The sequence below is a fragment of the Dendronephthya gigantea genome, unplaced genomic scaffold (assembly GCF_004324835.1).
Source record: "Dendronephthya gigantea isolate DGI-Jeju-01 unplaced genomic scaffold, DenGig_1.0 000000F, whole genome shotgun sequence".
NCBI classification, from domain to species: Eukaryota; Metazoa; Cnidaria; class Anthozoa; order Malacalcyonacea; family Nephtheidae; genus Dendronephthya; species Dendronephthya gigantea.
The window spans coordinates 6,233,498-6,351,924 of NW_021163010.1; the positions used below are offsets into that span (position 1 = coordinate 6,233,498).

General features: G+C 36.4%; 14 protein-coding genes and 1 long non-coding RNA gene across 19 annotated transcripts; 7 read left to right on the plus strand and 8 right to left on the minus strand.

Annotated features, from left to right (window-relative positions):
- Nucleotides 1-22,109: 22,109 nt before the first annotated feature.
- On the minus strand, nt 22,110-28,208 carry LOC114521795 (Bardet-Biedl syndrome 12 protein homolog). Its single transcript, XM_028542337.1, has 6 exons — nt 28,084-28,208; nt 26,630-26,666; nt 26,126-26,204; nt 25,931-26,056; nt 23,637-25,374; nt 22,110-23,064 (listed from the first exon to the last, which is right to left on the minus strand). The coding sequence occupies exons 1-6, from the start codon at nt 28,154-28,156 to the stop codon at nt 22,766-22,768; spliced, it is 2,352 nt and encodes a 783-aa protein (XP_028398138.1). The 5' UTR covers nt 28,157-28,208; the 3' UTR covers nt 22,110-22,765.
- A 1,904-nt stretch (nt 28,209-30,112) lies between these two features.
- Nucleotides 30,113-32,366, plus strand: LOC114519840 (coenzyme Q-binding protein COQ10 homolog B, mitochondrial-like). Of its 2 annotated transcripts, XM_028540029.1 has the most exons (6): nt 30,113-30,233; nt 30,299-30,517; nt 30,937-31,129; nt 31,262-31,363; nt 31,442-31,619; nt 32,072-32,366. In XM_028540029.1, the coding sequence occupies exons 1-6, from the start codon at nt 30,151-30,153 to the stop codon at nt 32,086-32,088; spliced, it is 792 nt and encodes a 263-aa protein (XP_028395830.1). In that variant the 5' UTR covers nt 30,113-30,150; the 3' UTR covers nt 32,089-32,366. The 2 variants fall into 2 exon arrangements, with proteins under 2 accessions (XP_028395830.1, XP_028395824.1); XM_028540023.1 differs by lacking the exon at nt 31,262-31,363.
- Nucleotides 32,367-33,651: 1,285 nt separating this feature from the next.
- On the minus strand, nt 33,652-39,180 carry LOC114518608 (basic salivary proline-rich protein 2-like). Its single transcript, XM_028538624.1, has 6 exons — nt 39,011-39,180; nt 36,933-37,150; nt 36,251-36,373; nt 34,729-35,832; nt 34,470-34,571; nt 33,652-34,193 (listed from the first exon to the last, which is right to left on the minus strand). Exons 2-6 carry the CDS (start codon nt 37,105-37,107, stop codon nt 34,066-34,068), a joined length of 1,632 nt encoding a protein of 543 aa, XP_028394425.1. The 5' UTR covers nt 37,108-37,150; nt 39,011-39,180; the 3' UTR covers nt 33,652-34,065.
- Nucleotides 39,181-41,475: 2,295 nt separating this feature from the next.
- On the minus strand, nt 41,476-47,696 carry LOC114519242 (leucine-rich repeat-containing protein 46-like). The gene is made up of 10 exons (XM_028539345.1): nt 47,575-47,696; nt 46,400-46,490; nt 44,604-44,712; nt 43,830-43,876; nt 43,481-43,590; nt 42,946-43,015; nt 42,626-42,721; nt 42,471-42,532; nt 41,987-42,048; nt 41,476-41,734 (listed from the first exon to the last, which is right to left on the minus strand). The coding sequence occupies exons 1-10, from the start codon at nt 47,579-47,581 to the stop codon at nt 41,678-41,680; spliced, it is 711 nt and encodes a 236-aa protein (XP_028395146.1). The 5' UTR covers nt 47,582-47,696; the 3' UTR covers nt 41,476-41,677.
- A 3,776-nt stretch (nt 47,697-51,472) lies between these two features.
- On the plus strand, nt 51,473-55,762 carry LOC114520883 (procollagen C-endopeptidase enhancer 1-like). Its single transcript, XM_028541228.1, has 5 exons — nt 51,473-51,565; nt 53,807-53,851; nt 54,019-54,369; nt 55,231-55,317; nt 55,625-55,762. Exons 1-5 carry the CDS (start codon nt 51,547-51,549, stop codon nt 55,717-55,719), a joined length of 597 nt encoding a protein of 198 aa, XP_028397029.1. The 5' UTR covers nt 51,473-51,546; the 3' UTR covers nt 55,720-55,762.
- A 2,049-nt stretch (nt 55,763-57,811) lies between these two features.
- Nucleotides 57,812-64,383, plus strand: LOC114521255 (tolloid-like protein 1). Of its 3 annotated transcripts, none has more exons than XM_028541634.1 (5): nt 57,812-57,889; nt 61,778-61,822; nt 62,200-62,553; nt 62,807-62,881; nt 63,985-64,383. In XM_028541634.1, the coding sequence occupies exons 1-5, from the start codon at nt 57,868-57,870 to the stop codon at nt 64,074-64,076; spliced, it is 588 nt and encodes a 195-aa protein (XP_028397435.1). In that variant the 5' UTR covers nt 57,812-57,867; the 3' UTR covers nt 64,077-64,383. The 3 variants fall into 3 exon arrangements, with proteins under 3 accessions (XP_028397435.1, XP_028397427.1, XP_028397444.1); XM_028541626.1 differs by lacking the exon at nt 57,812-57,889 and adding an exon at nt 59,695-59,788; XM_028541643.1 differs by lacking the exons at nt 57,812-57,889; nt 61,778-61,822 and adding an exon at nt 59,695-59,788.
- Nucleotides 64,384-68,710: 4,327 nt separating this feature from the next.
- On the plus strand, nt 68,711-71,399 carry LOC114535311 (60S ribosomal protein L27-like). Its single transcript, XM_028556704.1, has 4 exons — nt 68,711-68,754; nt 70,034-70,287; nt 70,538-70,648; nt 71,306-71,399. Exons 2-4 carry the CDS (start codon nt 70,037-70,039, stop codon nt 71,352-71,354), a joined length of 411 nt encoding a protein of 136 aa, XP_028412505.1. The 5' UTR covers nt 68,711-68,754; nt 70,034-70,036; the 3' UTR covers nt 71,355-71,399.
- Nucleotides 71,400-72,185: 786 nt separating this feature from the next.
- Nucleotides 72,186-73,347, minus strand: LOC114535214 (14-3-3-like protein). Its single transcript, XM_028556624.1, has one exon. It carries the CDS (start codon nt 73,248-73,250, stop codon nt 72,498-72,500), a length of 753 nt encoding a protein of 250 aa, XP_028412425.1. The 5' UTR covers nt 73,251-73,347; the 3' UTR covers nt 72,186-72,497.
- Nucleotides 73,348-74,603: 1,256 nt separating this feature from the next.
- On the minus strand, nt 74,604-76,282 carry LOC114516981 (14-3-3 protein beta/alpha-B-like). The gene has a single exon (XM_028536613.1). It carries the CDS (start codon nt 76,199-76,201, stop codon nt 75,437-75,439), a length of 765 nt encoding a protein of 254 aa, XP_028392414.1. The 5' UTR covers nt 76,202-76,282; the 3' UTR covers nt 74,604-75,436.
- A 1,283-nt stretch (nt 76,283-77,565) lies between these two features.
- Nucleotides 77,566-87,476, plus strand: LOC114519226 (dynactin subunit 2-like). Its single transcript, XM_028539321.1, has 19 exons — nt 77,566-77,648; nt 77,719-77,790; nt 79,465-79,561; nt 80,578-80,642; nt 80,781-80,879; nt 81,812-81,871; nt 82,482-82,502; nt 82,984-83,022; nt 83,223-83,263; nt 83,519-83,585; nt 83,859-83,930; nt 84,238-84,303; nt 84,813-84,857; nt 85,540-85,617; nt 85,817-85,888; nt 86,146-86,208; nt 86,549-86,588; nt 86,927-87,018; nt 87,161-87,476. The coding sequence occupies exons 1-19, from the start codon at nt 77,610-77,612 to the stop codon at nt 87,266-87,268; spliced, it is 1,236 nt and encodes a 411-aa protein (XP_028395122.1). The 5' UTR covers nt 77,566-77,609; the 3' UTR covers nt 87,269-87,476.
- A 975-nt stretch (nt 87,477-88,451) lies between these two features.
- On the plus strand, nt 88,452-90,466 carry LOC114521774. Of its 2 annotated transcripts, XR_003686843.1 has the most exons (4): nt 88,452-88,617; nt 89,039-89,119; nt 89,263-89,356; nt 89,569-90,466. It is a non-coding gene; the product is annotated as an uncharacterized LOC114521774 (long non-coding RNA). The 2 variants fall into 2 exon arrangements; XR_003686842.1 differs by having other exon boundaries at nt 88,452-89,119.
- A 2,305-nt stretch (nt 90,467-92,771) lies between these two features.
- On the plus strand, nt 92,772-108,661 carry LOC114516889 (E3 ubiquitin-protein ligase TRIM71-like). Its single transcript, XM_028536496.1, has 12 exons — nt 92,772-93,171; nt 96,301-96,933; nt 99,947-100,159; nt 101,705-101,799; nt 102,664-103,064; nt 103,975-104,248; nt 104,704-104,791; nt 105,109-105,174; nt 105,575-105,910; nt 106,432-106,573; nt 106,643-106,764; nt 107,266-108,661. The coding sequence occupies exons 1-12, from the start codon at nt 92,986-92,988 to the stop codon at nt 107,566-107,568; spliced, it is 2,859 nt and encodes a 952-aa protein (XP_028392297.1). The 5' UTR covers nt 92,772-92,985; the 3' UTR covers nt 107,569-108,661.
- On the minus strand, nt 108,382-110,769 carry LOC114516898. The gene is made up of 7 exons (XM_028536509.1): nt 110,742-110,769; nt 110,602-110,645; nt 110,110-110,192; nt 109,947-110,021; nt 109,595-109,669; nt 109,119-109,204; nt 108,382-108,471 (listed from the first exon to the last, which is right to left on the minus strand). The coding sequence occupies exons 1-7, from the start codon at nt 110,759-110,761 to the stop codon at nt 108,393-108,395; spliced, it is 462 nt and encodes a 153-aa protein (XP_028392310.1). The 5' UTR covers nt 110,762-110,769; the 3' UTR covers nt 108,382-108,392.
- Nucleotides 110,770-110,787: 18 nt separating this feature from the next.
- LOC114521079 lies at nt 110,788-113,160 on the minus strand. Its single transcript, XM_028541488.1, has 3 exons — nt 112,643-113,160; nt 111,470-111,770; nt 110,788-110,982 (listed from the first exon to the last, which is right to left on the minus strand). The coding sequence occupies exons 1-3, from the start codon at nt 113,095-113,097 to the stop codon at nt 110,788-110,790; spliced, it is 951 nt and encodes a 316-aa protein (XP_028397289.1). The 5' UTR covers nt 113,098-113,160.
- A 2,808-nt stretch (nt 113,161-115,968) lies between these two features.
- Nucleotides 115,969-117,740, minus strand: LOC114526371 (nucleic acid dioxygenase ALKBH1-like). The gene is made up of 3 exons (XM_028547997.1): nt 117,328-117,740; nt 116,699-117,030; nt 115,969-116,404 (listed from the first exon to the last, which is right to left on the minus strand). The coding sequence occupies exons 1-3, from the start codon at nt 117,714-117,716 to the stop codon at nt 116,031-116,033; spliced, it is 1,095 nt and encodes a 364-aa protein (XP_028403798.1). The 5' UTR covers nt 117,717-117,740; the 3' UTR covers nt 115,969-116,030.
- Nucleotides 117,741-118,427: the final 687 nt, after the last annotated feature.

The window sequence follows — 118,427 nt, forward strand, 5'->3', positions numbered from 1 at the left end:
TATATTAGTATATATGTTTTTGTTAATTGTTTATATGTTAATAATAACTTTCCATGATATATAGACAAAATGTGCAGTTCTAAATATTTCTTATAAAAAATCCTGGACAAAGAGGCTTCATTTGTCAGTAATTATTATATACACAAGCGCCAGATATGAAGTATGCTGCAATTTCATTGGTTGGCTACTAGACAGATATTAACTCATATCTGTCTAGTATAGAGAAAGTAAACAAATGGCTGAAAGATTTGGGGAGTTGAGTGAAATAGAAATCCAAGCTTTAGTTGATAATAGCACACCAAAATGCACCGAAGAGGGGCGACAAAGTTTGTGTATATAATAACGCACGCCGTCGTATCGGCTATCAGCTCATATACGACTCGAGTTCGCAGAATAACTGTTAAATAGTTGCAGCCGGAGGTGCCTCGACAAAACTGAGTTATAATGCGCCTTTGTACCCGTTCTTCTATACGAAAAGTATAAAGGGCGACTTCCGAAAAGGGTATTTCCGCATAGAAATATTGGTTTATATATATATTAGCATAAATTTTCAAGTGCCGAAGTCATATGAAATGAAAGAAATGATCATTCAGTTTTGATAATTCAGGATCTGGTTTTCCACTTCGCGGGATTTTTTGATCGAAAGGATTTTTTTTTCTCATTTTATTTCAGTTTTAGAAGTCGATCGAAGCGGATTCACAAGACACAAGTGAAAAAATTCGTTTGAGCGACGAGTTCCGCAACTAGTAGAATACCACCCTATCATGTGATCTGTAATCTGTATGAACGGTGCCAACCCAAATTAGAGTTTTTAATGCGCGCATGCAGGGATTCAACGATCTGTGCCGGACCGTTGGAATAATGAGATAAATAATACAAATAATGAGATAAGATACCTTATTATATAATACCCCATTAAATTTAGGGCGTTTACGTGATATTGAATAGAAAGTCCCATTTCCCAAGAGTGCAATGGAAAGCGTTCCATTGCACTTTCCAGAGTGCAATTGTACTATACATTTTGTTCCATTGCACTCTTATACTTTCAGTAAATACCATCCATCAACATTCCATCTTTCACCTCGTAAAAATATTTTTACCATGCACTCATAAACATTCATTATTTGTATAATATCTACTTTTCTTCAAAGTAAAGGCCATTATAAACCGGCATTAAAATTTATATTTTCATCAGCCGATCATTATACTTTCACAGCTCTCGATTGAATTTTTAATTAATAAAATGTTTGGATTATTGATTACCGCGGTGTGCTTAGATTTCAATATTGTTTTAATATTTGCTTGCGTCTCGTAAGAGTTGAGCGTGTGTCTATAGTTATAAATTACTTGAATCTGGATTTTTCAATTTCTCAACGTGAATTGATGGAAAGGCCAAGGAGAAACATGCCACGTATGAATTTAGGAGCATGCATAATTAAATCGGGCAATCACTTTTGATTAATTAAACCAATTGGCTTTATAATTGATCGGCATAATTTGAATTGGCAACATGCAATTTATATTCTCCATGTCCATAAATTACTAATTGCGGATGTTCTACTTTCATTGGTGCAGCGAAGCGGATGGTTTTACAGGATGCATAATTTCGTCGGTGTACTTTGGAACAATATGAAATACTGAATGGCATTCTACTGTCAATACGATTTTTTTACCCGACTAGGCAATTAAACCTAATTAAATTAGGTTTCAGATATATAATTTGAAAATTGAAAACGATGATAGTGGGGACATATGGATAACAATTTAAGTATACGACGTTTAGTCTCTACGAAGCACGGCTAACCGCGCGTATTACAAAATAATATTATATCGAGTTATTTTGAAGGCAATGCGAATGGCCCAAATTCTTTTAAAGAAGACATCAACAAATAGGTTACGGTAGGTAACGCAGTGGAGAATTGTAGAGCATTCACCTTCTTGCGTGTGCAGTAGTTCTTGTAGCTAATAAAAGTAATAAAAGTGCATGGTTGTCGCCGGGAGGCAGTTTATAGCGTAACGAAAATTTTGTTGCGGACCAAAATGAATATATTGATGGAAAAACCCCTCCTCGGAGGAAGATGAGAAATGTACTTAATTCTTGGGTAAACGAACTTGTTTATCCTGAAGATACTGCCGGGCGGCAAACGTTGAAAATGTTTTGACAAGACACATAAAGCCCTATCAAAAGTGGTTAGTGCATGGTTAATTAGATGGATTACTCTTTTTATTGTTCATTTCATTTGTTCCCTTTGACTCATCTGAAAACCAATGGATCACATCTTTTGAATTGAATAAGCAATATTGTTGAAGTAAAAAAATTATAGTAAAGGCACAATTTCATTCCACCTAAATTCTTCACTAACTATGCATGGCGGTACAGCTAGAGATATAGAGCCTTTCACACCAAAAACATCCAAAACGTCAAAACGCTTCTTGGGGAAGACATATAATGAGACAAGATAATGGTGTGATTCATTAGTGATTTACAGGCAAAGCGAAAAAGAAATGGCGACTAATTTGTACTATCGATCATTGTGCGTTTTCCCGCCTTTCCCAATAATAATAATTAGAAATCACGAACAACTACAGTGATGTCACTCTACATAAAAGATGCGTCATCTAGTGTTTTTTTGCAGATCAAAGTGCAGTTTTCTAACCTGGCTTGACGGACCTGTTAATAAAATGAAATTGTTTGTAAAAAAATTTAAAACCATGCACTATGTCTATGACTTAACCAGATAAAACGCTGTGGTTTCCAAACTAATATTTTCCAATTGTGTGCCTTTCATGAAATTTACATGCCTGCATATGACGATTCGACTATAATTTATATAATTAGATGCTTTATATATAGTAAAATTCTCGAAACTGTTTTAAAGGTCTGTTTTAAACTGTTCACAAATGTCTGGTGAGAAACTCCAGACACCAATAGAGTTCATCAGTTTAACTGACGATGTTTGGCAAACATTCCTCCTTTGCCCTCACATCCTTCCCGGCGGCATCCCATGCATATAACTTGTATTCTATGTTAAATTTTGTTAAACTACCACCAATATAATATTCTATTTCATTTGATCAACTTAGTCTTATTACTCTGCTTGTCATCATCGTGGCAACGGTGTCTTGCATCAACGCATCAGTGATCAACGGTCAAACTCAATTCGTTATAGAAGCCGAGAAAAACAAAGCATTCGATGATAAATATCTTATTGCAACGTTCAAGATAGAAGATGGAAACATAGCCGATTGTCTTGAGCATTGTCTTGAGAATTGCCGCTGTCAGTCGTTCCAAATATGTGATAATCTGAAATGCCAACTCTGTTCAAGTCACAAGCAAGAGAATAATTCTTTGCTGTACGGCAATGACAGCTGCGTCTATGTTACGTACGAGATGCGGCAGATGGAGTCGAAAAATCAGCTAGCGGTAAGTTACGAAGATTATCATAAAAATGGTTGCATTTGCACGAAGTTTTGGCTTGAAACTCTCTGCTGTTAAAGTTGTTAAATAGCTTGAAAATTTGACCCATGCAAAATAATATTATGATGGATTGTTTGAGGAAAGTTGTTTTATGGATTAGAACAGCGCGCTTCTTTCCACTGAACCGGACAACGATATGAAATACATATACCTTCCCACACAGGCGTTTATGGTTAAACCACGGTTTCATTCATGATCTAAAGAGAAGTTAGCTCACATCCTATATAGTCCATCCTAAATCCACGCACTGACCCGTTTACCATCGTCTTGCTGACGGCGTACCCGCTTTAATTGGACAATTACGGAATTAGAAGGGGCAGAACGAAAACGATTACGAACTACGATTGTTCTGAATTCTACATTGTCATTCCGAAGTGCTTTGAAACCGACGAACAAAATTTGCATATTGGCAAACTTATCCTTGGCTACTACACACCGATAAATGTATTTTTCTGTGTAAAAGCAGATCAAGGAACGTAGCAACCAAACTCGTTCCCAGGGTAGTCGCTTTGCTCACACATAAGCGAAGTACGAAGTAGCCTGGGAACGAGATTGCTGACGAGAAGCTGACTACCTTATACTGACTTTTTATGCATATATGTTTGGAAAGAATCAAGTCACACGCATTTGAATGGTATTTGCAAATAGGGGCAAGAACTTTTATATATTTGTGTTAAAGTTAGTGTGTCAATGTGTGTCAAAGTTCGTGTGTCAAGCTTTTATTTATTCTGTGTCAAAGTAAACTGCTTTTTATCATCATTTAAACTGATCATTCTTTATGCAAGAAGTGACGTCAATTTCCGTTCACGATGATTGCAGGTGTAAATATATACGTTTGCGCAAATATATCAAACCAATCAAAAGAAGCCTCATCTGGCCATTGATCACGAGACAGACCCAGCCTCTTCAAATTCTGCACGCATTTACTTATGATAAAGCGCCTTTAGCAAATGAAGGTTTTGCCTTTCACTAGATCTTAATTTTATGTCTTTCTCGCGCGTCCCAAAGTGCCCTGAGACGGATATATACGCGCCTTCATTGTTTTCACGAAGGGAGTCGTATGCTAATGACCTTATTTTTAATCTATTTAGGAACTGGTCGCCCAATGTTCAGACGTCAGTTGTTACAATTGTTGTCAGCAATCTGATCTGTGTCCTAAGAATGAAATATGCAACCCGTTCAATTCCACCCAAAAGCCATGGAAACGTTTTATCTGCGCCTGCCCGGACGGTTACCATGGACACAATTGTAGCCAGCCAATCAGGTCATGCCACGTTTATGCCGAAGCATTTCGGGAATCAGGCATGTATAAAATACTGGATTCTAACAACTCGGTGTATGAAGTATATTGCCATTTTGGTCACGGTGGTATTTGGACCTTGGTGCAGTCTTACAGTTACGCGAACAGGGAAAATTTCAATAAACCATTGTTCCAAAATCATCCGGTAGGCGAAAACTCGCCATCATGGAAAAGTTATCGACTTCGCAAAAGTAGGATGAGTTCCATTGCAAATAGTTCAACATTTCTTCAATTCACGTGTGACTACAAGAATGGTCATGATATGAACACAACAGATCATCTACGAATTGAGCTCAAACGTATTGAAAAACGTGGTGATATCATTGAATTTAAAGGGTTTTCATCGAAGTTAACTTTTAGTGACAGATGTGGTAAAATTGGAGACTATTATTTGGCAAAGTGTCAAATTCAGCTTGATCAGAATCCGAATTGGCCATTGAATGTGTATTTCACTTCACATAATTTTAATAAACTGCCTAATTGTACTTTGTCCGACTCAGAATGGTATGGCAGTTACATCTATATTTCTCCTTGTTTAAGAAAAATTCATCGTTGTGTACAGAATGACAATTCTACGACACAACTATGGTTTGGCACGCGCACAGAAAACTAACTTAATTGAATCTAAAAAATGTGATAGCCAAGCCATATCCTGTGCGTGCGCAGCACCTTTTGCATTGTCTAAGTCAGACTTACTGCTTATAACAGACATAGCCTTTGCAATGTACTCATTTTTGTTTAGTATGCAGAAGTTGTATGCAATTATGTTAGATTAATTATGGAGGAGTTATTAATTTTCCATTGGAGTAATAATATGTTCAATTCAGCTGTACTTTGGCGGTTTGTATGCCTGTTGGTTTGCTTGGTCGTCTAACACACGAAAGTAGTTGAATTCTCACATTCATGTACTGGCGGAATTGCCAAGTTCCTTTCATATTCTGACATCATACAACGCAAAAAGGTGTACCTATATGACGTACGAGCAAGATGCGCGCATAAAGTGCGTATGTACTTTGTTGAAATGACATGTAAATAACGTAATTACGGTGTAGCTGTATCAAAATGCATTGATAAAATATAATCTGGCTCTGTAGACAGTGTCCAAAGTGTACATAATTAAGAATTATACCATGGTGAATATAGCTAGCAATTTTATACTACACCAGAGTGCAGTGAAACACTACACCAATGTGAAATACTACACAAAAGTAAAGTGAAAAACAAATTCCGAATGAACATGACATCTTGAGAGTGAAAATATGAATCAAGCAAGACGCAGGTTGAGACTGTCAATTTTCGACTTTATTTGAAAATCATTAGTCTTGAAACAATTATTCTGTCTGAAGTTACCAGTGTGAATACCACACCAGTGTAAAATACTAGTTGATTATATTTGGGTCCTTGTTTCTTGAGTTAGTAGCTACTTGCTCCGACGTTTGGCATTCTTTTAACGCAAGTTTTACAGGTTCGTTATCTGGCTCCTTATCTAGCACTTCCAGAAATAGTTTAGACGCCTTTCTTTCGTCCCCAGACTCTTTATATGCGTATGCAAGGAAGGATTGAGTGGTGGGATAATATGGGCTTGACGTGAAGTTATTGACATGTTCCTCCATTTGAAGCACACATTCTTGAGCTTTCTCTAATCTGCCGCTTTCCACAAAAACTAGCACCAACTTATAATAAATGCTAATCTTTGACGGCAAGGCAACTTTGCCTCTTGCTTGAATTTCTTGCGCTAAGTAAACGTCAGACAAAGGTACGTCAACTTCGGAGAAGAGTACTCCTTCGAAGTTCTCACCACTAAGTACTTGCTCAAAGTGAAGAATGGCTTCATCGAAACGTTTTGTGCGGTGGAGAAATGATGCAAACGTGCTTTCTACAAATGGCGTAAACTTCATATTCTTATTGAGCAGCGTCTGAAAACAGCCTTCAGCTCTGTTCATCCACCGTTGATAGGTCACCTTATTATCCTTGCCTTCCGTAAAGGCCTTCGTTTGATAAAGATCTGCTAAACTTCCTATTGCGACCTGGTCAATGTCGCAAGCTGGGTTTAGAGATAGACAATGCTCGTAACATGCTATTCTACTATCAATGTTTCTTTCTTCCAGCATCGCACCTAATATCTGGTAAACGTAATACGGCTCAGGAAACGAGAACTGAGAAAGCATGGCTTGTTGTTCATGGAAAGGTTTATCCAAAATGTTTTCTTTCTGTTGCAACATTAGGAGAAATTCTTGGTAACACGCAGGCCTTCCTCCCGACATAAACAGAGCATTTCCTAAAATATGTGCTATCGATGTTTCTTCGGCAGATGTTGAGCCCTTCGACATACTCGCTTTCACGCCTAGCCTCAGCGTCAGGTCATACTCCCCTAACTCGTAGTACAATCTTGCCAGATTCAGCGTCGTCAATGGGAAATCTGACTCACCAAATGTTATCTTTCTCGGCTCTTCAACAAGAGACACTAAATACTTCGCACAGACGCCGAGTAAATAAGAATGACACGAAGTCATGAAACGAAAACTATGAGGCAAATCTTTCCCATACTTATACAGTATATCATACGCTTCAACTGCTTTCCTTTTGTCCCCAAGTTCCACATACGCGCGAACTAGTGACGAGTACGCTAAGTTCCCCATAATTATTTGTAGCTCTCCGTAAGACTCAATGTACTTTTCAATATCTCGTCCAAAAAGAACCCGTTTAGAGTATAAACAAATCACACTTCTAGACCACAGAGTATCGCCTACATCAAGTACTCTCTTCAACGTAGTCGTGGCTTCTTCAAAGTGACCCTCATCGCACAGAAATTGAGCGTACATAATATTCTTAAGGATACTGCTGTTTTCAGTGCAATTGCCATTCTCCGACTGGTAGTATTTTTTAGCAAAGCAGTGTTCCTTGGAGAAGCCTTTTTGCAGATGTTGAAGTCTGTTGGCATCTGCAAGATACAGCAAGCTTTCGCCACGACTTTCGTTTTGAACATTGCTTTCCATGCACTCGGCAACTGCTAATCCAGTCTCATAAATAATTATGGCATCTTTAATTCGATTGCAATCGACGTAATGATTACCCAGAGTGGCAAAGAATTCCCATAGTTCTTTTAAATCCTCGTTTCGTTCCAAAAATTGACGTATGCACAATTCAATAGCTTTCCTAAACGAACTGAGTGTTTCGGCGCGTGAAGTGATTGCAATTACTGCAGTGATTGCTTCCAGCAACGGGACTATTTCCTCTACTGGTAATATTGATTTCGGAGAAGCTGGAGCTGAAAGGATTGCCATTGATTTCGATAAATTCATTAACGCATTCTCCGCCTCATTAAGGATCACCAACGCCCTTCCGATCCAAGAAAACAGACGACACTGGGTCTTTGAAAATTCGTCTACTCCATCTGGCCACGTGTCTTTAGAGAACATTTCCAAGTCAGCGGCAATGTTTTGCAGTAATTCCTTCAATTTAGTCGCTATTTTTTGTGCTTCACCGAAATTCTTTTGTTGGACTAGGGTGGAGGCCATGAGTATTTTAATTTCACATTTCAACGCAAAAATCTCTCCCTTTTCCAAGTCAAGTTCTTCTGTCAAATCATTTGAGTGACTGCAACGATTCACGTCATCGCTCTTTTCTAGGGCCTTCTGGCAAAATGACACTACCTTTTCGAGATCTCGTTCGGGAGTTGAACCTGTGCTTAAGAGAAGCGTGCACTTTGCAGATAGATAGAGCAACTCTACAAGTAATCTGGATGTCCTGAAATGAGGCTGAATGGAGGATAATATTGCCACGCCTTCCTGACATGCGTCCCATGCGTTTTGTATATCATTGCAAAAAAGGTGACTTCTCGTTAAGCCAATCAAACTTTCTGAATACTCGATATAATGTTCCAGCTCCGAGCCTGTGGCATTTGATTGATGGAAACGAACTGCTTTGTCAAAGCTAATTGCTGCCATTCTGTAACTTTGAACATACATTTGGTATTCTCCAGTCAGTTTGAAAATTTTTGCCGCTTTTTCAGCGTCGGCTGAGAATTTCGACGCCTGGTCTAGGGAACGAATCATCGCCAAAATATTTTTTTCTTTTCTTAACTCTTCCGCTTCGTTTATTAGGGATTGGACCGACTCCTCGGAAAACTTTTCATAATACGATGCAAGTAAAGGATGAAAGGAATTGTTTGTAAAATCATGATCACCTCGTGTATCGTTATGCAGAACAGAGTCTGCGCCTGGGAAATCTGATTTCAATTCTTCAGATAGTGATAATTTAGCATCAGGGTCCAAATCATCTGTTGTCACATGAGACTGATCTACGTTTGCGTTTTCTTCTTCGTTTTTTAGTACAATATTTATCTCGTCGTGTGAGTTCAGGAATTCTGTCTCATATTCAGCAAAAGAACGAAATTTTTCCTTAATTAATGTTATGTTTCTACGAAAGATAACTGGGTCCTGATTTTTGCTTATAACTATAAGGCTTAACAGCACCCTCATGGTATCACAGCCTGCTCTGGCCACAGCCACATCTTGGGGAACCCCCTTCTGTAGAACTGCTGTAAAAATATCACTAGCAATTTTGCGAAATTTCTCAGCTTTTATTAAATCGCCTGAGAGAAGACACAAGGGTGCCACTTTGGCAAAACAGCTTGCTTTTTCCACACCGTTCCTGAGCGCTTCCTCTTCGCTGGGCTGTTCTAAAAAAGTAAGACATCGCTGTACAGTGTTTTCCAGCTGCTGCCACCGCGGATATTCGAAAAAAAGTCTTCCTAAGATTAAAAGCTGAGTGTTGATGTGATGATGATATGGATCTGAAGAATGTAATTCTATTTCCATTTCAAGTGAACGGCTAAAGAAATGTGCGGCTTTTTCGTATTCCTTCTTACTTAGGTAAACGTTAGCCAAAAAAGACAGCACAGACGCGACTAGATCATTAGCGATATCCAGGCCGTATATATCTTCGCTCATCTTCAAAGCTTCAAGCAACAGTTTCTCTTTTTCCAACAAATCGATATATAGAATGATATATCCATGCAAGGATTACAAACAGAAAAACAGTGACGGAGTTATAGCAGCCGGTCGCTAAATGCTGTCGAAGGGCAGAGCCAGCCTTATCGTAATACATCCGTTGCGCCTTCTTCATTTGTTCGTTCTTTTCTGACATGTCTGAACTACCTTCAGCCTTAGACGACGAACGTTTAAGAACTTTCCCCACCGTCATACCTAGCTTGACGTGTAAAGTAAATTCCTCGTATGGTACCGCCTTTTCATTTCGCGCGGATACGGCGCAAACGTTGACTGCTTGCTGTAAGCACTTCCAAGCATTGCAATAATCTTCAAGTTCTTCCCAGCATTCAGCAATCTTATATAGACAACCGCATTTCCCGTTGTTATCAACCATCTCGGAGACATATTTTGAAGCATCGGTTAAGTAACTGACGGTTTCCGACGATTCCTTATTCTTGATCAAGAACTTTGAGATGTGATCGACGAGTGTTGGTGGAATATCGACCGTGTTGTCATTCGTTAATATCAGAATTTCAAAAGCTTTGTCGTAATAATATTCGGAATCCTTCATTAGACCTTGCTGCGCACATAAACGTCCGAGAGTCATCAAGTATTTCACTTTAGGCGCATCCTCCTGTTCCGTTGCCAATCCTTGGTTCAACAATTGCACTGCTTCGTCGATTTCACCTATTAGCATAAAAGTCCTGGGGCCGGTTGTTCGAATGGCGTTTAGCTTAAACGGTGGATAAGCCAAAGTTTAAAAATACTCTCATGGATCTTGTGAATGACTGAACTTGCATCTTATGCGTTTAATTTGTACTTCCATTGAAAATTAAACTTTTTACATCAAAATATTTCAGCTCGGTTGTTCAATAAATCGATAATTTGGTTTTCTATTTTGAACTTATCCACCGTTTAAGCTAAACGCCTTTCGAACAACCGGCCCCTGGAGACAGAACATGTCATTAATGTTCGTAGTTGCATGTCAAGAATATCTGAGAGACAGTTTTTAGCGTTTAACGCAGATCGCAATGCTTTTTCGCTCTTTTAGAAAGTATAGACCAATTCATTGCCATTGTGCAATACGCCTTGCAGTCCAACGAAAGATTCATGCTCGTTACCGTACACGTGCAATCTAATGATTTTTCAGAAAATGAGATTGCTTCCTTGTGATTTTTTGTGAACGTACAGACGGTTGCCAACTCTTGGTAGACATCTTTGTTCAAACTAAAAGAAAATTGGCTCTTACATGATTGTAAAAGCGTAAGGATTTGCTGGAAGTAAAATTTTCCCTCCTCGAACATTAATAGCTTGACACCGAAACCACTCCAAGCAAATACAAAGTCAAGACGACGTAAGCGTTAAAATTGCCTCCGCATAGAGTTCGTCCTATCGCCAATGCTCGTTGAAAACAACGATACGCCTCGCCATTTTTTCCGTGTGAAGTACGAAATCGACCAAGTTTGATCAACCAAAATAGCCCATTGACACTGATACCTTCAGCCTTCATTAACGTGGTGGTCTAACGCCTGTATTCTAAAAGCTTAGAGTGTGAGATCTCAGTCTTCTCATAACGTTTCCACGGCGGTATTGCAATCGAATAATAAGAGCTTAATTTTCAGCGTTTTATACCTTAAATATTTCCGTACTTCAACTATAGTCTATTCTAAAAGCTCATGCACTCTTATCCGCTCAAACGCATTGAGTGTCAATCTTCTCATAAAAGCGTTACAACGATTCCATGGACTCATGGAGGTATTTTAAGCTTGATTTTCGTGTGTTTTACCCATTGAGTAATGGAACATACTCAATGAGTGTGATTGAGATTTCAGCTGAACTTTAGATAAGGCTCGATATTTATATTTAGTATATTTCTCTTACGTAAAGAAGACTAAAAAAGGGCGGGAAAATAGACTGAATGCACAACACAAACATACAGAAAGAGTTTTCTGCATGCTTGTTACATATCTATAGATTTTTGTCGGATACAATAAAGTTATATCTATAAACAAACTATACGACGAAAAAAGATGATAATAACAGTATAAATACTACCTGCTGAAGTAATATTATTGTATATAGAGCTTTTGGTCCGTTAGACGTCCGTCCACAAGACGAAGGCAATGATATGATGTCCTTGTTACTGATAATATTGGTGTATGCTATGCGATATATTCCTGCAAACCATAAACAGTAATATGATACTGCACTATTGTGAATGCCACATTGCCACTGTTTTGCAATAGCGCGTATCAAAATATATCAAACACACACTAACACAGGTCCTTTTATCTACATAAATATTTAAAGTGCGTATAAACCCAAAATGGGTTATTGGTGATTCTGATAGAGCATAAAAAATTAGTTATTAAGTTCTACATTAGTTTTTTGCTTAGATTCTTAATTTCAGAGATACAAGCGCTCAAACATGCAAATTGTGAAAAAAAGTAGCGCACGCCAGGGGGCTGGATCCTAGGAACGTGTTGTATTAAAATACTATAGAAATTATATTGCCATTCGAGTAGACAAGGTAAAAAAACGGCTATTTATTCAAGGAAATACTGTAATGTCAAGCTCAAATTCATTTTCGAGTGTGCATAGCAATCCTTCTGCAAGCATGCCATACGAGATACCATGTTTTAATACCATCCTTGCTGATTTAAATTGAACTTCAATGTCTTTAGAAACGACACTGGCCGTGCACATTAAGACACCAAGGCCAACATCACTATAATTCATCATGAATGCATGCATGTGCGCGCGAAGTATCTTCGCATTGATGATAAAACCAGCCTTGGCCTATATATCTGTTAGCTTTCAACTTTTGCTACGATTCTTCAGACATCAAATGTATGCACAGAATCTTCTTTCAATAACTCTTTAATCTAAGGGATCTTGCTAAACAAGAGTCGTATAGGAATCCTGAAATCAACTTAGCCGCGCAAAGAACCGCACCATGAAACAGAAAGTCGGAACAAAATTCAATATTTTCTTCGACTTTGGCGACCCATCTCTTTCGTTAGGAAAATATGTATAGATATTTAATAATTTTGATGAATACTGGCTTAGTGGGGACTGTAAGAAACACAGTTTCTTCGTCGACGAGGCTACTTAACACTAGTATTTTTTCGCCATGCTAAGAATCGGTACTCTTTTCTACGTCACAAACCACAATATGGCGGAGCAAAAGTTCGCACAGGAAGTGGCAAAAATCGCGACTTTGGAGAGCTATAAAAATCTTTTGAGAAAGCCAATTTTGATTCTGTTTTCAGAAATGAAATCAGGAAAGTGAGCACTTTCAATTGAGCCAATAAAAAAGGGGTCCAAAATTTCGTTGCAGTAGCACTTTAACGTTGCCACATTACTTGGGCGCTGATTTTCAAAAACAAAACCTTCTCAAATTACCGAATGCTTGCATAGACGAAGCATATTGATGGAGATTTTGGAATAAAATACAGTATCAACCTATAATGCAATATGTTTTATAACCATTCGCCGTAAATAATGCACTCAGCATATTAAAGGCATGGTTTTGAACTCGACCAATATAAAAACGAAACCGGGACACAGTTTACAGAAATATTTCATTATATAAATTCCACACAAAATATCAGTCGCTAATAGTTATACCAAGTATAGCGTCATATTTGACGATGTCATCTTTTATATTTTGGCGGAACGTTCTTCTCGTTCACGTGACTGTTAGCTGCATCCCGAGGGGAGGGGGGAGGTGGGTTTATGTTCACAGACGCGGACGATAGTTGACGCAAAGGGTGAGGTTCTGAAACGTGATGCGCTTCTTGCATCGCCGAAACTGTTCCCCTTTCGCTCGCCCTTTCCTCTGTATCTCTTGCTATTCCAAAAACGGACTAAAAAGAATATTTGTTTAATAAAGTTAAAATGTAGCCTCAGTGCATCATGCGCTGGTTCTAGAAGGAAGCACCTTCACAGTAAGTGCAGGAGGTAAGGTAAGGATTTAACAAGCTCGCATCATTTTGTCGCTAAGGAATCTCCAGCATCACTTTATAGCCATTGCATGGGATTGTCTCTTCGTTCTCATTGATATTTAACTATCTCGTCTTGATCTTGAGAACTAGGCTATTAGCCAAATGATACGGAAGAGGTGGTGATTAAGAGAACATCTTGAAGTCTTGAAGAACACTTATTCCACGTTAAAAGTCACATATCTGGAGAATGTGGTCGTTCTTTTATAAGCACCAGGATGAGGAAGGTTTGTATTGCCATTGGCTGTATCACGTCTTTCAAAATCAGTGAAGTGCTCATCAACTACTTTTCAAGTGAAATTATAGTCTAAAGACGAAGCTTTGCATGCTTTAATTGGAAAACATGCCGTTCATTGCGACAAAGAACAGTGTTCCGGGAATTGAACCCAGTAACCGTGTGTACAATCAGCTTCCATTAGACCATGTTTTCTATTCTGAGGGCGTTTACGTCAGACATTAAAAAGTCTACTAGGTTGCGAAAACATTCTCAATTTTTTATCCAGTATAATGGAATATAAATAGTAAACAGAAATGTTTAGCTTTCATGCAATTTCATACTCGTGAAAAGTTCATATTTCGTATGGAAAACCAACCGTAAACGCGGTCCCGAACACACGGACACTGTTTTTTTACGAGGGAAACCAGAGTGCCTGGAGAAAAACCCTCACCGAAAGCCGGAATTAAACACAAAGTACACAAGTTTGAGATTTTATTAAAACAAAGTCATGTATTACAACAAAATGTGTGTACGAGTTTAAGATATTGAAATCAAGAGAGAGGAGACGGACAATTTGTCCTATTTTTATTAATACTTCACTAAGCATGTATTACAAAGCGTGTGTGTTTTCTTTACATAGTACATCAATATAAGAAGACACTAAACTATTTTATCTAAAACCGGTTACAAAGTAGGTGCGTTTAAGATCATGACATTTAAATTTATAGAACAGTGCAGGTTAAATGTTCGACATGTTTTTGTATAAATTGTGCATGTCTTTTTACAGTGTACTATTGCGTTTCTTAATGCTAAGACTGATCAGTAAAACATGCATTCATGTAAGTAAGTGTTTCTAAGTTATCATGTGTTTTTTTGTTCTTTATAGACTTAACCCACTAACTATGGTATAGAGTACCGAATAAAGCTTAAATGAGAACGAGGACTTAATATATTAATATACACAAAAATGCCTGAGTTCAGAGCACTTAAATTCAAGTTACGTTCGTCCAAAAACTAAAATTATTCTGCTGACAAATCAGAGGCAGTGTTCCTAATAGTTTCGTTTTAAGCTGTCAAACTGTGCATTTTCAAGGATCGAGTTAACTTGAAGATATTTCATGAGCCCTTATAGAAACAGCATGAAGGTATACACAATTGTACTTGAAAACTTCATTGCACATTTTAGAGCTGAGGCATATAGCCAGAGCATGCTGCCCTTGTAGAAACAAGGTTTAGAAAAAAATACCACAAGAAATTGACTTTATATTTTTGAGGCTGAGGCATATAGCCAAAACAACTAAGTGTCGAAACCAAGGGCAGCATCGAGTGTAAATTTTTTTTTTCAAGAAATTCAGTCAACATTTTTTGAACCATGCAAGGGATATTCCCAAAGCAAGCTGCCCTTATAGAAACAGCACCAGGAGTACAATTCAGGCTAATACTTATAGAGCCAAGGCATATAGCCAAAGCAAGCTGCTCTTATAGAAACAGCCACATGATTACATTTTTTTCTTTGAAAAACTGGTTTGAAAACTTTTAGAGCTAAGGCATAAAGCCAAAGCAAGCTGCTCTTATAGAAACAGCAATGAAAATAACACTGCAACGTTATTAGATATCCCAAGATACCTGCTAACACTTCGAACCACATAGCAAAGTCAAACAGTACAAACAAAAAGTGGCGCCTTACTTTTCATAAGCACTGCTCGACGAAGCTAAATGATTGGAAATCTCACAGAGACCTTGGAAAAATAATAAAGTTACAATGCCACTGCCAATGTTTGTCTCGTAATTGGTTTCTAACTATAGTAGAAATAAGGCATATATATATCGTTTCAAGATAACAGCATGCACCCCCCCCCCATCCATTCCTTATTTTCTTCAAGTAAATTCAAATTCATTAATTGAGAGCATGTGTGTGTGTTAACTTTGATTGCATAAATTCGTGTATTTCAGAATAGCAAGACAGTATAAGATATGCCGTAAAATCAATGTTTCTGGCTTGAATATTAACTGTAGCCTTAAGTGAATGCAATAGATAACAGATATAAACTAGAAGCCATTATAGGCCATGGTTTGCAATGTATTTACTCGGGTGCGTCTCTATTTTATGTGCAACTACAGTATTGAGGTATAGTGCATGATGTTTTGTATCTGTTCATATTTTGATATAAATCATTTTTTCATAAATACACAATATTATATGTTAATTACAGAATAAATATAGTAAGGCAAGATATAATCGTATATTTACAATGTTTGCTGAGAAATCAGAAACGTTATTACATACAAATAATTTTACAACCAGACCGAATAGTGACCCTATAGTTATCATTTTACAATGTTAATTCCGAAAGCCGCAATTGACCGGATTTCAAGAGCCGAAGAGGATTTCAATCAACAAGAAAGAAAGAAATAGAAGAAAGAACCTATGGGATTATGTCTGCCATTTGTGGCTGTGATTTGTGTTAGTGTGCATGGCCTTTTAGCCATTTCTTATGTCAGATATGGTATAACATTGTGATATGTTTTTAGTTTTAACAGCAAATTATCAACCTAAACCTTAGCGCAGCCCTAAGCACAAGCGAGCAGTCCTAAGCGCAAAACCGATTAAAATATTTAACCGAATTTAAGAAACGTTTGCTCACATGCATCATGCATTAGCTATGTTCCTGGTGGCCAGAACTAAGTTAACTGAACCTAAAACTTTATTTAACTTAAGTTCGTTAACTAAATTAGTTAACTTCGTTAAGTTAATCATGCACAGACGAACCCCTGCATGCACATTTTTTGACCACCAGGCTACTCTAACCTGTACGAAGCTCGGGCATCGCTGACGTTGCTTTTGGCGTCGATTTGGCGTAGTTATGGCGTCGAGGTTGCCTACATTAGGCGTAGATTTCGAGTTGGCCTACATTAGGCGTAGATTTGCCGTCGAGGTTGCCTACATTAGGCGTAGATTTGCCGTCGAGGTTGCCTACATTAGGCGTAGATTTGCCGTCGAGGTTGCCTACATTAGGCGTAGATTTGCCGTCGAGGTTGCCTACATTAGGCGTAGATTTGCCGTCGAGGTTGCCTACATTAGGCGTAGATTTGCCGTCGAGGTTGCCTACATTAGGCGTAGATTTGCCGTCGAGTTGCCTACATTAGGCGTAGATTTGCCGTCGAGGTTGCCTACATTAGGCGTAGATTTGCCGTCGAAGTTGCCTACATTAGGCGTAGATTTGCCGTCGAGGTTGCTTATACATTAGGCGTAGATTTGCCGTCGAGGTTGCCTACATTAGGCGTAGATTTGCCGTCGAAGTTGCCTACATTAGGCGTAGATTTGCCGTCGAGGTTGCCTACATTAGGCGTAGATTTGCCGTCAAAGTGGGCCTACATTTGGCGTAGATCTGCCGTCGAGATTGCCTACTTTAGGCGTAGATTGCCGTCGATTTGGTTTGTCGGTAATAGCTCAACACAGCCCATCAACCTGAAATAAGATTAAAGAAATAAGCAAACTACATTTTTTATTGAGAAGAAACACGCGTAAAATCGGGATTGTAAACAGACCCAAAACAACATCGATAAAACCCTTTGGGATTTCAAGTATTTCCTTGCCATTATTCATATTCAATTATCATGCGGCCGTTGTCCGGCGTTCTTGACCTGAATCATGCATAAACTCCCCATTGTTCGGTTTATCTAAAAATGTTCATGCAATTGCTTAATACTCACGTTTTATTATGAACAGGTTTTGTCGTTGTTTCAAATGACTTGACCCGCTAAATCGCTACCTGCAATAAAGCCAAAAGAATGCTTGTTATAGACAGCGATTTCAAGGATTTACCTTCGATGAAGGGAGCTTAAATACCGGGAGAAAACTTGCGGTGATTATTCAGTTGAGAGAACGCATGATGCCTGATCAAGCGTTTCACGTTTTCCCATCCTATTTTGAATAAAATAGACCCAAAATTACCTGTATATTTCAGCAACTTTGAAGAGCAGCTTTGGACTTGCCGTCTCTTTAAATGCGAGTCATCTCGGGGAATTTCAGCAATGGGTTTTCTTTCCCAGCTCATTTCTATATTCGGTTTGGTTTTAACTTTTAAACTCCACCTGGAAGAACAAAAGGCAATGTTAGTTTACTGGTTTGGTCTTTAGAACTCAATTCAAAGGTAATTGCTTGCGATTGGAGCGGCTCTCACAAGATTTAGCGTATATTACCTTTCTCATATCATCAACAAGTCCCAAGAAAAGGCGTAGACGTGCTTTCTCTTCAAAGGCGAATTATCTTGTGTCAAATGCGAGTCGTCTTGGGCAATTTCAGCTACAGTAAAGGACTTCTTGCCCACTTCACTTCATTCAGTTTGGTTTTAAGCTCTCAAACTCCACCTGGAAGAATAAAAGGCACCATTAGTTCACCGCTGAGGTCTTTAGAACTCAATTCAAACGTAATTTGCGTGAGGTTAGAGGGAAGGTTAGCGGCTCAACGGTAAGATTTACGTATATTACCTTTCTCATATCATCAATAAGTCCCCAGAAAAAGCCTAGACTTGCATTCTCTTCAAAGGCGAGTTATCTTGAGCCAGTTCAGCCGCCATTTATCGGTAGTCAATCTCTTGTTTACAAATTTTATCGTTTAACTTCGCTTTAATTCGTCAAAATTCTGCATGAAAAGAATATAAAGCAACTTAGTTATTCAAGTTTGTATTTGAAGCTGAACACAACAAGAACACTACGAGAGAGGCATTACAAGAAATGGACTAAAGACACGTGGAACCTCGGCCCAAAAGCTCACGATGAAACAAGCTGATAAAACACGCGGCAAAGGGAAAGGCATATTACCTGGTATAACACCAACGACAGTCTGTCAGAGATAGTAAACTTCTATTAAACTTCTCTTCTGCTGAAGAAGATAGCAATCTGATAGAAATTTCTGTTGAAATTTTCTTGGCATGGAGGAGACTCATCTTTATTCTTCGAAGACCAGCGCTGAAGTGATGTCTCAAAATGGAATCAAAAGCACATATTCATTTCACCCGCTCCTCGTGTCTGCGAAATAAACTCATCCTATTGGATGAATACTCCCGGCCTGACAGCTCAACAACGCTTCTGATTGGACGTTCATAGTAATTTAAATAATATGATTAATTCTCTTCTCCTGAGCCTGGACATCAGAAATGAAAGGAGAGAATTACCGTAAATGATCGATTAAGCGCCGCTACTCGAATAAGCGCCGCTCTCGAATAAGCGCCGCGCCTTAATAAAAAAAATTAATAATCGCCGTTGTTGAATAAGCGCCGCGGCGCCTATTTAGGAAGATATAAATCAACGCTAAAAAATGTAGAAATAAACGATTCTTTATTTAAACGCGTTAATCCTAACATTTAAACTATTGAGAACGACGGCCAGTATTGAAGCTTTAAAGTTTTATTGTCGAATATCTCTTCCAACCGAGCTCATATGACAGTTCTGATAGTTTAAAATTTTCCTTCTTCCTAATTAACTCCGTGTCTAACACTTGGGCATGTCGTCGATTCGCCGTACATGCTGTGAACTTAGCGGGAATCACCAGCCCAACTTTCTTTTTCCTGTAACCTCTACCAAAAGTTTATTCGATTCATCGGCCTTCAGAAAATAATCTATTTACTCACTTTGAAATAATCGCTTAATCGGTTATTTACGGTAATCATATTACTCAAATTACAAGCTCGTCCAATCAGAAGCAATGTTGAGCTGTCAGGTCAGGAGGAGTAAATAATGCACTCAGCATAAAGGCATGGTTTTGAACTCGACCAATATAAAAACGAAACCGGGACACAATTTACAGAAATATTTTATTATATAAATTCCACACAAAATATCAGTCGCTAATAGTTATACCAAATATAGCGTCATATTTGACGATGTCATCTTTTATATTTTGGCTGAACGTTCTTCTCGTTCACGTGACTGTTAGCTGCATCCCGAGGGGAGGGGGGAGGTGGGTTTATGTTCACAGACGCAGACGATAGTTGACGCAAAGGGTGAGGTTCTGAAACGTGATGCGCTTCTTGCATCGCCGAAACTGTTCCCCTTTCGCTCGCCCTTTCCTCTGTATCTCTTGCTATTCCAAAAACGGACTAAAAAGAATATTTGTTTGATAAAGTTAAAATGTAATCTCAGTGCATCATGCACTGGTTCTAGAAGAAAGCACCTTCACAGTAAGTGCAGGAGGTAAGGTAAAGATTTTATAAGCTCGCATCATTTTGTCGCTAAGGAATCTCCAGCATCACTTCATAGCCATTGCATGGGATTGTCTCTTCGTTCTCATTGATTTAACTATCTCGTCTTAATCTTGAGAACTAGGCTATTAGCCAAATGATACGGTGAGGTGGTGATTAAGAAAACATCTTGAAGTCTTGAAGAACACTTATTCCACGTTAAAAGTCACGTATCTGGAGAATGTGGTCGTTCTTTTATAAGCACCAGGATGAGGAAGGTTTGTATTGCATTTCCATTTGGCTGTATCACGTCTTTCAAAATCAGTGAAGTGCTCATCAACTACTCGTCAACTTAGCGCCAATAAATATTATGTATTTCTTTAGTTTTAGGAGTCAGATGATAAAAAGTGTGATTATAAAGTCTAGATTAAGAGAATAAAGTGGATTTCTAGCACTTTTCATAAAAATTCAAGATGGCGGTTTTTAAGCAGATATGCATGGTATAATTATGTAATTGTTTGTCAAACAACTGTCTGATTCACAGCAAATTCTTCAGAAATGCAACCTACAATTTCAACAATGATATAACTAATTAAAAGAATTTGATTCATGTGATTCATTGCGCTTTAACGACACTAAAAATGATACAGTCCTCTGAACTTTGGATGTTTGTGTGGTAATGAAAATGTACTCAAAACCCATGCACATGTAACAAAGAGTTATACTTACAAATCCTGCGATATATCTACAATTTATTACCTTTTAAACCGCCCATACACATTTGGATTCAAATGCTGTGTCCTTACAAGCTGACTGTGTTTGGAGAACATTTATTTCTTTTATCGACCGTTCATATTCCTGGCGACTTCATCGGAAGACAATCTACTGTTTACATTAACGCATCAAGAAAGATTATGAGTTTCTCCTAATTTTTAAAGGATGACAAGTGTGAAAGAGATATTATCATAAATAGATGCCTATGAGTATGAATATGAGTGTCTTTAATCCCTTCGTTCACCGTTCTTAAGTGAGTTAAGGGACCAAGGCAAGACTGTTGAAGTCCACCATTTTTGCTTGCTGTCTCTTAAGCTGTAACGGCGTAGATATAGAGACGCTTTTCTTTGCTGCATACATGCACTCTATTTCCTTGTATTCATGTGCAACATGCACAAGAATATTTCGCTTTCGCATCAAGAAAATAAAAAGAAATCTCGGAGCCCATGCAGGTTGTTGGCGTAGCAGGGCAAGAAATTAAAAACACAAAAGTATGCACGAAAAATGAAAAAAATTGAAAATTGCCAAGTAATGTTCTCTTTTCTTTTTATTACTAGTTTATATAGGACATGCTTAATGCCTGCAATTATATATAGGCTGGTGCCCTAAAACTAAAAACGTCGTAGCTTGCAGTCACACTTACAGGGTGGTCCTACAATGACATTTATTAAACTAGCTGATATTTTTCAGGAATAAGAAAAAAACTGAGCAGAACTACTTGTTGAAAAGGTAGCTGAATATTATTTTAAATATAATGTCGGTTGATGTAGGATGGATGTAAATGTAAGATATTTTTTCAGTAATGCAGTTGTCATCAAGAACGTGAAATCATGGCAGTTATATATAGCACGATAGCACGACGATGTCCGCAATGCCAATGTGCTTCGAAGGATACATGGGTTACATGGGTGTCTTTCATCCCTTGCAACTATTAACTACCACAATTCCCCCTTATAAGTAATTTGCTGAACTGGCCATATGGTTTTTTTCAAGGTTTTTATTTGTTTCTGAGGCCTGTCACGCACGCATATGAGCAGATTTTCAAAGGCTGCATGCTTCGTCCGGCAAAGCGACGTAATGAAAACGTATAAACAGTTAAGGTCGACACATACAACGCGACGCGAATTTTGAGTTTTCAGAAGCATATAAATTAAATTCTGGAAGCAAAAATTTGAATCTATTGACGCCAGAGCAGTCGAAATGTATCATTGTTATGTAATATACAAGAATATTATGATAGGTTAAAATTTATTTAATTTTGAAAAATAAAAGACGTTAAAATTCGCATCGCGTTGCCAATTCGCGTCCTGGCTGTGTGGGCCTTTATGTTCTTTAACAAATATAATTCTCGCGTGCATTAAATGATTTCATGCAATCGATAATATAACAAAAATTGGACAAGATTGTATTCTTGTTATTCAGGAAAGTTTACTCTTAAATGTGCATTATTTGCTTCGGGTGGACAGGTTTTGATAAAGTAGGATAAAATCGATTTTTGGAAAGAAATATGTTGTTCCAACAAGGGCGCGACGGAATCTGATGCTTTGATGGTATTTCAGTTACTGATCATCTTCCAAGATAAAAGAATGCTGATGTAAAAGTGCATGGTTGTCAATTGGCAAATTATAGCATATAAATAGTTGTTAGTTTATTACTGTTAAAAAGCTACGTAAGCTGTAAAGATAAAATTTTCAGACCACTTCTGGTAATTTAATCAATTTTTTGTCGATGAAAAATGAAAATCTGGTGAAATTAAGTGCACGCGAAATTAGGTAGGAATAAGTTAGTTAAGTTAGAAAAACCTTCCATTCATTTCATTCTAAATTCCAGTAATTATATGGTACTCTGAGGTAAGAAATAGCTTTACGATTCTGATTGCTCCTTTCCAGCTATTTAACTTACAACCGTAATTGTCAAACAGAGTTCTTGAACTCTCCGCAGCCTTCATATCGACGTTTGGTGGAAAGTGACTCGACGGTATATTTTCAATATTGACATTCACTTTTCTAACAAACCGATTCATACCCGAGCATACTGCGTCAATGATGAGCGGTCGAAACAACACGTAGTCTTCTTGAACCCAAAGACAGGGTGGCGTTTTTGCAGGTTGTTTAAGATCTAAAATGCATAGAATTGTACGAATAAAAAATAAGAATATCAGATAATGACAGCGTAGGGAGGAGCGATGATGACGTAATGATTCGTGTTTTTCCTATATCGAGCTCTTGCAATGATGAGTGGAATGACTCTTTTATAAAGGGCTTTAATTTGTCACCGTTAAAAATTTCTATCGAACGCATAAAACTGGGGCGTAGCCAACCTTAGGCAAGAGGGGGCAGGTTGCCCCCCCCCAATCAGCTGGAGGAGTTAAGTTGGTTAGAATTTGCTAGGGGTTATCTCATGGTAAAGAAGACCAGTTACGAACCTCTGATCTTGCCCAAATCTCCAGCATGGGGAACCGCCTATTTATATTTCAGAATTTTAGAGGGCCTAGAATTCTAAATTTCGCGGTTGGGATGGTGGGGATGACGCCCAACACCCCTTAAACGCGCTTGCCCCCCAGGACCCCGACTACGCCTCTGCATAAATGGTTCACAGATCTTTTTTGTTTCTAAAATCAGGAGTGTCATTATAGGTTTGCAATCACGAAAGTAACACATGCATGCACATATAAAACGCCCAGGCTTCACCTCTGATAGATTTCAAGTGTTTCATACAACGTTCCTCAATATTTCCACCACCAGGCAATACACACTGATCTTCGAACGTATTGTACAAACGATGAGCACAATTCCAAAACCTCTGTTCACTGTCGTTAACTAAATCTTGAACTGGACCACATAATAGCACCGAATATACAGCAGAGTGAGCAGACGTGAAAGTTTCCTGAACAGACCATAGACAGACCTGACCAAACACAGGTGTTTGAACTGCACAACCGTTTGCTGGCTGTTCAGTTCTAACGTCAGCACAAATTTTAATCACAACCTGTTTTGCAAAATCATGTTCGCTGAAATCCAAGATGTAAGAAAAAATCGGCGTCTCTGTCATTTTGGAAAGAACATTAAGCTGACAATCGCTCAAATTTTCAAGTATAATCACACCTAAAGTCTGCAAATTAGCGCGCAATCCTTTATCCATTTGACCGTGTAAAGCAATCACACCCAAATTCGAACGTTTTATAAATGACATAACTTCAACTAACCATTCGTTTTCGGCATTCAAACTTAGGTCGTAGAAATCATCTTTGTTCAAAGTACGAGTTACTCGAACGGATTCTTTAAAACCAGTGTGTCGGTAATTGTAGCTGATGTCACCTTTAACCAAAGCAATCAGTCTTCGGGTATTTGGATCGCATGCTATGATAGAATGGTTTTCTTTGGATAGTTCAACGACTGTACCTTCTAAAACACAAGACTTTTCTACAACTGGCCCCATAACTGTCTGGACACAAATACTGTCCAACAAAAACGAGAATTGATCATAGAGCTTCCCTGATGAACTATACTGCTTTTTAAGAATCTCCAGCGCCAACGACATTTCATGCTCTTTTCCATGGGCTAAGCCATGTCCCAAGATATCCAACCAGTTTTTGTCATTTCGGCCTGTATCTGGATCAAAACTTTTAGGCCCTTTAATGGTCGAAGAACTTTGTTTATATTCATAACTTTCCTTAAATACCGCTGAATTGCTACGAGTTTCACCTAAGGTTGTGTTTACATTAACGCACTTTCTATCATTTTCTATAATTTGTGAATGTACTGTAGTTGATTGAAGCAATGACACATCCGTGAGATTGCGAGTTCTAAGAAATACATCCCTTACATTCGTCTTCTTATGAATCTTTTTAGCCACATTTGTCTCATGTTTAGTATTTTTATGTGGGGACGGTTTCCCATAAATATCTGGCAGTTTAAAGAAAGACCCACAAATTTCGTTCAAGTTCTTTTCAAATTTCTCTTCAATCGGAAAGTCACTTGGGTTTTCTTTTATTTCACCAGCATTACAATTACTTGTATCTTTGTTGACAGACAGACCTTCAAAACAAGCATCAAATTCATCCGGAATACTACTTTCTTCGACCTCTTTAGATTTACAAGACGACCGGTTAGGACGCACTGCCGAGAAGCAAGATTTCATCGAATTTTCCGTAATAGTATATAAGTTTTTAGAACAACTCGTAAACCTTTCGCAATGATTCAGAGTATTGGCTTCAACACGATTGTTGCTAGTGTTATTAGGCAGCTGTGAGGGCCGATTCAACGGGGATCGAGGTAAAATAATATTATTCATCTCATGGTGGAAAATTGGACGATCTAATTCAACATCTTGAATATTTCTTAGGGAAATACGTGATCGTTTCAGAACATTTTCCATCTCTTCCGAAATTTCATCCAACGTATTCACTATGACTGTAGTAGGAACACCCTATAACACATAACTGGTTATCCTTTTTTTGTAATGAAAATAATTTCAACGGATAGTAGCTAGTTCCTTCCAAGAAAGTGGTTTCTTTTCTAACTTGCAAAAAAAGTTGCATACATGTAATTTATGATTATTTAAAATATTTTGGTGGGATTTACCCAGCTTCCTACTGATAAATGCTTGCATCCAACGAAATAAATTTGTGAAACTTTAAGAAAATGTTTTATTCTTTTTTTGTCTTTTTTGTATACTCATTGCTATATTTTTGGTGAAAAAAGAATTTCAGAATACCAGTATATGAATACTTCTATCATGAAGAAACTATTTACTCAAGTGTTCTTTCATTAAAATGTGGATAAAATAAAGAATTATCATCCAGAACTAACAACGTTTGACTATATAAGTTCATGACACAGCATATAAGTTGAATTGCTAAACATCACCTGTATTGAAAGATCAGAATGTAGAACATCAATATAAAAGGATCCCAATTATTCAACCTAAGGTTTTAATATATGAAAAAGACATGCATGATATAAAAATATATATTCCTACAAACCATGTCTACAAGATCTTGGAAGGCACTAGCCCAGTATCCAATCAAACAAACAAGTGTTGTAGATCCACATCCATACTCTTCGTGGAAACTCTTACAAGTGCTGTTGATAATATAACCAGCAGAATGCTATATCAATTGTGTAAAATAATCATTCAGTGGCATGATAGACTTTCCTTTGAAAAAATTGTCTTTTACCTCAATATCAATGGTTTCAAGAATTTTTGGTGTACTGCCTGTTAATACTGTTGATCCAGATAACTCACAACACTTCAAGCTAAGAGAAATTTAAGGTTGAAAACTATTTGTACCATACAATCTTTGATCATGTGTAAGTATATATAGTTGTAAAAGAAGCACGATGGACCTATGCTGCAATTTCCTATCGTGAAAACCTTTACTCACTAAGAAATGTTGTATATTATGGCTGAGGTCTCAAAATCAGAATTTTAGGATAAGATTATAAATATAGCATGTCTTAAATATCTGTATACCAAACAATAGCTATCAAGCAAAACAACATTTCTTCAGTGTTCAAGTAAATGTTCAGGAAATTCATTTTTTATTTTGCTTGTTGATCTTTGAATAGATTGAGTCAAAGTGCTGCTTTCCAACTACACAAGGCAATAAAGTTATTTTTCAACAAATATGGCAAGATTTCACAATTTTTTTACACAATTTGAATGTCAACCAAGTGCCCACCTTTCTCCATTTCCAATTAATGTCTCTAATAATGATGCTATGGGAAAAGAAAATGCATGTCTCACTCTGTAAAAAATGATAGGCAAGGTATATTTCATGCTTTCATTATATAGGATATGTTGTGCAGTATTAATGAAATAAATGTATTCCTCTTGAATCTAATGTATTCTACCATCTGACATATATCAGATTTTTCATTTATAAATGCAAGTCTGCAAGGGTTATCATCATTCTCAACTAGAACGATGCAGTGGCATCATCATTGCAACTTCATACTGTGTCCAACGTTAAAGCACTTTGAAATTCATGTAAATTCTATTTTTTAAGGCAACCAATCTTTAAATGGAGATAGATAAAAATAACAACCCAATTTATACTTACAGTTGATTTCATAAAACTTTGGCCGCTCCAGTTGCAAACTATGTTTTGAAACTGTCAAGTGGGCGGGGAAGTTGTCAATTCCGTTTTGTAATTCGCAACGAAGTTCCGAAGCTCAAATCGAACTTCGGAATTTCAAATCGAACTTTGCGGGCAATTTGACTAAATCGCTATAAAATGGCCACTATAAATCACCAGGGCAAAGCAATTTCAATGCAGTAAAGAAATATATTGTAATTGCATTGCCCTGGTATTTTCTAGTAGCCATTTTATAAAGACTGAGCCAAATTGCCCGCAAAGTTCAATTTGAAATTCCAGAGTTCGATTTGAACTTCGGAACTTCGTTGCGAATTACAAAACGGAATTGACAACTTTCCTGCCCACTTGACAGTTTCAAAACATAGTTCGCAACTGGAGTGGCCAAAGTTTTATGAAATCAACTGTAATTAATAATAAGTAATCAATTCAGGTTTGAATTACTCAGGCAGGTGTATATATATATATATATATATTGGAATATATATATATATATATATATATATATATTGGAATATATATATATATATAATATATATATATATCCATATATATATTATATATATATATATATATATATATATATATATATATATATATATTGGATTAGGAGTTAGGTGTAGCTGTAGCATCATTCAATGGCTTTCTTTCTATTAAAGCAAGTGAAAAAACCTAGGAAACCTAGTAGATCAATCCAAATTACCAAATAGAGATACGGGATATTGCGAGAGAAAAGGACAGCCTACAAAAACATGACGTCCCCCGTAAAATTTTCCCAATGCCAAATTGCATTTATATAAACTCATACCACAACTATTCCTTTGGTGCGAATAAACCCTTTGAGTGACGCTGAAAATAAATTATACCCAAGCAAATTATAGACAGTTAAAAAATGTCTATCGATAAATGCGATTTCGTTCCTCTTGAACATCTATATACATATAATGATTATAGCATGATGCATGTGCCTGTCAAAAATGGGCGAATATTTATTTCGCGGTAAAGAATAATAAAGCGAAAAGTAATAAAACAATACTAACCTATAGCCTTCGCTACCAAAATACATTCACTCCCATGTCGTTCGTTGACAGAAACGAACCGTTTTCTTAACATTTTATTAAAGATTTAATCCTTTGGATACAACCCATGAACCAGCTCTAGGTGTAGAAACAACAAAGCCATCTAGCAAACCGGGGGGGGGGGAACGTGTAATGCCAGTAATGGAAATGGAAATAAAAATGATACAGATGTTCGAAACCTATGAAACCAGTCAACCCACGCCGATCAGTCAGTGTAAGACAAACGTGCAGAGACGTCACGTGAAGTGTCTAGGTCATTCCTTAATACAATTCTATCAAGAAAAATGAACATATTGAACTTGTTTGGCCATGCTAATTAGGGAGACAAGCTCCACTAGGAGACTTGATTGCAAGAAGCAAATTCAAGCAGAAAATATGAGAATATACATTTCCTTTATGTAGGTCGACATAGCCTCATAAGAACAAGACCATTAGCTCAACTCAACAAGAGTGAAATAGTAGAAGTTCTATATTTGTCTCCCACTCTCATGAAGGGTAACTGTCAAAAAAAGAATTCAGAAATTGCAGTCTAACCAATTTTTTAGTACCACATGTTTTAGTGTGATTGTTTGATTGAATGAGAAATGATGGCCTAGAAAATTTCATTGGTATGAAAAACATAAATGATACAACCCATACAGAAGTATGAATACTATTTAATTAATGGGTATATTTAACAAACCCATGGGTATCTGGTTGGTTATTGATGAGATTAAAATAAAATATTTTTCCATAGAATAGATTGTAAAGGTATAAATATATGTGACTAACATTTTTGTTCCATGAAATAAATCTGCTCAGTCATACATATAATCTTATCATATTTTTAATCAGTTTTCAACAGATCCCAGGAGAATTCTCAGTGACAACCATGGGGGTGTCTCAATCATGTTTACTACTTTGCAAATAGTCTTCTGTAACTGCAATTAGTAATTCACCATCTTGCAACATAAAGCTTTCAACAAAGTTATGTAATGACATTACATGAAATTAATGAAAAATATGTCTGCTCATGCCATACCCTGCAGTTATATATAGTTTCTACACTCAGGGATGTTCAAAAGTTCAAAAATTCACTTCCAATTCTATGATCTATTTACAATTTATCATCAATACACTAACACTAATCTATGGTTCTCCCAGTGGAATTAAAAATGATATCATATCTCCAGTAGCCCCCCAACTTGCTCTGTTATTTTGATAGATACTAATCCAGACTGCCAAGCCAACAAACCACACAAGAAAGCCAACCAACGAACCAGTCAAATAAAATCTTATTTTCTTCTGTCCTTCAAAATGCTCAACGAAAAAAGCGTACTTGAGGAACCACACGACATTCACAAACCACAAAAAAGGTAGGAAAGCAAATCCCATCACGAAATAACGACGACATAGTTGCAGTTTGTCTTCATCAGGCACTTTTCGTAGATCCATATTTTGCGTCGAGTTCGTGGTTACTTGCTAATTCTTTAACAAAAATCACTCTGGATAATAAATAGTCGGTCTACTCAATCACATAGCCCTTTGAATGGCTTGAACGTAATTCTTTAGTACTTTTTTCAGTTTCTTTCTTAATTCTATAAAATGACACTTCTTTTCCAAAATTAAGTTTAACCAGAATTCCTTACAGCGAGGACAAAATTTCCTCAATTCAACAAACACCTATATGATCAGTCAGATCAGACTATCGAATTTATTGATTCATGTTCCTACCACGGTTTTATTCTAAAAGTTGGATGACGCTGGAAAAAATATGTAACTCAGGTTCTCAAACAAGACTTGAACGTTTAACCCGAGGCTATGCACTTCCTGGAACATGGATTTACGTTCAAACCACTGTAAACTTGTTTACAAAAAAGCTGCTCCAGGTCAGTGGGAGCCTGAGAGGAAACACATAATCTATTGTTTGCGTACTATGCATGTGAGTTCCTCTTTCAAGGAAAAACGCTATCGTTCGTGCAATTTCCTTTATTTATAAAAATTCCATTCGAGCTTCCTTTCGTTGTTGACGTCACTAGTCAACAAACGATGGCCGGCTATCATGTCGGACGAAGAGTCAAGAGGAATTTGAGATCCTATTTAATAGCTTTACCTTCAATGGTTGATAAAAGGTAGTATCTGAATGTGCTGTCAAGACCTTGAATATTTTCAAATAGTATGTACGATTTTTTTTCAGGCTCTTTTGTGCGTATACAGCGTATTTCATATGTCCATTCCATCAGAAAGCAATCAGAAGGTCTTTGAGTAATCAGAAGAATATTTTGTATGATTGCGGAACATATGAAGGTTCAAATAAAATGGCTGTTAAATTTCAGCCATCGAGGCGGCTGTTCCAAGTGCCAGGGATACTAAATTCAAGTAAACGAAAAGAATACTCAAACAGGAAATTAATAGGGTAATTAAACACTGTCTAAATTGAGCACCACTCTTCTCCCGCCTTGATAGTCCCACTGTCCCAAATGTACTAGCTAACTGTGTGCACTTCAATTAATTAATCATGTATAAACAGTTTGTACATCCTAAACCAAGTATGAACCTTTTAAGTTTGTTCCTCATGCTTATTCACTAGTCATTATTATGGCTACTAGCTAGTAAATTGCAATTAATGCCTTTTTGGCCACTCAGCACATTGACTTGGCCATACCCCTATGACTGTGAAGTGGCTAAATTGTATATTCCCTTTACTGGTGGAGAAGAAGGCATAGGAATTGTGATATTTTTAATGTACATCAATTTCTTCCCCTGGGTAACTTTATCCCTTTACCCTCTTCCATACATGTGTTTGTCAATAAAAAACGGGCTTAATTATTTCAGATTTTCAATGGAAAATTTGTACCATGTTGTGTCACACGTTGAAGATTATAAATATTTCGTACCATGGTGCAGGGACTCAACAGTCTTTGAAAGAGAAGGTGGACATGTGAAGTGCAAATTAGAAATTGGCTTTCCCCCTCTTGTAGAACGGTACATTTCAGTATTAACACTAGTACCACCTAACTTAGTTGTGGTAAGTTTATCAATGGTAAATAATAGAAATTTAACTTCAATCAACATTGTTGAGGGAGTTAAAACGTTTGACACCAGGGTGGTTTCTGGTATCAGATTACAAGCATATGCAAGAAAAATTGTTTCTGTTTAGTCAGAGTGTACCCAAGGCGAGCTCTTTAATTACATGAAGACTGTTTGGAGATTTAGTCCTGGTTTGAAAGGAGATTCACAAACAGCAATGATTGATTTGCATGTATGTTACCTACATTTTTGCCTTAACAGAGTACTTGTATTAGACCCTTATCTCTTGTTATTTTGTTTTGTTATGCAGGTCGCATTTGAATTTCGTTCTGTTTTACATTCCCATCTCTCGTCGGTGTTTTTTGATGAAGTGGTTAAGAAAATGGTCTATGCGTTTGAGAAACGTTGTGAGAAACTCTATGGACCAAGTAGTTTAACGAAATCACGAGGAAAGCGTACGCTTAGGTCAAAAGCAGTAAATACTATAGGTATAAAAAACCTGAGTCATAATTCTTTATTGGCGATTGGAACCATGTGGGATGAGCTTAGATATTACCATGCACCCAAAGTAGGGGGGGGCTTCCCAGCTCCAAGGAGGCACTTAGCTCTGCTGTGACACAAAATCCTCGAGGCTCGGACCAACAAGAAAGTTCCTGTAATTTGTCTGAGGCACTGGTTCACACGGTACCGGATTGCCATTGGGACAAGCCAAAGTTAGAAGTTGATAAAAGACAGTGAAAATTTCAGTTGAAAAGTCCTAGACTTGAATAAGTATACCAAATCTATCAAATTAAAAAGTATTTGCTGATAATCGCTGCCTCAAACCCCCGGCAAACGAATTCGGACGGTACCATGTTAACGAGTGTTCTCAACCAAAACAGTGTATTTGGTAAACACGATATTAAATTTAACAAAATTTGAATATGGGTTTTTTATGTAGAAGCTCCTCCGAGGTAACACGTGACAGTGACACAGTACTCCAGCTGACGATCTGATTTTCATCTATCCGCACACATCCCGGAGAGATCAAGAGATGAACCTAGCTTAACTTCAAGGTCATTTCACACCAATAGCCTTAGGGTTTACGATTATAGTCTGGATATGGAGGTATACTACTCAATGGACGGGGACAGAATATAAGTAATCAGAAGTTGGCAAAATAAATTACAGTATTGGATTAATTGAAACAATGCTATGTATTATAGCAATTAAAATTAAAATAATTTTTAACTGAACCAATATTTCACGTCGGTCCAAAACAGTTTCAAACACCGTCAATTTACAATAGAAGTTGAAGCTAATTTAACATATTAAGCATATTTCTCTCTGGATCATGTGGACAGGGCGTTTAAACAATAAAATAGACAAAAACGATCTTGAAAACGCTCGAAAAAGACGCTCGTGCACACATAGCCCATATGACCACGTCGGTATAATGATATTTTGTAATTTGAAACCAACCAAAACTATAGTCTAGTGCATTATTACTTTCTCGCGAAAGGCTATAAGCACAGTATGGGGAATATGTTCTTAAAGTGTGCTATAAGCTCTAAATTTTGTCATTGCCGATATTCCCTGCATTATAAACAGGAAGTAAGCTTTCCGTGGGTCCAATCTGATTGTTTTAGGAATATTTTTTTGTTTACCTGTTCTACTAATTAAGTCCAATTATCGGATCAAGTTACGCATTATAAATATTGATCTTGTGTTCCATATAAGCAATTTTAAAACAAAATTTCCTGACTCCCACAAGGCATAGAGTAGGACCACAAAGCATCTCTTATTTTGCAAATATTGAGTGAATGTGTGAAACTAACCTATGCGTATTCACGACCGTAATTAAGTACTATGTTAGCCTTATAGAAGTTTATAAGACGACGCACGCTTGAAGCCTAGCACTTTTTTCCAAGTTCATTTTTTTTACATTAAAAAATTGTTTACTATTGTCGTGACACCTTCCTCCCTTCTTTAACTAATGATTGATCCGACGTTGTGGCAGGCTAATGTTGTGACGACGTAGTTACTGAATTGTGTGCATTGAATAAAGCAAAAATTATTTAAACAAATCAGCAAAAATTAATTAAAGGCATCTATCTATTAATTAAATTTAGCTTTAACTTCTATGAATTAATTATTCGGTTCGAGGGCTGGATTAACCAAAACACTTTGGCGAAAACAAAACTCATTTCTATGCATTTATCCCCGTTGAAAATTAGCTAATATAAAGTGAGGTACCGAAAGCCAATCGGAATGTAATTGCAGTATTATTCGACTATTAAAAAACTTATTTCTACTAATCCCCTTGTTATTTACTGAAGCGAATAAAATCATGGCAACCAGCGTATATGGACTAACAGCGTCGTTTCATTTATCTAAAGGTTTTAAGCAAGCATCTCTCCTAAGTTCGCAGTGCCAGTGGTAAAAATACGCCGTCCTAATCATATCCCAGCATCCACACACATTACTTTAACTTGAAAGTTGATGCAGTACCCGGAAACAAAATTACAAATTAGATTTCGTTTATTTTAATCTTTGTAACATATTGCCACTATGGTATACTAACGTGAATTAAGAATATGAAATGTTAACTAACCTTACAAAAGGTTTCAAAAATAGATGGATCGATCCATCAAATGGAGCAATTATGTTATTCAAATTGGGTAAAACCAATTGACAATGTTAACAGCTAATGAATAAACGGGATCGAAACCTATCGGTGTATCATAATACCAAGTACAAAGACAAAATAAATATATATAATTTTCTCCTTATTATAAAAAGCATTAACTTCCACCAATCTAAATGTTTCCTGCTTAACTGGAAACAGGACCAGGTTAGTCAATTTGAAGATTCCCTTCTACTTCATGGAGGTTAATTCTTGCCATCAATAATTGTAATCAATTTAAAACATTGTAAATATTTTTTACGGTAGGATCACCTCCTGGGTGGCGGAGGCGGTGGCGGCGGCGCACCTCTTGATGGCGCAGGGGGTGGTGGTGGAGGAGCTCCAGTTCTCGGGGGTCCACCCGGTGGAGGCGGGGGTGCTCTTTGGGTTCCACCACCTAAAATGTATAAAATCGTGGATGTAAATCGTTACAAATGGGCCTAAAGCGATATCGTCTTAGTTCCTCCAATTTCTTCAATAAGCAATTTTGTTAGGCATGAAAAGGAAGGAAGATGTCAGTGGTCTTTCAGAGTGTGCGATTGAAAATCCTATGCATTTCGTGATCTTGGATCGATAGCCGAAGCGACGACTGCTTCCCGTTTACACCTTGCAAATTCGCACGCAAAAGTCGCATAGTCGTGGCATACAGGATGTGGCCCTTAATGTTTCTTACCTTTTCTATTTTTATTCTGACTAGGATATGTCTTTGGAAAATCTTTGTAAGGTTCCGGAGGTGGTAACTCCGAGGTAAAATTAAATCTCTTTTCAAAATCATCTGAAAATAGAAACGAGTTGCTACAGTTGCAGAATTTGTTCCAGTTTAAGAAATCGCTTGCACGTATGACGACAGTACAGAGGATAAAAACTTGAGTCTTTTGGCAAACATCAAGTAAGCAATAAACGTCTAGCGTTCACTATTTTAATGTACTCACCAGTCGTACTTGGACTTCTAATTGAATCTGAACTTGGACCTCTATTAGCTGGCGGCAAAGGCGGACCGTTCACAAGTTTGTTATTGGACACACCTATATTTCTTGCAGAGTCTATTGAGTTAAAATTACTTTTAGAGGGAAATGAGCTTGATGAGTTGGGTGACATCCCACCGCGATTAGGTGGTGGTGGTGGGGGCGGTTGAGAGGAAGATGACACGTTTGGTGGTGTCTGCGGTATTGATCTATTTGGTGGTGGTGGAGGACCTGGTGGACCTCTAGATGGTGGAGGTGGGGGTGGCCCACTTCTGCCAGGTGGAGGAGGAGGTGGTCCGGATGGACCACGGTTAGGTGGCGGTGGTCCTGGAGGGCCTCTAGTCGGAGGTGGCGGTGCTGGCTCGGGGGCTCTTATTGAAGTATTAGATGATCTACTTGACGGTGGCGCTGGAAGGCTACCTCTACCTGGTGGGGGAGGCCCACCTCTGTTTTGAGAGGGAAGTGATGGTGCAACTGGTCCCCGGCTAGGAGGAGGTGGTACTGGTGCTGATGGTGCACGACTGGGAGGAGGTGGTGTTGGTGCTACAGGTCCACGACTGGGAGGAGGTGGGGTAGGTGCTGTAGGTCCTCTACTAGGTGGTGGTGGTGCTGAACTTCTTCCAGGTGGTGGTGGTAATGGTGTGTTTCGGTTAGGTGGGGGTGGAGGACCAGCAGGACCTCTAGGGGGTGGGGGAGGTCCAGCCCTTGTAGGCATAGAGTTTCTGCCAGGTGGAGGTGGTGGTCCAGTGGGAGCACGAGGACCATTTGTTCTATTAATAGACATTGGAGGTGGGGGTGGAAAATTAGCCATGCTGTTCATTTGACCCACACTGTTCCTACCAGGTGGAGGTGGTCTTGGTAGCCCTGTTCCGGGAGTGGGTGGTAATGCATCTCGAACAGATCTTCTACCAGGTCCAGCAGGTTGGGCTGGGGGCCCTCTATCTGGAGGGGGCGGTGGACCAGGTCCCCTGCTGCCAAAACCTGCCCTTGGACCCATTGGTCGTGGTGATCCACCAGGCGAAGCTGGACGTGGTGCTGGTGCTCTCATTCCAGGGGGTTTTAAGGCTGCTCCTACAAATTTTTTGAAAGCAGTGATTTTTTGCCAATCTCATTACTCACAATTTTTTGTAGTTTCTGTTTCACAACTTGCAATGCTCCAGACTATGAATGATTGCAAATATTTTGTGGCAACTATTAACAAATTTATTCTGAAAATTTGCAAATTACTTGTAGTCAGCCTAAAAACATTAGTAGTCTACTACATGCAACTTTATGTCTACACTTGCAAATGTCATGTTTTATTACAACTAAAAGAATTATTTGGTTGTTTAACTTCTCATGAAGAGTGTGAACATTGCTGAAACCAACTCTCCTGTATGTATAAACAAAATTTCAATTCACATAGAAGACCTATGCTTCCTTGTTCATTATAGCTTCCTTCTTCCTCTTAGATAGAGTTCAGAACTACAATATAGTCATACACCCTTACCTCCTGGCCCACCCCGTGACCCACCAGAAGGCCGCAACTTTGGCATGCCACCAGCAAACACTCCACCCAATCCACCTGCTGGAGCACCACCCCCTGAAGAACCACCACCACTACTTCCTTTTCCTAAAATGACAAAACATTGAAAACAATGATTAGCAAATGGATCTGTTCTAAAATTAGGTAACAGCAAATTTTAATGTGTCCCAATATGTGTTTGGTAAACAGTTACCTATTTTTCTAAAATACTGATATTAAAAATTTTACTTTATAATATAATATAACATTTATAGTATGCACATGGGAGAAGTGTGTTTCTATCACTGTATAGACAAACTGGACTTTTCCCACGGAAATTGACAAGTGAGGTAATGTGTTTCTATACAGTTTTATATAATAATGTTAAGAATTCAAGCAATTTCATTGGTCGAGAGCCATGATCTATAAGAGGAAGATGTACGGTATAAGCACTTGCCCTCAACGTTATCTATTTGTTAAATGGAAACACTAGTGGGAGTTTGGGAGAACTAAACGTAACGTGGCCACTGATTATGTCATGTTCTTCCGAACTCCCACACATGTTTCTATAACTGTACAGAAACATGGAAAATGAAAAATTTCTTAAATATCAACATACAAGTTTAATATATTTAAAAAAATATCCTAACTCCTTTAGTCAACATACCCTTAGTATCAAAAGACGGTGCACTTCTGTCATTGGTGACAGTCTTTTTGAGCCTGGCTCCCTTATGAATCTCACTTAGTAATGCCCCTCTATTCTTCGTCTTTGGAGGTGGACGTGATGAAACAGCAGTACTTGGAGGTGGAGGTCCAGGTGGTGGTGGGGGAGGAGGAGGCATTTCTCCCCTTTCTTAGAATTTTTTTCTTGCTGCACTTGTTACTCTGTGCAACACAACATAACATATGAGGGTTTAGTATGTGACCCCGGCAAACATTATTTGCATACATATTACCATAAATAATTAACAGCTCAAGTTTAATTAACTGACAGTACTCTTTAGAATTTAGGAGTCATCAATAGACCTTTCTCCTTTTAGGTTTCAAGCACACAATGTGTGACAGTATTTGATTATTAAGGTCAATTTGAGTTGCGATTTCGCCATGTTCAGGAGCGATTTAGTTTAACAAAGAAGCAAAAAGAATCGGCAAGGTTTTCTTACCAACAAAATCACTGCTAAGCAGAGCGATATTGCAACTCAAAGTTGCTTAGTATAGTTGATAATCAACTACTGTCACACATTGCACACTTGAAAGTTAAAAGGGGAAAGGTCTATTCAGATGAATATTACTAAATAATCCCAAATATATTTGAACAAAAGTTGAAGGTGGTAGATCAGATGAAATTTTGCTTATAACAGTATATCAATAAAAGTTGATTTCAAAAAATGATGAACAATTTTACACATTTAAATTACCATAAGCTTAGTATGGAAATGGTATATGTACTAAGATCTCTCAATGCACAAATGATATCTGATGGTATAATTTACCAGAGCTCATTGATATGCATTACAATATTATGCATATTGTAATAAAACAAAAGCAATTGTAAAGTATGCTGATGTTATTGTGATTTGTGATCGGTTAGTAGCATAATGCTATATTTTTATGCCAATGTTACATATATTTATGCCTAATATGCAATACAATAGGTGCAGTAGCTAGTACAGTATACTTCATTGTGAAATAGATTATGGTGTTTAGTATTGCATACTTTTGGTAGCCAGTTGTAATTAGGGATATAAATTTGGTTACCATTTTTCCCTGAATTGTATTCAGTACCAAACCCCAATTATTGAATTGTATCTTATACTTGATATTTACTAGCTGATTGTCAAATGAAATCTTATGCTGGTTATTTAATGCATCTTTACGGATAATGTATCAAAATGCAGATTATAAGCAAACAGTAAGATTAACTCATTTTGGTCAATTATCCATCAACTTTAACAAAAACAAAATGTTTAATTACAAGGCATAAGACAGGAAGACTGGGTAAAGAGACAGATCTTTATTTCATATATACATACACAAATATGTTTTGTTCTGAGAGGCTGCACAAATTTAAACATGTAGATTTTGTAATGAGCGTTCATACATGGCACCCTGCAGCATGCTATTTATATAATTAGGTTTATACTAAATTGTTTTTCAAATAATAGGAAGGAACATTATCAAGGTATGGCTTTCTTTTAGAAAGGAGAAATATGTAAGATATAGTTGCTTTGGTATATATGCGATATACATAGAGTTGAAACATATACTATAAGTAAAAATAACTATGTGAATATAATTCACTGTCTAACATGTCTATTATGCAAGCAGTGTGACACTAATAACATTTGAACAATAAACATTTAGAGCATTGGGAAATAACTCCCAGACGGAATCGGGAAGTAAACTATTTTCACAATCGATTACGAGAGAGCAATATTCTGAAACGGCCAAGCAGGAATACAATACCTAAGAAGCATTCGCAGTAAATAAATTTGGAACTATTTTATTCAAGTGCAAGGTATACAGCGACGGCTTGGTTTTTAAGCACGGGATTCAGACGAATACATTCAGGCGATTCGCCCGTACATCTATCGATATCGAGTAAAGAACACCACATACACAAGTGATGTCGATGCTATTGTCAAATGTTTGGCATCGACGATCAAGTTATCATTTTCCGGGTATCTTTCTGAACCAAGGTTCGGTAAACATCGACAGCTCGTACAAGGAAGCCCAAACACTAACCTGAGAAATCTATCCAACGCTTAAGAATAAACCCATGGCGGACCAACACGGTCATTCCATCGTGTCATAGAGGTAAACTTGCATATGTTATGAAATTTTAATCTGTAAATCAACGAAGTACTTCCCTCTACTTTATCCAATATGGCCTCTGAGGAAATGCAAAATCACTCGTATGGGTGTAACACATTGACCAATGATCGCTCGCGAATGCTGTGACGTCACGAAACCCAGTTGACTTGCTAAAAAATTCATCCAGGGCAAATATTATGAGGTGCTCACTTCAACCCCTCTCGAACTGTCAAATAATCCGTGTCCAAACAGATTGCTTTCACTTTATTGAAGTGTGTTGAATCTTAGATTTCATTTTGTCTTTCCCATAAAATTTTACATTCCTCTCTAGCATGATAAACAGAAACGGAATGCAAAGTTTGAATGTCCTTTAAAAACCCGTGCCCCAAAAGTTTAAATGTCCCTTTGGCTTTGCCCATGTTTCATATGTCAGTCAGAGTCCATCTTCTATTGTCTACGCACAGTGGCAATATGCAGCACAAAACCAATTTTAAACTACACGTCCTACGAGTTTATTTATAATATTGTTAAGTCATTGCCGAAATGAATTCACGAGTAAGCGTTCTGACCAAATATATTCGTGCATCTGAGTAAACTTGAAACTGTACGCGTAAAATGAAATTATTTCCATTTTTGGGGCGAAAGTCGGTTTGCATATTAAATAACTTATATATTTTGGTTCTTCTATATAGGACCATAAGTATTGGTCGCATGCTCGGAATTCGGTCATTTGCATATTATTATCAAATAAAGAAAATATTTCTATAAATTCCAAAATCATTAGGCGACATCTAGAATTGTAAAATTAGACAATTGCTATTCCGCCTCGCCGCTATACACCTGCGCGGGCTGAAACCTACAAACCTGAAACTACAGACAGATGATGGCCAACCAGAGTTGTGTATTTCTGAGTTAACTAAGGTTTAACTATGCAAGATGCAAGTGTGGTTAAAGAGTTTTGTACAGCCGTGACCATTTCGCTCACAACTACTGAGATTATATCAGTACTACTCAGAATATCACCTCCAAGAAAAGCATCTTTTTCAGGTATTTTGCCCTTGCGCTGTACTGGTAATGATACGCCACTCCTTGGACACCAAAAAGACATCTTTTCAGATAATTATCGATAAGGCAGGCTAATTAATGTGCTGTGCGTGAAGATAAAATTTTGATTTCTATACATGCATACAACCATGGTCGAAGTACGAACTTTCCTAACCCCTGCCATTAATTAGTTGCAATTGTGGTAATAAATCCTATATCTCTAGCTACGCTTTTCTTTGCGTACATAAGCGAAGAATTGGAACAGGGCCAGTGGTGTAGCGCTAGCTATTTTCATTATGAAAATCAAGTTCACACGATTAAACTTCCTCATTCATGTCATGATGACTGAATTCGACATCAAAAAAGATTCAGCATCAAATGTGGTAAAACAACTGCCTAAAATAGACAAAAGCGCTTCTCGACGTTTCGACGGACCTGAGGGCCTTCGTCAGGAGAGTTAGTAGCTTCTAGAATTACTAGCTCTCCTGTCGAAGGCCCTCAGTTCGAAACGTCGAGAAGTGTTTTTGTCATTTCAGGAAGTTGTTATACCACATTTGATGCTAAGTTATCTGAAGACGCTGCTCCCTGGTTGTATCAAAAAAGATTAATTTATATTTAATGAAGTAATTGAACATATTTTAAAAACAAAATCGATTGTTTGCTGAACGTTACCTTTAAACAAAACAACAAACTAAATGTAACTGACGTATATATGTATATATATATATATATATATATATATATATTATCTGATATATATATATATATATATATATATATATATATATATATATATTCCGGACTTCCGGTTGATAACGACACATGTTGTTACACCCGCCGTTAGCTCAAGGTCAAAATCAATCGTACGGCCTCACGAGAAATCGGAAGAACGCTATGATTGAATTAAAGACGCCGAAAAAACGTCTGCGCACGCGTAAACCTGTCCGTAATTGGCATTGAAACGAACACCTCAAAGAAACGTCTCCGCGCGCGCGCCAAATTATGAAACTATGGCGGAAAATCTGAATATCAACTTTTGAACCTAAATTTCAATTATTGAAACACGAAACTTCTCGCATTCAGCGACATTTTTTATAAAAAGTGACTTGAATGAAAGTTCGGAAATAAACAAAATTTTTTAGACGATAAATATGGGGTAGTCATGACTTTTAGAGCAGTCACTAGCTGTTGTTAGCTCAAGTTCTTGCGGATGCAACATCTTGTACTTTCTGGCTGTTTATTCTTAGTTAAGTTAATTTCTAGCATGCAATCGGTTTTCTGCGCACGAAATATGACTTTGAAAACAGATAATTTTTTGCTAATATGTAACTCAGTCAACTCTTCCTGAAGTATTGGTTTTATTGTTGTATGTATAAATAAATTCAGGTAATAAGAACTAAGTTAGAATAATAAATAATAAATTGGCTTTAAAGCGATACAAACAATAAAATAATTAATTAAAAACAATAACTTAAGGTATATCTAAGCTTTATTTTTTATTTTCTTCATCAGTCATCAAATGTCATATATTACACTTTATTGATCTTTTCAGGATTATCCAAGCCTGGGTGAGTTCAGCTCTGCCATTCTGTCGTTATGTTGCTCTTTTTGCTAAAGAATACAAAAAGATTATCATTCATAATTACACATAGAAAGACTAAATTATTCATCTGCAACTATTAGGAAAAGAAAAAAAATCATACAAGAATTAGTGTCTTTAACAACTAATTAGGTCACAGTGGTGTTGATTTTGAACTTTAAGGAAGTAATTTCAAACCTATTTTACTTCGCATGATTTGAAGTTATTATTACATAGACGTAATTTGACCGTCGATTTATATAACGAAGACTTATAGTACACACCTTCAATGATCGTATTTTTAAACGAGCAATGATGTCACCAGAAGTTTCTTTTAAACTATTCGCTAAAAAAGTAGAAAATGATACTGCAATGACATGGAAAACCGAATGGAAAAGGGAGAAAGATGGACTCTAAACGACTTGACGAAGAACAGTAGAGAAATAAAGGAAAGAAATAGCAAGAACTATCGCAGCCAACAGAGAAAGACGGAAGCACTCTGTGATGAACCACGAGCGTGTCTATATATTGATATAGTCACAGTCTACGCTATACACGAGTGTGTCTATAGTAAGATAAGTTACAGGATTCAAATTCTGTAAGTGAAACCCTGAAGGCACTGTTGGCATTTCAGATTCTTGTTTCAGTCTGTGTATGTAGTTAGTTAGGCAAAAAATATATTTAGCCGCCATCTTGGTATTCCGAAATACGTAATCCAGGGCCATACATCATACCGAAGTGTTTCCTGTTCAATTTTCTTCCTCTCACCTTCCTCTAAGACATCCATGTCTTTATCTTCAATCTCATTTACAAACCTGTCCTCCCCAGAACTATAAAGAGCGGTAGAAAACAAAAAGTTGAAATACACATCTAAAAATCGATTTTAAATTTAAACGAAATAGTCGGCGAATACGGTACGAGACCTGTGATGATCATCGTTACCATCACCACCATCGATCTGATTGACCGGAATTTCATCCAGCTCTTTTAGATTGGCCAATTCTCGAATGATCCCGCTTCTGAAAGAAAGAAAGATAAGATAATATTAGACGTTACAAAAATGCAAGGATTACCAGATAGCGCACGCTTTTCTCTTATAAATGTACTTTACGTTCAAAAAAAGGATGTATAAGATTACACCGACGACACGTTCATTGTGCGAATGTGACTATTGTGCAGTACATTCTCTATGCTATAGACAAGCAAATGTCTTACATTACCTCATTACATGATCATACATTACCTATAGTCTTGCTCTTTTACACAAGGATTACCTTTCAGGGACAATATCATTAGCGATGGTGGAAGTTCGCCTATATATATAGATACAGTGAGAATCCAAAAAGCAGGATTGTTATTATAAAGCAATTCAAACAAGCAATAGATATTTTCAAGGGCAATTAGGATTCTGAATGGCAACGAAGGGGCGTGTTCAATTAACGGAGACTAGTGCGTGCATGCATGCAAATCATCAACAGAATGAAATTCACTCGTCGATATTAAGTATATAATTTAAAATTTAAATTATTTTAAACTTTTACGTGCGTTCACGTATACGTACAAAAACGCGACAGTGGAAAGCAGCCCTAAGTGGTAAGGCACGAGAGCACTTCATATAGCGTCACACAATAATTTTCGCAATTAACGTAACCTGTTTAGGATCCAATGCGAGAAAGGAGACACAATTACAACCCATTCTTAATCCATTGTCTTTTTCTGTTCCTCATATTAGACGACTACATAATTCTTAAAATATATACCTAAAATTACTACTGTACCTGTGGGACAATGTTCGATGCAGTTAAAAGACAAATCAAGAAACTTTAAACTCTGAAGATGTCTTAGATTTTCAATTTTCCTAATTTTGTTGCCCGATAAAGTGAGGAATCTAAACAACATGAGAACTTTTAAAAACGTGTATGTAGCTACGCAATTCAGTGCAGCAAAATAGGGCCTGGTTGGTGGTTCCAATGAAGACTTTATTATATAGGTTATGATGGAGGAATACAGAGTAGGACAAGCAAATTGGGTGGTGATCCTGTGTCGCCATAAAAAAAACTTTGGTTCAACGCTATTTCCAACTCAAAAACTTTTCTATTATTAACTCTTCTCATTAGAATCATATACCTTAGGCTTCTCAATGCTTCCAAGTTCTCAATTCGCTCAATGAAATTCTAAATATTGAAACGAGTATTGAAATACCGAACTGACTAGTAGACATTTGCATTCGGGGGATCAAAATAAAAAACTCATGATCTTCAGTCAAATACAGGGTCTTTTCAGTTTTGGGTGTTGAACGGGTCTCGAGGTTGAAATTTTGGATTTTTCTTTTTTTTTCTTTTTTTTTCTTTTGTACAAATTATTACGTTTCGACTTTAGTGTTTGTCATTTCTAATGTGAGTAATAAAAAATAAGTTTTATAACCTAGCGATATTCTATCAAACGTCTAACGGTCGTCGGTTAATCAATAACATTGATTTCACAATCACTAGTAAGTTCGTTATGCCTCTACGCAAAAACCTCTTATGCCTCCATAATTATGGAGTTAGACTAGTTCGTTATCAAATACGATACACTTTTTAAGGGTTATATTTTAAACATTTCTAGCCTAGTAGCTACACTGTAAATAGAGAACCACTCTTCAGGGGAAGCTTCACTTTGGACTTTCTTAAATTAACAGTGTATGAAGAGTTTTTTCTGCAGACTATTAATATAATACGAGGCAACCTGACACCTAGCCTGTGGCCTGGGTCCCAGTCCATACAAGGAAAAGTATGGACTGGGGCACAGGCTACCTGACACCGAATTTAGGGACCGCCTGCCATGCAGGCTACCTGACAAGTAGTTATGTCCTGACACCTCACTCTTCTGGTGACAATCATCTAACTTATAGGCATATACCTGTTGCAAATACAAGTTGGTTACCGGTCCCAAACAATCCAGGTTTTCAATTTTTGTAATCTGAAGTCGGTCAAGTCGAATGTGAGTGAGTTTTCCTAAGGCATCGGCACTGTAAAGGACGAAAACTAAATGTGATAACGGATAAAAACATTGTAATTGATAAAAAATATAAATCACGGATTACGCTCAAAATTACGGCAAATTCAGAACATGCCCTATAATAGATTACCCCAATTATATCGTGTTCAGATAAGATTAAAATGAAACTAACACATGGTTACAAGATTAGACAAGCTGGCGCCTACTCACGCAACGGCTTCCAAAAATGTATCAAATCTATCAAACAATTACATTTCCACTTTCTATTGCATTCAAATTTATAACAATATATATTTGCGGATTAAACGGAAGTCGGAGGAAAGAAATTTCAGTTCAGTAAATTCTGCAACAGACAATACAAAACAGTAGCGGAGTTTTTGTATTTTGGTTACCGCTTTGCGTTCGAAAATCAGTTTGCAGCAGCGTTAACGCATATGAACAGTTGCACTTCAAATCGGATATAAAGATTGAAATACGGTTTCAATTGGTATCCGCATCCTTCCCACCATGCCCATATACGTTGGTTTCGTAGGCATCTTTGAGAACAAGATGATATGAATTATATATTGCCGATAATTCAGGCCAAAAATATAATGTTTTGACAAAGGCGTACACCGTTGGCGTTGCTATATATCGAGTGTTTTATAATGAAATCGGTGGTTTGTATGAGGAAAAACATGTCTATATAATTAAAGATCATAGACGCATGTACGTTTCTCATATTGCAAGAAAAATCATGTTAACCATGCTTTAAAATAATAATCTTGCTCATGCAATGCCAATTCTTAAATCCAAACAAAAGCAAATGACCAGACAACCTGGCACCAATTCCGCGAACGGCTTCCGAAAATGTAACAAATATATAGGGTTGCAATCTTGCATAACAACTTGAGTCTACGGTTATATCCTCCATTCTATCGTATTCAAAATGCATAACTTCAGCTACAAACTATGATACAAAAAATTAAATTCAAAACAATATACATAATAGTATATTTGCGGATCAAACAGAAGCCGAAGGAAAAATAGGAGTGAATCATTAACAGACAATACAGAAACAACAGCTGAGTCGGGCACTTTCTGTATTTTGGTTACTGCTTTGCGTTCGAATATCGGCTTGTATTATCTTTGCGGGCTGCAACAGCGTTAATGCATATGAATAAATTATTTATATATTTCAGTTTCAATTAATAATAGCCATGCGGTGGCTCAGGTTTGTATACACTGCATGCAAAAGAATAGACTAGCAATTACTTCTCAGCCCAGGCAACCATAGACTTAAGTTTTAAGGAAAAATCCGTGAATCGTCGTTGACGTTGTTTGCATCAGTCTATACATGTGGTAAACACTAAGTTTTTGGGGCCGAAAGGCTTTTTCCATCGACTTTTTTCGCTGACCAGTGACCAATCACGTTGCAGTATTTTGGTCTTGATCATATCAGAAGCAATTTATACGTAGCAGATATTTATAAAGCCAAAACGTTTGGGTAGACGCCTACATCATTGCTATATATTCAAGTGTTTGATTAAACAAATCAGTTGTTTGTACAGGAGGGAAAATGCCAATCAAATTCATCACAGCTGCATGTATATATACTGCAAGAAAAACCCATGCATCTTAACCATGAAAGGAGACTGCTGCATGGGTGACATAAATTATTGTTTATATAATGACAGACATCTAAACTTAATTCTTACATATCATCTGCAGACATTGAAGATCTTTTCGGAACATTATGATCTCTAATCAATTTCAAAGTGATTTCTTTATCTAACTTCGACTTCTCATCTGAATATAATTTAAATAGAAAGAGAAGAAAAGCACAATGGTTAATACAATACATATCATACAATTAATTGCTGTAATACTCAAAACTAGAAGCATGTGGTTATTATAAACAATACAAATAATAAAATAATTTTCTTTAGTAATTTCTTATTTGTACTAATATATGCCAAACAATTTTAAAAAATTCTTCTGATTGCAGTGATCCTACCAATTTAGATACTGCTGCTGGTACTCGCAACACAACTCAGCTAGACTGTGCATTAGGCAGTGTTAAACAGCTAGGTTATTCTTATAGTAGCATATTAGTCACATGTTATTTATTTCTCTTTTCAATTGGGAAAACACAATGTATAGTAAGGTCTGCTTTCATGCATGTCTGTAATGCAAAGTTATTTTTCTCCTCAATAGAAGAAATTTTAATTGGCTAACTTTTGTAGACATTCTCAACACAGTGGCAGATCTAGGGTATTAAGTCAGAATAAATTACTACAGCTCAAATATTTATGTAAAAATATAGCATTGTTATTTAGACACTTTGAATTGGAAATTATTGTGTGTTTTATAACTGTGTTTTATGACTTACCCTGAATTTGCCACTGTGTCAAGTTGTCAACTACCATTATTCAATAATGTAAACTGTAAAGTTTCTCTTTAGTTATTTATGTCATCACACTTTAAATTTTATGTTAAACAGTGTTAGGCAATAAGCATAAACATGTTTGAATTATTATTCTTATTTGTTGCAAATGTATAGATAAAACTGCAAATCTTCAATGGACACAGCATATATAGTCTAAGGAAGTCTAAGGTCTTTGAAATTCAAATAAGTTAAAATCAATAAAAATTTATCTCAAAAGGATTCAAATCACAACTATAAATTTTTATACACAATGTCAGTAAATATATTTAATCTAACAACGTTACCTACTGGTGTGTATACTCCATTGACTATGCATTTCCAAATGAACTCTGTCTCGATCTGGTTTATACAATACGTTAAACTATTGATTATGAGCCAAATATACTATTTTAGTATAAGTAGCAGTACATTTTATATCTATGTTAAACAAAAATAAAATTTTACCATTCATTATACCACCAGAAAATAGGTTTTCCACGAGTTTCAATTGAATACGTTTTGCAAAATAGTCAAATATATTCTCAAATATATTTACAACAGTAATGACAATTGACAATTACAATTTTACTATGTAAAGATGGCGCCCATATTAAGTCGTATCTATGGCAACAAATCACAGATTGTATCCATAGATATGATTATATCTGATCATCATGGATTATATCGCTGCATTTCTATATTTTTAATTTACTGATCGGGTTTTTAAAATTTTTTACGCCAGTGTTCTGGGAATCGAACCCAGAAGCCACACATGCGTTTTTATCACTATCAAAAAGCACGTTTTGGTTTGGCCCCAGACATGGACACTGTTTTTTCAAGCCAAACGAAAAGGAGGGAAACCGGAGTGCCCGGAGAAAAACCCTCCAAAGGTAACCTGAAATTCAGGTTACCTTACCGGCAGTCCGAATTTGGTATTTTCATTTGAAATCGTCCGCAATGACCGTTCCGCAGTTTATTACAGTTCACCGTTTCAGTAACTCCGCTCATCGGCACCGAGTCCCAGGAGTTGCCATGCAACTCTTGAGCTTCGCCAATGCCGGCGTCAATGCGATCCATTCCTGTTGGTGGTCTAACTCTAACCGCACAGCGCGCATATTGTCCATCGCAAAACACTAGGAAATCAAACTGCGCTTTGTCTGACAATGGTTAAACTCAACGACTTTTTATTACCTCAAAAACATTCCAACGGGACAATGCCCTTTATGCATCGATCGCACAATGTCAAACGTCATGCTTGTCCTGTTACCAACAATAGATAATGAGCCATCTTGATTGATTAACTATTGTTTTAAATACGTTCGGTGCATTGAAACCACTGATTGAAACAGACCTAAGTACACCTAATGTAATTTCCCCAACCCATGCAGTTTGGCAGATAAATTAGAATAAATTAGCCAAACAAACTTCAGTCTGCTTCAGGTCAATATGTTTTGCATATTTCTATTGTGTTGCAAGTGATTAATAAAATGAAAAAAGACCATAAATTTATTGCCCAGATGTGTGAATCAGGTTGAGAAGGCTGAGCCGTTACAGTTTTACATCATTTTCAGTTCATTTCAACTTTATATTTGCTTTGGTTTACCGAATGTTATTCTCCAAGGCCAAGCCAATTACACTGTCAATCTTTAACCAATACAAAATTTCTAATGCCACTGCTGTTATACAGGGTGTCCCAAAAAAACGCAACCACTTAAATATGCAAGAATATTAATATTGTTCGGGTTTGCACCATAGTTCAGCTAAAATGACTTTTAGCATTGTAAATGAAGGATTAAGAGCCATTTTCAATTCCCAGAGGTGCTTATCTACAGGGTGTCCCAAAAAAACGAAAACTATTGAAATCACCCATAACAATGCCATTGTTAGAATTTGAATGCCCAAGCACTCTGTTGGGCCCACAAGTCTGTAAATCAGGGTTGCCATAAGCATTTTTATGCATGCATATGATGCAGTCAAATTTGCTTGTTCGCAAAAATGATATTTATCAACAATATTTACAATTTACAAATTTGGATAACATTATTTAAATGTGCATCTCAAGGACCATGACCTGTCCCCTTTCTCTAGCAACACAAAGCATTTAGCATTTTATAAGTTGCATTAAATCCCCACGGGCTGAAATTCGTGAGCACGGCATTCAAATTTTAACAATGAGTGATTTCAATAGTTTTCGTTTTTTTTGGGACACCCTGTACAGGGTGAGTAAAAAAAACCTGACACCTTTCAAATTCAAATTAGCTGCAATGTGTCTACAGGGTGTCCCAAAAAAAACGAAAACTATTGAAATCACTCATTGTTAAAATTTGAATGCCGTGTGCACGAATTTTAGCCCGTGGGGATTTAATGCAACTCAGTAAAATGCTAAATGCTTTGTGTTGCTACAGAAAGGGGACATGTCGAAGGTCATGGTGATTGAGATGCACATTTAAATATTGTTAATAAATATCATTTTCGCGTACGAGCAAATTTTACTGCATCATATGCATGCATAAAAATACTTATGGCAAACATTTACACATTTGTGGGTCCCAACAGAGTGCTTAGGCATTCAAACTTTAACAATTACATTGTTATGGGTGATTTCAATAGTTTTCGGTTTTTTTGGGACACCCTGTATAATCGGCTGTAATGAGACAGAAGTTGCCTAAAATATCTTATGGGTATACGAAGCATATCAATTAGGCGAACCCATTAATTAAGTAGAAAATAAAGTTTGTTCCCTTTGGGAGTTAAAATGCATTCTAAGCTCTGTAATAAAAAAGAACTCGGAAGCTCTGTAATAAAAAAGAACTCGGAATTAGTTCAATTGGTTTAAACACTTTTGCATTAATTAACCACGTCTTGTTGATTTTACACAATGGGAATTGTCAAATTCCAGCCATAAGTTCGCGGCTAATTTGAATTTCAAAGGTGTCAGTTTTTTTTACTCACCCTGTATTGCGCTTTAGAGCTGTATTAATGTTCTGCATATTTAAGTGGTTGCTTTTTTTTGGGACACCCTGTACAGGGTGTCTCAAAAAAACCCGAAAACTATTGAAATCACCCATAACAATGCAATTGTTAGAGTTTGAATGCCTAAGCACTCTGTTGGGACCCACAGGTGTATAAATGTTTACCATACTCATTTTTATGCATGCATATGATGCAGTAAAATTTGCTTGTTCGCAAAAATCATATTTATTAACAATATTTACAATTTACAAATATGGATAACAATATTTAAATGTGCATCTCAAGGACCATGACCTTCAACATGTCCCCTTTCTCTAGCAACACAAAGCATTTAGCATTTTATAAGTTGCATTAAATCCCCACAGGCTGAAATTCGTGAACACGGCATTCAAATTTTAACAATGAGTGATTTCAATAGTTTTCGGGGTTTTTTGAGATTCCCTGTAGATTGTTAGCTATCCTTCACCCTCGGAATTGATTAACAGCTGAATCGGCGTAAAAAGAATTCAGTAATAATTCAATACATTTTCATCTACGAGTAAATGATACAAAACGTATTTCACTGTCTTTATAAAATAAAATGTGTATATAACGCGTGTTCTGATTGGTCGAAGCCCGCGTTTTTCGTGCGCTTTTCGTAGCTCTCGCAACATTCCCGCGTGTTCTTCAGCTTTAATAAAACAAAACATTTATTCATGCTCGTAACTTTAAACCAACTATAAGTGTATAGAAAGCTGTTTGCTTTTTACATGTTGATCACCGCTTGCATATTGTAAATATTTGCGAAAATTCCCCCAAGATCCTTAGCGACCTCAACGCCCTCGAGGCTGCCCGGCACACGAGAGACTCGCCTGTCGATCTAAGCCAAGCTGTCGATCTCGCGTGGAGGTAGCTTTAGCATATTTTCTGGCACACGCGCGTGCCATACAGACTGTAGTTACCGATAATGTATACGTATGTCTAATATGAACGAGTTTTGTGATTGGCTTTTTGTAACAATATATAGTGAATAGTGTTTATGTTCGATCGTTCTTTTAGAAATCAATTTCTATAGTTCATTGTGTTTTATTCTATCATCAACCAATAGCAAAGCTTGTTCATATAGGTACGTACTGTCGGTACCGACTCATGTATGTAAGTTTGCACTGATATAAGTTTCTCGCGAGGCAGGTATCTCTTGCGGGAAAATAGTTTCAATGCCAGTACCCGTGAGGTCGGTAGGTGGCTCAGCGAAGCGTTATTATGTGCGCCGGACTTTAGACTAAACTGAAAGCTAAATTTTTTAAAAACTGAATATTATATGCATGAATATACGAAGATTTGCATAAATACATATGTGCGCAGGAACTCTATGCATGGGGGAGGAGCATAGGCCATATTTAATCCAGAGTATTGTCCACACCTTTTAAGACGCGCATCCATGCGATCTTGAGACGTTGAACATCTTTCTGTTTGGAAAATATCATGGCAAAATACATGTTTGGTAAGTAACCTGTTTGCGACTATAGTTGTAAATTTACATCTGCGATATACTACGAACCAATTATGCCACAAAAAAGGGTGATCTTTCGGTGCGAAATCATTATCTGAAAACCGAAACTAATTACGGGGATTTTAATATGGGATTTTTAGGCTTCGAAACAAGTGAACTGATTGTTACGATGCAGGAAAATATATATACGTTCCTAAGGTTGTTGATTATATAGATGTTCTCAAACTAACAACAGATGTTCATGCAGTATAATAAGAATAGTCTATGGTATAACTATTTGAATAAATTAAAAGGGATAACTGGAATACTTATTATATAAACCATTTTACATATATGTATTCTACATATACGTTACATGCGAGAATGCAAACTATATATCATCCACCCACTGATGAGAGAAGTATGAAACATCCTCTTTAGCGCAGTTTGAGCTCATGTAGGTAGAAGGGAATTAAGTATATACGTGATAGAATTTAAAGATCAACTTTCATTATCCATTCTTGGAAAACGACTTCGCGTGGTATATATATATATATATATATATATAATTATATATATATATATATATATACTTAAAATACAAACAAATCGCTGCATGCTAATTCTTTTAATTAAAATATGCCGATAAGGCTACCAATATTTTGATGGAATTTTTTACCACTGCATGAAGTAAAACGATTTTTCTAAAAGAATGAATCAAAAGAAATAATGTATTAATCGACTTTACTCTAATTAGGAATAAGATCTACATATATGAGGGCACTTTATTAAAATTAATTGACTCCATAAATGAGCAGAGAAATATAGATTGTTTTTGTCAAATTGTATAGGATAGTAGAGATAAAATAATAGATGAAGATCACCCAGTTATCATCGTAGTACAAGATATATCACATGCAACTTGAATGAATTATGTCAGATCTTGATATCGAAACTTCGGCGAAAGTTATTGTTATCAAACATTTCGAACGAAATTTTAATGGTTCTTTTCACCATTTGCTTGCGAATGCGTTTTTTCCACATCAAATTATATATAGACATGCATTAGACTTTTTCAACAACTAAATTAATTGAATCTGTTTATTAAGGTAACATATAGGAATGCACGCAAATATTTATAGATTAGAATCTATAGGACACAAATGATACATTCAAATTTGGTATGTAAAATATGGGAAAGTGGCTCTTTTATCTTCACCTCCTACAAATGCTGATTTCGCTTGCTTGTGTCCAGGATTTACTGGTACTAACATTAAAAAAGATCGTAATTACATTGGAAACACTGAGTTATTGCAGTCTTGGCACGATTTTGTCCCCAAACTGTATGTATATACCCTCGGTGCACGTCAAATTTGAAACTTTCACTTACAATCGTTTACAATTGCAGGGTTTGCGCGTATACGTGCTTGAATCTGTTTACGAGTTATAGAGGTTAAGAAATATATGAGTTTTTCTTTCATTTTCGGTTCCAGGAAATACGCAACTTGGGAAAGATTCCTCAGTGTCACAGCGTGTTAATTTTCGATATAATAGCTACATAGCTCATTTGAAAGAAATTTATTATTAAATAAATACAACATTAATTTTGAAAGAAAATTATTAAACCCCTGTAGTGTTATTTTGAAGCTTTAGACTTCTCCACACATACAAAGGGGTAGTGGCGTAGCCAGCCTGACGATGTAGTCATGCTATGCAAATTTTATGTTGTTATCATTATTCATTTCTTTACAAATTCATTGTTTCACAGTCAATGAACACCAAAATACCAGCATAGCAAGACTAAATTGTCGGCTGGCTACGCCACTGCAAAGGACATGATGAAATAGCAAAGATAGTAAAGTAGAAACAAGTCTACGAGCCTACGAGCTCACCAGCTAATCCGTACTGATCCTGTAAGTTCGCCGAGATTTTCAAAATGGCCGTTGAAAAATTTTGAGGCGAATCCATGAACGTTGGCTGTGTTTCCCGTGTGCATTTTCTCTTTCAAATTGATGACAGGCTTGATTCGAGCCTAAATTTGTTTGTTTACGTTTAATGTTGTGCGGCCAAAATTTTCTGGGCAAGTCCAAGTTCCATACACAGTGCGTTCAATGCGCTATACTTCCTGGACACTTTGTCTTTCTTGATTTTTGGCTGGTACAAAGGTTTCAAAGTTAGAGCGAGTGGCTTACTGATGGTTGTTCTATGCATGTCTTTCCAATGTCTAAGATGAAATGTATTATTTTTTTAAAGGTTGTCTCATTTTGTTCTCCTGTTTTGCGGCGTACACATTCGCAGGTATTATATAAATTCAGCTAACAATTTGACATGTTTTTGTCAAAACACCTATATTCTATATCGTATATATACTCGCTACATCGTATAATACATATAATAGTTTATTATGGTATAATAATTATACCGTCTGATAAGTTAACCATCACATCGATTTCCTTTATTCCTAGCCACATGCTCCACGACAACGAAGTTGAGTTCCTCTGGGAGTATTTATAGTCCAGGATGGCCATTCAAATATGGAAATGACGTCGCCAAATGCTGGCGTATTACAGCGCCTCTCAGTAATTATGTGGTTCGACTGAGTATCAACACGCTGAACATGGAGGCCTGTAGTGGTTGCAAATGCGACTATATAGAGCTGTTTGATGGTTATAGTGAATTTTCCTCAAGCTTGGGAAAGTTTTGCACCGGAAATTGGCGAATAACATCTTCTGGCAGATACCTTTACGTGAAATTTGTCTCAGATTCCGCCGGAGTCGGTGATGCTTTTTCGGCATCCTACGTTACATTGCAAAAATGTAAGAGTAATTTCGTCTCCATTACCTGCACGTTCGTAAAGCCTATGCAGTCATTAATATTTTGGTGTCATGTTTGTCTTTCAATTTGTTTAGTGCTCTTCGTCGAATAAATAATCGAATAAATAAATCGAATAAATAATTAAATTTACCAAACTGAAAATCTGCAAATAATTATAACAAAACGCTTGCTAAACGTTTACTCGAGCTAAAGGAGGGTTTTTGATGAGCAGATGCGCACCGTCATTTAGCTTCGATCAAGTTCACAAAATATGCTTTCAGTCGTTTAGTTTTGATCGAGTATACAGAACATTGCGTGCGGTGTCTTTTAGCTTCGGTCGAGTATACGCTTAGAAAGCGCACAAACACAGAATACCTGGATGCGAATCACAAGTGCCTGGCCGGGTGCACATATTATAAAACGCACTATAATTACACTGTTTGTTAACGTAACGTGTCGTATGCCAGAAAACAGTCCTCATGCACCCGCAGCTGCATGATGTTAAGCACAAAGAAGCTGGAAGTCAAATGAGCCGCTGAAGTTAGCATGAAGAAACAGGACAGGAAGATGAATGAGTTGCTGAACGCCAAAAAGATGGTGACAAATATGTCACATGCGACCACGAATTATTTCGATTGGCCAAAATTAAAATTGGCCGCGTGGGAGAATAAGTCTTGCGCGAAAAAAAACTGACCGAATTTAAGACTCTCGCACTTTAGCTCGAGTAATAAAGTATATATAGTGGTATCTGTTGACAACACAACGTTATAACCTGTAATAGCAATTGAAATTTTGTGATTAATTTTTACAGAAGAATTTAAATTTCTCAGTTTATTTATCATTTCATTTCTCTACATTTATAGCAAACACCTACAACAATAATAACAACAACAACATCAATATCAACAACAATAACGATGACAATAAGAAAAAAGACGATGGTGGAAATAGTAAGTTTTATTGTAGTATCATGCTTATGTATTATTGAGGAGCTAAGTTTAGCGCATTCTTTTTGGCGTATTTTATACACACTTTTAGATGTGTATCATTGTGCATGTATCCGTGATCCATCCAGATCACCGCAGTTATAAAGGTGTTCTTCCGGATATCAAATCACGAATATAGGTTTAATGTACTGAATTTCCATGCATGCCGTAAAATTACACCAACCTTCGGTCCTGGTCCTGGTTTACAATGTTCTCTCTATATATACGCTTCTGCATACGCACATTGATTTAATTTCTATTCTTTATTTAGAGACGATAGTTTACATTGGTAGTGGAATTGGTAGCTTTATCGGCTTCGTAATATTTTTATGTATTTGCTGTTGCCTCTGTGGCGGAGGGAGTTAATTGACGCTGAAAAGGAATTCCTGCCTGACAGTGTGCAAGACACGTGATTTTTCTGAATTTATATAGTTATATACGTAATTTTCATAATCATATATATAATCGTTTATTAAGCATGTGACCAAGCATATGGTAACTTTAGTGCATAACTAAGTCATAACTAACGCGTAACTCAGTATACCTCATAGATTAAAGTCATGAACACATACCACATACTATATAAAAGCTTCATATATATTCTGAACGAGTACTAAGGAAATACCCAGCACCAAAATTTGTACTTTTATACATAGGACCACAATAAGTAATAAATAAAATCACGAGTGTTGCCGCCTTAAATCAGTTCATTTCTAGAACGATGTCACATGCAGGTAATATCGTAGAGAAGGGGAAAAATGATACAGTTCGACGAAATTGTTTCTCGACGGTTAATTCCATGGGAGACCCAGCTGGAGGGAGGTTAAACTACAGTACATGGCAAGCTTTACAGAAAAAATCACGAGGAGCTATATGTATAGCTGTCTGCGAGAAGCTTCATTTACTAAGAGTCTAACCCGACCGACAACCTACTGATATAGCTGACAGTATAATACTAACGGCCTACGAAGAAGCAGAGCTTATAATATGCACATGCAATGCGGATGAAAAGCGAACAGAAATTTTACGGGTTTGTACGAAACCGAATTAAGCTGTTGCGTTCACAAAATGCCGCGCAAATAAAATGCACGGCGACTCTTATCGTGTTATACGCTCTTGCACAAGCATCTCAATGATTTAATGTTACCAAATGTTTATTATTATGTAGGATTTATCTATTATTATGGAGTTCATGCAGTTTATACAAGTAATGCATGCATGCATGTGTATTATTGTGAATTTAAGGAAATATATACAAAAGGAATGCATAACATAACTTTCATTTTTGGTTCTGGGAAAGAGACTACCTAGAAAGGACTACCGTTCGCTGCATGGTATTTGTTTTAAATATCTTTATTATATTTTGCTACTGATGCGTACCACTGACTGCATGCACGCAACACTGTTATTCTCAAGGAATCAATGCCACTCCATTAGAGTTATTTCAATTTAATATAACTTTTATTATTCCAAACTCAGAAAGATAATTATCTTGTTAACTCTACGAATAGGAAGTTTTATTTTTCCAGATTATTCTCATATTAAGTTTAAACTGTATGAAATGTTCAGGGTGGTAGCACAACATATTACCTTATCTATATCATCATGTTCAAAATAGAAAGCAAGTTTATTGTTTTATTCATTAAGCAAACTAAATGTTTTTAACCTTAATACAAAGATACTGTTTACAAGTACATATTCAGTACATAATATTCAGGTTGACTCATTCAAGGGAGTTGTAAGAGTGTTATTTAATTTTCAGTTAAGCACCGTTTAAGCTAAACGGGCTTGATACAACCGGCCCCAGAACGGTAAATAACCGACAAGCAGCCCTAAAGATTTCATCAACCCTTTTACATTTACCATGCATCGATACACTATAACCAATAACTAGTGCTGTATGCATGCCTTCACCACTAATCCCAATTTTAAACAAAAACAAGCAGCTATCTTGTATAAACCGTCTCGTCGGTTCCTTTTTTAAAAGGCTATTATGGAATTACCTGTACAAAATTTCGGAATTCAGAAATTTATATTGTTACTACACGGAAGAATTTAAGAGTGCAACTGCAAGTATATTATTCGAGAGCCAGGTTTGCATGGACATAATTTATATATTATTGAGCAAAAATCCAACCATGTATGTATATAGGTAGTCAATTAATGAACGTTACGACATTATTAAACATCGAAATGCTTCATGCGATATCATGAAAATGTCTTTTTTGCTGTTCCAATTACAAACACTCGCTTTCTATTCTCCTCGTCTTCTTAGTTTTCTGAAGTTTTATGGTAAAGTTTCGAGTTCAAACGGCAAAGGTGGTATTAAATATTATAAATATGGCAGTTCAATTTTTACTGAAGGTCAACCTCGTACCCAGGGTCTTTTACCTACTGACTGAAGGTATGCGCTGATTTAATTGGATGATTCAGTACCTATATTAACCACCAGCTTGCATTGTCGCGATCACACTTTTCAAGCTGTGGGGATTGAAACAGTTCTGTTTGGAAAACATGACGGTCGAACAATCAGTTGGTAAGTAACGTGTAATAATATACTTTTGCAAATTAATGGAAGTAATTGAATTACTGAGAGCGTCCATCGACGCTGCATGGGCTCAAAATTATATTAATCTCGAGAACAATTAAAGCCAGATATTGAAATTTTTGTTAAAAAAGTTTTTAAAAGTATTTGTGATGAATTCATTGTGGAATTCGTTGTATTACTGCTAAATTTTACTACCGTATTGCAATGACGCGGTACACAAGGAATTCTTAACTTATTGTACGAGCACGCATTTTTTAAAAATTAAGAAATTTTTCATTTTCATCTGAGATGAAAGAATGCGGTCGCGCCATTTCCTGCTTGGAATGGAATTTTAATAAGACAAAGAACTAAGTTTCGAAAGTCTTCACTGCACTGCAAAATTCAAAATTCTTAGCAATAAAAAAATCAGTACTTGAAATAAGAAATCTAGTAAATTTTTACTTAAGAAGGATGCCAATTTACTTAAAACAAGAATAGATTTGCTTATCAAGAATAGTTTTTCGAAGGACAATTATTATAAATAAGAAATCGAGTAGTCTTTTTCTTGGTAAAAATATCTGTTTACTTAAAATAAGAAAAAAATCTAATCAAGCTTGAAATAGGAAATCGAGTATTTATTTTCTTGATAAGAATATGTGTTTTCTTAAAACAAGAAAAAAATTACTTATGAAGACATAAGTACTAAATTCAATGACTATATAAATAGAATATGATACCTAACAAAAACATGAAGGCTTGGTAAGTGGAATGAATGTTATAAATGCATTATAACTTTCATTTTTGGTTCTGGGAAAGAGACTACCTAGAAAAGATTCCTTTCGCTGCATGTTATTTGTATTCAATAAATATCTTTATTATATTTTGTTACTGATGCGTACCACTGCATGCACGCGATGCACGCAACATATATATTTTAAAAGAATCAATTCAACTCTAATATAGAGTTACCTAAAACTAAATTTATTCTAAATTGAGTGGTACACCTGGTTGAAAGAAGCTATAGAGCTTGCATGCATGTTATCTAAAAGACAATTTCTTGTAGGACAATTTCTTAATTAATATATATATATATATATATATATATATATATATATATATATATATATATATTATATATATATATAATATATATATATATATATATATATATATATAATATATGCAGTGCATGCTTTATTGACGAATCCGCCATTTTGAAAAGCGATAATAATATATGTGCGATTATTCATGATAATAACATATGTGCGATTATCCTATGGATTATCGTGTTTGATCCACCGATCTGGAATCAGAAAGAAGGATAAAAAACTTTTTAAAAAACCCAGCTTCATTCTCGATATTTTCTCAACGCTCGATCGAAAAAAAGTATAAAGAATTATATAAACGCTGCATATAATATAACGGTGAATAATCGCGGTCAGGAAATTATATGCATTTTCATATATAAAGCAAAAACCTATAATCCTGCTTTCACCACTTATTCCATGGAATTGAAACAACCACTTTCTATAAAATTCATAAAAATTGACATTCTTCATGTATGAAATGCTTTTTTGTTGTTCAAACCCTCACTTTTATCTCTTATCGGGTATACGTATAGTTTGGCGAGAAGTTACCTGGAAAAAATCCGTGTTTAATTAACGGCGAAAGTGATAGCAAATTATAAACCAATCAGATTTTTTTAAATACTCTAAACTTTTAACTAAATATGGAAGTTATATAATAACTAAATGGATATATGCGCATGTTTTAATTGCATGACTACCCACTACAGTAATTCGCGACAATCTTGCATTGTCGACCACAATTTAAAACAGTTCAGTTCGGAAAACATGACGAGTTTAAAACAGTTCAGTTTGAAAAACATGACGATCGACCAAAAAATTGGTAAGTAACTTGCATTGCAATATAATATATAGTTTTACAATTTATCACAAATAAAATTGAAGGGCTTCCACCGACACTGGACGTAAAATACCATGTCGGGAACAAAGCAGAATATTAAATGTTTTGTTAAAAGTTTTGAAAGTTACTTGAAAAGTCGCTGTGATGATTCATTTTGGATGTTGTATCATTATTAAACTAAATTCAGCCACATGATTACAATGACGGTACACAATAATTTTTCTAAAATGTTGCATGGGCATACTTTTGTTAAAATAAGGAAAACAATCTTGTTTCATTTTCACCTGAGATACGGGAATGCGGTCACACCATTTCCCGCTAGGAAAGGAATGTTAATGAGACAGAAATTGTGCATACATCTCTCGAAGGTAACAACCGACCAAAAATGCGATTACGCGCCCGTTTATGATACTCGCGCGGGTATGTGTATACTAGTGGAAGTGTCGATATGCCGTCTTTCCAATAAAAATCAAATTCTAACACAGTTTTCAAAACTAAATTCTAAATTCTATATATTACCCAGAAAACATGGCATTTTCTTTAGACATCTTTGGAATGCTTAATCGTTCATGATAAAGAAATTTTGATAATGCACGAGTTTCTCAAGTCGATTTGTAAGTTGTATCAAATCAAACATGTATACCTACTCATATCTTTTGGACGAAGCAATTAATTTTTGCGTTGTCTTGTTTGGCTACTGAGTGTGTAATGGATCGGACACAACCTTTGTCAACAATCATTTTCACTTTTCCCTAATCGTACAAACCTCTCGCGTGGGCCGGATGACATAAACCCTTGCCTACCTCGACCTTAACTGCATGAAACCGAATCATATGGAGGACCGAAACCAAACACGAAACACCGATATCAAATAAAATGGCAACAAGACGGGGAATAGAGTAAATAGACAGGCTCTATAATCTTTGCAAAAATGTAGCTAAAAGGTTTTATATAGAAAGTAACTTACTTCACGGTTGTATATAGTGGTTATTTCAAGAGCACGCAATACACCAAGTGTATTGAAAGGAAAAGTATAATCAGAGAGCCAAACAACATAAAGAATTCCGACGCATGGAATTCTTTATCCGTGCATGATATGAATCTAAATTGTCCAAAAATCCACTTTCACTTTTTAGGTTCTGGGAAAAACACCACTCGGAAAAGATTTTTTCAAAGCATGCATGATTATTTCAACAGCGGGGAGTCCCAAAAGTGAGACAGAAATAAACTAAAAGGACCTTTATTCACCATGCTGTTGCAATTTTAAAATATTTCAGTCTCCATACTCACAATCACTAAACTCACTGTATAATATATTATTTGTGAATTTCTCTGCTGTTCTTTGAAACCCCCTGTGCGTATACACATCTAAACAATTAGCCTTTACACTATGTAGTTTGTATCTGTTTAACTACAACAATTTTATTCCAAAAAAACTAATTCAACTCAATCGAGCACTAAAATGTGCCAAACAAGGAACAAATGCCCAGGGATATCATGGTAGTAAAGCACCTATACGACAGGCGAATAAAAAACCTTCCTGTCAAATATTTATACTGCAAAATGTGGCATATAATAAAATATTTTTTAATCTTGCTTGCTCGTACTATCACCATCACCATCACCATCACCATCACCATCACCATCACCATCACCATCACCATCACCATCACCATCACCATCACCATCACCATCACCATCACCATCACCATCACCATCACCATCACCATCACCATCACCATCACCATCACCATCACCATCACCATCACCATCACCATTACCATTACCATTGCCATTACCATTACCATTACCATTACCATTACCATTACCATTACCATTACCATTACCATTACCATTACCATTACCATTACCATTATACCATTACCATTACCATCACCATTACCATTACTATTACTATTATACAGTGCTGTTTATTGTAAATATCACCAATATTACATTGTTTTTTTAAAGGCTATCTCATTTTCTGCTCCTGTTTTGTGGTTAACGTGTTTGCAGGTATTAAATTCGGCGAAAAATTGACATGCTTTTGATGACACATGTTGCACTAAATCCTATATAGAAGCAAATTTCTACCGACAATTTATAAGTTATATAGGATTTCATTTTAAAAAATTAAACCAGAAGTACAACTTCTGATTTACAATATTTTTGAGCAAGGGTGTCAAAGACAAGATATTTTCATAATCGTCCACACAATCATACGTCCTAGCACAATCCTAAAGTCCATTCCTCTGGGAAATTGCCCATGAAAACTACGTGCAAGAATAATAATTACAATTTAAGAAGCTCCTTTTATGATACAACGTAAGCCCTTCATAACCATAATAAGGTTTATGAATTACAGTGAGCGATCTATTTTCCCAAATTCGTAGGTACTTGCAACACGACTACGCATTACAGAAATGGCAATGGGACAATTTATGGTCCGGGTTGGCCCTTCCAATATCCAAATAATGTCTCGAAATGTTGGCGCATTGAGGCACCATTTACAAATCATGTGGTTAAACTAAATATTGACACGCTCGACATGGAGGCGTGTAGTCTTTGCGGTTGCGACTACATTGAAGTGTTTAATGGTTATGATGAATATTCGTTAAGCTTTGGAAGATTGTGCTCCAGAAGTTGGCAATTTACGTCTACAGGTCGATATTTTTATCTAACGTTCACGTCAGATGGAAGCAGAAATGGAAAGGCTTTCACGGCATCCTATGTTGCAGAACCAAAAGGTAAGCGTATATATAGCGTATCTATATATACGCACTAAAATTAGGTTAATCCTGGTTTCCATTTAGTCGTAGTTCTCGTGTACCAGACTACCAGTACGGCATTTTTATCGATGACGTACCGATTTACATATGTCAATTATATTCGTGTTTGTGACCAATAGATTACACCGTACATGTGAATGATTATCATAACAACCTCAAAGCTGTAAATTTCTATTATTCTAACTGTTAATTTCCTCACATTCATTTTTAGACAACACCAACAACAGTAACAGCATCAATATCAACGGAGATGGTGGTAAGACAAAAACTGGTAGCGGCAGCAAAAGTAAGTTTGGCTGTAACATTATATAGAAGGGCGTCACTTCATCTAAAAGTTTGCATGGGAGGGGATGAAGTTTCAAATTAGAAATAAAGAATGCTCAATAGACCTTTTTAATAATGACGTCAAACGCGGAAAGTCTGATGTTACACGAAATTTGATTGGCTCCACAAAACTATTGAGCCAATCAAACTTCGTGTAACATCAGAATTTCCGCGTTTGACATCATTATGAAAAAGGTCTATTGCTTATTTTTTACTACGAGGGCAGTTTATAGTGATATGGGTGCGCCATACATATTGCTCTCTTTGTATCAGCTCATTATACCACTCGAGCTCGTGTAAAACAGTTTAATACTAAAAATTTAAGTGCTGTTGCAGGAAGACATAACTGAGGTTTTGAGCAAATTAATATTACGCGACATAGAAAAATATCTCCTCTTAAATATATATCACACACCTGTGTCTTTAGTCAGGGAGATAACAAGTGCCCAAAAAACGATTTGTCAATGATATCGTTTTCTGTATATTCAAGATGCCGGCCGCGTTTTTGTGTTGAAACCAAGATATTGATGTTTAATGCACAAGTTTTTGGTTGAAATTAGTAATGAAAACCGAAATTATGGTTTAATTGAACCTAATTTATTAGCAGAATAACCAAATATACAACAAAAAGTTTATCACACGATTCTCGCTCGGTTTATCGCCTTCGGAACAATACAATTTGTGATATATTAATAACTGATTATTGACCGAGCGTGAGGTCTGTACTTGAAATATCAGACCGAGGCTTTTTAGTATGGACCGAGCGAGGAAGGAGCGAGATACAGATCGAACCAATACGGATCGAACAAGCGAGGTCAATGATCTGTTTATACGATGGTTGATCATGAACTGCATGAAACATCCGGGATACTGGTCCAGATACGCAATAGATACGGCCACGATCCAGATATGGGTTTTTACGAACCGCTCGTCAACCAGTCGGAGTAGAGGATCGTGAAAAGGCAGAAAAGCCATATAATAAATATATTATATGGCTTTGCAAAGTCCTCTATATTATATATTTACGTCGTTACGATTATAATGTTGATTGTCTTATTTTTTTAGCCACGGGATATGCTGGTGGTGGAGTTGGTACCTTTGTTTTTATTATTATATTAGCATGTCTTTATCAGCGCTACTGTAAAAAAGATGATTGATAGCAAATTATTAATTTTCCAAGTCAGCAAGCACGAATATCGAACGATGCTATAATTATTTTGAAACTATAGGAATATTAACATATTCACATAACATAGGGCGCATGTCACAAGATATGTATATATAGCCTCGAGATGTATGAATCACTTGCATGTCACCCTCGGTCTCGGTGTATAACCTTACCAACGTTGAAAATGATATATACCTAACACTATAGCAAGGAGGAATTTCGCTCTAGACTAATCAAAAATTTTGTTTACATTTTTAGTAACCCAATCAGAATGCATAAATATTCAGACAACATAAGGTACATTATTTACCATTTTACATGAAGTATTAACTATTTAGGTATTCTGATTGGCTTACACACGCGTAAAAATCATCATGTTTATGCAAGTTGTTAAAAACGGGAGCGAACAATGTTGTGCTGCACCCTGCATGTGAACAGTATTGTTTAACAATGTTGTTTGAAGCTTGTTGAATCATCAATGTTGTTGCAACTTGTTACAAGAACATTGCATCGTGATGTGCACTGTGCAACAACATTGATGATTCAACAAGCTTCAACAACATTGTTAACAATACTGTTCCCAGGGTGCAGCACAGCATTCATTTGCCGATTTGTTTAAAACGAAATTCCTCCTGGTTTAACACTATTTTTTCTTAACATTATTGTTTCTTAACATTATTGTTTCTTAACATTATTTAACGTCAAATAATACATGCAGTTAAAATGGAGAATAAATGTATTTTTTTGAGACCTTTTTGGCCTGTCACGAGCATCATCAGACCATGGCGCTAACCACTGCCGAGATTTCTTTATTCTTGTCCAATACATTCTTGTTTGTATATATTCATGCTACTATATATAGCAATGAAATGGAGGTACTGCCTATTTTACCTTTGCCTCTTTACTTTGCTGAATACAACTTAATGTGCTTTAATTTTCATGCGTATTTCTTGCTAGGCCATAATATATTCACCCGCGAAACAACTTTCAACATCAACTCGCAACGCAACAATAAGCAAAAATCTAAACAACAAAGGTTTATTTATATATAGCTATAAACCGTTTTCAAAACGTTGCGTTGCGAGATTATTTTGAAAGTTGTTATATCAGCTGATTCTTTGCTTAAGGCCATATATGGCAGGTGGTCATATATGGTCATAAATGGTCATACTTCACATACAATCTAGGACAAGGCATTTTTCACCGTAAAATACGATATTCAACAAAAACAGGCTTGGTAAGTGAACGAGTGAGTTTTATACAAATGCATGCTTGATAAATTTAATAAGCCTGGCGACGAATCCACGAATAACGAAAGTGATATATGCCACTACTACAGTTTAGTTGCATTGACATCTTTGTTCTCACATCATGGTCATTTTCGCTGTGTTAAAAAGTTTGAGGAAATATCAAACTGATGATGAATCAATCATACAATTGATAGGAAAGCAAATCTATAGTTTAAAAGCAAACCCGATGCCCTCCCTTCCCCCATATATAGCACCTGCTAACGCGGCCCGGCTTCTGTCAAGGTATTCTATGTTTGCATGCAGAGAAAATCCTACAAATTTATTCAGCATAATATGGCTAAAGTATGGTTCATGACAACCAAAATTCTTATGGCGAATGCTCTAAATACGTACACGTAGTCTAAAATTAAATAATGTTCCATGCATATTTCAAATGATCGATTGAATTTTAAAATTTCACTTCTGTGCACAGGCAGCCCGGTCAATGCGAGTACTGTATACTATCATGTATATAATTATCATAAGGCTGGCAACTCTCTCGTACAAAAAATGTAATGCACACATTAATACCATCGCTTGAAACACAAAAATTACGCTAGTTTTTTGAAAAAAAACTATAGATACAAAATACCTTCGATATATATTTACTAAATTTATCTGTCATTTTTAGACTTGAAAACAACTTAAAAATGCTTAATATTTTGCAAACAAAAGTGTATGCACGCATGCATCTTAAGGTAAAGAAAAATACTCAAGCATGCATTCATAAGTGCATGCAATATACATTGGATATATAATCCGAGCACGTTTGAGGTCGAATTTTTTCTACCCTGTTCTAGCCTATTTGATGAGTAAGTTCCGTGCATAAATATCGTGCATTATATTTGATAAATATAATCTAATAAAACCCATCATCAATATCATATATCTCCACTGCAAAGTGCAAACACCTAGCATTATGCATTGTTTTATATCTATTTTAACTTTCAAAATATTTCTTGCTGTTATATACTTCGGGTGGCCATGAGTCTGATTGCTTTTTAGCCAAAATTGCTGGTGGGGTCGGCCTCATAGCAATTATTGCTGTTATACTGTATTTCATCGCTCCTTATATGGGGTTGTGTTAAATGTTAAAAGACGATGGTCATGTCTTCGGTCGTTTCATCTATACAAGTCCACAATTATATTTCTACCTCCAGGAGTTGGTTGTATAGCTATAAAACTTTTTAATTAAACTACATTTTGCATAGTTAAATCCTAGTTAACTCAGAAACACACGACTCTGATTGGCCAATTCTTTCCTTAACTACAGTTAAAAGCTAACTAGTCTTTTATACAACTGGCCCCAGATAATTAACTACATTGCAACATGATCTCTATAAAGAATGACGTCAGTTTTCTGGAGACCATACAGCCTCTGTGGGACTATGATACGTAATCAATAATCTTTCCTAAATACTACTGACTTTATGTACACATTTATTTTATATATTTAATAAATCATTTAATGCTTTTATTAATTGTAATGCATTGCCATAATGAATACAATATTTAACACTTAATTTCAAAATATTTAACTTTTTTAACTTGCAGCCTTTGTTATCAAATTTGGAATAATATTCATCAATTGTCAGCACTGACATGCAGGTAGCAGCATATTTAGTTCTTTGAACCGCTTAGAAATTTGAATCGATGAACTTTTTAATGTAGATGAATCAAGCTACGATGATCAACTAAACTGAGAATGGGTTCTCGAGGATATCATCGAAATGTAATACTCATGGGCTAGAAATTAGCCAGGCATAGCAGAATATATGATAATAGCCCCCCTAAATCGCCTATGGCATTGGTAATACTGTAATGCGTGATCACACCATTGGATTAGGGTGCTTAGGTGGATAATAAAAAGCATATGGCAAATACAGCGAGGTTCTATAACAAAATTAAGCCCTGAATATATTATGCATCGTTGAAGTCAACTGAATTTATAAAGATTATAAATTTCTTTCTCTTTATATTCGTCTGGGAATTGAGTATATACTTAGTTACGTACCTGAACTTCTACTCATGGGATTGTCTCTGAATTTCAGCTCCGCTGTTAATTTCAGAATTCAGTTTCGTTTAACCTTCACAAAGCACCAGAACCAATTTTCCATCCAAAACCTGTGTTTGCAGTTATTCGCATGGGAAGGTACTATGCATATAGTCACTTTAATGAGAACTGTCCGACCGGTCGACAAAAATCTTTTATCTTCTTAATTTAGGTAATTCCTATAGAGATGGATTTCATGATAAAGCAGGTTCATCAAATTTGGGCGAAGTTATAATCTCGCCGTTTTAAGTTATTTCCAAACGTGTGCATGAAAGCCGTATAACATTTAAAATCAATTTGTATTCATCATATAAATGCATAGTATTATCCTACGTATATACTGTGTTGTGCTAACGAATGACATTCAGGGTGTATGAAAAAAGAAGACCTTTAGAAATTAAACTATTGTTATGAATGTAAATGCCTGGTCAATTTTCTAAGCCCACAATTTTGTAAGCGCTGCAAACATGCACAATCGAATAAAATCTTAAGTTAGGCCTAGGTTTATCATCTCATTATCTATTAAGGTCGACACAGACCGGACGCGAAGCGGCAACGCGACGCGAATTTTGAGTTTTCAGAAGCATATAAATTAAATTGTGGAAGCAAAATTTGGAAACTATGGACGCTAGAGCAGTCAAAATGTTTTATTGTTATGTAATTTATAAGAATATGATAGTTTAAAATAGTTCTATATTATGATAGTTTAAAATTTATTTGATTTTGAAAAATTAAAAACGGTTGAAAAATCGCGAATTTTGAGTTTTCAGAAGCATATAAATTAAATTGTGGAAGCAAAATTTGGAAACTATGGACGCTAGAGCAGTCAAAATGTTTTATTGTCATGTAATCTATAAGAATATGATAGTTTAAAATAGTTCTATATTATGATAGTTTAAAATTTATTTGATTTTGAAAAATTAAAAACGTTGAAAAATCGCGCCGCGTTGCCAATTCGCGTCCGGTCTGTTTGGGCCTTTATTTGAATTGCATTCGACGCGACGAAAATGCGACGTATAACATAGGCCTCAGTAATGCATGGCACGAGTTATTACTGCTCATTAATTTCGCACCGGCGTCGTTCAAGGTTGTTCTGAGTGACTAGTCATGACGAATCACATATTTTTTTCGCGGCGAATCTTTTCGCAAAATCACTGGATTTCAGATATCGCTTCGCGTCGCGCGAATAAATTCGCCTTGTGGAAAACAGCAATAGTCACCTTAAATAGTTTTCTTTAATAATCGCCCCTCTGTGCATCCGCACTCGTTATGAGACAGCGGTATATCAAATACGTTCTCTTTTGATTTTTTTGCCCGATAGAAAGGTGAGAGATTTTTTGAAAACAAATAAAATCCAACTCAATCTTACGATTTCTTTCTTTACAATCAAGCTAAATTTTTGCAGGTAGCAAATATATAATATTACTCATTTAGTTATACGTTACAGGAAACAAAAACTAATAAAATGACCGCGAACAAAGTCGTTCAGCGAGTGAAATTTGGACTCCATTGCACTTCGACATTCGTGTATACATTCACGCGCAAATTTTCCCAAAATGGAATTATGTTTCTCGTATTTTGAGCTCCCCGTGATTTACTTTTACGTTTGCACAAAATAGCAAAGTAAATGTCGTTTTCGAACATACAAGAAGGTATATTGTTTGTGAGAATAAACATTTTATAGTTTGGAGTGGGAGCCAGGGTGCATTCGGTGTATATCACACGCCGAAGATACGCTAAAGCAATCTTAACATTACGCCAACTTCCCACCCTGAGCCATACTTACGACAATAACCCACTCCAGGACGTTACGCCGGTCGCATACTCGCCAGGACGTTCGACTCATGAGTCAAAAAATGCTACACGTTTAGAGGACCATTTTTAAGAAGTTAAATGCCTTTGTTGTTGTTAAAATACTTAAATGCATGCAGTTGAAGTCGGTGTGTGTGTGGACCTTCGAATTACAAAGTTTGGTGTGTTTATCCGGTATTTATGCGCTGACAAGTTAAAAACAGTGTACGCCACTACGCCAAGGAAAGTTGATTGTACGCCAGTACGCCAAGGATACCCTAACTCTACGCCGAAGGTATCCCGCTTTGTCTACACCGAATGCACCCTGGAGTGGGAGGTTGTTGCTTGTCAGGTTGGCTTCGAATCTGGACTGTGCTTTCATTTTGAGTTAGTCTTAGGGGTAAAGATTTGCATATGTAGATAACTGCTAGGTACCTATTAACTTCTTAAAAATTAACACTATGTTGCAGTCAACCTTGTTTAAAACCTCTTATTAATCTCTTTCCCAAACCCACAGTTTCTTCTGGCAAGGAAACAAAGACTCTGGGATCAGAAATGATTCTGATTGGTTGTTCACACTGTAGGAGCTAGGCTTCCAGTTTGGATTATCCCAGAGCTCTTGAAATTGCAGTCTTGGGAATGAGGTTGATCTCTTCCTTGCTTAGGCTATTATCAATTTCCCATGTTTAGACATTTCATGAGAGATGGGTCGCACCTAATAATTTATATTTTTATGTATATGCCCAAAGTCCACACCAAAGAATGCCAAAAGTAAATTTATTCACATCACTATTAAGTATTAACTGTTTCTAGGCCATGGGGAAGTTTATTAAATCTGGCAGAGTTGTACTCCTCCTAAATGGAAGATATGCAGGGCGAAAGGCAGTAATTGTTAAGAACTATGATGAGGCAACCTCTGACAAACCATATGGTCATGCCTTAGTTGCTGGTATTGACAGATATCCACTTAAAGTGAATAAGAAAATGGGCAAGAAACGGACAGCCAGACGGTGTAAGATCAAACCATTTGTGAAAGTTGTGAATTATAACCATATCATGCCCACAAGGTAAATTAAGATTGTCCCAGTGATAAGTATGCTACAAATTTACAGAAATATCATGACATATATTCAGGTATTATAATTACATTGCAGGACAACCCCTTTCTTCAGAAAGAGTAAAGCTTTTATCTCCTCAATATCGCACTATACATTTGCCTTTGAGGCACTTAACAATCAGCTTTCTCAATCCAAATAGGCTGAAAATGTACATGTAATGAAATTATTACAAACTGCACTCTGTATTTCAAATATATAGGTACTCTGTTGATGTACAAATTGACAAAAGTATTGTGAATAAAGATATTTTGAAAGATGTTGCAACCAAACGTAAAGCCAGAACAGAAGTGAAATCAAAATTTGAGGAAAGGTAATTACTGCTGTAAAAATTAAGTGACAGTGACAAACTTCATTTAACTTGTGACAAGTTACTTCTTCCTTGTGACAAGTGTCGAAAACATCAATACTTCTCAAAAGTAGAGATACCAGCTTTAGAATTCTGAGTATCAAAGGTATTGATATGGCAAGTCACTAGCGTTTGGTATCTACTTAGTTTTGCACATATTGAACACATTTGTGTATTAGTTTCAGCATGTATTCAAACTGGCTGTCCACTAGTGATAAAGTATGGCACTAATGTTGCTCTTTTGAAATTCTGAGAAGTTTTTAGATATAAAGGCTAAGGGTGAAAGTTACTAGAGATCTGTGTGACCTAAATCACCTAATGAAAATTTATCCTAATCGTATTCTTGATATTCAAGTGCAGTTGACCATGTTACTTAAGAAACATAAAGGAAGAAAAAAAAATTGTTGGGGGTGCTAAGGGACAATTTTTCTACTTTATGTTCCTAGTATCTAAAAGTAGAGACACAAACACATTTTGTGTCATATGTCATAGGTTCGCTGACACATTTAGGACATTCATTAATGACTTAAATGAATGTGTCTGTTCCTGTGAAATTTTAAATGGTGTAAAATGTTTTGCCAATTTGTCAACAATTTTGTACATCAGCATTTTTTTCTGTAGATACAAGACAGGAAAAAACAAGTGGTTCTTCCAGAAGCTTCGGTTTTAGGATATGGATGTAAAATTCACATGAAATAAAATTGCCCACCATATATTTTATTGCTTTTATGTTTGAAATTCAGTTGGTGATGCATGCAGCTGAGTGATTACAAAAATGAAGGGGTATTTTATTGGATATGTTAAGCAAATAGGACACTTGAATGTTCATTAAGATGTTAAGGTTTCTACTTGAATTTTCTTTTATATCAATTTCTTAAACATTTCTGTTCAGGGATCTGATGACAATAGTTCTTTTGGGTATTTCAGCAGTAAGGGCCCAAAATGTTGCCTTCAACCATGTCCATAATTCAATTTTGGCCACAGACTATAGACAAAAATTGCCTTAAACATTACCTAACAATACAATACTCATTACAAACATTTAGTAGCATGTTAGCCAAATTATGCAATGCACCTTATTTCCTTTTGTACCCCAACACAATTCACCCAGGTAAGTTCATTTCATTTGTCAAGTGATATTAATATATCAGCAACCAATTTGGTGTTAAAAGGTCATATTGAGGGCGCTTGTGTAGCAGTTTGGTTTATACGAGAGTATATATAAAACAGGAATTTTGTAGGATTTCGCTAAACATATTAAATGCCATCAACTTTTCGATTTTCTGCTGTTAATAGTCAATCAAAAATTTCTTCAGAACTACACACAACATATTTATGATGGGGTTGTTATGTCAAATCAATAGCATGTCCCAAGGTCTCTAAAACAGCGTTGGGGGAGGAGCAGAAAGAGCGTCCATTTTCTTCACAGACTAGCACAGCTGTACGTTTCGAGAAAAAAATAGTCGAGTCGACACTATAGCATCAAAAAGTCCTATATAAATTCACAATTCAAAATTATTTATTGAAATTCACACCTAATAATGCATCCAGTGTACAATACTCGAACATTTGTCCAAAAAGTTTCGAAGTGCATGCAAATATCAGTTAATTAACTCGGGGGCTTCGTATACATATAGCTGTTCGTTGTAGGCTTGTGGCAGCTATTTCATAGTTCAAATATTAGCTTACAAGTGCGTGTTAACCGGCATTATGGTGCAAGTATTTGTTAAAACTGTTCTACACAAACATCGAATTCGTACACAATGTTGATAAATCGAGGAAAAGTTTAAATCAAAGTTTACGCATAACTTCACTATGCATCGACTTTCTCTGCTTCTTCCTGTGGTTCGTCGACCATTTGCGATTGTTCACTTTGCCAAAGCGTTAAATTATCACGTAGTAGCTGCATAATTAGTGTGCTATCTTTATAGGTATCCTCTTTCACTTTATCTAACTCGGTGATGGCGTCATCGAACGCAGTTTTAGCCAACGAGCAAGCTTTTTCTTGGGAATTCTCGATTTCGTAATAAAATACGGAGAAATTCAGCGCCAAGCCAAGCCGGATGGGATGTGTCGTACACAAATGCTCTTTACTAAGCTCTTGAGCATTTTCGTACGCCTTCTTTGAATTCGCCTTATTTTCGTCTTGGTCGGTTAAGGCTTCGACGAGGTACCGGTAATAATCGCCCTTCATTTTCAAATAAAACACAACGGATTCTTGATTTTCGCAGTGTTTCGCATTCGGAATGAGTGTGTCATCGAGCAATTTCACAACTTCCTTGCATAATGTCGACAATTCCTCTTCGATTTTCTTAAGATAATTCTGCCTTATCGTACCTTCAGCCTCATCCTTCGCCTTCGATGTGAGAGCATGTACAACTCGCCATGCCGAACGTCTTGAACCGACAACATTCTTGTAAGCGACTGAAAACAAATTTCGCTCTTCGGTAGACAGGTCTTCATTGAAACTTGTCACCTTTTTCATTGCTTCAACCATGTCTTCGTAGCGTTCTGCTTGCTCAGACAATTTTGCTTGTTCGACGAATGTCACCTTATCCTCTGCCATTTTAGAATAAAAAGAGATTTATGGTGATAAAAATTTCTCTCAGAGTTCGTGAAACTACCGAACACGAAGCCAAGCAAAATAGGGCGGAAATAAGATTTGGATACCAGCTCGGCGTCAGCGGAAGCCATATAGCGCTTGGTCAGCAGTGTAAAACATTTTTGACCATATATGGCGTTTAATTATGTACAAATTGAATATGTAATAACTGGGCGAATGAATTATGATAAATGATATCCACTATACCTACCAGCACATGAAATTTTAGAAAACGTTATGACCATATAGTGAATAGACAGAAAAAATTAATGACAAATATTTCTGAAAATAAAAATTAAAATAGTTTTCCACGTACTTCGTCAACTATGTCTCGACGTAATTTAATTCAATTTTAACTACCTAACTTTGTATTTCTCAGGTTATAATTTATCCCTACTTTAACTTAAATTTCTGTCAGGGAGGACAAATTAAAATAGAAATAGGCGCATCAATGCCGCCCGCTTACCCACTTGGTGATTCGAGGCCGACGAGGCGCATGGCTTTCTCTGAATCTCTTCGTTCGTGCCGGTGATGCTTCATTCAAAAAACCTCGGTCTGATATTTTTGTATAATAGATTTTGACAATAGATTTTCCTACATTACATTCTAATTGGTCAAAATCTCTGAAGTGGTAGTCACTGGTCAGTGACTATAGCTTGCTTTTTGATGCTTTTTTTTCAATATATATATATATATATATATATATATATATATATATATATATATATATATATATATAAGCATACCTATATATTAGTATAAATAAATAATATATAAATTTTGAAAATATTATATTTTTGTAGTACATGCATTTAAAAAGAGTGTTCAATATCAATAGAGCAATTTCGAGTACAGATGAGTTGTTAATTGCTAATCATTAATTTCTCAGTTAAAAAATATACTTTTCTACAATAAACACATTTTGCCAAACATTGAAAAGGCACTTTTCCCAAAACATTTCAACAGGGCAAAATTAATTGTTTCAGCAAAAATGCCACCCACCTAGATGGAAAAGGGTGCTGACACTGGATTATGTAAGCTGTAATCAGCACTTGGCTATATCTAGCTGTTTTAAAACTTTATTGGCTTAAGAAGTGGATATTTACCCTATAAAAGTAGAATATGTTCACCCATTCAGTGAGTCAACAAAACTGAAATACCCAGGACTGCATCAGATATTCATGTTTTTTTATATTTTTACCATAGACAATGCTAATTTCCATAAAAAATCAATAGGCAAGGATGGTGGAAAGGCCTTTAAAAATGAGGAGAATTGTCATAAATTGTTGTCCAGTAATGTAGCCATTAGTCAGGGGGGACTGTTTAACTCATTGTGATGTTTTATTTTTGCATTGAACATTCTACTTAAAATTATAATTTTATAGCTCCAGTTACCAAACTTCATTTAATAACCTTGCTGAATAACAATAACATTTCACCCTGGCTTACAAATTCGCAAAGCTATGTTAAATCATGTGGAATGTTACTTGTGTCTTGGGCTCACCAAGACTATCGCAGTGTCTCTTGGGGTTGGTATTGTACTGACTTAGTAACTCACTCTCATTAGAGTACCATTAGAATACCAACCTTGTTATTATACTTTCACACTTTCATTAATTAATAAGCTTGGGGAAGATGTCAAACTGCATTACATATGTTTGTTGCTAATATGAAGCACTTAGCATGTAGCACTTGAATACAAGAGCATACAAGTTGATTTTTTTAAACTACAATAAACATAGATAGAATCTGTGCACTGTTTAGAGTACACAGGTAAAAAGTTTTTAACTATATCTTCCTTGACACATTACCACAAGGCAAGTGAACTTAGCCTTAGCTTAATAGGTTCTTGACAAATTGTTTGAACTGCTTGATTCTAATTTAGGAAGATGTACTAAACACTAATATCCACAGGTTTATATGATAGAAACAAATGTTTATCACATAACAGGAATGATTGAGAAACAATATGAGAAACATGCCGAGGCCAGTTCGTTTCATAATTTGGTAATAGTCTTATATAATATATGTTGACAGTAGAGTGATGTAGCTTGTTTCAAAATATAAAATCACGCATAACTATACATCTTAATAAGTACTTGATGTATACAAAAAAGTTCTAAACATTAAATAGAAGCTTACAAAATTATTCAGTTATTAGCATCATCGCCTTCGCCAGCATTAGAGTTTTCGTTGGTCCATAACGTGAGATTATCCCGTAGCAGTTGCATAATTAACGTGCTATCCTTGTATGATTCTTCCTTGAGGTTATCTAATTCGGAGATTGCTGAGTCGAACGCACCCTTTGCCAACTCGCACGCCTTGGTGGAATTTTCGCGAATCTCGTAGTAGAATACTGAAAAATTGAGCGCCAAACCTAAGCGAATCGGGTTTGTCGAAGGCAGATTCTCAGCCTTCTTGCTGGCATCATCATATGCTTTCCTTGAATTATCGATAACCTCCTCTTTGCCATCATCGTCAGCAACTTCCACTAAATAGCGATAGTAATCCCCTTTCATTTTGAGGTAGAACACATTCTGTTCAATAGCCGACTCGTTTTCTGTGCTTTCCGCCTCCATTTTAATCAAATATTCATCCAAAAGCTTCAGCACATCGCGACAGCGTACCTCCAGTTCCTGCTTGATTTTATCTTGGAATTCTTTTGTGATCTCTGCAACTTCTTCTTTACCTTGGCCATCTAACTGCGATAACTGGTTGGACACAACTCGATAAGAAGATCGGCGAGCTCCAACGACATTCTTGTAGGCAACCGACAACAAGTTACGCTCATCTGACGAGAGCGCTTCTCCCGATCGCACAACCTTCTCCATAAACTCGACCATATCTTCGTACCTTTCAGCCTGCTCGGCCATCTTTGCGTAAACAATACTATCCTCTCTTGTTAGTTCTCCCATATCGCTTTTTATATGAAATAGCAATGTTCGAAAATCGTATCACGAAGCGTATACAGTGGCAGATATTTCACAATATACGTACGGGAGTGGCAAGTCACGTGATTTCAATGATTACAATAGCAATCATGATCGCCAATCAGGAAACGTTATCTGATACGGGAAACTGTAAATTGAGTTAGCTCCACTGATAGATACCTTCCGACTGAAGACTCACATGATATGAATACTTTTTGAACAGACTCTCACTAGAATTTGATGTACTATTGGTAGTGCTCTGTAACATTACGAGGACGAAACACCGCAAATACACCTAATTTTACATATTGTTCTATTGTTTGTTTCGAGATCTTGATATTTATTTTACGAAAATATTTTTCATAACTTAAAATGCGAACACTTATTTCCGGGTGGGAACAAAGGGTGAGAAAAAATGTCAGTGACGGTAATGGCGTTCTACCACCATAAATGTGCGAACAACGGTACTTCGTGTAGGCGTGATAAAAGAAACACCAGGTAGCACAACTAACGAAGGCCTTAGGCTGCTAGGAACGGTGTGAAGGCAAAGGGGACAGATTTTGGTGAAGGGACACTTCTGTAGCGTGGAATAATAAATCATGTTTGGAAAACATTTCGTTTCGTAGTGTTTTTTCTTTCCAAAATAATTTCGGTGTCTGGAATCTTTCCAACAGACGATTGTACTATTCTTTAATCTTGTTGGTTGCACTTCTAATCAGTAAAATATAGAATGTTATCTTTTAAAATGAAAGGGCATTTTGCCCTCCTGGTAGCCGCCCCTCCAACACCCTGGCACGTCTGCCTTTATCGGTTGAACCGTCGACGACGCCCCATCAATTTTTTTAAGGCACCAAAAATGCCCTTTTTGTGATGAAAAATTCTTTTTTGGAGAAGCTAATGCAGCTGTAAATACTATTTTAAAACTTGAAGTTGCCCTTTTTGTTTCTATGTATGCCCACTTACACGTGCCCAAATCTTTTTGCAGAGCATAAATATAAACCCTACTAGTGGTATCCTTGCAGCTTTGGTAATCAAGCCGTCCCTATAGGTGGGTTTCACTCAAGACTAATACATAGCGAAACACTTGGTGGTCAACTTCACACATATTGCGAATTATGCCTTGTGGAAGCTTAAGTGAGCAAATTTCGTTAAATTGCACATAACATCTATTCAACATTAGGTCAAAACCTACACTGAATATTTTACTCGATTACACGAGTATTACACGAACAATACTCACACCACGTTCACACACCAGTTCAATGGTTCACACTCACAAGTGTTTGTATTATGGTATAGAGCTCAGCAGTTTTCGCGATAATCGGAAAGCGTCGTAATCAGTCGTTGTGTTCATCATAAAATTATATATTATTTATTTTTGCAGACTTCAAAAATGGAAGGAAAGTCAAAATATGCTGGTTTGCCTGGCATTGTATGTATTTAATGTTGTGATCAACTGTTAAACATTAAAAAAAAGTGAATTCTAAATTTGTTTTATGCAGGATACTGATTCGCCGGATGTATTTGAAACTGTTGAGGAAGGAGGGGTGAAGATTGAGTCACAAAAATCAAAGGTCTGCTTTCTGCAATCCAATATAAACATCAATATTCCATTTAATTTAATTCTACTGAGTTTCAAAACTTACATGGCTGGTTAGAAAAACAAAGGTACAAAAGCAGTACGTAGTTTAAATTATTTTACTGTTTCAAAATTCAAACTGGGCATGGAAATGTTTATAATAATGCTATGTACCGTGCTATGTACTCAGGGTTGGATATAAGAAGATTTTTTTAAAATTAAAATCTTCTTATTTCTTATATTATATAAGAGATTTTTTAAGAATATAGAAGATTTTTCAATCTTCGATAACTTCGATGCGTCACTTAAGAACAAAAAGATATATATATATATATATATATTTATATATATATATATATATATATATATATATATATATGATAAATGATATATGATATGATAAATGATATATCAGTTTCATGTAACTTTATTTTGTATTGTTCAAAAGTGTATGTCAGTTAATAGTGGTTCAAATCTTCAAATTCACAACTTCAACAATTACAAAATTATCAAAAATAATATAAGAAGATATAAGAAGATTTACGCCCGAAAAATAAATCTTCTTATATTAATATAAGAAGATATAAGAAGAAATAATATAAGAAGATTTGCCAACCCTGTATGTAATGTACTAGTTAATCCGAATTTTTATTATCTCCCTCAACAAGCCCCCAGGACGTTTGATCAAATATCTAGCTGTACAGGCAAAATGTGTTTTGGGGCACCCATATCTGTCTGGTATATGTTTCTTATATATAGAAATTACTAGAAAATCGAACCAAGTATCACATTTTCTATTTATATGTATTAATTATCTACAGTAGTTAGGTTAAGTTATGTAGTCTTACATGGTCTCAGATAGAGGCATGACAAAGTTTGGTAATACCACATATGTAAGTATATTATCTTGGGGACTAAGTTTAAAAGCTCTTCAAGATCGAGGTAGAGTTTATCACATAAATTATGCTTTTGATTGTGATTTGGAAGGGGTGATTTATTTAATAACTTGTAAGACATGCCATGTACAGTATGCCTGTAACATGGTCACAGCATTTAGGCTGAGATTTATTAATCATAACATTTCACTCTTATGTTTCAACAAAGGTCAAAGAGGTATTTGAGGTCATGCAGAGTTTATATGCACATTTTTTTGAATAAGCTAGGCATAAAAGTTTAGAGGATTCAATTTTCAAGTAATGTGAATCAAAGACAATGATCTTACAAAGTTGGATATCTGACTTTACCAGCAAAAGTTCCTATATATTAAAGCCAACATGGCAGCACACTTCCATTCCTGTAGTGACTTAATTCTCTATTCCTGAATTAATATTTAATTAGTTGAGTAATTTGGAAAACCTTCTAAAAACTTTTATAATATAGTATACTACTGTCAGGTAAGGTCTAAGGTCTAGGTAACATGGGGTTGACACAAAATCAGAAGTAATAGTAACCAATTATTCTATACATAACATGTCATAACAACATGTCTGATAAGCAACAATATATAATTAAATATATAATTGTAGAAAATGCCATGCACATGCAAAATTTCAAGAATACTACAACTATATATAATCTGACATACTTCATGTAGACACTAGCTGACAATCACTGAATTCAGGTTAATTACAACATTAATGGTGTAAATTTATATGGTTTTTCATCGTAGGATGAATTTGAAAGTGAAGACATTGAACATGTTTCGGTAAATAAAAAGGAAGCATTTAACAAATTTAAAGGAAAATATCTGGATGCAGATTCAACAGGTTTGAGCTAGTATTAATTAGGTACATAGATTTGAGAAATATGTTCAGGAAGTATTCAGGAATAAACAGGTTCACAAAATTTTAAAATGTTTACGTGCGGCAAGTTCAAAAATTTAACTGTTTATTGTAGTTTCATTATATAGAGGTGTGATCAGTTTACACACAAGCAATACAAAGCTAAAGCAAAACAAAAGAGATAATTTATCAATTACATACACACTGCACAGTGGGCATTTTTTACAAGGCCATGGCCCAAAAGTTATTTTATGAACTGATTTAGCAGAGAAAAGTTAAAACCTCATAATGCCGCCCAAAAAATTAAACGTATTTCATAGTCATAAGAAATAAGTACCTTCCAGGAACACGTTTTTGTGTAATGGCATGTCGAAAGCTGCAGACTCGCCACATATTCAGTTTACTCAAAAAATGTGAATATAAATATATAATAAACATTATATAAAAAACCAGCCTGGACGGTAATTTGATAGTGTTTTGGGGTTTGTACTGCCGCCTACCAACGTTTTTTTTATACTTCAATAGCTACGACAAAAAAAGTCATTCTAATTAGTTTACCTTTCGCATTGGCGTTTCAAGTTGGAAATGCCTCTTTTTGGTTGAACTATTTAGTTTTTTGTTTTATATTATAATAGCTTTTGAGCATAATTTTGTCGTTTATATAAATTTGAGCTTTTTCCCGCCAAACTTGCAATCGTTGTATTACCAACTGATCTCACATCATTTGCCTGAACTGGATTGAAAATGAATGGAAAATAAATTGATAATTAAAGAACTATATGAGTTTTAGACGTCGTCTATACGTTTTGTTCACAACCGCAAAACGTCGGTTTTCACGTCCTAGCAACATTTCAGGCGCAAGCAAGCGCTACCTCGAATTAGGCTCTATAGGATTGTTCCCAAAATGACAATCCGGTATCCCTTTTCACATCACTCTGCGTGGTACTAAATAGATGAACTGATTGTGTGTATTAACCTTTGCCGCAAAATACAATTTTTAGATTTCTCTGGCAACGTTGGGAAACTCAAAATGAGAGGGTATGAGACAAGAGGAGAATATGAGATTGTAAGTTACTTTAAAAGAATAGAGTTGTTTATCTGGCATCTCCCCTCAGTTTGCTTCATTTCTGAAAACGATCTTGAGGTAACATTAGAAATCCATAGTATCAGTCAATTTGAACAGTTTGAGTTTTCTTATACTTAGATTGGTGATAGATCAATCACCAAGGAAACGCCTGGCCAGAAATATCAAAGATTGCAAGTAGAAATAGAAGAACTTGCTGAAGAGCTAGAGAAAATCAAGGTATTTAATTTAAATTTAAATTGAATTGAATTTAATTATTCACTTCACTGCAATTAATAGACACAAACATTAATAGACCTTATGCATGATTAATATACTCAGATAAGGCCCAACGAGGCTAGGCGAGGCTTAGCGAATACTATAACTATAGTAACCTAACTAGTTATGCCCGCTGCGGATCGGTAGGGATTGAGACGGCAGCACGGCGAAGCGAACGAGGTTGGCGATGCGTAGTCTTTACTGTCATTTTCAATCATGCGTACGTCCATCAGATATGGAACCTAAACGGTACCCTCTCCATCCCGTGATCACACTGTCACACGGAATCACAGAAGTTAAAGCCGTGGAAGGAAAACATGAACACACACGATGCACACATAGTAAATAATTAGATACATACCGTAGGAATCTTTGCAAACCAACTGAACCTAGAGAAGCTAAACTAAAAAACAATAAATGGAAACCATCCCCCGACGGGTGGAATGTCAGGGGAGGAAGGCGGGGCGAACGAAGCGATAATAAGCAGATAACAACAAGGCAAGCCATATAAATACTAAGGCCCGGCGAAAATACCCCCGTGCCAAACACCCGGCTAGGAACCCACGCGAGGGCCAACTCTTTGATATTAACTTCTTTTATTATACTAATAAATACATTCAAATCAGTGTGACCATATGTGCGAATTTTATAACCAAAGCTGCTGTGACCGCTTCCACCTGGTATAGATTTTGTAATCATTAAAATCAGGTGGGGCTGTCTATAGTGTGTGCATCCGATCTAATCTGGTCATTAGAAATTACCAGATCTGGTCACACTGCAAAAGGTATATAATTGTTATATATATACTCAATCTTGTTCAAAGATGGTTTATTGTCGCATCACGCTTTATAGAAACAATACCATAATCATAACCACTATCCAATTTTTTACAGGATGATGCTAAAAATGTAGAAAAGCAAAATAAATTTTCACCTACAGGTTTAGCTACAGAGGTAAGGCAATCTTAATTTTGTAACCATTCCAAAATTCAACAGATTGAGTCTCTTCTTTATATATATATATATATATGCTGGCAGAGATATAAGTACAGTATACATATTACTAACACGCAATTTATCGCGAAGATTGTCACTCGAAGTATTTTAACTTTTTATAGCTTACGTATATAATATGACTGAATATTTTTCTATAAATATTAGTCCGGTTTTTAAAGTATGGCGCAAGCTTTGTCTCGTGTTGTCTCCCGTCATCTAAAAGTAACTTTCATATGTCTCCCTGGCATAACAAGGAAGAATTTCGTTTTGAATGCCTAAACTTTTTATACTTGATGTAAATAGTAAATAATTTACCAGAAGTAGTCAACATTTACGCATTCTGATTAGGTTACTGAAAATGAAAACAAATTTGGTGATTGGTCTAAACCGAAATTCCTCCCTGTTCGCCTCCCTCAGACAGTACCTGCGGACAGTACTAATATTTATGGTCTTTATTGAAGATCAAAATCGATTAGATTTTGTTATGGAGGTCCTTTATATAGACCTATATATGCAATTTGATATATGGGCATGCCAACCATGCAGTACGCTTATATTTTTTATTTAGGTGAAACATCTTCAACAGCAGGTAATACAAGCAAAATATATTTATTTTATTAGAGAGAAATACATACATGAGGCAACTCATAACATTTTATTTCCTCTTATGTTTTAACTTATTTCCATCCTGTTGATTTGATCATAAGATTTTTCTCCGATGCACGTTCGCGTACTTTTTAAAGCATGCTTAGCAGCCGTACTAGTAATAGTGCTTTCGTTTACCATATTGTTGAGTATGATTATTAACCAGTAGAAGATAATAGTAAGTTGTCTCGAACGAAAAATGAATTTTTATTAGACAACTAGTACTAGTCCTTTCCCGCCATATTATATCTCCTGGACTGACTTCTCCGCAGTTCCTTAGCTGGACATGTATAGATCAAAAAGTCTCCGCGCCCTATTACTCTCAGCGCGCCATTATATAGCGACTGGGGATGAATCAGTCTCCTGGAGGTGCGAGGGGGGCGATCGATGCAAGTCTTACATATGATCATACTTATATGTTTTAGCTCCAGTCTTGGCAAATCGATGCCCTCATTGGGTCTGAGGTTTCTACATTTACAATGTTTTATATATATATCTCGAATTAAGTTGGGTTTCTGATCATTTTACTTATTTCATTGTTTCTGATCTATTGCATCATCTTGATATTTCTCTTCAAATTCAATTATATACTGCTATAAACTAGCTATGTTTGAAAAATATTTACTTGAGAACATGCACTTACGGGATTTGGGTTTTTTTATAGTTTTCCGCTGGATCAACACATCCTGAGGGAACGGTTCAAAAGTAAGCAGCGATTCAAAAACTCTTATTCTATTAGAGATTACTTCATTCTTGGCATATTTGCGAATTGTGAAGGATCACTCGTGCCATGACCATGCATGCAGTCAGAACCATGAGATAAAATAGCATTTTCATCTTATGGCTTAAAAGGAAGAAACATACAAGGTAAAGAGGTTACGAACAACCAGTGTCTCCTATAGTTTGTTTGACGTGCATGTAGTACTGTCATTGTCATATTTTCATATTTCTGACATCTAGAAAACTGCAAAATCAACTTGAATCATACAAAGAAAAAGCAAAATCAAAGCCATCGAGCAAGGAGCAGGTTTTTACAATACATTAAAAAAATATATGGAGTTATATTGCTGCATGCATGGAAATAGCATCTAAATATCTTAGGGCTGAGAATAAACAACATTCATGCAGGAGAAAATTTACCTTCCACATGAAAATTTATTGAGTGAGAGGCGGGAAAGGCCGCATATAAAATTTATATATAGCACACCTGTAGTGATTTGTTTGTGATAATTATTATTATAATCATGCATTTCTGGCCGTCAACGTGTTCTTAAAATTTCTAACCTCTGTTTCCATTTAGGTGGATGAAGATTGTGTTACTTACAAGTTGTTGTATAAACCAGAGCAAGCGAAACTGGCTCAACTATCACATGTAAGCTTCTGACGCTGTCGATACCCTAATTCTATGCTGTTGATATACCCTAATTCCCAACCATTTTTGTTGAAAAAGAAATTTTTGGCAAATTTTGTTTCATCACATTTAAAGAAAAATCAGTTGACTTGTTATTGATAATTTTACTTGTTAATTGCTAAAACGTTGTTAAATTTTACCAGACCATTTCTTTAAAAATTACTGTAAGAAAACATTCTTTGACAGTCTACTTTAATAGCATACCACGTTTAGGTTTCGGTTTACAGTTTTTTCATATTCGTATGTAGTTAATTTTTTATCAATATAGGTCAGTGAGTTAGAAGAAAGGGTTAAGAACCTTGAAAATCTTCTCGGGATAGACTCACCTCACCTGGTAAGAAAATCATTTCGTTTTCAAAAGTAATTTAGCTTGTAGATACACCACGTAAGTATTTAATACTGCAAAGCTTTCGGTCCGTTAACCCGGGCCTTCATCAGTGCAATTGATGAAGGTCCAGGTTAACGGACCGAAAGCTTTGCAATATTAAATACTTACGTGGTGTATACCTGCAAGCTAAATTACTTATCGACTGTCACTATGCAAACATGCATATCAAGAATATCATTTCGTTTTCGTTAACTCTTATCCAAATACCTGCATGAAGTCCGGGTTTTGCTAAGATAGGTGCGAACTAAAAGAGCCCCTTTTAGCGTCATTGGTTTGAAGATGCAGTCTTTAAACTGTGCATCTGATACTGTATAATGCCTTGATATATTAATATGTAGATGTTGCGTGTCAAATAGCTTGTCATATACCAACTCTCTATATGAAAGGCTTAAATATGATGAAACGTCAATTTTACTTATGCAAAACCCTTAATTCACTATATTTTGTTGTTTTAGTCCACTCTTTTTGATCAAAGTGTTACTGATGAAAGGACTTTGTCGGTGAGTCAAGCGAAATCTCCCTATAAATTATTCTTTTACTAAACAAGGATAGAAAATTTACGTAGAGCTGTGGTTATCATTGACAGACATGTTGCACTTATATAGGGGCCGATTACATGTAGCCAGCATGGGTTCACCCGCTTTGCCTATAGTGATCCGCTAACAAAATGCTTTGCTTATTTTTTTTTCAATTTTCGATTATACATGCAGGCGAGTTATCTCGTCTTGCCGGAACCGCATGCAGTTGTAGCTTGCCGAGTCAACTCACTTTGGCGAGACAGAAATTGCCCACATGTCCCATGTAATCGCTTTTTGCGGCTGAGCGGGACACGAATCAGACTCACGAATGGTCTGTTTTTCATCTCAGGTGTCCTGTCTAAAACCTGTCCTGCGGCCAGCATGTCGCATGTATAATCGTACTTTTAAGCTCGTCCCGGCAAAGCTATTTAACTCGTTTAGCCGGATCAACTCTCTTCATATAATCGGGGACTCTTATATATATGTTAAGCTGTTAATAGAAGCAACAGTTTGTCAGTACATGCAGCGTAGTATGTTATTATTCGATCTGTTTTGGCGAATTTATGGTTATCAATAATATCTATAATTATACTCTAAATATTAAACGTAAAAGATATAATCCTATATTTACGTAGGTAACTGCACAACTTTCTGTTTATTGCAGGCTGCAATTTCGGACGTGCAGGATAAGCTGGCTGTATTGGATACAACTCATGTTGAACATATTGACGCTAGGCTACAGGTTTGAAACGCCTTTTAGTTTTGTCTTGACGTATGCAATTCGAGAAGCTTAGAGTAGCAGCTATATGTACTTTGTGAGTAGAGAATTGAAGTTATGTGTTTTTAATTGATATGTTTTTAAACTTAATATCCAATTATACTGTGCGAGGTCTATATGAATACTATTTATTCCTGGCATGCATCTTTTACATTCAATTTAGGGACTTCTTCATCACCTTGACGAACTATCATCGAAGAAATCTGAAAAAGAAAATGTTGAAAATCAGAAAAAGGTCATGCATGGCTGTTTATTTTAGTGGTTCTAAATACTATTTTTACGTTAAGACACTTCACTGATTCAAATTAAGATAGTTCGGTTAATTTATCAGTTTTCCTGCCAAATGTTTATTTTCTTTCTGTCATATTATCTGTGCAGCCAACGACGTTGTTGGTGACGTATTGATGGTGAAAAGGTCTCGCAGGTCACTTGGACCCACCCGAACTCTGTATGACTTTGTCCATCACTAACATCTTCGTCTCTTGATTTCAGATTTCTGAGCTGTACGAATTGGTTACAAAATGGGATGCTACCGCGGATGTTGTTCCGGACCTGGTTAGTCATTTACGTCAATAAAAGTTTATAGCCTCCTCTGCAGGCATCTTTTATGTAAGAGATGCCTGCGGAGGAGGCTGAATAAAAGTATACAGGTTGGATTTACTGAGAAGAGAGGGTGGGGCTACTGATTGTACCCAATTAGTTTCTAAGTAGCATCTTATCTCATTTTTGTAATTTGACGAACATACACATCAAGATACGTTTTAATATCCCCTACGGGTCGTGCTTGTACTTGCACCCCACGTACGGCAAAACCACACTAGATCCATCTCTTTAGCGAAATTTCGCTGCAGTCTTTTCATATCAGAATAGTGATCTTTAAACTATTTTTTGATAGATCTATCGACTTGAGACGTTGAAATCATTGCATAATCAAGGTAAATTTTTTAACGGGTTTTTTAGTTACAAATTAAAACCGCTCTGAATGCCTGGCAATGCAATTCAACCTTTGAGAGGTTTAAATTAGTGATATATAGTAGTATTAATACTATATATTAGATATAAAACTGAAATTGCATTGCAAGTTGCTAGAAGGAGCTTTATTGCACGAGTGTTGTACTACACTAGCTGTTACCCCGAACATTCAGTGATTCTTCACTGACGGATATGTGTCATGAATCAGTTTTTTAGTTCATTTCATGACTTAGCTTTTAAAAGCTTTACTTTTAGTTTAGCATATATTTCTACACTGTCTTACCTCTCGTACGTTCTGTAGCCAACCAGTTTGGTTCTTCCCTAACACATCTGGATTCTACTCAAACGGCTATCACGAGTCAACTACAAACTCAACAAAAACTGCTGGCCAAGGTTTGCAATATATTCTATATTTATAACGCTTTAAATATCTTTGAGATTCCTCATTCATGCTTCCTTGCATTCAGTCGTATCGATCATGACAGACCTTAACTCGTCGCTTCAGCCAATATAATTTCTCTCGCTTTTTGAACAGATCGCCCAAAACTTTGAAACCAATGTTGCTTCTATTGGGGAGAATTGCACCAAATTGGACGAACGAATCTCGAATTTGATGAAAACATATAAAAAAACTGGGCGATAAATGGTATTAGCATCGAAATACAATTATAGTCATGACTTATGAAAATGTAGTTAGTCTATATATATAAAAGTGGTAGTAAATTATTGCTGCTGTTTTGGCGCAATTTTGATGATGTCATGCATTTTGAGTACCCGCAGGTAAAAATATTGTTGTTTCACAATTACGGAAAGTGAAAATATATGCTATGTAATATCCCAAAGGTTGCTGTTTTGCATTTGGGGCACTATGCTCATTGTGTCACATGCAGTGGTCGAGTATAAGTCCTTTTTAAGGGGCTGTTTATATGAGCCCTACAGGGAGGGCTAGCCCTACCTGTATAGGGCTCATGTAAACAGCCCCTAAGTAGCTAACTGTATTTTGATATGCCTCCTTTCAAGAGTAGACCTTACATATAATATTTGTTCGGTGGTATAACTTTTAGCTGGCAAATATAATGGCTGCATGTTAAGTAAAAAAGAAACATTACTTTTCTTATTTTCGGTGATCAATATACAGTACAAACATGCAGTATAACTCTATATGTGGCAATAATATGTCATATGACGCGCTGCCTTATCATCTACACTCTAAATTTCGAAGTGTCCGACAAACACCAAATAAGTGTAAATACACACAATTTTGGTGTAAATCAGTATGTTACATCCACAAAGTGCAAATTTACCCTTCGAGGTGTATTATTACACCAATATTGTGTTTCCTCAACACCGATTAAGTGTATAGCTAAAGTTTACCTTCTTTGGCGTAAATTTACGCCAAAAGTCGGTAAATAAACACCGTTCTTGTGTAATAAAGCACCACTTTGGTGTAAACATTATCGCTATAATTTTGTGTTGAGTGAGAGCTTGGGCGTGCATGCATTGGAAGCTTTTGTCGGAAAAAAATTGCAAATGGATTATCATTTTTTATATTCCTAAATAACTGGGCAAAGAGTCCCAAGTCAGGAGCAAAAAGCAATTGTTTTCTTAAAATAAGCAAAGCTAATTCCAAAGTCTTGGAAAAATGATTTGTTCTTTGTTTATATCTTTCTTTTCATATTCAGAAGAGATGACGGTTTTGATGCAAACGCGACGGTTTTGACGGTTTTATTTCAACATTCTGAATAAATCCCGTAACGCCGTAACTCGCGCAGAGAAATGTTGATAGGATTGCACCACGCTCTCGATGCATGCCGGGATAGCGTCGCTTCGCAGTTCGCACGACGCACGTTGTTGTTTGTTCCTTTGCAAAGTATAAATCGAGAAGTATTTTGAATGTATATTAAATTTTACTGGACATTATGATACAAGATTGCCTGGAGAAGATCGAGGATATTGTTTTAAAAGTGACTGGGAATCTCAGTCATCTCAGAGGTAAGGTTTTAAAATTATACGCGCAAACAGACGAAAGCTATATATTTTGAATTTCGAATTTGCCGCGTAAACAGTGTACGTATTTAACAGAAATATTCACAGTTTTGCTACTCATTCCCACCAAAAAAAATGAATGATTTATAGAAATATGTTATGCCGTGGTTATACTATAGGTACTATGCCATATTAAGTGTGATATTGATGTAATGATGTTGGCTAAACCATGGTCAAATACATGAATTTATGTTATATATTAAAATATGAACATGAAACTGATTGAAACATCTGCCATAACAGACTTACTCAATCTTAGGATTATGATGTACGGAATCTTAGGATCTACATTAATTTTGATTAAGAATTTGAATGACATAGCTGTTATATTGCCTTTTAAATAATTTTTATATGCATCCTTTATTAGATGGTGGATTAACAAGTGCCAAGTGGTGATGTTTATAAGTCTAAGTCATCTAAGTCTGTAATGAACGAGCAGGAAAGTATGGTAAGTAATGCATTATAAGGAATTGTGCAATGCTGTTGGATTATTCACCAACCATATGGCTCAGTTTTAATTGTATAATAATATAATAATAGCACCAATATGATATATGCCTAAAATACCTGTGTTGTATTTGTATTTTTAAGGTGCCAAGGTCTTTCATTTGATGAAAAATATCAACTTGATATTAGTTCAGTGAAACAAGAAAAGAAGCCATTTGACTTGGTTTAAGGAAATAAGGTAAGGAAAAGATCAGTTCAATGTTCATGTGTCATACAAATTGCAAATTCATTGTGTATTAATTTCACCTCCATTATTTGCTTCTTATTTATAAACAATTGGTTATATAGTTAGTTATCATGTAATAGATATATCAAAAATCATTGACAGCTTACCAGATGAACATTTGCTATCTAAATTTTCTAATATGCTTGCTTTTTTGTTTTTTTTAGGAACATGGATTAATTGAGGTAGTACTAGTGTGCGAGAAACTCAGTGGATGAGTGGAAAGTCTCCTCTGTTAATGGTTAATTGGATTCACAGTGTTGCAGAACTTAATTTTCCAGGACAAAAATACTCCAGGTGATCTTATAAATATGCTCATATTTGGGAGGACATATACCAACTTTACAAACAACTAGTCAGTAATCAAAGAGGAACATTGCTCAGGAGTTAATTACTTTAGCTTACGGTATGTGTTAATAACAATAATTGAAGACATGCAGTGAGTTTGCATAGTTCTAGATGCACTTGTCTTCTTTCATAAATATTTTTATTCAATTACCTCTGGGTTCATTATACAGGGGCTTAATTTCAATAATTTGAGTTGTTTCAGCTAGTTTCCTAAACTTGCCAATTGGCAATTTTTAATTAAGTCCTTGAAATACTTGTTTTTTTGAGCAAGGTATGCACAAACCTAGCAGTACTTTGAACTATTTCTACATGTAAATATTTAGAATTTATTCATTCATTCATATGGGCACTAAGTAAATAGTTTTAATATTTTGGACTGATAAGGAATAAGAATAATGTATAATTTTGCCTATGTGATATTTCAAAGCCTACTAATAACTTAATTTCATTGCTAGAAATGAAAGAAATGTATAAGTAGGTTAGAGGGCATATTTGTCCATTCAATTTTGTAATTTTTTATGCTTTATTATGTTCCTGCTTATTGTGCTCATAGGTTTTTAAACAAATACATAATTTATTTATCTTTAATAAAATTGTTTGTTCAATATAGAAGTTCACGTCTGTTCATCATGTAACGATCATTACATCAGTGAATGCAGTGGTTATCAAATACACCTTATGGTGTATATTGACCCCATAAAGTATAAATATACACTTTTCGGGGTAAATATACACTCATAGTGTTCCCCCCAACTTGGTGTATAAATACACTCATGGTGTATATTGATACTGTAAAGTGTAAATATACTCCTTACAGTGTAACTATACACTATTCGGTGTACATACAGAGGCAAGAGCATTTACACCAAAATTGGTGTAAATATACCCGGTTGAGTGTATATTGACCTTTAAGAAGGTGTATATTTGCACCTCTTTGGGTGTTTGCAGGGAGGCAGGAATTTACACCTTTTTTGGTGTTTGTACAACACTTGGAGATTTAGAGTGTATGCACGCGCTAATCAAACTGGGGGTAATTGTCATGCAGTTCAGTGATATTTTCCCCTTTATCCGACGTTATTTCGAACACGTCCACACAGCGTGCATGGATTTCTGCCGTGGATTTGTTGTAATTCTGCTCATGCACTAATTTTGCTGACGATGCTGTACATTTTGTTCAAGCATGCAGCCATGCACTCGTTTGATTAATTTCTTAACCCGAAACTGGAAACAGTCCGTGGGATGTCTGTGAATGTAGGCTCATCGCTCAATTGCTCCGTTAATCTCATTCACGCTGCTATATAGCTTGACTGTTTTATTGGTTTGTAACAATGGAGTAATAGCTGTCAAATAACTTCATCCGGAGCCCGCCACTGTTCGTTAATTACTGGTGTGTGACACGGTTTTGCTATTAAATATGTAATGCAGTAGACCTTTTGCATTATAGACTACCTTTTTATCCATGCAAGGAAGTGCAATCAAATCACCACAGCTTTAAAAGAGCGTACTGAAATTAGTAGAAATGCAAAGTTGGTTGCGAAAAAAATGGTTGCGAAATGTTGTAAAACACGGAAAATATTGCCTTGCAAAATTTGCAAATTTGTATACTTTTACTACAAACGGAAATTGTTACCACATTTAGGCCAAAAATGGTAACGATTTCCGTTTATCCTGAAAAAGTATACAAATTTTCAAACTTTGCAAGGCTATATTTTCCACATTTTGCAACATTTATCGCAGCCAAACTTTGCATTTCTACTAATTTCAGTGTATACGCTCTTTTCAGCTGTCGTGATTGATTGCATTTCCTTGCATAGATAAAAAGGTAGTAAGAAATGCGAAATGTCTATTACTATATTGTACACGCGTATCTTAACCCCCACAAGATGCACGATAAGGCAGTTGCTCTCGTGTTCCGTACTGGCTTACGCTAATGGCCTCGAAGCCTTTTTGCTAAGCACATAGCTCTAGTGTGCTGTGGGCGCCGGCCTTTATGTGGCAAATTGATATTTCGTAACCATGCATACGTCGTCCATTATTTATTACCATTAATGCAATGCCAATTATATTAATAATATTAGATAGAAGGAAATACTAGAGGGGACGAAATTATATAGCTTTCCTGTGGATTTGAGCAGTGGATATTAAAACAATTCGACCACTTGGAAATTTGAATATATCATGGAAATCCAATATACCATGCCATTCGTGGGTATTGGAACTCCACGGATTATTTAGAAGCATGTATTAGTGTCAATGTAAAAAGACGCGAACTTGTAAATAAGAGATATTCGAGGGCTGGCCAAGGCCAATTTTATCGTTTTAGTGCATGTTTTCGCGGGCGAATAATCAATTAATTAACGTGCGCGGTCAAGTTTAGTTACGCAGTTAGTGCACGCAGGATGGACAACAGAGGCAAGAAAACATCGCGTGCCCGTCAAAAACGTACCATTAAATTAAATTCATCAAGACTGACAGAAATTAGACGTCTATTATGAAGACAGCGAAAAAATCATCTCAATTTAATAATGTGATGTTTTCGGATTATACATTTGAGACATTTCAGCTGTCTTTGTAGCTCTTAGAATTACCTCGAATTCTTTTTAATGCTGCGCATGGCTTGTTAATATTAATGTACTCAAACTCATTACAGCTATTGTCGTTTTGCATCAACAGCCTAGACAGCCTTGCCGTTAAGAATCTACTTTGGCTAAATTTTTTACATGGACCCATCCATTTACCACTCTCAAGGTGCGCCTTACGCTTTTTCGCGATGAGCGTTAAATTATAAATAATAAACTATTAACAGTTTAACATTCATTGCAATCGAATAATCAGTTTTATAACTACGATCAACAAGCGCAATCCGTTTTGAAAGCGCGTGTTAATTTGCATGCTATATGACTTTCTTCATATTTCATTCGCCCGACAAAATGTGTTGTCTTTGTTTTCGCACTGTACAATTGGCCAAAATTACGGCCAATTTGTTTATGCGTCTGCAGTCCGGGGTGCCCTGCAGTTAGTACAGTGTTCAGCTGCGCGCTGTGGTCTAGCGGCCGCGATCTTACTCATTGCTTTCTTGCAAAATATATCCATACATGACGTGATGTTCGAGGCGTTTTTTGTCCGATCGAAGATCGGTGCAAAAATTCGTCGGCGATACTACTCGAATCGTATCTTCATCTGGGAGATATTCGGTCAAAACTGTTCAAATTGTATCGTTTCATTCCTAGTAGAAAATGTCCGTTGTAGAGGAGGCGAATTTGAGTGAAGAAAGTCCGGCACAAACGCGAAAGACCGATCGAATGTTGACGAAAATATTACAAAAGCTTCATCGCTTGGGTCCGTCAGACGAACAAAAACTCGGTGAAGATGTTTCAGTTCCAGAAAACGAAGCTTTATCGGAGCCAAGCGAAAATGAAAAGGTAGGATTGTACGACTGATTAAATTTCCTATGCATCGTAGGCGTACGTACATTCAGTTACCTTGTCTGAAAGTAACGAGTATGTCAGAGCCAAAATCTGTGTGAACTATAAATACGACTGGCCACATACATGCATGTAGCAGTGAATTTTACGGGTGGTACAGTACGCATCGCTTGATTATTTAAGGTGGCTCCGTAACCTATGCCACGGTTAATACATAATGATATCAAGATCGGGGGCGCATCAATAATACTTCTGTTTGGCGGCAGATGAAGCTTTCTGAATCAGGATGAAATTGCAAACGAACGACCGTAAAAATCGTAGCATGCCTTTTTTATTCACATGCAGGCACTATTATCACGGTTTGTTTGACAAGGCTTAATATGTTGGCTTCAACGACTGTGTTTACCACTGGTGATAGGATAATCCCATTTAAAATACATTACGTGAACCTGACTTGTTTTGGCTCCGTCATTCTGACCGTGAACCAACCCGTGGTAACTGCGGTTACGAGGTCACTATGATATACATTCATGTACAGTAAGTTGAAGTACACTAAGGTCCCGTTCACCGATCTACTCCGGTAACGACATAAAGTTGTACATATACTGAAATAAATCTCAACACTGAGTGCTTTTGCTCCATGCATAAGATTCATAAACCTTTTCATTCGTCGCGAAAACCTCATGCAGTTACAACTCTCGATCTGGGAGTGTTTACATCGCCAGAGGAACCGCAAGGTGTTGATGGGGGGAGGGGGCCAGCGATGGCGAACGAGCTTCGAATCAATTTCCGGTTATTAATTTTGCCCTCTCTCAATTTCTCTGATTTAAATGAATTGAAAAGCTTATTCTAGCAACAAGTGCTCTCTTAATTGCCGGCGCCACTGCTTGTCACAAAGGACCCATCCACAACAACAAAATATAAGCGCACTCCATGTTAGTGAACTTTTTGCGATACAGTCAAGTTCTGGATCGAGGAGGTTTTGTCAAAGTTCAGTGGCGAAGGAATTAACAGCATGCAGTTCAGTTTAAGCATGCAGACTTGTTTAAAATCATCACAAATCGCCCATGATTTTTTATAAAACATGCACGGCCTTTTGCCTCCTAGGCTTGGTATAAATAACGTGAATAAAAACATCGACCTAAATTCTTCTCCGTTTTCATTCACCGATATTCAACATGGAATCGTTCGCCCACGGGCGATGATTTGTAATATTTGACCGTCCATTAAAGCCCTGTTTACCCTAGACACTCGATTTATTCACTTTATTGGCACGGCACGGCTAAAATGGGTACCTTACCCTTCATTTCATCCGTTCTCGGCCTTTGTTTTAGTATAGTCTGAACCCCAATAAAATTGGGCACGCGCGAAACTGATGTAGTTAGCAGTGTCATACAATCGCTTGGCTTAGGAGGGTCAAGCTTAGGATGTCTCAAGATTTTTGGTGTATATTTGAATCAAAATCAATAACAGCCGCTGTCAAAAGATAGTCCTTTTAAAACCTCCATAAAATTATTTGGATACAGCATACTATATATATACAATACACTTTTTTCTTTTGTATTTTATGTTTCATATTTTTATTACTTTTCGGGGCGATATCTTTTTAAGCATTTTTGCCACGGTCGAAAAAATCAACATTTCATGCATGGATTTTGCACCAAATTCTGTACAACCGATATATATATGGTTAAGAAAATCACTTCCGCGGTGCGTGCGGAATATATAGCACACTGTGTGCATGCAGTCTTTGTACACCCTAACTTTTGCCTTTCAATCTATTTTCCCTCGCATCCCATTCCAATGCCATCACTCCGCATAACTGTTCAGAAAATTGAGAGGAACTTGCATTCCAATTCTTGTTGTATATGCATGGTGATGTTACCAACCTCTACTGAGGTTGCTCATTAGGCCGACGATATAAAGGATGGCCCATTACTATATACGTGAGTATTTAGTGAATGTGCTTTAGATAGCTTTTATTGTTGGCCAAACCTGCGGTCTAAACTTGGTAAAATTATAATCAATTTTGCAACATATTTTTAAAATCGTGATCAAACATTGAATCCAAGATAAGTGCGGACAAAATCCACGTTTTTTCCCATTCATCCGAATTTAGGACTTCGTGAATGGAGCGTTTGAATTTCACAAGGTTGCACACGGGCAACATTTCAGTTGGTGTGGCAATCTAATGTAACGACTAACGGCTGGCTATAGTTTGACAAATCATAAATAAAAGATTACTTTTGGGCCAAGTGTTTCTTCTTCAGCTTGATATATCAGAATGATTTGCATATGAAAGTAAACAGCGTATAGTCCGAATTATAATTGTGTCTAGTTTTCGTACTAAGTAATAGAGCATTTATATAGGAAGCCCGCTTTATACCATCGTTACTAATGAATGGTCGAATACTTTTTCCAGCCACAAACTACCACGTATAATACTAATGATCTATGTCCTCCGCTACTGAATTCAATTCTCTATTTTTGATCTTTAGCGGCCGCGAACGCAGGTGGCTTGGTTGTAGCAGAATCTTGTTTTATGCTTCTCATGATCGTGTTTGGCCTAAGTAAATGCCGTTATTAAACAAAATAATACTCGGTTTGTGTGCGTGTATATATAACCAATTCATTTATTCAAACTCCTTGACAGCGATTCCAATATAGGTATAGAACTGGTATAGAAAATTTCTATCAGGCAAATAGGAAAACTTGGTTGTTCATCTTTTTTATAATAATTTTAATTGCACACTGCGCTATCATTTTAATATCTACGAAGCTCATCTGTCTGGCGACGTGGTCGAGGACGTGATTATTATTCGTCCTGAACAATACGCTACGATTTTTAGTAGGAGACCAGACCATGACAGATTAATGCTCAAATTAACCGACGGCCAGCGATTAATTCCTTCTTGCAAAGCCTTAAACTGTGCGCGACTTAAATATTCATGAGATGAGTGATTCTGACACCGCGTCAGTAGTGTCACTGCCGTTTCTTTCGACCTCAAATTGAAAATTTAAATGCAGACTTTACTTTTGAGGCAACGAAAGGTCTTGGGAGAACTTTGAATCATGTGCTTCACGCCGAAGTAACCTCTGTTTATTTCCACTTTGACGCCTGTTTAGATTTCTGAAGAAACGTCTGATTTGCCGGCAAATTTCTCCACTTCCGAGCATGCAATGGACGGCAGGCTAGGACTACGATCTTCTGGCCACGGTTCAAGAATAAACGCAGATAGGCCAAGCAGAGAATATGTTTACACTAATGGCGAGATTCAACACGAAAGCCACGACGACGGTCGTGTTTTTCGAGAGGAGAGAAGCTTCCTCAGAACACAGCAAAAGGCGGAAGAAGCCTTACATTTTAGTAAACAGGCTAGAACGAGCGACCTAATCAATGGGCCAACGTTGCCAAGATTCAGCATGACACTCGCAGACGACGAGAAACCGCTCCCGAGTATAAGTATAACTTCGGGACAAACAAGTCCACGTCAGAGCGAAGCTGAACTTCCATTGACGCTATACAAGACTGAGATTCAGGATAAACAACCGCCGTCCTATGATAGCACTCATATAGAACTGAGGTCGAGAAATATTCCGTCTGAGTTGAAGTGCTCAATGTGCCAACGTGAATACAGCGAACCGAGACTCTTGCCGTGTCTTCATAGTTTTTGTTATCGTTGTTTGGAAGAAGAGGTTTCACACCGAACCGAGAACCGAATACGCTGTCCAAAATGTCAGAAAGATTTCGACTTGGGGGTGAGTTTTAGCGATACTATAATATATATATATATACATGTATGCATGTTATATAATGACTTAATTTATCTACAACGGTAAGCGCGTACAATTCATGGCTTGGGCAGGGTGGGAATTTTGTACTGTATCGAAAAGAAAGACTTCAAAAGACAAGATGAGCCATATCAATTGTTCTTTATCCGAAATTTCGTTCACATGCATGCACCTGTAAGGTCCAAATCAATGTTCAAACAAAACATTAGATCGAACTGACCGGCGCGTATCGTATTTAGTATTACTATGTGTGCATGATCGTACTAGTATACAAAAACTCGTTTACGCGGAAGTGTTTATAATACACAAAAGGCTCAAGTCCATTATTATTAAGGTTCACCTAAGGTTTCGTGCTAAACGAGGTGTGCTCGAATTCAATCAGTGCATGCATGGAGCCTTGAAGTCCATTGTGTTAAAGTGGGAAATGATAAAATGTGTATACTACAATTTCGGATACCCCCTGTCTCTTGATTTTTGTATAAGAGTTGACAATCATGTTGATTTAAGTAAATCTAATGTCTAATGATACTAAATTGTATCGCGCATGGGATACAATGGGGTAAAATCGTTAGGCCGAAAGCTGCTACGACTGTGTTATTTTCACTTTGCAAGTCTCTTCAAAAGCTCTTCTTTGAAAGCGTCATCACTTTGTGCCTAGCTCTTCTAAAAATTTGATTCAAGAGTGCACCATATACTACTACTCATGCAGTTTGAAGACTGTTCGAATTTTTTAACCTACAGCTTGGACCGCGCCGATTTGGAACGGTGTAATGTATAATATAGTTTCAAGGAATGTAGAATCACAAATCGAATAGCATCGTTATAATTGTGGCTGAAGTCTGTAGATCGACTGTATATGAGTATTCTAAAAATGAACTAACGGCAAAATTGGATATAACAATGGATCATTCTATTTACGCCAGAATAAAAACTAGTTGTTTTATTAGGGATATTAGGGCAATAAGGCACAAACTGTTGCAATTACATGCATTTCTTAAAGCGATATTTCAACTGAAGCATATGCTCATTTTTTAATTCTATCGCGAAGTTGCTGACTCTGTTATTAAAGATCAACTTTGAACTTTGACAGCATTGACTAATGACTATTGTGAGTATAAACCTTTGCGCTAATACATGCATCAAGCAGTGTGAAATTACGTTGCAACACTTGTTACAAAATTTTACTATGCGTAACACGGTAACACAAACACCGATATACGACAATACAAACACTATATATATCGGCCTTGAATTGTATTTACAATGAAATACGAGGATCCTGCGTAGATAGGGCATCTTACGGCCTTCTCTAACATATTGCAGTCACTCAGCTTAAATGTAAATAGTTCCTTATAATCATATATATAAATCATATATATATATATATATATATAGGATGCAAATCAAATGTAATATTCTATATTGGGCAGACTGTTTGGAGCGTATTGATATCTGATATAAATATATATCCCATTTTGAGCACACAATTCGTAGTTTAAATTCGCAAATCATAATTTCTAGTTCTAGACTAAAGTCTTTCACACCTTGTCCGCATAATGCACATGTAGCTACGTCTAAACAAATACTCCGATAATTATATGATATAACAGGAGTATTTTCGGAACACTCTATGAAATCGGTTTTCATATATTATTACATTTGCTGAATATTTACCAGAAATGACGCATGGCTTGTGCTGAAAAAACAAACACCTTGACGGATTCTAATGATTTTGGCCGCTGCATTACGCTTATCACGTCGTAGATAATGATTCATTTTATTTACATATTAAAAATAATAATAACATGCAATTTCATGTCATAAGTGGAAAATCAGATCGCAAATTTTGTACTTTTGCATGCAAATTAATATTTTTTATACTATCCATTAATCGAAAGCTGAAAATCAGTATAGATTTTTCGATGAACATGAATATATATGAAAATGAAAATGGATATACTTGGCTAAAAGGCTGTGGAAGTACTGTCGCGTCTAAAATTCAAAAGCCAGACTCAGTCAACAGCTTCAGCTGATATTAAGGTGAAATAAGGTATCGTTCCAGAAAGCGTTTAAAAACAAAAAAGTTTGATTTTCTAAAAAGACAAGCAGCACAAGTGGTACAAGAACACCGGTTTCCATATTTCAGTGCATGGTTAACCAGAACCAAGCTTTAAACCACTGATATATTAGTATCTATCCGCAGGATTTGCATGTTTCTCGTGGTGTAGTTTTTTTTTCATCGCTAAATGCAGAAAACAAAAACAAGAATTTATTTTTGCTCGCGCAAATTACTTTACGCATGCGTCATGAAAGCGAGAGGTGTTGAAGAGAAGAATTCCGCCAGGAAGTAGAAGTTCGTTGAACTTACTGCAAAAGCAAGTAAAATGGATCAATATCTGCGTATCTGGGATGACGTGTAATCTTTACGTATAGAAAATAATTATATAATGAAGCAGGCTTTTTGATTAGGACAGATTCCAATGTCGCTTTTTTTTGTACGTACGTACGTAAAGTTTAACACCTAGGCTGTTATGTAATTAACTTTACTTTGGTAGAAAACACGCTGTATAATCTAGAGCACCACACCCTGTGTCAAAGGTTTTACGCCCATCACTCGAATGTTTTGGGCATTAACTTGCATCTACGTGGAAATGGGTTTATTTGTAAATTAAAATGTCAATAAATCGCGGGGGAGAAACGAAAATAATTATATTTGACGGATATTTTTGGGCCTGATTGTCTGTTGAGGTTAAAAACGTGATCACACGTACGAAGATCATATTTGAGGCCACGCTCGTAACACGTACTTCGCGGTGATGCGCTAGTAGATGCATTTCAAGGAGGATTTATTACGAATTTACGACTCTCAGTTTGCAAATAATTGCGTTGATGTCTCCCTTAGTTTGTTTTCACGCATGCAGGTGACGCTCCCCCACCCCCCGTACTGCGCTAATGTTTGTTTATCGATGTTTAATTTTAGCGTTTTCTCAGCGTGAAGGGTCTGCCACCGAACTTCGTCGTAACCACATTAATTGATAAGGCAGCGCTGGAACGTTTCGAGATCGAGCCGATTTCCTGCAGTAGCTGCGAGGAAAGACTGCCTGCCACTGTGCGCTGCACTGATTGCATGGATTATCTCTGTTCCACGTGTCATATCGCACACCACCGGCTAAGATTGACTAAAGGTCATCAGGTAAAGAATTAATTACATGCATTGTAGATAAAAAGCAGTTTTCCAGCTGTTATCGTTTGATATTTATTTGTGCAAGGCTCAGGAAGTCTTCCAAACGTCTGATTTTGATCTTGAGTACTAAGTATAACTAGATTATGCTTTCTGGGTATTTTTTAACTCGTTTTATTTCCGTAGAAGGATCATCATCTTTTGCAATAAATGAAATTTCAATCGCTATGTATATATAGGCACTGTTTTTTTAAAAAGATGGACTATAACGATATCGGAGAAACGGGAATTTTATTAGGAGGATTTTCAAAGAAAATTGTCAATGAGAATTTTTATCTTGCATCTATGCATATTTCCACTGGCACTGGCGAACAATCGGGTTTCAAAATTAATGATCATGTATTTTCATTTTAATTATAAGCGTTTTCTGGTTCATTCATGCAATAATTGCTCATTACCTTATGCGGAATCTACAAAGACTCAGAGAGCTTTAAGCCTGACAGACAGCCAAGAATTACTTTAACCCGTCGGCAATTTAAGTATATATAGGTAAGCCGATAATCGAGATTTGGAAAATATTATCTTTTATCATTCCGAACCAATTCACGATATTTATACCTATAAATTAAAGCATTCGAGTCAGGCAAATTCGTTAACCGGTATACACCTGTCAGGAGAGCAAACGATTATAATGCAAAAATGGGAAATTTAAATAAAAAAGAATTAAACATGCCAGAAATCGCTGCACGATGTTCAAGCCAATCCAGCGAAAATAAATATATAATATATAACAAAATACGTGATGGTTTTTGCGTTTCATAAATATTTTTGGCCCTACAATTGAAATGGGTAGTGTCGCAGCTCCTCGCAAGAATGTTTTTAATTGGCTGAACTTTACAATACATTTCTGTTTCAACCAATAGCATAGCTTCGTTCTTGAGAAAGCATAGAAAAGCATTATCCAATTAGACGAAAGCTTCCGAGAGCTGCGACATGTTCCATTGACATATACGTTTTAGCTTATAGGAGCCAGTGGTCATGCAGGGGCACATGCCGGCCAAAGGCAAACAATATTAAGTAAATTACCATTATAATATCTTTTAAAAGCATATTAAACAAAGCATGCATTTTGGAAGTCATTTCCGATTGGGCTTTAATTGATACACTTCATTGTGGCAAAATTTCCCTATATATAGCCCGCGAAAAAACCGTTAACATAGTACTTAAGTACATAGTAGTCGTAGACTTTTCTTGATTGTTTTAATAAATCAGTAGCTATACATTTTTTCTTTGATATTTTCGAAACAGCCTCTCCCAAATTTGCACGGCTATAGCTGTTAAGGATCAAAAATGAGTGGAGAAACGTGTTTTATTAAAGTTGGAGATTTTTTGCATACTTTCTTTTTGTAAATTGAAAAATTCTTTTTGTATTTCCGTGTAGCTATATTCTTTTAGATTTCCATGCATTCACAAAGTTGTTTTTATTGAACGATTCTGAAATTCCCCATGCAGCAGAATTCAGAAATAAAATACACTTTCTTTCTTTTCTTTTGTCAGATTTTAGCGTTACAAGACATCAGAAGGAGTAAAAATGTTGCCGAGCTGCTCCACAGACCTATGTTTTGCTCTCATCACTCGCAAGAGAAAATTAGGTGAGATCACTGAATGCATGAAAAAACTCAATTCAACTTTAGGAGATTTAAATATAAATTAGATTGTATAGGTACACCCGTAAGTAATTAATACTGTAAAGCTTTCGGTCCTTTAACCCGGGCCTTCATCAGTGCAATTATCTGATTACACATCAACATGTCACTACATCACGTTCGTCTTGATTTGTTAGCTCGGGCCATTTATATAGGACCGAAAGCTTTACAGTATTAAATACTTACGTGGTGTACCTACAAGCTAATTTACTTATTTATGTCACCATGCAAACTTACAAGAATATTATGATATAGGAGATTTACATCGAGGGTCCATCTGTGTGTTCTCAAGATGCATGTTTATTCTAGAAATAAGCCATGTGGGTCTTCGTCTCTACATCGTTTGTTAATATATTTTCAACATTTGTTATGACGGCCCTTATAATGACTAAAATATAAGCACTTAAATTAAAACTAGTGTGGTTTGCGCGGTTATCGTGGCTTTATGAAGACGGCAGCAGTCGTTTTAATTCAAAATGATCGCCCTGTTTTCCCCACTGGTACAAGACAATCAAGGAGATGTAGATTCCAATAGCTTCATTGCATGCATGCATGCTATATACACACAACTATAACGGTCGTTATAACGATTATTACATTATTTACATAGTCCAAAATATCTGCATGCAATTTGTTTTTTCAAACCCATGCACAAGAACTCGAAACTAGAGCTTGAAGATTTTGTCGAACCTGGCAATCTGTATGTGAAAAATTAGATAACATTTCAAATTCTGTCTTGAATACCTAAGTTCCTAGGTATAACCATGGAAGCGTTATTTTTTCTGATTAAATATTTTAATTCAATTTCAGGTTTTATTGTGAAAGTTGTGACCAGGCGATATGTCGGGACTGCACAATGGGAAGTCACTCAAGCCGTGACCACAGATACTGCTCTGTGAACGAAGCTATCGAGAAACAACGCCTAGTTATTGAAAATCTCATCGAGAAAGTACGTAAGCGCGAACCGCTGCTACGCCGAGCTATTCAAACGGTCGAAGAAGTAAACACGAAGCTGGCGGCTAAAGCACAAACGGCGAAGAACGAAATCAATAAATGTTACCCAAAGCTGTTGAAAGCCTTGGAGGAACGACATAAGTTTATGCTCAATGAAGTAGATAAAATGTTTCACGGAAAAGCCAAGGTTCTAAATTTTCAACAAAGAGGGCTGGAAGTGGACTTGGAAAACTTGTTGAACACGTGTAAAGTCACAGGTTAGTGCAGTGCAGTCTTGGAATTAGTTTACGAGGTTCTGATTGAACTTCCAATATACCGCTACTTTCGGGGAAACATGAACCAATCAGATGCGATGTTTCTATCAGATTGACCAATCACGAATGCATGCAATAACTGAAACACGCTATTATAATTATACAAGGTGTCTGAAAACGGAACCTCCATAGACATGTCTCCAGAAGGACGGATTCGTGTGAAAATTTTTCGCTGTTTGAGACAACGTAACTGCATGTGACTAAAATACTGTGCAAAAAAAACAAAACAAAAAGCACAAGCAAAGAAACGTCGAGTTTATAACTATTGTGAATAGCAATGACATTATTAATGATAATCTCATTTAATACATTTATGCGGGTTCTTTTTTTCGGACATCCTGTAGATAACAACGTCGCGTTTCCAGAAATTAGTGGTAAGATAGCTGTATACTAAATCACACTTCAGCCATACATTATGGCCTTCATTGGCCTCAACTTTCACAATATTAGCGGAAATTCAAAACACCGTTAAAATCCCTTGAAAAATCTTTGTAATCCTTGACCTTTAGAAACATGCATATGCAGTTTGCCTGTCGCTAAATGCAGCAGGTATTTTCAAATTTTAGCTGTCAATTCATTAACATTGCATGCATTTGTAATGCTACAAGAAACAAACTGGTTTTGTTCAAATGCTAAACTTCAAATTAATAAACTTCGTATGGTAGACTGTCGGATGATACTAGAAAGGTTTTTGAATGGACACAATTTGACGAGACATTTTAAGCTTTATCACATGCAAATGCGAAAGGCAAGAATATAATTTTTTAGTATTTTCACACGTCAATTCGTTTGTTGTTCCAAATAATAATACTAAACAGCGAATTTCATGTAAAATATTGCCATTCGCTTTTAGATGAAGTACTTCGGCATGGCAATGAAACGGAAGTTCTGGTGGTAAAAAAATTGCTTTCGGATCGTTTGGCTGAGTTGGATACGGCAAAAATACGGCAAGATCCTGAGGAGAACGATGTCGTCTATTTCAATGCTCAAGAAGAGACTATGATGAAAGCGATTCAAACACTCGGCAGTGTCAAAGTTTCCTCAGCCTATGCCGCACTCTCGTGTGTTGTTGGAGGACTAAAGAGAGTGCCACACGGAAAAAAATCGTCTTTTACCGTTAATACCAGGTAAACCTCTGCCGTGCACGCAGATGCCACTGGCAAATATATATACTTAAATTTTTAGATCTGCCTCTCCGAATTACATGTAAGAAAGTCAAACAGAAACAAAAAAGCTAAAATAACCGCGATCAAAATATATGATAAACGCATAAAGACAGACAGGAGTTACAAATGGCACCAAATATGCGCACTATATAGCCTATTAGGCAAAACAAAAAAACATAATGACTTTAGTGGACGAAAAAATGGCACCAAATATGCACACTATATTGGTCATTAGGCATAACAAAAAACCCATGATGATTTCAGTGGTCGGACAAGACGTATAATGTAATGACATCAAGACAAAAAAATACATTAAAATAAACTCATAACCGAGCTGTATAAAGAAACTATCAAATAACTCGTAAAATCTGTCGGGCATAATCCCGACTGACGTTGTTCTGTCCTTTTTCTTATAGAGATCATTATGGTACGCAGTGCAGTGACGGAGGTGAAAGATTACAAGTTAACATACAGTCTACTGCTGGAGATTATACCCTGCCTGAAGTGAGAAAATATAAGAGCTAGGATTAACTTCCATCCCATAGCGATCATCAGTGCAAAGGATGCTTCTTGTCCGTGGAAAAATATCTCGATTCAGATAAAAAACCCTGTTGTCTTTTAAGTTCCCTGGAAAGGATTCAGTCGACCCTCAAATTTTTAGAATATCCCAGTTGATTGGTCTATACGCGGTTTATACATATAACTTCTAAAATTTCCTCCCACGCTGAAAATGTTCTCTTCAAGAATTCAAAAAATAGCACAATCCCTTTTATCCCTCGTCTTAATATATTTTCACTGGTGTATTTTTTTCTTGTGTATAGATAGCTGACAACAGAGATGGCAGTTATGTTGTCTCTTTTTGTCCGTCAAAACTTGGAACGCACCGAGTAAGTGCATGAACTCGTGTTTTCCTTGTCATACAGCATTAAGATTTTATTATAATTAGGAAGAAGCCACTATATGTGGATCATAGTATATACCTTCTGGCTACCATCGTTCTAAACCGCATGGGTATCAACATCATTCTAAACCAAAATAGCCGCATAGGTATCAACATTAAGGTGCTTTTTAAAAGGAACCATGCAGTTGTCTATTGTCGATGTTAGAAACATTTTCCCACCAGCAATTGGAAACGGATAGAAACTTTTTAGACAAACACTGAAGCAGATTGAGCTGGTGTGCCATTCGTCATGGTTTATTTATTTATAGCAAATGCTATACTTTGGTGCATAACAAAGGTCAACTCATTTACCCATTTTTTATTTGCTTTGTTTTTTCCCGTGCAAGGTGACAGTATGTATTCAAAACGAACACGTCCAAGGGAGTCCATTCACGGTGCAGGTCGTTCAATCTGGAGGAATGATCCTGAAGTTTGGTAGAAAGGGAAGCAACATGGGAGAATTCAATGGTATTTTCGGGGTGGCGGTGGATCCTGTTGAGGGAAGAATTGTTGTAACCGACTGTCATAATCACCGCGTCCAGGTTTTCAGCGCAGATGGTATATTTATCTTTCATTTTGGTCGCAAAGGTGAAGGAAGCGGGGAATTCCAGTGTCCAACGGGTGTTTCAATTGATGCTCGAGGACAGATCATCGTCTGTGAAAGACTGAGTTATAGATTACAGGTAGGGGTGATATAATATACCGCCATTGAAACGTTTTGAGAAGTTTGAGATCTCCCGTGCACTCATTGAGTGTGAATGAGCTTTTAGAATACAGGCATATCATTAAAGTTTTTCATTTATGGTATTGTCGATATTTCACTGTTTACCATATTTTACTGTATACCATGATGGTGTCGATATTTTACTGTTTACCATTGTGGTGTCGATATTTTACTGTTTACCATTGTGGTGTCGATATTTTAGTGTTTGCCATATTTTACTGTTTACCAAATTTTACTGTTTACCATGGTGGTGTCGACATTTTACTGTTTACCTTCAAACGGTGTGGATATATTTATGTAGAAGATAGGACATTGTTGTTGCCATATTTCCACAAAAAATATATATTATTTCAAATTCCAATAGCAACTTTCCGTGCATGCTTATGCTTTTGTATATTTTATTACTATTTTATACCCAATACTACTTTTCGTGGAGATGTTAAAAGATTATTCTTTCTTTACATTGCTATTTTCTTTCAGGTATTTTCCCGGGATGGTTCATTCCTACGTGAATATCGTATACCAGATTTAAAGGCGTCAACACTGGCTATTGGGGAAGAGCATCAAATTGTAATTGCTGACTCTGCAAATCGTTGCGTTCATGTGGTTAACATGGAAACAGGTGAGCGAAAATCCGCCATCTGTATTTTTAGAGAATTACTAACAGTGATGAATTGAAAACAAACCTTAGGTCATTCGATCAAGTTTGGTTCGTTTGGAGACGAGACAGGAGAGTTGTCATATCCATGCTATGTAGCTGTGAACGACAGAGGTCATATAATCGTGTCAGATATGCATAGTCATAAGATACAGGTGAGACGTGATAATTTATACAATGCCCAGATTCTGTACCTCATAAAAGTTAACAAATGAATGCAATAACAGTTCTTATCCGATTATTCTCTTTCGCCAAATGGCCTCGTTACCATGTTAACTTATTCTAGCATGTCTGAGAAAGATAAGGATAATATTTCCATGTCTTCAAGACAAAATAGGTTGTTGCTCACCCTAATTTGCAAGAAAAATTAAGGACGAAATGTAAATACATTTGACATGAAATGAGACCATTGGGTGAATGAAGTCTAAGTTTCGTAAAGTCTTCAAGCTTATTATAAAGTCTTCGAATAAAGTTTGTTCGACATTACCGTAGACGCATGGTAAAAAAATATAAATTCAAAATTGGCATTAAAACGGCAAAATGCCGTTTCTAAGTTTTTTGGGTTTTTTTTAGTAAGCAAATTTTTAAGTTTTAAAATAAGTTTTCAGTAGATTCGTCATGATCATTGTCGTTTGCAATCGTTTCTCGTCCATCAGGTTTTCGATTCTCGCGGTCAATTTTTGTTCAATTTCGGCAAGAAGGGAAGCCTCGAAGGAGAACTGCTTCGTCCAACCGGGGTGGCGGTCAATCGAGAAGGGCATATCATTGTTGCGGATAGAGACAATCATAGGATACAAATATTCACCGCCGATGGAAATTTTTTGCACAAATTTGGGTGGAAAGGTGATGGCGATGGACAGCTTAATGACCCTCATGGCCTAGCCATTACTAGGGATGGTAGTATTGTCGTGGCAGACTTCAGGAATAATCGAGTACAGGTGTTTGGCAGAGTTGGTTAGTTGGTCAAGAAAGATGCTGACGCACGGATTTAATCGATCGAGCTGTTGTCCAAGAAAACGCTATACCGTAATGGCAAATCTGCTTTGAAGCCACGTTCAAAGGCATAGGCTTCTTTCGTTGATCACAAGCTAACAGCTTGTAGTAACAAGTAAATTTAATTTCGACGTGACTGTAATCATATCATATATATTGCATCTAGATTTAGCTAACCGACACATTTAATCGTGATAGAATTTATTATTCACTAAATTTAATTTAAAGTAAATGCACATTCGTGATTTGTCGCTTGCCAATAGCATTATTCATGATTTTATGAGTGACAGTCTCCGTCATTGACTAGAAGCTATTTTTTCCTTAGCAAGATCTTACTATATATGGCTAAAATCGCTTTATAAACCCTTTCAAGATATTCTCCACCTTTTTGCAATGCGGTGAAGGTAATGAGACATTACGATATGCATAAATGATACCAATGATGACGTGACTCCTATAGCAATGAATTCTATGTAATCTGGAACGATGACTTGGTGATGTTTGAAGCCAATTTGAAGCCGAACTGATAGACCAGTCCACTTCTATTTTTCTAGTCTTCACGGATTACGAATGCGGCGACAAGCCTGGAACTGGTCCTCAAATTAAGCGGCTCCAAAATGGCGGTAAAGAACTCATCAGTTATCGTTTCATCTTGCCCATGTAGTAACATCAATAATGAATTGAGGCTGTATAATCAAAATTATGACTTTCCAGTCACCACACTACATATTCAGGGTGCATCAAAAGAAATGCAATTAAGGGAGTAAGACTTTTCACGTTTTGATCAGCATCAATGAGCTGAAAGACTTTCCACAATTTGTCGAAGGATCTCTATGGCGTCTTTGTTCCTTGGATGCATTTTTATAGCTCTGTAATATAAAGGATATAATAGAGTTCAATAATTTAATTTGTTGCCAAAGAGTTCACTTTATGCTGTTATGCATGCAGTTTTATCTTCATGAAGATGAAGTGTCAAGGTGGTCGTATGCAAAAATATTGGGTTATCCTATTTTAAAATATAAAGAAAATAAGAACTGTGATTAATTATATATAGAATCTTTTGGGCTGTCTAAACACCAATTTTGTCTCGCAGATGAACCAATTAAAGCAAACATATTTCTTTCAGTTGCAGTACTGAAAAGGTCGAAAAGGCAGCAGAGAATTGCCGGTACATAATATGCAGAATTGTCGCCAGCTGTCCTACATAATCACATCGACGCAAACAAACAAAAGAGTATACATTTTCAATCAAGTTGAATAGACCTTTGAGGTGCTTACGTCATGTCGGTCTCGAACAATGAATCGCAATGCAATCTGGGAAACAAGTGGGACAAAATTGTATAGATAGAAAACTGTGTGACCTAAGCACTTCAGAAGGCTATTGACCTATGAGTATTTAGGACGGTTACATTAAAGCCATTTTATTCAGAGCCTTTTGCATAATATATATAATAATACAGTTCATTATGGTGAAAAAGTTCTAAAAAACATCACTAAACATGATTACATGTCATACCTGAGTATGTACGAAAGAGCTCTTAGTGAATAACCAAGTTTGTGAAGGCCGTCGGCATAGAGAATGAGACTTGGTGCATGTAAAGGCTGTAGAAAAAAATATTTCAACCCATTTCAGACGTCGAACTTTTCACGTACCGAGTCGAACGCAAATTACTTTAGCTGATTAACATTTAGTGCGGCACATGAGAAGTTCAACGTCTGAAATGGACCTTAAGGCATAACGACGCAAAAGAATCAGGGCCGGATTAACCATGAGGGGCATCTGCCAATGTATGGCGTGCATGATCCCGCGCTTGATTCAGTTGGAATTCTTTCCGGCGCGTGGCCATGCATGGCCCCAAAAACTGCCAGGCCACATGGGCCAAAGACTGCAAGACTTTTATAAACTCATGGTTGGTCGTTATTGGTTATACATCAATAACATCATGGTATACATACTCAAAACCAGCACATGCGAAGATTTCTTAGACGTACCTGTTTCTGAAGAGCCTGCTCGCAATATTTAAATGCTTCAGTGAAGTCAACAGCCTCGTTGTATTGTTTCATCAACTGTACACATAAGAGTCAGAATTTATTTTTCACGAGAAAAATGTATAGTCGCGTGAAGGAATAGGCAAAACAGATGCATGTATCCATATAATCTAGATATTTAATTAGCCTCGCACACAGAGGTTTCCCCCAGAAGGAAAACCCTCGGTACCAGGTTTGTAACTAATTTACACCCAGAAAATTTGGGGTAGGACTTCATTTAGCAAAAAGGATATCCGAATCCTTTTTTCCGAATCCTTCGGAAATCCGAATCACGAATCCCAGCAGTGTTATTTACCTTAACAGCCATTGTTGTAGAAACGTTGTAGACGTATTCTCGACAACTCTGACTTAAATCACAATATACGAGTGCCTGAAAATTAGATCATACAAGAGGGTTTGCAGATAATTGAGTAAATTACTGTATCTCGAAATTATAGTTCTTATACTATATTACTTACATCGTCCTGGTATTGCGGCAATATTGGCTTTTCGTAAAACCACTTTTGATAAATATATTTATGTCCTTTTTTCACCTGACGAGCTGTATACCGCGGATGTCAAAAGCAAGGACAAGATTATTATTATAACTTAAGACAGAAAATTATAATTTAATATATTTTGTAATCGTGGGGAAAAGGGTAAACCTGTATAGTTGAATGTATTTGTAGATTTGATGTTCAAAAGAGGACTGCCCAACTGCACCCACTATACTCTTTGACCTCAGGCTGGAGTGGTTGCAAAAGCGCACTGATCTAGGAGCGCCCTAAAGCCTGTCTCACATTGATCACCACCGACAATCGGCGAAGTGTCGGTGGCCTGTAAAGACGAAAATACATTCAAAATAACAAAGGACTATTCTTCAGCAAAGAAACGCCGAGTTCACAGCTTGAGGTTACATAATTAATGTCAGCTTGAGGCCACATAGTTAATACTGCATGTGAATCACTAACCGATGTGTGTAGTACTTTCATCACACTCACCATCATCGTCTAAACTAAGGACATTGATAAAAAAAGGTTTGTACGTCAATCAATTTCCACTCGTTTCAATTTCTAGGAATTTTATACGTTTTATTAATTTCCTTACGTACTTTCTCCAGATAACAGCCATTCCTTGTTGTGGCTTGACGGAAATATTTAAAAATGGGAAAAATGTCTCACCTCCCTGATAATTAAAACGAAACTATTAGGAAAAAGACGAAAGACAAATGGCAGTGGATGCATGGTTAAAACCAATGACCTAAACCTAACCTCCTCGACGTCTGTAAGGTATATTATAATAGTTGCCATTCGATCATTAGGAATATGATGGCAATCTGTATGTGCTTTGTACTAGGAAGAAACATAATCTGTTATTCTAAAAACAACCGTAATAGCTTTCCCGTACGGGAATGAAACTGATTGCAATGTTGAATATACCATGACATAGAACTCCATGACATGGATTTTTGACGAGTTTGGACTCGGCTATATTCTGTAAATTTACCTATAATTAATTACTCAGAGGAATTAGCACGGCGCTCCGGCTCGGGGAATATATCTTACAAAGGTTTTTTAGAGTGCATGAATATTATAATTCTTCATATAATTCCTATATAACCTAGAAAAAGTTTATAATAATAAACATGTTGGGGAGACCTAAAATTTCCTATGACTATGTGACGTGAGAGTAACCGCCATTTTAAAGCAAGGCATTTCTTTTATTTAAAGCAAGTTTCCGAGAACGGGGAGGGAGGAAAGATCAAATACTTTTTGTTCACCGTGATAAAAATCTCACTGCTCCCCAACTTAGCACCATGTCCTAGTTGTATTCAATTACCCCACTTTTTGCATCATAATTAACCAACTGTGTGTGATAAGCATTCGTAACTGGCAATCCAATCGCATCTTGGATGAACTTTTCCAAGAGATCTACTTGATAATTTTCCCCTCGCGGTACTATCACGCTTGAGCTAAATTTGAGAACTTTCATCAATTTCTTGCCAATATTTAAGCCCTCCAGTGCACCTCCGTCACAACTTTCTTCTGCATTTAGAGAAATGTTGTACTCATCCGGTGATAACGAAGCTTTATAGATGGCATCTAGCAATTGTTTCATCGTTGAAAATCTCCATAACTTTCTAACGAAAAGACAAGAGCATTAGATCTTAAAGGAGGGGACATGCATCCTAACACATCGGCAACCGAAACTGCAATTACTGCATGAAGGTATACAAGCTTAATAAAAAACCTCACCCAATTACTTTCAGAATAAGAAAAGGTTAAAGGCATTCAATTGTACTCTAATTTTCACCCTAATATATATAAAAATTGCTCTCTGTTAAGCGTGCAAAATACTGTTTAAGCGGGAGGTAAACCTATATGGAACTTTTACGTCGTTTCATAGTCTACCTTATCCAATTCCACTCTTCATCCCGAACCACGGTCCTTGGAGTTTACACTATTCCGAATTCGCATTTGATCACGATATCAAATCTAGCCATGTCAGAAGCATTTTTAACCCCAAAGGATGATGGCAAGTTAAATGAAACTGAGTTCCGGGGCCAATTGTTCAAAGCTGGTTAGGCTAACTCAGGGGTAAATTTTAATCCACTGTTTCGGTTTAAGGACTTCTGAACCGCTAGCGGTTCGTTTTAGAAATTTACAAAATATGGCTTCATATTCTTTTAAACAACCGGCTCCTGGGGACAAAAGATACCGTAAAACAACTTAAACTTATGTCGTTACTATGTGAATCCGGTATAGTCATTGTGGACTGGGTTAAAAATAAACTCAAATAAACTTACCCTGGCCTAGGCATCATATGTCAAAAACTTGGCTCAGTTTGAATGAGCTTGTTATAATATGCTGTTTATTGTTATCATTTAATTGTATTTTATAATTATTCATGAAATTTAAACATATCTCCACATAAATCTGTGTCATCTGCTGATTACATGGATACGGTTCTGCATGTATCTTTAATTAATGCTTGCTGACCGTGTCTATTTACCTGGTGGCGATACTTTGTCTTATATCTTTATAAGTCCGAACAAGCTTTTCACATTGATTTTTGCTCAAAAAATTCGGGATTATGTAAACATCAGGTTGATTTTGTCCTGTTATTTGCTCTCCCTGGGCTAATTTTATCTTCCTTTTTATCCTGGTCCATTCCATCTCGTCAAATGTACATTCTCTTTCGGCTTCCAAATAGTAAAGTAAATGCCATAAATTTCGGAGAAGGCAATTGCTCAACTGACTCGAGCATGTCTTTTCTTCAGCACGGGATAATAGTCTTCTATAAAACGACTGGTGAGGACTATAGGAAAGAAAAGAATTCTGCAGACGCTTCGAATCCCGTAAGATTTCCTCCAACATTTCGAGGCTTTTCGGCTCATTTTCACAGCTTGAAAATGCAGACTTCATTTTTACTGTGAAGATTAAAACCAAAGAACATGCTAAATTCATGATTATTTTGTCAAGACTTGTACTTCACGAGAAGGGATACTTGGATAATCAAAAACCCTGGCTTGCGAGGTTGTATCCTGCCGTATATATGCATGCATGCCAAGGACGTGCCGAAAAATGCTACATAGAAGCAGAAACCTTTCATTTAACTAATTACAACATCTGCGCACATCTGGCTCACAAAGTGACTCGTTCTTAACATATAACAAATGACGTCAAAGAGTCAATATAAGATACTAAATTGCGCGTGTTTCGCCATACAACTTTGATAATAATAATCATATTCAGTCCTTCAAGCTCTTAGCAGCCGGTTGATAACAGCAAAGTTTTTGCATGAGAATTCTCCACTTCATAACTGAAAAATAAGAAATCAAAACAAGTGACTGCACGCGCAAAACTGTCAACGTTGTCAACGTGTAGGGATGGCAACAAACTTGAAACTGATGAATTTGGGGTGGTAATTGTAGTCGTATTATTGTGATACACACATATGGCCAGCACAATGACCGTCTTCGCTACAGAGGCCAGGGACTTAACTAGATGCAATAATTGAGGGATGTTGGGTGTAGAAGGTTGGGGTGGAAAATTCAAACATTCATCAATTAATATAGCTCAGTGGTCTATATAATATTCTTTTGTAGAGATTGCGACTGAAAAGAAATCCATCGGGCAAAATTGAATGTATAAATACGACCACCCCCCCGATTATCGCAATATAGTTACGTCCCAAAATGCGAGTTACATTACAAAGTACAATTTCTTTCAAACGAGCGTGTTATGTATCTTGTCTATCTTATGTTCAGCTAAAACCTCTACAGAGTATATGTATAATGTGATTATAATTAACTTACTGCTCAATACTTGTCAAAGGAAAGTTCCAAAGGAAAAATATGAAAACTAACCTAAATGTCTTTCAGTATAGTTTCGTTTTGGATATCTGAATCTTTTCAGTATATCAGTTGTAATTAATCTGTAGAGTTTATGAAGTGTATCTTAATGTGGAATTTAAGAAGCACATCCAAGGGCGCAAAATCTCGCCAAAGTCGCAAGAAGCTAAATTGTGAGGGTGTACATTCATAGATTTATGATCCAATGTACGCAATCCAAACAATCGCTATCAAAAGAAACCACTCCAGCATATGCATATTCATTTGGCACAATATATTTTGACGGTTCTTGATATGTTAAAAAATATAGTGATTTAAGATGCAAACAAAGCGGTTGTTTACGTTACGGAATGTTCCCCACCAGAGTTCCCCACTTTTAAGTTTTAACAATAGAATCAGCAATACTGAATAGATGTTATAACTTACGTCACACCTCCCAGAATCCCTAGCGCATCCATATTCCATACCGTCTTATTTCCATATTGCGCGTGCAAGTGGTGTAACACTGTAACTGAAAAGCACAGGCCAAAAACATGGTTGATTTAACAGAGCATGAAATAAAAATAAATATAAAATCCATCGGATTTCAACACCATCCACCAACATCCAGTCCACAGGCATGTTGAGAAAGGTAACGTCATATCTTCGAATGCACTGAATGCATTTTTGCAAACCATAAAGCTGTATTTGCCCCATTTCTCAAGGGCAACGCGAAGCCTAAGGGGTTGTTTTCAGAGTGGTTTTGAGGCGTTCAAGGCCCCCAGCATTGCATGATAAGTTTATCAGTATTTGACAGAAAAACAATATGTCGATATGCTCCACTATTTACAGCATTTACAACTATACACGCACATCCTTGTTTCAGCTGAAAACAAACTCTGACTGAAATTGATGAAATAACCGATTCCTACCGATCCTACGACATTGTCATTGAGTATAGGGTTAATATGCTAGCCTAGATTATAGGGGTTTTATGCTATTTTCCAGTGTCTTGGTCACTACAACTGTTTACTGTTTGTCATGCAGAATTTTTCCTGCTGTACGTCTGGCATATATGCAAACTCTATTTGTACGGGTATATTACCCGTATGGTACCCAGAACGAATGGAATCCTGACCACACAAAATTAACAATCTCAAAGAAATATGGCCTGAAATATATAGGGAAACATTCAAATTTGGAACATTCAAGTGCACTTGTTCGAAAGTGTACTTCCAAGTAAGAAATATATTGTTTTAAATAGTTTGGATTAAGTTTAGTTTTGGATTAGGGTTTTAAAGTCGTAAATTAGGTATATAGTTAAATGCTAAGATTCAATTGTTATTTTTCATACATATATCATCTGGCAGGAATTACTGTTTTTTATGCACTGTCTTTGTGAACAAAGTGCCCCCTCAAAGCATCAACTTGCTAATTGAGCAAGGCCTATTGTGCTGGAGGAAAGAAACTTTTTGAGAGAAGTAATAATATACTTCTTTAAAAAAAAAAGCTATATCTACTCAGGTGCCTTAGGTGTAAGATAATTCTTGTCTCCTAGAAGAGAGTTGGTCAGAGACCAATCAATATTGATCACAAACTAAGCAACATTTCAACAGCAGTTTGTCAACATTTAGAATTTTAATTGAATAAAAAAACACAAAAGACAATGCTTCTTGTCAATTCAATTAAAATTCCAAAAGTCATGTTGTGATGCTTGGAATGTTTAGTTTGTTATGAGGAGAAGATATGTACAGAATGGACTTTAGGTCCTCTCCAAAGCAATGATTATACATTTACAAACGATGAGAGGATTTCAAGGAAGAAATTGATTAACACCTGGCTCATCTAGGAAAACTGAAGTAAACTTTGCTAACAATATAACAACTTATTATAATTATTATAGTCATCAAATTGTTAACAATGTTTCAAATTATAATTTGATAATCATTTAATAATATTCCATTAGTTATAGTAAATACTCTACAAGAGTTGCAGGATAGTGTAAATTAAATTTTCTCAAAAATCCTCTAATTATCATCATCTCTATAAAAAACTACCTTACCACTTTCAAGTTAAATCCAATGTAATATCCTCATTTGGGGCATGCACCTGTCGTACATTAATGTTTATTCTTGTTGTTGCCATATATGAGGCAAATGGTTTCCACTCTTTTGAATTTGTTGCAAAGCCATGCAATTTATCTGCAGAAGTTCTTAGGTTAATATACTTGTTACATATTGAACAGAATTCATCTGGTTTCGAATAGCTTTTTTCAGTTTGTCTAAATAAAGACATATTGCCACCATTGGCATGATCATCCCACTTTAAACACTCTGGTGGTTCATCTTCATTACCAACTTTAACAATACATGGGACAGCATGGTAGGCTAGCCTTGATTTTTTGGTCATCACAATTACATCTCCACTTTTTACAAATAGTGCTGAAAAGAAGAGAAATATATGTATAGAGAAGTATTAGGAAACTCTTGCATTGTCATGTTACAGCAGCTTCTTTGCATTGGTCTTATTTGTATAGTAGGGGAAAGGTTAAAAAATCACTTTTAAAATTTTTTATCATTTATTATATTCTTCACATTTTTCTTGACACAAACTCAAGCACATTTTACAGTGTGAATGCGCCATAACTATGCATGCACTAGGCAAACCAATGTCTGGTTAAATAATGAACAAATTTGTCAACTATGCACCTAAAGTAGGAACATGTTGTATATTACCTGTCGGTTGAATATCACAAGTTTCTCCACCGATAAGATAAATAGCTGACTGTCCAAAACTAACTGATACCAAAGGCTGCGATAAATCATTTTCATATTTGTCAACATGTCCACCCATACTTGATCCAAGGGGATAATAATTAACAACACCAGATTCAGGTTTGAAGTTAGGATATCCAAGTGCTGTTGCTATGTGGCATGTCAGGCTAGCAAGGTCTCTAGGAAACCCATAGTAAATTCCTGGCTCATATTCAACATTGTTGTAGTCAAACTTGTAGCCAAGATGAGCCCATCTGAGTTTTTTGATAACTTCAGGTGAAGCTGACTGGACACTAATTGATTAGGTGAAAACAATTTAATTAAAATAAAATTGGTGTAATGGCCCCAAGAGTCTATTTCATTGAAATAGTAGAAGACATGTTTTCTGTTATATCCATGAGCCCATGGATATAACAGAAAACATGTCTTCTACTGTTTCAATTAAATAGACTCTTGGGGCCATTACACCAATTTTAAATGGAATTGCTACTATGGGTGATCAACTAATTTTATAGAGAGTTTTTAACCAGAGATATTAACCAGAGTTACTAGCGTTAATTTAATGCCAAAGTTAAACCTCTTTCACTTACCAGTAATCCCAAAATGATTGGTCTTCCTGTAGTTTTATGTCATCGTGAACGACCAAATTTGTCGCATTTGGTTTACTGGGGAAGTCCTTTAAAGAACGTTGCACAAAATAATGCTGTACTCCTCTTTCAAAAGGATTAACAATAAATATAAAACCAGGACAAGAAACAACTTCGAAAACCTTCCATTCGGCCACTTTAAGCAACCCTGAATTGCGACATTCAAAAGAATCGTCGAAATTTTCTGAAATATCAATTTCCCGCACTTTCTCTGAAAATTTCCACGGATTCTCAAAGTCAACTACATCGCTCAGGTCAGGAGGAGGACTACGTTTCTTGTATCGTTTGTACTCTTGGCGTACGGCGTTTAATTTTGGGTCGTTTTCATTCATTTCGGCTTTGTACCTACTTGCAGCCGCCATATTGTATATTTTTGCAATACTTCATGTAATCGATCATAGATGTAATCACCAATGAAATAATCGTAAAATTAATGAAGTCATGCATTCATGTAATCATTGATGAAATCGAACGTACGGCTTACGCGTTGGCGGCCGCCTTGAAAGTAGACTACAGTTCTACTGCCATACGTACAACGGCCGGCATTACGGACCAGTTTCGAGTCATGGAGCATACGCTAAATCGGCCACACTGACAGTAGGTGCAAGTGGAAGCCGACTTTAAAGCGGTGCCGTGTTAAGTAGTCACCGGTGGTCACCCTTTGTTGAGCGACCATGTGACAAAGTCCCGAAATGTTCATGATAGTAAATACTATTAAAGTGACCTTTATTGAACGGCCTCTTCTCTATTAAGCGGACGTGGTCACCCTTTCCACCGTCCCAAATTCAACCTTTCACTGTTTTGAGACTTTATTAACCGGTCTGAGAAAAAGTCAATACAGCAAACATAAAACTATATTATAATCAAGTTTTTATTTGTTAACATGTCAAAGTCGTTTATCTTTTTATTCAAACTTAAATACTAAAATTGTCAGCAGTATAACTTTTATCAATTCGTACTTGACGTGATTTATTATTCATTCAATAACTGACACGAAAATGTTTGTCATATATTGACACGAAAACGGTTTGTTATATACTTTT

Bases quoted from the DNA above. Each gene is read 5' to 3' on its own strand.
- LOC114521795 (XM_028542337.1), bottom strand. From the start codon at position 28,156: ATGTTAAGAAAACGGTTCGTTTCTGTCAACGAACGACATGGGAGTGAA. The intron at 25,375-25,930 runs GTTTGTAGGAAT...TATGTGTTATAG, and splicing joins TCCAAGATCTTGTAGACATG to GGTGTTCCTACTACAGTCAT. The intron at 23,065-23,636 runs GTGAAGCCTGGG...TATGCATTTTAG, and splicing joins ACACTTGAAATCTATCAGAG to ATCTTAAACAACCTGCAAAA.
- LOC114519840 (XM_028540029.1), top strand. From the start codon at position 30,151: ATGGCCGGCTATCATGTCGGACGAAGAGTCAAGAGGAATTTGAGATCC. The intron at 30,518-30,936 runs GTAATTAAACAC...TAATTATTTCAG, and splicing joins TCAAACAGGAAATTAATAGG to ATTTTCAATGGAAAATTTGT. The intron at 31,130-31,261 runs GTAAGTTTATCA...GTTTCTGTTTAG, and splicing joins TACCACCTAACTTAGTTGTG to TCAGAGTGTACCCAAGGCGA.
- LOC114518608 (XM_028538624.1), bottom strand. From the start codon at position 37,107: ATGCCTCCTCCTCCCCCACCACCACCTGGACCTCCACCTCCAAGTACT. The intron at 35,833-36,250 runs GTAAGGGTGTAT...AAAAATTTGTAG, and splicing joins GTCACGGGGTGGGCCAGGAG to GAGCAGCCTTAAAACCCCCT. The intron at 34,572-34,728 runs GTGAGTACATTA...TTCTATTTTCAG, and splicing joins TAGAAGTCCAAGTACGACTG to ATGATTTTGAAAAGAGATTT.
- LOC114519242 (XM_028539345.1), bottom strand. The intron at 43,591-43,829 runs GTATATGATTCT...CATGTTGTTTAG, and splicing joins GAAGCATTGAGAAGCCTAAG to ATTCCTCACTTTATCGGGCA. The intron at 42,722-42,945 runs GTAATGTATGAT...TCTTTCTTTCAG, and splicing joins GTAAAAGAGCAAGACTATAG to AAGCGGGATCATTCGAGAAT.
- LOC114520883 (XM_028541228.1), top strand. The intron at 53,852-54,018 runs GTATTATATAAA...CTTTATTCCTAG, and splicing joins TGCGGCGTACACATTCGCAG to CCACATGCTCCACGACAACG. The intron at 54,370-55,230 runs GTAAGAGTAATT...CTACATTTATAG, and splicing joins CTACGTTACATTGCAAAAAT to CAAACACCTACAACAATAAT.
- LOC114521255 (XM_028541626.1), top strand. From the start codon at position 59,734: ATGACGAGTTTAAAACAGTTCAGTTTGAAAAACATGACGATCGACCAA. The intron at 59,789-61,777 runs GTAAGTAACTTG...GTTTTTTTAAAG, and splicing joins GACGATCGACCAAAAAATTG to GCTATCTCATTTTCTGCTCC. The intron at 62,554-62,806 runs GTAAGCGTATAT...ATTCATTTTTAG, and splicing joins CTATGTTGCAGAACCAAAAG to ACAACACCAACAACAGTAAC.
- LOC114535311 (XM_028556704.1), top strand. From the start codon at position 70,037: ATGGGGAAGTTTATTAAATCTGGCAGAGTTGTACTCCTCCTAAATGGA. The intron at 70,288-70,537 runs GTAAATTAAGAT...TCAAATATATAG, and splicing joins AACCATATCATGCCCACAAG to GTACTCTGTTGATGTACAAA. The intron at 70,649-71,305 runs GTAATTACTGCT...TTTTTTCTGTAG, and splicing joins AAATCAAAATTTGAGGAAAG to ATACAAGACAGGAAAAAACA.
- LOC114535214 (XM_028556624.1), bottom strand. From the start codon at position 73,250: ATGGCAGAGGATAAGGTGACATTCGTCGAACAAGCAAAATTGTCTGAG.
- LOC114516981 (XM_028536613.1), bottom strand. From the start codon at position 76,201: ATGGGAGAACTAACAAGAGAGGATAGTATTGTTTACGCAAAGATGGCC.
- LOC114519226 (XM_028539321.1), top strand. From the start codon at position 77,610: ATGGAAGGAAAGTCAAAATATGCTGGTTTGCCTGGCATT. The intron at 81,872-82,481 runs GTAAGGCAATCT...TTTTTTATTTAG, and splicing joins CTACAGGTTTAGCTACAGAG to GTGAAACATCTTCAACAGCA. The intron at 87,019-87,160 runs GTTTGCAATATA...CTTTTTGAACAG, and splicing joins AACAAAAACTGCTGGCCAAG to ATCGCCCAAAACTTTGAAAC.
- LOC114516889 (XM_028536496.1), top strand. From the start codon at position 92,986: ATGTCCGTTGTAGAGGAGGCGAATTTGAGTGAAGAAAGTCCGGCACAA. The intron at 93,172-96,300 runs GTAGGATTGTAC...ACGCCTGTTTAG, and splicing joins AGCCAAGCGAAAATGAAAAG to ATTTCTGAAGAAACGTCTGA. The intron at 96,934-99,946 runs GTGAGTTTTAGC...GTTTAATTTTAG, and splicing joins AGAAAGATTTCGACTTGGGG to CGTTTTCTCAGCGTGAAGGG.
- LOC114516898 (XM_028536509.1), bottom strand. From the start codon at position 110,761: ATGGCTGTTATCTGGAGAAA. The intron at 109,205-109,594 runs GTACGTCTAAGA...TTTTTTCTACAG, and splicing joins AGCAGGCTCTTCAGAAACAG to CCTTTACATGCACCAAGTCT. The intron at 108,472-109,118 runs GTATGACATGTA...TTTATATTACAG, and splicing joins GCTCTTTCGTACATACTCAG to AGCTATAAAAATGCATCCAA.
- LOC114521079 (XM_028541488.1), bottom strand. From the start codon at position 113,097: ATGAATTTAGCATGTTCTTTGGTTTTAATCTTCACAGTAAAAATGAAG. The intron at 111,771-112,642 runs GTAAATAGACAC...TCTTTTCGTTAG, and splicing joins AGACAAAGTATCGCCACCAG to AAAGTTATGGAGATTTTCAA. The intron at 110,983-111,469 runs GTAATTGAATAC...GTTTCTTCCTAG, and splicing joins ATTATGATGCAAAAAGTGGG to TACAAAGCACATACAGATTG.
- LOC114526371 (XM_028547997.1), bottom strand. From the start codon at position 117,716: ATGAATGAAAACGACCCAAAATTAAACGCCGTACGCCAAGAGTACAAA. The intron at 117,031-117,327 runs GTAAGTGAAAGA...CTAATCAATTAG, and splicing joins CAATCATTTTGGGATTACTG to TGTCCAGTCAGCTTCACCTG. The intron at 116,405-116,698 runs GTAATATACAAC...TCTTCTTTTCAG, and splicing joins TTGTGATATTCAACCGACAG to CACTATTTGTAAAAAGTGGA.